The following is a 144,179-nucleotide window of genomic DNA, read 5'->3' on the forward strand; positions in this document are numbered from 1 at the left end:
TGCATAGAAGTCGTCTACCATATTGTAATGGAGTTAGACACTACCCTTGTGTTGATAAACAAGTGGTAAGACCTCTCCTAAATTAATGTTAACATTGGTGTATGTATTTATGCATCATGATGAAGTGGAAGGTGGAAGCAAGAAGCATATTGAGAAGCACATGCATAAGCTATTAAAACATGGGCGACAGCCTTGTGTTAGTTTATGTGGCAACTAGACTAAGGAAGCTAGCATGATTGGAAGGAGACATGTACGCATGAAGTATTTCTACCATGAGAAAGGATTGGAGAAGCCTAGACTAGCTTATTAGGCCCTCGGACATAAGTTAGGTGGCCAGGCATTGTACAAATGAGTATTGTATATAAGACATTTTGACTAATGAGAAAACATATAATCCCATTCTCATAATTGAGTTTTGAGTCTTCTTCCTCTTGTAATTGAAGTTGCTTGTTTAATTTTCTCCTGTTCTTCATTGCATTCATGCTTAGGGACTGTGTGGGTGAGTGATGGTGTTACTGTATGCTCTCTTCTCCCTCTATCCTTCTAGTCTCTCATGCTTTCACCCATCATGGCATAAATGATGGAAAGCATGGTGGGTGAGTGCATAGACATGAAAGGGTGGAGAGAGAGAGAGAGAGAGAGAGAGAGAGAGAGAGAGAGAGAGAGAGAGAGAGAGAGATGTAGTGGAACGCAAGAGATTGCACCACTCTAATGATTCTTTCACATTATGAGAAGAACCACTCAAGTACATGCTTTTATAGGCTAGGCCTTATCTTTGACTCTTAGATAGAGGTGGTTCACACCTAATGTGTTCACACCAAAGACCTTTCATACCACTAAGACTCAGATAATTCCAACACCCCCCTCGGAGCGAAGGTTGTGAGACCCGAACGTAAAAGAAGTAAACAACCTCCGACTCCATCATATTACTTTAGAGAGGCAACCTAGCCATGCGCACATCCCGTGCCATAATTATTCCCTCAATCAGCTTATGTAACTGAAGCTGAGATTATTACTTAGTCACCCCACGACTCTTAACTGGGATAAGAATAATTATTCCCTCAATCAGCTTATGATTGAGATTATTACTTAGTCACCCCACGACTCTTAACTGGGATAAGAATAATTATTCCCTCAATCAACTTATGATTGAAGCCGAGATTATTACTTAGTCACCCCACGACTCTTAACTGGGATAAGAATACATTTTTGTCTTTTATAGCATCAAGGCTTTACAACAACTCCAAAATACATCCAAAATATTCAGATTTTCAGGGATAACCTGGGCAAAGAACCCTTCACTCATACAAAATAAGAAACTTAGAAAGCCTAACTCTCATCAACCTCCTCTTCAAGAGTGAGGCCATTGACCTGAACTATTTGCAGCATGAAGTGATTCTTCATCAGTATCGTTTTCTTCGAAAGAGTTTGGAACATCGTCTTCAATAAAATTGGTGTGGTGTTTTGCTTGTTCTTGCTCTTGCATTTTGAAGCAGTCTGCTTCTCTATGTCCTAACCTGCATACAATCTTCTTACTAGACTTCCATTTGTTCCTTGTGCTGATGAAGGCTTGATTAGAACCGATACTAGCTGGTTCATCTTTATTCCTCGTATCAATCAAAAGAGATACTAGATCATCATATGTTATCATTGCAAGACGTAAAACCTCTAAAGTTTGTTGGAATTGAGTGATTCCCTACATGCTTTTAAAAAGCATGACCATTTTATCCTCATTATCGGGCTCACATTTCAAACTCGTTAGTTGTTGTATTAATGATCCAAACTTGGCTAAATGATTAGCTCTTTAGTTTCATGTATCTTAAGATCATAGAATTTGAGCTTAAGAAATACTCTTGAGTTATTGATACAATTACCGAATAAAGCTTCTAGCTTGTCCCAGATTTCCTTAGACATTTTTTGGAAGTCAATGCAACCTCAAAGAAAAGCAAGTCCCAAGTGATAGTGTGCATCTAACTCATGATGAACCAAAACCTTAATTTATCAAGACAATTCATTGATTAATTTTAAACTTTTTATGAAAGAGATTTAACTTCTTTATTTATTCACAAAAGACAGCTAGATACAATCACAATTACTCAACTCCTCACTTAATGAGGTCCATCTCTCTCTCTCTCTCTTTATGCCAGCTGAATTGCTCTCTAACCCCTAGGGGAATCATTATCTTGCTATACGGGGAAGGTGCTAGAACATAAGGTCCACCTCATCCTTAAACTGCTTAGGGGTGAGGTCAAGGATCCCATCAAAGATATAAGATGAGAGTAGACCTTCCTAATTCATTTTCTTACATAAGAGAATATTTTCTAGCAACCCTTGATGATCGCTTATAGGGACAAGAACCCTCGATGATTGCTTATAGGGACAAGAACTAAGCACTCATTTGTGGGTGAAGTTCCAAACTTTATTCCATACATTAAACTTATTGTTCCTAGGCCACTCCTTGAAAATAGTATGAGGATTGCCACCCATTATTGGGTCCTCTTTAGGGGTACGCAGCCATATCCTTATAAGTAACCATGAGTAAACTCATCTAGCTCATCAGGTCATTCTTGGCATCCTTGAGGGGTAGCCTCTTCGATGGCCTACACACACACACACACACACACACACACACACACACACACACACACACACACACACACACACACACACACACACACACACTGAGAGCCACAATCATCATTTAACCCTTAGTTAATCGACAAGGTATATGCTCTAAACCCCATGTGAGTTCCCCCCCTCTTGGGACCACCCTCATGGGTAATTTAGGAGCCTTCCTCTTGGGATTGAGACGAACCTTTCCTTTGAACCCAATGGGTTCTTCCAAAGCTTTATCAAATTTTGGGTATAATTAAAACTTTTAGGTTAACCAATAGATTATAATTTAATTTATTCATGTCAAAGGCAAAAAAAAAAGGGATTCATCCTCCCACACATAGAGACTCATGCCCATCTCTCGGATAGGAGGCCAACCCCATCTGGCAAATTCATTCATGCATGCCAAACATTGAATGCAAATCATTGAGATCACAATCCAGTCCTTCCTTATTGGATCCTTAGATTTCTTCCAAATCATGCATTCCTGATTAATCCCCTAAAATGAGATTCTTATTTAAATTATGAGATAAATTCACGACTAGGTTTGGAAACTAGTGTTCATGTCTAGGTTTGATTCCTTCTCTATATTCTACTCCCCATGACTAGGTCTAGAAACTAGTGTTCATGTCTAGGTTTGATTCCTTCTCTATATTCTACTTCGAAAGATTTCAATAATGATAATGAATATATTTACTTTCACCTAACAAGATCCAACACTAATATCTTCATAAAATGACAATCATTTTCATGATTTAGCCATTAATAAGCATAACTAACATGATATTGAGACTATTACAAAGGAAAATTCATTATCTTCAAAAAGTTAAGAAACCATGATACAAATTTACTTAAGTCTATAGGATACTAAATATATGCAGCTTAATACAAGCATTGCCTAAGTCTAATTTGTTCAAGACTTTTATCTTAATTATAGATTTAACTACTATAGTGATTTTATAAGTATGGTTTTAAGATTTATCTCTATATCTTAGACTTGACTATTCAATTTAATCACAAGAAAGATAACTAAGCCTTGTGCTTGCATAGTTTAAACAAGACACCCTTATCAAAAAATTAATTCTAAGTAAAAATATCAACTCATAATTGAATCTAGAATTTGTAGACTAGTTAACAAATTCTTACTTGTTTCAAACATTCTAATGGATTAATCTTATACTCTATGTCATTTTCTTAAGCATTTACAAACATCGAAGATAACAAGAGCAATTCCATAAACTACATGCATAACATTATTCACAAATAAGTAAGCAAGAAAGAATACCTAATCATCAAAATATTTGTCAACCATAGTACTAAAAATTTATCATAAGAGTTTACAAGCATCATAACAAAAGTAATTCCATAAGCTATGTGCATAGCTTATGATCAAAAGTAATTCCATAAGCATACCTAATCATCAAATATTTGTCAACCATAGTACTAAAAATTTATCATAAGAGTTTACAAGCATCATAACAAAAGTAATTCCATAAGCTATGTGCATAGCATTTTTCACAAACAACAAGAAAAACAAGCAAGTCTATCTAATCATCAAATACATGTCAACAACCATGCTTACTAGACAATTCTCATAATAATCATGAAAAACTCAAACCTACTTAAAAGATAAACTTATGCACAGCATATTTGTTTTATTTCATGTATGACAACTCTTGCTCACATAGCTTGGCTTAAACATATTTCTCATCTCTTTTTATAATTACCATATAGAAGAAGGGAAAATCACATAGTGATTTAATCCCTATGTCATTATACAATTTTGCCATGAACATGTCTACATGGCTTTCCTTCTCTCTTAATCACACTCTCAAGACAAACATAACCAATTTTCTCATCATCACAAGATTTGAAGAACTCAAACTAGATAGCACATAAAGCTTCTATAAAATCTATATTAATTCTAGGCAATACATGCATAGCTATGTGGACCATGATAGCAAATCCTTCACTAATTTAACATTTATGAAAGAGATATTAATCAAATTCCATTCCATTAATCAATTTTAATCAGAGAAAGTTGAAAACTTAATCTACTCTTGAATGCAATTAGAATCACATAACCATTTCTCACCCATTACCACATACTAATTGATTATCTACAACCATAATGACTTGCTAATCTCATGCATATTTCATAAGAAAATATTTAATCATTATCAACCAAATTTTACTTAATTTAGTTACAAATAAAACTTCAAAAATCATAATTGAAATGAGAGCAAAGAAAGTAGAGAATTACCTTGATAATTTTTTACTTGAAAATTTGGACTTCATAAAAAACTAGACCTTGTCTTGAATCTTGCTTTTCAACTCCATAGATCAGTAGACTCCTCAATTACCACTTGTAGAAAGCAATAGGGAGACTTTGGGAGAGAGATGATGAAGGGGAAATTTCCAGATTTGAGTAGATAATTTGTGGGGCTGATTTGAAGCACTCTAATCAATCAACTTATGAGCTCTATGGTGCTGAGAACTTAGGAAAGTGTGTGGGCAATTAATTAGGTAGAACAAAGATCTATTGAAGGTTGTGAATGATGAACAACAAGAGGGGGAAGAGATGAACATATTTGCGCTAAGTTTGCTGATTTGGGAGCTAAGATTGATGATCCAAAAGCATGGGAAATGTTATTCTCTTGCTACGTCTCACTTGCCTATAGTATGGGCAAGTGATTAGGGCACCATATACTTGCTTAGGTATACTCACAACACACCCAATCAAGCTTTCAAAGGTGGGAGGAAGAAGGTGCCATATTTTGCATGAAGATAATGATAATTTTCTCATAATTTCAGTTTCTCCCCACCTACTACCCTAAAATGATCCATAGATAGCATTAGAAGAGAGGCTCCACTTCAAAATAACAATAATGGCAAGGGAAGGCTTGTTTAAACCCAAGAGGGTAGGGGTGGTGACAAATGTCATCCTTCTACCAAGCTTGTTAAATGTATTTTCCTTTTATTTTTAATATTTTCAAGATAGTACCCATCACCCATAGGGTAGGCTTAAGGCTTTAATTATAATTTCACCTTCCAATTTCCCAAAAACACCATGAAGATTCTTAAGAATATTTCTGGCTATTTCTTCCAAGTCAAGGGGGTCACCAATTTATTAGGTAATTTCTCCTTGCCTTGGACATAAGCTTGGGATTAGATTTAAGTGAAGGGGACATTTACTTGAGTCATTTGAACTTTGTGCCTTAATTAACATTCAAAGGTACTTGCTTTGAAATTTAAAGGGCTCACAAAATATCAATAAAAAGTAATATTATTATTTTATCTATGATTCAACCCTTGCTAAAGACCTTGAGGGGGGTAACTTAGTTATCAGTTAAGCACATCAACCAACCAAGTTAAGTTTGATAAAAATATCCAAAAAGGGAGGATGGTTTTTCCACCATAAGCTTTAACACACAAGAGAAATTCTAGATTTTTTTTATTTTTATTTTTTTGTCGGGTCCACTTATTAACTCACACATTGAACCTTTTTATTTACACAAGAACAAGCCCAACCATGGCAATTAGTGAGGAAGCTAGGCCGACAAGGTTCAATTCCTCTCCAGAGAGAACCTAGGTCACAAAAAACCATATCAATTTCACATTTTTCCTTGAACTAAATATCCACCAAAATTTTGCAATAATACTTAATTTACATCACTTAAAGGAAGGGAAGGTAAGGGCCACCTTAAAGTTAACTTAGCACTAAAATTGACTCCAAACCAAATGTGTCTCATGATCCTTTTATTTCTAAATTCTCTGATTGCTTTGTGGATGACCTACTCTTGGTTTACCTAAGTCTCATCTAGAAGATCATAAAATTGAGATAATCCTTAAAAGTTATCCACAATGTAAATCTCCTTATTAAGTTAACATGCTTGAGTAGAAAGAGATTCAGAGACAAGTAGAAGAGTTACTAGAGAAAGAACTGATATATGACCAATAGTTCTCCATTCAGTGCTCTAGTTCTTATCATAAAAAAGGAGAAATGGATGAACTACGCTTGGTTTACCTAAGTCCCATCTAGAACATCATAAATTGGGATAATTCTTGGAAGCTCTCAACTATGTAAAGCTCCTTATCGAGTTAACATGCTTGAGCATAAAGAGATTTAGAGATAAGTAGAAGAGTTGCTAGAAAAAGAATTGATCGTACCCAGTAGGTCTCCATTCCGTGCTCCAATTGTACCGTCAAAAAGAAGAATGTGATGATATCAAATGTGTATCAATAATCATGCTTTAAATAAGATAATTGTGAAGAACTAATATCCATACCTCATGTAGATGATATAATAGACAAGCTCAAGGGAGCATAAGTCTTTAGCAAAATTGATCTCAAATCTAATTAAGCCTCAGATTTGTATGGATGAAGGAGAATTTTTAAGACTGCCTTTAGAACACAAACTGGCCAGTGTATGAGTTTTTATTTCTGCCATTTGGTTTGACTAATGCTCCAGTTACTTTCAACAGAATGATAAATATAACATTTATAAAGTATCAAACTTTTGTTGTAGTGTTTTTCGATGATATCTTAGTTTTTAGTAAGAATTATCGTGAACACGAACATCATTTTGGAACAACTATTCTCACTTCTTTTAGAGAATTAGCTCTTTGTCAACCTTAATAAGCGTAGTTTCTTTCAAAGAAGAAATTAAATACTTAGGACATATTATATCTGATGATGGTATTTATATTTAAGTGGACCCTAAAAAGATCAAAAGTTGGCCTAAATTGTGTGATATTCATGAACTCCGATCTTTTCTTGGATTACGTAGTTACTATAGGAAGTTCATTAGAAACTTTGTACCAATTATCTAAACTTCTTAAGAAAGCTAGGTTCTTTGATTAGACTAGTAGACATGACCATTCCTTTTTTAAACTTAAGAAAACTTTGACTCATGCACTAGTCCTTAGACTATTAAAATTTTAGTGACCATTCTTTGTGGTAGTTATGATGCAAGTGGGCAAGGTTTTGGTGTTGTTCTCATGTAGGATGGTCACCCTAGTGCTTATGAGAGTCATAAGTTTAAATCAATAGAGAGAAATTATAGTACATATGATAAGGAATTACCTATTGTGGTAGTTACTAATGCAAGTGGGCAAGGTTTTGATGTTGTTCTCATGTAGGATGGTCACCCCATTGCCTACAAGAGTCATAAGCTTAAAGTAACATAGAGAAATTATAGTACATATGATAGGAGTTAGCTATTGTTGTACGTGCTTTGAGACTTTGGAAAAATTACTTAACAAATCTTAATTCTTAATCAAAACATAGCATTAGACATTTATTGACCTAAACTTTGATGTCTGATCGACATATCAAATGGGTTTCATTTATCCAAAGTTTCCAACTCATGATTCAATATCATTAAAGATTGTGGCAAATGCTTTAAGTAGATGTCCCAATGTCCAAAACATCTCAGTGATAAAAAGTGAACCTTTAAGTCCTATGAGAGAGTGTTATGAGCAAGACCCTAACTTTTTTGAAGTTTGGATGAAGCTTAAGGATAATGATTGAACCCCCCATTGGTGGTTACTCATGTCATGATGGTTACCTCTTCTTCTAGAAGAGATTATATATCACTCAGCCTTTTAGACAATTTGTTTGGAGGAAATGTATTAATGCCATACATGGGTTATATAGGTGATCCTGTTACCTTACATGAGTCATATAGGTGATCATGTTACCTTACATGAGTCATATTGAAGCCCCCATTGGTGGTTACTCATATTGAAGCCCCCATTGGTGGTTACTCATGTCATGATGGTTACCTCTTCTTCTAGAAGAGATTCTATATCACTCAGCCTTTTAGACAATTTGTTTGGAGGAAATGTATTAATGCCATACATGGGTTATATAGGTGATCCTGTTACCTTACATGAGTCATATAGGTGTTTCTGCTACTTTAGTCTCTAGAGAATTCTTTTGGCCTTATCGTAAACAAGATGTAGCAAAGTTTGTGCCGAATGTTCTATTTGTTAGAAAATAAAAAACTACAAAGGTAAGACCCAAGGACTTCTCACACCTTGACCAATCCCTAATGATACTTGGGAACATATATCTATGGACTTCATTATGGGTTTGCCTAGTACATCCGGTCATAACTATATGATTTGAACTATAATGGACCGTTTAAGTAAGCAAGCCTATTTCTTACCTTGTAAGAAGACTTTGACTTCTCAGCAAGCTGCAAACATGTATATTAAGTAAATATTTGTACATCATGGTTTACCGAAAGTCAGTGTTTCAGACTGAGACTCTAGGTTCTACATTAATTTTTGAATTGCTCTTTTCTCCACCTTAGGCACTAAGTTAGGCTTTCCACATCTTATGGATAGATTAAGGTTAGTAATATCACTATCTTGGATCTACTTATAGCCTACTAAACAACCTAGTTTATGGGATAAGTACATTCATGTTCTCTAGTTTGCATACAACAATACCCCTCATTCGTGCTATTGGTCATCTTTCAAGATTGTGTATGAAAAATCTTTTGGCTACCTACGAGACTTTTCCACAAAATTGAGTTGTTGATTAATTCACTATAGAATTTAGTCACATTTGGAGTGAGGTACATGACTCTATTACAAAAATTCAAGAACAATGTGTTAAGAAAGCAAACCAAAAACATAAAGGTATATCGTTCCACAAAGGTGATTATGTACTTTTGAGAATTGAGAAACGTAAAGCTATATCTTTTGATAAAGGTGATTATGTACTTCTAAGAATTGAGGAATGTAGACTTAAAATGTTCAAAAATTCCCAGTTGTCAAACTTGTATCAGGAATTTATGGAACTTTGAAGGTGATTCATAAGATTAATGATGTTGCTTACATATTAGAAATACCTTCTCATCATTAGCAAATTTGTAATTCATTTCATGCTAATTTGCTTAGCGGATCACTTCCTACTCATCCTATTTATGAGGATCCACCTTTTATTGAGGGTGAGGAAGAAGTTTTGATTCTAGATGCTATTACTGATGAGTAGATTACATCTACTTGCATTGGCAATCAATATGTCAAATATTTGTTGACTTTCAAATATCATCCTTGTGAAGATGCCAGTTGGATGCTCGAGAAATATTTTTGTGCCTTCCTCCTTGAGATCCTCCGTTCTTTCAAGAGACTCGCAATTCAGGGCAATTGCAAACTCAAGTAAGAGGGAATGTTATGAGAATATATATTAAGCCCTCTTAAAAATATTATTCTACCCTCTTAGATAATTTGTGGATGCTTGGATTGTCTTTGTGTCATGCCAAATCATGTTAATATTATGGGTGATGCCATTCTAAATATTAATATGTATGGTGCACATTGATGTTGGGGCCTCCAATGTTTGTTACATTGGTTTTTCCTAAGCTTCTATTGTAGCATGTAACCTAAATTATAGAATCAAATTAGAATATGAGAGATGATTGTAAATTTATAGGTGATGGTCTTCATATTAATTATTCTTTTGCTTTTGTCAATTGTTTCATCTTTGAGTTTCTTCCTTATTGTGCCTTGTCTTCCCATTTTGAAATCTTACATGCTCATAGGTATCATACACCTTTCATTCATTAGCTCATTTGTCTCTTCTTAGGGCTAGGAACAGTCTCTCGACCTAGTCCACAAGACTCTCCACATGCCACCGACGTGCTTGCATAGTTCATCACATGTGGAAAAGGAGAAAAAGTATGCAAAAGGGATGGGACGTAAGGGCGCCACCTCTATGTGGGTAAAGTATTGATAATGCTAGAGGTAGTAGTGAATGACTCTCCATGCTCATACTCCCAAGGGGCCATAGCTAAGTTTTGCAAAATGAAAGAGAAAACTTTGCAAAGGGGGAATACATGACAACATGCAACTGTATGGGTGTGCACATGGGAATATACTCATGGCCTTCTGAGGTCACCGGCCTAGCTTTGTTTCTAACTCCACCTATTGGGCTCAAATGTGGGTGTTCACATTTGGGTGCCAAGTTGTAAAATTCAAGACATTTTGCGAACACGGCTATAGGTGGAGTGGTTAAAGTGAACGAAGTCCCAACCGGTGGTGCATGTTTGATCCGTGCTCTGTACGGTGTTGCGCGTCCTTGTAACCAGAGTTGTGTGGGTGTGCGAGTAGTGTATATAAACTGGTGTTTCTTGCCAAATTTTTAAATAAAAAAAAGAAAAAATTGAAGACATTTCAAGTTTGAAAAAAAACTCACCCCCCTATACCTGAAGAGGAGAGTTAGTGAAGACACTGTGGAACGATGGCTGCTGCCCTTCTCAAGCAGCCGGACCCCTGCGTCCCCTCGTCGTCATTCTTCTCGGGAGGTCGCGTGCTGCCCTTACAGTCACGTGCACGAAGATTCCACACTAGGGCGGCCACAATCACGGCCTCTGTTACGGTGGACCTCAAGAGCGTCCGGCCTGAGGTCGCGTTCGCCATCTCGCGTGAGCTTCCCAATTGCCTCTCCGAGACGCATTTGCACCAAACGGTTCCCAGGCTTGGACGTACGGCCACCGGCAAGGTATGTTTGTATGGCCATGTCCACCTTCTCTCTCTACCGTTGATGTTTGTGGTGCTAGGGATAATATGAAGAAGCAGCAAACAAAAAGCAATGCTATCTAAAGTTTAAAAAGTGTCAGGAAAGGGCTGTTACTCTAGACTCCGCGCATGAATTCCCCATTTCCTCTGCTAATCTAGAGGAACCCTAGATCATGGTGTGGAGGAGCATCAGAGCAAATGGGCACTAGTGACTCGATATTAAATGATCGAGTATTTGCCGTGGCCTCTGTACATTCCCAAACCTGCTAAGTCAAGATCTCTATATTCTTCTGTGCTGATTCTGCTGCTATTTAGATGCACATCGTAGCATGCGTGTTATAGTTGTGGTGTGTACTATCTGGGAGTAGCTTAGAGAGCATGATGAGATGGGACACCCTCATAAAACATTTAAGTCTGTGAGTACAATTGATCCTTAGGTGATATAGTCAGGCCATCTTGTGTTGCTAGACATAAGAAGCATAATCCTCAGCCATATTCTCAGGGCCTGTGCATTCCCAAATTTAGTGCCAAATGGTCTCTAACATTGTAGGTCTTTGCAGGACTGATGCCTTTGAAATATCCTGGGCAATCAGCACAAAGCAGAACCCTGATGTCACCAGGAGAGTCATCCCAAAAATGTCATGAAACATGTTCATACCGTGCTTGATATATATCCCACGCATTGGTGCATGTCTTGGGCACTTTTGGGTGCCTATTGGGCTGTCAAGTCTGCCCCAAAATGTTCCAATTTTTCTCCTTAATCTGCCACTAAGTCGTTGTAGCTATAGGTCATGTCCACGTGCATCCAGATTAAGCCATGCACGTGACATTCTGTCGTGTTAAACTTGGAGCATTGGGGCGGATGCACCTTTTCTCCATCCTGGGCCCAATAAAACCGTAGGCTTTCTCTCTTTGGCATGTCTCCAATGGGAACTCCTTGGGAACTATTAGCATGGGTACTTCTGAAGCACAAATGTAGCACTTACCTCATTGTCCTCCTCCTGGGATTTCGAGAGGTGCACATCGACTCGTGTTGGAAATCAATACTTCACTCATCATCTTGATTGTGTGGGTAGTACTGATTAGCTCTACAAGCTTCCTATATGAGGAGAAGCTGCTTTGTGTAGGAGTAGCACAAGTTCTTGGCAAATCTCGGTTTGGACATTGGGGATGAGTCATATGTGGCTAGATGGTTAAGATAGGGCTTAGGTGGGTTTGGCATTATGCCAAATAGGGTGCATGCAAGTGTGAGCTGATACACCCATATTGGACTGCACTAAGGGTAGAGGGAGATCTTCGTAGGACACATGTTCCTTGGGTTGTGGGGCTTGAACGAGTGCCAGACGACCTTGAATGGGTCTGGAAGCTACCTGGAAACCGTATGTCTCTTGCTAAGTTGATTATCACCTTAGCTGGGTGATGAGGTCGGTTGGGTTCAGTTGGACTCAACGGAGGGTGGGCGACTAAGAGGATTGATCATACGACAGTCATCCATGGGTAGTATATATAGACGTGTTTAGAAACTTTCGTTATATTTAGATCATCTATCTTCATTGCATTGTGCGTCCATTCAAGTCTTCATCTCAATGTCTTTCTAGTTTGCCATTTAAGCTCCATCACAGCCCAAAAAGCAACATACGAGCCATCACTGATGTGATATGCAGCGGAAGTCTTTTTATTGGAAGATCCTGTCACACAAATGCTCACACCGTCTTCTGTATCCTGAGTTTTGTGAGTTTAGCAATCCACTTTAATACTTCAAACTTTAAAGAGAGATGAGAATTGTACACCAGATTGGGTCCCAAATTACCCACTGAAGGGCCCCCTATCCCGATAACGAGATAGTATTTGCTTTATTACTTTAGAGAGAATGATTGTGGACTGTAGATAAGCCAAACGCAAGATCTGTACACGGTTGTAGAAACACCTCGATGAACTGATCTCAAGCCTATGCACTCTTCCCAAGGGCATGAGGAAGGGCTACACACCTGAGGCTGAGAAAAGAAGGCGGTAGACTGTTCTAAGCTATGTTAGAATGCTGTAAATGCTTATGAATGCTGTGTTACCTTCACCAGATGGATGGCTAGGGCAGATGTGGATGATGATTAGAAGGCTGAGAACTGCTGTAGACTGAAACGTAGACTGTATGGATGAGGCTGGACTGAAACGCAAACTGTAGGCTGATGCTGGACAGAAACGCAAGGTTGTAGGCTGATGCTGGACAGAAAACGCAAGGCTATTTGCTGATGCTGGGAACTGTGGAGGACTGTACGGCTGCGCCTGATTGCTGTTCTACTGTACGGCTGCGCCTGATTGCTGTCCTACTGTACTGCTGCGTTATGACTGCTGAATGGCTGCATTGGTACTGCTGAATTGCTGCGCTTGAGACTATGGAAGACTGAAGCAAAAACGCAGATGCTCTGAGGGTTGGAGAAGCAAAGCTCAAGAACTCCAAGGCTGGATGAAACTAGTTTACTGTTGAAGGCAAGGGAACTCCTAGGGCTGAGGAGGAAAGCTCTTAGCACACTGAAGACTGAATGGGAAACTAAGCCCTGTGCAAGCCTATTTATACTAGATAGGGGTTGGTCAAGTTGGCTGGTCATTTATTTAATAAAGTTTATATTTATAAATGACATTAAATGCTAAATAAATACCATAAAATATGAAAAAAATACCAGATAAATCCTAGTAAATTCCCTAAGGCTTCTGGGATGTTCTAAATGGTGCACAAGCATATGAATGCATATTATGGAGGATGCAGAGTGCTTTCTGATGCAAACCCTAAGGCTTCTACTGACTCTACATGCATGAATGATTCTCTCCAAGTGGGTTAAGGGACTTGACTGACTGACTGACCCGCTAAGGATGAGGAACGACCTACGTAGCTCGTGCCTGACTTATCCTGGACTGAGGATGTACAATGGGGTCACAGCGTACGACAAATATCATCCTACTAGGTTCTAATACTGTACAAATGTTGCACTGCTGATAATGAGCCAGTTTGTCACCATGCACTGAGTGCAGAGTGCATGTGACAACTTAACTTGATGATTCTGGTCGTCACAATCTAGGAGTGCAATTCCCAGTAAACTACATGTCTCAATGGACAAATTTGAAGAAGTTGTAAGCACATATGCCTCCTTGTTGTCCAACTGTAGGCTATGCTTCAAAAACTTTTGTTATACTTCCAATATTACCTCTATTGAATCTACCGCCATGGAAAGTGCTTGTAATTGTGGGAAGGTTGGCGATTTCGAGCCTATGATCTATGGCTGTGCCTTGGATTATCCCATAAGTGGAAGCATGGGAAGTTGAAGAGCCATATATAGGCTAGAGTGGCACCTTGTCATAATTATCTCCTCCGGCCGGTGTTTTGGGAGGTAGCTCACCGGGAGATGGGAGCCCGGTGGAGGGATGTTGCAGTGCCCGTTGGGGGTGTTTGTGGTGCTCGATGGTGATGCGTCTCCTACGTGCGTTAGTCTTCCGCTGTGCATTCTGAGCCCGGGCGTGTGTGGTCCTGGTGTGTGGTCTTGGGCAACCCCCTCGTGCCGCCTCGGTGGCTTGCGGAGCTCAACAACAAAGAGGCCGCGAGCTCCACCTGGATAATCTCATGTGGTACTAAGGCCTTGGCTCTAATCATAGAATGGGCCCTTTAAAGATTTGTACACATTCTCTCTGTAAAAATGGGCTCATGGTGAAATTTTTGCAAATCAACTCAAAAGTAAGCGGAGTTTGGACATGCCACATCATCACACAGATTTCTTGAATATGCAAATTTGTCCATCATGATATATATCATTGGAAAGGTCTCAGAGTGTAGATTCCAAATGTCTAAATTCCGCTCACTTCTGAGTTGATTTGCAAAAAAGTTCACCATGAGACCATTTTTATATAGAGATAACATGTACAAGTCCTTAAAGGGCCCAATTTGAGTCCAAATTTTCCCTAATGTGAATACACCCAAATACCTTGAAATGAGATACATCCAGCCTAATCTCTATAAAGGCCTCTTCTAGCGTCTTGTCATGCACTGTAGCTATAGGCATTTAATCCATTATATACACTACACACTGTACTTCCTTTGCCCAAAAATGTCAAGCGTGTGATTTATGGCTAGAAGGTGCCTTGGATTATCCCATAAGTGGAAGCATGGAAAGGTGTTTTGGGAGGTAGCTCACCGAGATATGGGAGCCCGGTGGAGGGATGCTGCAGTGCCCGTTGGGGGTGTTCGTGGTGCTCGATGGTGATGTGTCTCCTACGTGCATTAGTCTTCCACTGCGCATTCTGACAGGAACATGCTGCGGAAGTATTCATATTGGAGGATCCTGTCACACAAATGCTCACACCGTCTTTGTATCCTGAGTTTCGCGAGTTTAGCAATCCACTGTAATGATCTCAAAACTTTAAAGAGATATGAGAGAGAGAGTTGAGAACTGTACACCGTATGGGGTCCCGAATTACCCACTAAAGGGCCCCCTATCCCGTTACCGAGTAGTATTTGCTTTATTATCTTTAAAGAGATTGACGGTGTGACTGACGATAAGCCAAACGCAAGACCTCTGAAGACCAAGTGTTGGGCTGAATTGTACACTATTGTAGAAGAACCAAAGATGTCCAATCTCGAGCCTATACACACTTCCCAATGGAATGAGGAGGGGATGCAATGCTGAGGCTGAGAGAGGGGCTGTTTAGGACTGTTCTAGACTAAGTATGAATGCTGTAAATGAATATGAATGCTACGTTTTACCTTCACCAAGTGGTTGGAGCAAAACATTGAGATGATGAATGCTGAAAACTGTATGGATGCAGAAAACGCTAGATGAACTGTGGGCTGAAAGCTGAACTGATGCGTTTTGCTGATGAAGAAGTTCTGAATGCTCATGCCTTTGAGGTGCCTATGGCTGTAGGAGATAAACAATGAGGGCTGGTGGCTGAAACTGCAATCGCTTTGCTCCTTGTGATGAAGATGCCAAGCGCTTGATTGCTCTTATGCTGAATATGATTGAATGAATGGCTGAATATGCTAGGTATCTATTTATATGGGCACAATGAGCCAGTCGGCTGGCTACAGAGCTGGTCGATTGCTCATGTCCACAATAAATGCATAAATGATGTGTAAAATGTTGAAAATGATGGGAAAAAAACCAGAAAAATCCTAGTAAATATCTTGATAAATACTAGATGATATCTGGGTTGTTTGCCATGGTTTAGATGCAATGGATGAATGATTTGCAATGTGCAGAATGCTTTCTAATGCAGACCCTAAGGTTTCTATTGACTGTATATGCATGAATGCGTCTCTTTAAGTGGGTTAAGGGACTTAGACTGATTGACTGACTTGCTGTGGCTGAGAATGACCTATGTAGCTCGTACGTGACTTATCTTGGACTGAGGATTACAATGGGGTCACGGCGTACGACAAATATCATCCTGAATGTTACTAATAGTGTTACAATGTTGCACTGATGATGATGAGCCAGTTTGTCACCATGCACTACAGTGCAGAGTGCATGTGACATTCCTTCCTGCTTAGCTTGGCGGCAGGTTCATGGCTTCCAAGCAGTCCACCAACAACTGGGGGTACTCTTGAAAGAACTCCTCGTCTAGCCATACGGCTTCGTAGGTGCCTCGATCTCGGAATTTCGTATAGAACTGACGTATCCGTCGACGACTGGAACCATGCTTTCAATGATGAAGAAGGATCTCCTCGAGCTCGATGACTTCTGCTTCGTCTATCACGTCTGGTTGTTGTTCATCTGAAACATCAAACACTTTTGGTCCAACATATGGTTTTAGCCAAGAAACATGGAAAACATCATGCATTGTTCTTTTGGTAGGTAACTTTAACTTCATGGAGACATCAGTTAACTTCTTAACTATTGGAAAAGGTCCAAAACTACGGAATGAAAGCTTGGGACAACGTTTGCCCACTTGTTTCAATCTTTGTTTCATGATACGCAGATAGACCAATCCCCTTCCTTGAAGTAGACATCTCGTCTAGACTTATTCGCATGTCTGCTATATGCTTACTGTGCTTTGGTCAAGCGATCCTTGACTGACTCAATGATCTCGGAAAATGCTTTCGTGGTTTTATTAGCCTCTAGAGATGAAGACACCAATCTCGTTAACAGAGGAGAAACGGCGACCAAAGGCTGCTTCATATGGAGTCCGGATGAATGAGTGTCGTTCAAGATAGCTTGGACCAATGGAAGATAATGTTCCCATTTGGACTGTCGGTCATGACAATATGACTTAAGAACATCAAAGGCCAATTGGTTATAAATTTCTGTTTGGCCATCTGTCTGCGGATGGAATGCACTAGACAACTGCAACTTAGTTCCGAAGTTTTCAAATAATGCCCTTCAAAAATGCGAGGTAAACTTGGAATCTCTATCTGATGTAATGGTGCTAGGCAAACCACAAATTGGGTACCAATGCTTGAGAAACAAACAGGCTACGTCCTCGGTTATGGCCGTATGCTTGCATGGGATGAGCATGCAGAATTTATTGAAGCGATCCACAATGGTGAAACACTGAGTGTTTCGGGATCCGGTGGATGCTGGTAGAGGCCCTACAAAGTCTGTAACGGGAGGCGGACGCGTGTATTGGAATCGTATAAATGTGAACAAGATTCTGAGCACTTAACACTTGAGCATTACAACCACAAAGCTGAAAATGACAGTACATCACATAAAGGGGCCGATGATAGGCTGACCCCCCTCCTTTAGGTTATATTACCAAAAGAGTATGCAAAGTACAAGATTACGGGTGCCTGGGGATTCACCACCAGCCTGCACTTGATTCTTCCAAATACATCATGAATGAATACATTTCAAACAAGAGAATCTGTAGGTACATCCGTCCTACACACAGGTACATCCGCCCTGCACAAGCCTCTTCACAGGTACATCTGCCCTGCACAAGAGTATCACAATCCTCACAGGTACTCCGCCCTGCACAAGATGTAAATGGATCTTTAGGCCCTGTTTCCATGCGAGAAACTGATCCAGAAACTTGTGTTCTCCACGAGCAAGTGTCCCCAATGTTTGCCCTAAGCACCTGTTATACCAGGAATCCTTGAGACACATCCATGCTCACATATTCCATTGCTGTCCGGCCTGTTTTGTGCAATAACCAGTCCAAAACAGCAACTTTCTATCGCGAGAATTCCAGCTGTAAAGGGTCCTACAGCCCTGTGGAGGTCCCTAGAGCTGTCCTGTACTATCCAAGTTGACTTTGGACACCTGTAACCAGCCCAAAACTCGCAATAACCAGAAATTGCAGGTCTGAAATTTACCAACCAGCCCTTTAGAAGGGTGTGGGGATCGTTGTCCAAGCTTGTGTGAGTCCGGGAAGCAAGCAACCAGCCCTGTAGCAACTCCCAAAGCTCCAACCAGCTCTCCAATGTGTTGAATAATGAATAAAACAGCCCAAAAGGCCTCTTGAGAGGGAGGCGCCTTTTTCCAGTGCCACCTAAGGGGCTTGGTGGGTACACATACTGGCTGACATGTGTCCCCATAAGGTGTCCAGGTAGGTGTCCAGCCCATAGTGCTCCATTTGTCCTGTTTGTATAAGTTTAGGTCCAACCAAATGGGAAATGGCCATAAGCTGTCCGGACTTCATTAATTTTGGTCCAACCAAATGCGAACGCATTATAAGTTGTCCGGCCACTTATTAATGAGTGTGGACCTGCAAACCAATGATTTTCCTTAAGCTCTTTAAACACAATAGCCAAGTACTCATGATGTTGGGCTTCATTCTTTGAGAATACAATAATGTCATCAAAGAATATACCCGTGAACTTTCTATGCTTTCTGAACACCCTGTCCATCATCCTGTTGAAGGTAGCGGGTGCATTTGTAAGGCCAAAAGGCACCACCAAAAACTCATAAAGACCAAAGGCTGTCCTGAATGCAGTCTTGTGTACATCTTGAGGTGCCACTCTCACTTGATGATACCCACTCTTGAGGTCTATTCGGCTGAAACATGCCGAACCTTCAAGCTTGTCCAAGATGTCATCAATGCGCGGAATCGGAAACCGATTCTTGATGGTTATCTTATTGAGGGCACACATCCTGTACTTGGATATGAGGACGTTCCTGGCAGTGTGACCATCCAGGTCTCTGATAGGGCGATGGCTGTGGTTCCGACGCCAAACTTCTCTTCGGCAGCCTCACTGGAGGGGGTCGGGCAGAGATGGGAGATGATCAGCAGCATGACGGCCTGGCACATATGGAGAGCCCGATGCAGGGAGGCCATTGATCATCAGACGACTCCACCGGCGGAGGTCATACAGGCTCTCTGGGTGGACATCATTCACACCTTGAGAGGACACTGGGGGAAACTCCAGGGTGACTCGGATCGCATGAGAGGGCGCCGCAAGGCTTTCCTCCGCACTTGGCAGCCTGGCCCTTTCCTCACCGCGAGGGACGAGGATGTCGCTTGGCACTATCGGCCGCTAGTTTGGCTCTTCTCACCTCCTTCATGTATTACTAGGTAGCCCCCCCCAGAGAGCGGCCAGCCACGGGGGGGAGCTCAGGTGTTCATTGTGTTTTATCCCTCCTTGCGAGGTGAGCTTTGTAGCCATATGGCGTTTTCTCAGTAACTAATAGAAGGATCTTTAAAAAAAAAAAAAAAAAAACACACACACATCCTGTAAGTACCATCCTTCTTTTGAACAAGAAGTACCGGCGAGCAATATGGGGAGGAACTAGGCCGAATCAAACCCTTTTCCAAAAGTTGATTCACCTGTGCCATAATCTCTTCTTGTTGACTAGCACTCACTCTGTATGGTGGCCTATTAGGTGGAGAGCTACCGGGAATTAGATCTATGCAATGATCTTCCGGCCTCTCTGGTGGCAACCTTGCTGGCAAAGCATTCGCAAAACAATCTTTGAACTCATTCAAAAAGTTAAGCTTGTCTTGATCTAATGTACTAACATCAACACTAGAATGTTCAATGGTATCACGTACAAAAACCAAGAAAGAACAAGCTGATTTCTTTATTGCCTTATTAATTTGTACATGGCTTACAAGAGGTATGGTACTTCCAGTAGTACCAGCATCTATAGAGTGCTCACGGCCTCTATGTATAAAGCTGATTTTCTTCTCTTTGTAAGCCTTAATAGGCTCTAAACGGTGATGCTAGGGCATCCCCAACAAAACATCACAACCTGTAAGAGGAGCCACTAAAAAGCTCTCATGGTCGAGGTAGTCTTGTATATGTACACGGAGCTTACTAATGACCGGAGTTACATCAACTTGTTTGCCCTCAAAGGCGGTATCTGCATTCATTTGCATTCCCATGTCTTCCACATTGAGACCTATGGCGGCAGCCATCTGTACGGATGTAAAGTTATCTGTGGAAGCATCATCAAAAAGAAACAAAGCGGGCTGATCCTTCAATTTGCCCCAAGCCTTGCATATGACTCTACTCTTGGGCTCATGCCCTGTATTACCCTGCACATCGGGTACAACATTCACAAGAGGCTTTTCCACATTAGGCTCAGCATTTTTAGGATTCTGTGGGCATTTAGGATATATATGATCTTTACTGCCACACTTAAAGCATTTTCCAGCCTTCCTGTACTCTTCCAATTGCTGTTTTGAGAGCCCAAAATTGTGGCGTTTACCCCCCGGCTTCTTTTCGGAGTCATCCTTTGCATCTCGGCCATCTTTGGGAGCATTCTTAGGTGGCTGTCCACCCTCCACCCTTTTTCTGGTCATAACCAGCCCTGAATTTGCTCTTATTTTGACCTGCAAATGGCTTATTTGAGGGTGCTTTTATGTGCAAGTTCTCCGCAATCGTGGCTGAGTGTATAAGCTCTTGTATGGTCTTATTTGGGTACACTCCCAAGCTTTGTTGAATGATGTGATGGAGCCCCGATTCAAACTTTCTCTTCTTCTCGTCCTCTCTAATATTCATGAAGGGAGTAACCTTGAGAAGGACTTTCCAAAACTTTGCTATGTATGAAGCAACGGACTCTCCCTCATCTTGGCCAACGGTCCGGATGACTACCATTCGTACCGTTCTTGCACTTGCAGGACATCATAGATGGCCCGTTTTCCAGATGGACGTCAAGTCGGCTTTCTTGAATAGAGAGCTTACACAGGAGGTTTATATTGATCAGCCGTTGAGATTCAGTATCACTATGTTCGTGAACGGGTTCTTGCTGGAGATTTGCGTTTGGAGTATTGTCCTTCCACGGACACTTTCATCCCCAGTTTCTGCTCTTTATTGTGCCCATTTGGTCCCCTTTTGTATGGCCCTTGCTTGTGGGCTGGCCACCCCTTTTTTAGTATTTTTTTGGGATTTTTCTAGCCATTCTGGCATTTTTCCAGTGAGCCATGTCCAACAGCTCCAGTCAGCCTGTTTATGAGCTCCAGTCGGCCAGCTCTTCCCCACTATAAATAGTGGGTGCTGGCCTCTCATTTTTCATTGAGTCTTGTACTTATTTGCTCCCTCACTTATGAGACTATCACTGTCTCTTGCTTGGGACTGTTTTGGTTCAGTATATTCAGCATAGTTTGCTCCATATCGCTCTCTCTCTCTTGCACTCTCTGTTCAGCACATTCTAGTGCCACTCTGCTTCCGCTCTGTGCACTCTTTCATTGGAGAGCTGGTTGGAGCTTTGGGAGTTGCTACAGGGCTGGTTGCTTGCTTCCCAGACTCACACAAGCTTGGACAACGATCCCCACACCCTTCTAAAGGGCTGGTTGGTAAATTTCAGACCTGCAATTTCTGGTTATTGCGAGTTTTGGGCTGGTTACAGGTGTCCAAAGTCAACTTGGATAGTACAGGACAGCTCTAGGAACCTCCACAGGGCTGTAGGACCCTTTACAGCTGGAATTCTCGCGATAGAAAGTTGCTGTTTTGGACTGGTTATTGCACAAAACAGGCCGGACAGCAATGGAATATGTGAGCATGGATGTGTCTCAAGGATTCCTGGTATAACAGGTGCTTAGGGCAAACATTGGGGACACTTGCTCGCGGAGAACACAAGTTTCTGGATCAGTTTCTCGCATGGAAACAGGGCCTAAAGATCCATTTACATCTTGTGCAGGGCGGAGTACCTGTGAGGATTGTGATACTCTTGTGCAGGGCGGATGTACCTTTGAAGAGGTTTGTGCAGGGCGGATGTACCTGTGTGTAGGACGGATGTACCTACAGATTCTCTTGTTTGAAATGTATTCATTCATGATGTATTTGGAAGAATCAAGTGCAGGCTGGTGGTGAATCCCCAGGCACCCGTAATCTTGTACTTTGCATACTCTTTTGGTAATATAACCTAAAGGAGGGGGGTCAGCCTATCATCGGCCCCTTTATGTGGTGTACTGTCATTTTCAGCTTTGTGGTTGTAATGCTCAAGTGTTAAGTGCTCAGAATCTTGTTCACATTTATACGATTCCAATACACGCGTCCGCCTCCCGTTACATTGGTATCAGAGCTCAGTTTTTCCCCTCATTGGAAAACGGTCTGAGGCTTGGAATCATAAGTGGTGACCTGATTTGAGTGTCATGGACAGCCACATTTCTGACAGTGTGGAGAACACAGGACCGTGAATTTCATGGTACAAGCGATGCAAGAGATGCTACAGGCAATGATGTCTATGGAGATGCAGGTACTCATGACACTATGCATTCTAATTTGGAATCTTTGAGGCGTCAAGTGCGACGCTATAGGGCTGAAACCGAAGAGCTTAGGTCATTGAAAAATGACCCGGATGTACAAAGGGTGTTGGCTGCGAAGGCAAAGGCTTCAGTCCATGAAGTCACTTTTGAAGCAATTGCAAAGGAAATGGATGTTGAGAAACCCTGACAGCTTGCACTTGCATACCTAATGGTTAAGGGTGATGTATACACTGAAGCAGATGGTAGTTTGGCTTTCAAGAAGCCACCCCTCATGGCTGCCCGTGGTGATGTACATGATGCACAACAAGCAGAAAGAGCACAGCAAGTGCCAAATGCTGAAAGGACAAGAGTCCCTGGTGCTAGGCTTGATGCAGGTCAAGAGAAGAGTAAGGATGAGGGATCCTCTACTCATTCCCGTTTTGCTCCAAGAAGACATATCCGTTCTCGTGTTGAGCTTTCCACTCATTTGGAGAGTGTGGCTCAAGAGAGAACGAAGAGGGATCGTGAATCTTCATCGCGGCATCATCATCATGCAGATGAACAGGATGTACATAGGGATGCATATAGAAGGAAGAAGCCTCGAGAGTTCAAGTCCGGTGACAAGGATGTAAAGTTTGAAAACTTTTAGGGACGGATGGACTCTACCAAAGCACTTGCTTTCATTAGACAGTTTGAGATAGCTTTTTGCAATGAAGACTTTTCGGAAAAGTCTATACTCAGGCATGTGGGAATGCATCTCAAGGATACGGCAAGTGATTTGGTGGCTTGCAAAAATACTTGATGGAAGTGCTGCCCCAACTTGGTCTTCTTTCAAAATTCAGTTTTATGATCAATTCTTACCACCAAACTTTGCAAAGGATGTACGCAAGGAGTGGGATTGGCTGTGCGAAGGTCTCATCGAAGTCGACACCAAGGTGCTGAGCATAACCCTTGGCAACCAACCTCACCTTGTGCTTGTCCAAGCTGCCATCAGCTCGGAACTTTGATTTGAAAATGCAACGCACACCAATCACCTTACGTTGCAGAGGCCGAGGCACCAAAATCCAAGTGCCATTCCGTTCGATAGCATCCAGCTCTGTCTGCATAGCATGACGCCAAGACTCATGTGAAAGAGCCTCGTCTACAGAAGTGGGATCAGAAGGACCATTAATGATTGTAGACATAAGAGCATAATTAACAAACATGTTGCCCTCATGAATTTGTTTCCCTGTAACTCTGGAAGAGCGCCGAAGAGAACCAGGTGGAGGAGCAGAAGGAAGCTCACGTAACCCACAGTCACGAACTGTCTGATAATACCAACCAGGTACAGATCTGCTCGAACTCGCCGGAGGAGGAGCAGGGTCATCATCATCTGACTGAGAATCCTCAGCTGGAGGTGTAACAGTAACAGCGGGAGCAGGAGGAGGAGGAGGAGGAGGAGGAGGAGGAGGTGCAGGAAGAAGAAGCTCACCACCCCCCTCTGAAGATGTAGGAGTCTCGTCGAACACCACATCACGGCTCACAACAACTTTACCGGCTTGAGGATCATAAAGACGATATGCCTTGGACACAGTGCTGTATCCGAGGAAAGTCATGCGTTGAGACTTCGAGTCCAACTTGGAGCGGTGCTCCTTAGGCACATGAACATACGCGGTACATCCAAATATCCGGAAATGAACAATGGAGGGCTTCTCACCATGGAAAGCCTCATATGGAGTTTTGTCGGGAAGAGCAGCAGTAGGAGACCTATTCTGAATGTAGACAGCAGTGGAAGCCGCCTCAGCCCAGAAACGTCGAGGTAATGAAGAATGCTCAAGCATAGCACGGGCCATCTCCATAATGGTCCTATTCTTCCTCTCGGCAACTCCATTCTGAGATGGAGTATATGCTGTAGTAAGCTGTCTCCGAATGCCATGTGTCTTGCAATATTGCTGAAACTCCTGGGATGTAAACTCACCCCCTCCATCGGTCCTGAGAGCCTTGACCGAGTGACCGGTCTCTTTTTCCACCTCGGCTTTCCAAGCACAGAAGTGATGAAAAGTCTCATCCTTGGTCTTCAGAAAGAAAACCCAAGTATATCTGGTAAAATCATCCACCATCACGAGCATGTACAACGCCTTACTCAAAGACGCGGTACTCATAGGACCACATAAGTCTGCATGAATGAGAGCAAGTGATGTCGAAGATCTGTGTGTCGCCTCCTTCGGAAAGGCGGCTCGGTGCTGCTTCCCCTGTAAACAAGAGGAACAAGGAGAAGACGGAGCCTTGATGGTTGGTAATCCATCAACCAACCCATCCTTCGAAGCTCGTTGCAGAAGCTGATAGCTCAAATGGCCAAACCGAGCATGCCAAAGAGCAGAAGAAGCACCAGAAGAAAGCAGAGCGGTCAGTTTGTAGAGGCCACTATCTTGGACTCCCTGAGCCAAGATGCTACCAGTCGCTTTATCACGAATGGTAATCTCATAACGAGAAAAGATCACCTCCGCACCCTGAGCTGTAAGAGCACTCACTGACAAAAGGTTAAAAGCCAAATCTGGAATATACAGAACGTCTAAGAAGTACCTCTTGTCCTCTTCAGAACGGAAGATGGGGATAGTGCCATGACCATTGAAACCGATCCCGTCAAGTGGGAAGGACTCCGTTGGACACCCACACGCTTAATAGCACAACTTTAAAACCACAAATTTGAAATGGACAACTTAAAACAACTTGAAATTTAAATGAAATGAAATGGAAAGATGGACACCAGCACTGGGGCCGGAATAGGCCGACCCCCCCCTCAATATATGATATATTTATTGGGAGTATTTTTTTTTTCCGAGAAAAGATCCTTTCATTAGTTATGTAAAAAAACCGCCCGTAGGGCTACAAAAGATCTCTCCTGCTCCTAAGAGAGAGAAGAGCAGTGAATACATCATGGCAGCCCGGGAGACTCTCCCTAGGTGCTGCAAAATACAAGCATCAGTCTAAAGAACTGAGCGGCTAAATCATACAATAGGGGGGGGGAAGAGCCAAACAGGTGGCCTGTAGTGCCAACGGGGGGATCCCGTGTGTAGGGTGTAGAACGGGCCGCAGCGCCAAGTGGTGTGAAAGGCCTGGCGCCGTAAGATCGCCTCATCCGAGTCTCCCCGGATGCGGTCGTACTGTCCTCGCAGGGTGTGGATCAACTCCTGCCAAATCCCCCGAACAGTCTCTGCTGGTGGCTCTAATCTCCCCTCAAAGGCCGTAAAGCACCGGGCCCTCCAGGTGAACCAGATGGTGAGGCTGCTGAGGAGCTCCCATCGTAAATCCCTCTCCTGTGTCCAGCTGGCGGACGAGAAATCCGGTGCCGGAACCAGGCGAGGCTGGCCCCTAATAAATCTGATGGCCTGACTGCCCTGCTCCATCTCATAGCCCATAGCAGGCCCTGACGAAGTCGACCAAGCAGCGGCACCCCACGTAAACATACCCTCTGGAGAGAGGGGGGCCAGAATACGCAGCATCCGCAGCCAAATCTGCTGTGCCTGAGGGCAGTCCCAAAGGCAATATCTCTGTGTCTCCATAGGGTGGCCGCATCGGACGCAGGCCGCTGGAAGACCGCTGTAAACAAGCCAAGTGCCAATTGCTGAGCCCCTGTGGGCGACCAGCCACTGAAAAGCCGAGATCCTGCGGGCCTGTCGACTAGCCCAGAGCCGACGAGCCCAGAAATCCTCCAGGAACTCCTGTGATAGTCCCTGCAATCGCCCAGAGCCCCCCGAGATCCTGCGGGCCTGTCGACTAGCCCAGAGCCGAGTCCAGAAATCCTCCAGGAACTCCTGTGATAGTCCCTGCAATCGCCAATGCCCCGCTGCCGCCGCTGGAGAAACCGTCCTCCTCGCCGTCAAAATATGCCGTCCTAGCCGAACAGTATACTGGAAAAAGGTGATCTCTGTGGCCTCAAGGGATGCATAAGGATCATGCCACTCGTACTCCCCGGGGTCCCACTGTAGCCGGGCCAAGGGGCGCGCTGCATATGCCCATATGCGCCAATCCGGGAGCACATCAGCAGGGTCGGGGTCGATATGCCACTTCCGAGAAGCGGCAGCCACTACCCGAATCCTCTGAAAGGTGCACTTTGCAACCAAAGGCGACTCCACCTCCACTCTCTGGAGTCTGCCCTCATCCTGAATCTCATAATAGAGGCATCTGCCATCCTCAGTGCTAGCTCTGACAGCAATCAGGATCTCCAACTGTGTAAAGGCTCCCATCCACCGTGGGGCCACTGGCTCGAGAGGTGTGAACCACTCCTCTGTAAGTGCCTCCTGAATATCATCCCTCATAATCAACCCCCCTCTGAAGTGACTCAGCCTCTCCACCTGGGTCTCCTCTGGTAGACTGCAGAAAGCCTGCCAGTCTCCAAAACTACGAGCTGGGCCTGCCGCTAAAGGTCCCCAGGCTAGGCGAGGCCGAGAACCCAGCATATGACCCTGCTCCGTGCGAACCGCTGGGCTCTAGATGAGCGGCTGCCTGGCCCGCTCCTCAACACAAGAAGGAGGCCGCTGAGAGAGCCCCGGTCTCAGCAGCTCCCAAGCTCTCAGGATACTCAAAGCAAATCTGTCCTCCCATCCTCTACTGAGGCCTGTCCTCCTCATCTCTATGAAGATCCAGCGAATCTCTGGTGCCCAAGTACCCCCTGCAGGGGGCGCCCGAGCCTGCAGTCGCTGCAAGAGGAGCTCTTTCCAAGGCTCAGCGCCTGGAAGCAACCCCCGAACAATAAGCTTCCCCAATAAGGCTCTACTCTGATCCACTGGATCTATAATGCCCAAACCACCCTGAGCCAGCGGAAGTGTAATAACTGCCCATGCAACCTTTGCCCTAGCTGGCTGACCATCCCGCCTAGACCACAGAAAGTTCCTGATCAGCCGCTGTACCTGGCTGATGCAAGAGCTTGAGAAAATCCAGCAAGACGTAATATACCACATGGTCGCTAACAGCACCTGATTTGCCACCACCACCACCACCCTTCCAGCCAAGGATAGTCGAGCTGTACTCCAATACAAGAGCTTCTTCCGAATGCTCAGAAGAAGCGGGGCAATCTGCTGCTCAGGTGACAAATCGAGGCCAATCTGGCATCCCAAATACCGCACTGCTGTGCCTGGAGGAATCCATCTAAAACCGGGGTCCGGGCTCCATGCCGGAGTGGGAGCACTACTGATCCAAAAGGCCACTGTCTTGCGCCAATTGATCAATGCTCCCGAAGCTGCACTAAAAACCTGGAGCGACTGCTCTGCCCGAATAAGATTGGCCTCTTGGCCATGCAAAAATAAGCCCGTGTCGTCTGCAAACTCAGCATCAAGCAAGTCCTCCCCCCGGACTGGGAGCTGAAGTCCTCTCAAACCAACCTCCTCTGCCGTCAAATACATACCCATAGCCTCCGCAAAGAAGAGAAAAAGGAAAGGGGCGAGAGGGCACCCCTGATGGACTGATCTGGTCAGCTCAAAACTCGGCCCCCGACCTCCTGCAATCAGCACCTGGCTGCGAGCTGTGGAATACAAAGCTGCCACCCCTCTGATCCATCCTGGCTCAAAGCCCAGGCGCAGCATAGTGCCCTCTAAGAATCCCCAATCAACTCTATCGTATGCCTTCTCAAAATCGAGAAGCATCACGACCAAGTCCTCGCCAAGAAACCTAGCTCGGGCCGTCGCCTCCCAGAAAGTAAAGATGTTGTCAAGGATACTGCGCTCCTTGACAAATCCTGTTTGAGTTGCATGAATCAACTCCCCCAGGAAGGGCTGGATCCTCAAACTCAAGGCCTTTGCTAAGACCTTGTAGACAGTATTGAGGATCGTAATCGGCCTCCAATGCCGAATGTCATCCTATACTCTATCCCCCTTGGGGATAAGATAGATCAAGCCCTCTGAAAAGCTCTGCGGCATCACCCCAGTGTCCAAAACATGCTGAAAGCCCCTGCGGAGGCCTGGCCCCAAAAGGTCCCAATAGCGCATAAAAAAGGCCGACGTCAGTCCGTCCTCCCCTGGGCAACTATGCCGCGGCAGGACCCTCAAGGCCTCGGCAAGCTCAATCTCTAACAGAGGCGCACCTAGAACTGTACGCATATGGTCTGTGACCCTCCTCTGCACATGGGCCCACACAGTCTGTCTGCAAACATCTCGATCCTCAGTGGCAGGCTCCGCTGAAAGCAGGTCACTATAAAATGCAGTGGCAATGGCTCTGATCTCCCCGAGCTCAGTAGCTACCGATCCATCCGGTCTACCAAGCTGGCGGACTCCTGCTCGCGCATGACGGGGTCCGGTGATCTCAAAAAACTCCCCAGTCACTCTATCACCAAGCTGCGTCCATTGAGAGGCCTGACGACGATAGTAAAACTCATGTCTCTGCTCCTCTACCTCCCTAACCTCCTGGCGTGCCTGGCTCAGCTGGGACGCCACCCACTCACATGCAGGCTGCTACTCCTGAAGGCGCTGTAGCGAAGCAAGGCTGCGTCTCAGCCGTTGCTCTCGCTCACGAATCTCTCCCAGTCGTGTCAAAGCTGCAGCGTGTAGAAAAGAGCTAAGATCAATGAGTCCCTGGGCACACTGTCCCGCTACATCCTGGTCAGAGCACTGACTATCATGCCAGATCCTCTCAATGTCCTCAGCGAGACTGGGATCTGTAAGCACCCTCTCTGGGATCCTCAACTGTAAGCTGGGCTCCCGTTTCCCCTCCTCCAATGTCAATATAACTGGCGCATGATCTGAAAATGAGGTGCCAGCGAGAATGCCGACGGAGCCCCCTCGCTCCCCTAACCAGTCACCCACATAAAAGCGATCAATCCGTGATAGATTAGTCCCTCCCTGCCGGCGATCCGACCGAGAGAAACTAAGACTGTCCTGAGACCGGGAGAAAGCCCCATGCTGCCATGCATCAGTGATCCTCAGTGTCATGCAAAACCGGTCCCAAGCTGCAAGCTCCGTGCCGTGCACTGTAACATGACTGCCTCCCACCCTATCTGCCGGGTCCTCAAGCATGTTGAAGTCTCCCCCAACACACCAATGTGCGGCCTCTGGCAATGCATCTGTAACCTGAGTCCAGAACTCTGCTCTGGCACTAGCATGATTGGGCGCATAGATGTTGAGCACACCCAATAGCTCATCATGCATCCTCAGAATGACATACTGTGCTCTACCAGGCACAATGATCCCTCGGTCCACAATGGCCTGCCGCCATGCATCTGCAATAACCATGCATACTCCTCCCTGTCCACCCAAAGGACCAAACCCTGTAGACCAGAAAGTGTCCCATCTACCAGCCATCACCGAACCATATCTCCGGATCCTGCTCTCACCCAAGTGGTGCTCCTGCATCATCAGAATGTCAATGCTGCCACCAACCAGGCATCTCTGCAGCTCCTGCCTCAAGCAGCCTCGATAGCGTCTAAAGTGTGCTCCGCCAAGGCCCTGTACATTCCATGAGATGATCCTCATGGATGTCCTACTGAGGTGGATGCTGTCTCAGCCGTGCGGCGGGCCTTCGCAAGCGGCTTGGATGGAGAGTAGCCCCATCCGAACGGCTGCGAGTCTGCCCACCCGGTGTACTGCAAGAATCCCGGATCAGGCGCCAGTGGCTGTGACCCATGGCGACTGCCTCCTGCTCTGACATAGTAACCTCGTGTATACTCACATATCCTGGGTCGCGTGCCAAATCTGCCACTATGCGCACGACCAAATGCCGAATCCCGGATGTATCCACACTCCCGGGATCCAAGAAAAAATGAGCCAACTCCCAAAGTCGGCCTATCACATCTGTAACCTCCAAATCGCTCATGTGATGAGAAAACTCAACTGCCTGAGTCTTCAACGTGCTGAGAGCGAGCTCTAGAGTCCACTCCCGGTCACAAGGTCCACATAGAGGGAACGAGAAGGCCACCGCTGAGTCTAGTGCCTCCTCCCCGCGGGCCGGAGGTATCACTACATGCACTCGGATGGGTGCTGGCTCATGGGGGCCCTCTGCTCCAAAAAGCCGTGTGAAGGTACAATCAAACGCCTCCGAGCGCTGTCGAATGCCGAGGCGACTCAGCCGACTGCGGATAGATGAAATCCGTGAGGCCCTAATCGGCATAGGTCTCCTCTGTGATGCTCGAGCGAGGTCAGTGCTCAGCGCCCTCCGGACAGCAGGTGAGCGCCAGGGAACTGCCAGGGCCTCCCGGGAAGGCGAGGCGGGCGGAGGGGGAGGAGGGGGAGGCGAGGGAGGAGGAGAGGGAGCCGCTGCCGAGACCGGAGCGGGGGCGAGAGGAGGCGATGGTGGAAGCGAGGCGGTGGGAGGGGACGGGTGTGGGGGAGGTGAAGGAGGGGGAGCTGGCATCTCCTGGTCCTCGGTCGCTGCAGGGGTCTCCTCCTGAAGGGGAGCAAATCTGTTCCTCACGGGAACCCAGTGAGGCTGAGACTGTGGCTGCTGCTGCAGCGGTATCTGGGCGTGCTGCTGTGGCTGTCTCCCTCGACGGCGCCCCTGTCCAGGCTGCCACTCCGAGGTCTCTGTGGCCTGAGCAGGTGTCCCTGAGGCAGCCTGCCGAGCCGAATCTGTGGGCGGGCCATCAGTGGCCTGCTGCTGTGGTGAGGGCCGAAGTCTCCTGCGAGGGCAGGCCTTGGCCAAATGACCGACCTGCCTGCAAATGAAGCACTGGTTCGGGAGCCCCGAGAACTCCACTCTCTGATCTATCCACCCCCCCCCTATCCTAGGTAGCTGAATGACCTTAGGAAGGGAGGAGATGTCAGATACCAACACTCTGACCGAAGGTAGCCCAGCTGCTCTGGCCACCACTGAAGCTGCTGAGGGGCCCGTCTCAAGAACCGAGCCCACCAATGCTCCGAGCCTGGAGAGGAGCGGAAGATACTCCCGGCGGAGACCAGGGAAACAAACTGTAATATGGAAGAGGCGCTCTCCCTGCTCCCTCGCAGCTGGGTCAAATCCATGCTGCCAAGGCCTGAAGAAAGCCCGAGCACCCTTGATGTCCAGAGGACTCATGGCAAGGACCTTGGCAACGCTCTGGGCGGCCTCGAACTCGATCTGGTAATGTCCCCGGCCCAAGAGCTGTACATCCAGGATCTTGCCCACATCTGCAAGAAGGCGAGCCTGAAGTAGATCCCTGATCTCCCCTCTGCTGGGGCGAGTGCCGACTATACGGCAGATGGTGGAGTGAACCTGAAGGCGTTCCACCTCTACGGTGAGGCTCGCTTCCTCTTCCGGCGAAAGAGAAAGCCTGATGGGGATGACCTCAGGGGCGGGCGAGGGGGCTGCGGAAGAGTCCCTCTGAGGCGAGGCGGGAGGAGTCTCCATCAGAGTCTGAAGCTCAAGCGAAGGCGAGGCGAAAGCGGAAAACCTGCAAGAAGCGGGCTGCACACCAAGAGGCGGAAGGACGGATGACAATGAGGAAAAAACAAAAACCCCCAAGGGGTGAAAAGCAGCACGAAAGAGGAGGGAGGGGGCGAAAAACGGAGGAGAGGCCCCGGGGGGGGGGGGGGGGGGGGACAACGCGAGAAGGAGGGGGGCGGGGCGCTGCTGAAGGGAGGCGGGCGTGAAGAGGCGAAGAGGCGGGGGGGGGGGGGGGGGGGGGGGGAACTGGCGGCAGCGGGGAGGGAGGGCGAACAGGCGAAGAGGGGAGGGGGGCGAACTGGCGAAGAGGGGGGGAGGCGCAGCAGCGAGGAAGGAAGGGGGGGGCGCAGCGGCGAGCAGAGGGGAGCAAGTGGGGGGCGGAAGGAAAGAAAAGGCCGCGAGGAGGGGGGGGGAGCGATGGCGCGCAGAGCAGGGTGGAGGCGGGAGCTTCAGCGAGCGGGCGACATTGAGGGCTGCATTTTATTGGGAGTATTTAAGTTGTCCATTTCAAATTTGTGGTTTTAAAGTTGTGCTATTAAGCGTGTGGGTGTCCAACGGAGTCCTTCCCACTTGACGGGATCGGTTTCATTGGTATCAGAGCAGACTTCACGACTCACTGGCAGGCGTCCCCGCTCAGTAAGTAACACGTCAAGCAGGCAAACACACAAATACATGTCATGCGAAAACAGTTTCAAACATGCAAAATATGTGTGCATGTGCAAATAGTAACATGGACATATCTCCTGTCATGGAACAAGTACAAAATATCTGTCGGCACAAAACTGGCACGACATAAAACATAAAAACCTGGTCTTCCTATGGAGTGACAGTCCCATAGGTAAGACACAGTTCCAGGTACGAGTTTCCCTATGGTGTGACAGTCCCATAGGCAAAACACGGCACGAATACTGGCTCTTCCATGGCGTGACAATCCCATGGGTCGAACACAGTCCAGGTCATACACGGGTGGCACTAGTCTGGCTCCCGTCCATACGACACCATCCTGCTAACACACGGGTGGCACCAGTCTGGCTCCCGTCCATGTCAACAAAATACTGGCCTCTTCACACGAGACACCGGGCCTCAAGTGAACGAGACGCAAAAACTGGAGATGGACCAAATGGTCGGCCAATTGGTGACATCCCCCCGGGCTTCTAAAGAGTTGACCTCAACTAAAAAGCCTCAAGATATGCCTGCAATAATTGTGGATAATCTGCAAAATAATCCTCATTTACCCATTTGGCATCGATAGGCAAATAATTCTTAAACTTCACAAGGTATCTCCTGGAAAGCTTTCCTGCAGGTAGCTTTCTCTCCTTGTGAAAAACAATCTGTTCTGGCTAGAGGATCTCCTCAAGCTCTTCAATCTCTGGCGGATGTTCTGTGGTGACAGGCTCATCAGGATCTGGCCCCACATATTTCCGAAATAGACTCACATGAAAAGCATTGTGAATCTTCCAATGACTAGGTAAAGCAAGCCTGTAGGACACTTCATTGATCTTCTGAATCACCTTGAAGGGTCCATAATAGCGAGGAGAAAGCTTAGGATATGATCCTTCTCGACCTGGCCTCTTCCGAAGCCTAGCCTTCTCAAATTTCAGCAATACCCAATCACCTTCTTTGACTTCCATGTCCCTTCTATGCTTGTCAGCAGCCATTTTATGCTTATCCTGAGATCTTGCAATGGCTGTCCGCACCTGACCAAAGGCAACATCCAAGTCACGAACATATTCATCAGCTGCAAAAATCTCATCCTTAGTACGAAGGATGGGTGGCAATACCACTCTGCCATAAATAATCTCAAACGGAGCCTTTCCTGTGGAAGCATGGATTGTATTGTTGTAGGCAAACTCAACAAGTGGAAGATACTTCTCCCATGCACTCTTTTGATCTGCCACATAACACTTCAACAAATCCAACACGGCCGAATTTGCAGCTTCACTTTGGCCATCCGTTTGGGGATGATAAGCTGATGAAAACTCAAGTTTAGTACCCATATTATCAAACAAAGCCCTCCAAAATAGGCTTGTAGTCCTGGGATCTCTATCCCCAACAATGGATTTAGGCATACCATGATGCTTGAAAATATTAACAAGAAAAAGCTTTACCATATGATCAGCTTTAATGGTTTTCTTGACGGGCAAGAAATGAGCTTGCTTGCTAAACCTGTCCACAATAGTCCAAATAGCATCATTCCCATGCTGGGATCTAGGCAAATCCATAATAAAATCCATCGTGATACTTTCCCAAGGTTGCGAGGGAATAGGCAATGGCTGAAGCAAACCTGGAGGCTTTTGCCTGTCAAATTTCACCTTTTGGCAAGTAATACATGCACGCACATAAGCCTCAATGTCTTTACGCATGCTTGGCCAAAAGAAATACCTCTGAATCATGCGAGTAGTAGGCATAATACCTCTATGACCAGCATAAGGTGGAGCGTGACATTCGTCCATAACCTTTGGACGCAAATCCTTCACCACACATAGGCAATTATCCTTCATGAGATATCCCTCGTTGATAACATAAGAGGCATGTGAATGACCAGCCATCAAATCAGTCCATATATGGCAAAAATCAACATCCGAATGATACAAATCTCTCATAGTAGATAGATCTCCATGAGAGGCCACTGAGATTGCAGCAACATAAGGCCTCCTAGATAGTGCATCGGCCACCACATTTTTCTTTCCTGGAGTATGCACAATCTGAAAATGAAACATGGAAAGAAAGTTTGCCATTCTCATCTGCTTCTCTGAAAGCTTGGTTTGAGATAGAAAGTATCTCAAGCTTTGATGATCTGTCTTGACTACAAATTCAGCCCCAAGAAGGTAATGTTTCCAAATCTTTAAGGCGTGAATTACAGCCAAGAGCTCTTTCTCATAGATGTCCATATGAAGCTCGGCATCATGCAAACGACGGCTCTCGTATGCAACTGCATGCCCTTCTTGATTTAGGACAGCTCCTATGCAATCACCACAAGCATCACATTCAACCACGAATGAATTGTGCAAGTCAGGAACAATCAATACTGGACCACATATGATCGCATGCTTGAGCTGCAAGAAAACATCCTGTTCCTTTGAAGTCCATTTGAAAGCAGTTTTCTTCTTCGTGAGATCATGTAGAGGAGTGGCAATCATAGCAAAATGCCTTATGAAACGCCTATAGTACGAACATAATCCCAGAAAACTACGTACTTGATGTACGTTTTGCAATTCGGGCCAATTCTGAATGGTCTCTATCTTTGCAGGATCCATTGTAACTCCATCCTTGGATACAATATGTCCCAGATAATGAATCTCTGAAAGGAAAAACTCACTTTTCTTGGCATTGACGAAAAGTTTATGCTTCCGCAACTCTTCGAACACTGTGACCAAATGAGTTCTGTGTTCCTGCTCATTCTTGGAGAAAACCAAGATATCATCAAAGAAGACTCCTGTGAACTTGCGATGGTGTCGGAATATCCTATCCATCATACGATTAAAAGTAGCAGGAGCATTGGTGAGACCAAAAGGCATTACCAAGAATTCATATAATCCGAAGGCTGTCCTGAATGCAGTCTTATGGACATCTTGTGGCACCACGCGTATCTGGTGATAACCACTCTTCAAGTCAAGTCTGCTAAAGCAAGCTGAGCCATCAAGCTTATCCAAGATATCATCAATACGTGGAATTGGGAATCTGTTCTTGATGGTAAGCTTGTTCAAAGCTCTATAGTCCACACACATACGGAATGATCCGTCCTTCTTTTGAACAAGAAGCACAGGAGAGCAGTAAGGTGAGGAACTGGGCTGAACCAAACCTTTCTCTAAAAGCTCGTTGACCTGCTTCATGATTTCTTCTTGTTGTGCAGCACTCACTCGGTATGCGGGTTTGTTAGGAGGAGAACTACCTGGCACAAGATCTATGCGATGATCTTCGGGCCTTCGGGGAGGTAATTCGCCTGGCAACGAGTCAGCAAAACAGTCTTTGAATGCATTAAGAAAATTCAGCCTATCTGATACAACTGGGATGGAATCCCCTTCTTTGCCAGCATCAATAAAATGCATGCGGCCTTTATGCATAAAAGAAATCATATTAGACTTGTAGTCTTTGCGGGGCTCAAGCCTATGATGCCACGGCTTGCCCAACAATACATCACATCCATTCAGTGGAGCAACTAAGAAATGCTCATTATCAAGGTAGCCCTGTATATGGATGCGCAACTTCCCTATCAAAGGGGTAACCTGCACCTCTTTACCAATAAATGCAGCTTCGGTTTCATTGGTATCAGAGCACGGTTGTTTCCCTCTTCCTAGTGGGGAAACGAACCTGTGTATTGGACATCCCGCTTTTAGCAAACTTTGAACACAATGGACAGCCAAGGTAACCCTTTGGAAGTACCAAATTCGAGGGGTCCATCTAGTGCCTCTCGTGGGTCTGATGCCCTGCGTGGTAGACACAAGCCCCTTGGAAGGGTTATGGATAGTGAATCCAAGGGTCAACTGTCTCCAGGGAAGACAGTTATGCTTGAACAAGAGCCTGATGCTATGAGGGCTGAAATGGAACATATGAGAAAACTTTTGCAGGCTCAAGAGCAAGAATTAAAGTTTTTGCATGAAGATCCACATCTGCAAAGTGCTATTGAAGCCAGGAAGGCTGATGCTATGGTTGATGTAACTTTTGAATCAATGGCTCGTGAAGTGGGCAAGAAACCAAGGGAGTTGGCACTTGCCTATCTCCTTCGCAAAGGTGATATCAAAGAGGGGGATGACGGAGAGCTGAAATTCAGAAATCCACCTCGTTTGAAGCATGGAGATCCCGCATCCCAAAGGCTGAAATCTTTTATGCAAAAGGAAGAGGTGACTGTCACCTCTCGACATGCATCCTCTCCACAAGGCACAAAGCCTGATAGATATATGTATGCCAGTGCTCATGGAGGGCATGAAAGTCACATGCATGCCAGACATGTATCTCATGGTGACAGGTCTACTTCCAGAAAAATTTTGCCTTCTGAGTTGTCTCATGGAGAGACAATGCCATATGCAGGTAAGTCGCATGCATCTGAGTTTCGAGTTCGTGGAGCACATGCCACCGTGCCCCATGAAGCTTCTATGACGGCCCATGGAGCCCATGCAGACAGGGCTGCCCCGTTGGATAAGGGAAAAGAAAAAGAGAAGACCATGAGCCTCATGCCAAGAAGCTCAAGGAATTCAAAGCAGGTGATAAATCTATCAAATTTGATGTCTTTCATGGTGAACATGATGCTTCTAAGGTGTTAGCATTTGTGGCATAGTTCGACATTGCTTTTAGCGATGAGGATTTCACAGAAAAGTCAAAGGTGCGCCATGCTAGCATGTTTTTAAAAGGGACTGCTGTCCATTGGTGGATCACTGAAAAGATCACCAAGGATCCCATTTCTACTTGGAAGGAATTCAAAGATAGATTTTATGCTCAGTTCTTGCCACCCAATGCAGAGCAAACTCTCACTCAAAAGTGGGACAGGCTGGAACAAAAAGATAATGAGAGTGTGCAACAGTATGTTAACAAATTCTGGAAAGTGTTGCTGGAAGTGACTCCCTTCATGCTAATCACTGAGGATGAAAGAAAGAGGAAGTTTCGTTCTCGACTGCAACCAGCATACCGTTCGGGCATTGAATTGCACCCGAAACATACGTTGCAACAACTCACAGCTTCTGCTCTTGCTACAGAGCAATTGGTGTTCAAGATCAAGCAGGATCAAGGAGGTTCCAAGGGGAAGGACAAGGCTGCCCCAAATCAGCAAAAGGGTGGACAGCCACCTAAAAAGAACTTCCGGGAGTTCTACAAGGGTGGTAAAGCTGAAAATAACACATCTCAAGAACAGGGCCCAAGAAAGAACAAATTCGGCTTAACCCCGGAGCAAAGAGAGCAATATGCTAAGGATGGAAAATGCTTTTCTTGTGGTAGCAAAGACCACATGTTTCGACAATGCCCAGATTGCAAACCAATAAATATATCATATATTGAGGGGGGGGTCGGCCCGTTCCGGCCCCAGTGCTGGTGTCCATCTTTCCATTTCATTTCATTTAAATTTCAAGTTGTTTTAAGTTGTCCATTTCAAATTTGTGGTTTTAAAGTTGTGCTATTAAGCGTGTGGGTGTCCAACGGAGTCCTTCCCACTTGACGGGATCGGTTTCATTGGTATCAGAGCAGACTTCACGACTCACTGGCAGGCGTCCCTGCTCAGTAAGTAACACGTCAAGCAGGCAAACACACAAATACATGTCATGCGAAAACAGTTTCAAACATGCAAAATATGTGGGCATGTGCAAATAGTAACATGGACATATCTCCCGTTCATGGAACAAGTACAAAATATCTGTCGGCACAAAACTGGCACGACATAAAACATAAAAACCTGGTCTTCCTATGGAGTGACAGTCCCATAGGTAAGACACAGTTCCAGGTACGAGTTTCCCTATGGTGTGACAGTCCCATAGGCAAAACACGGCACGAATACTGGCTCTTCCATGGCGTGACAATCCCATGGGTCGAACACAGTCCAGGTCATACACGGGTGGCACTAGTCTGGCTCCCGTCCATACGACACCATCCTGCTAACACACGGGTGGCACCAGTCTGGCTCCCCTCCATGTCAGCAAAATATTGGCCTCTTCACACGAGACACCGGCCTGGCCTCAAGTGAACGAGACGCAAAAAGTGGAGATGGACTAAATGGTCGGCCAATTGGTGACACCATGCACTGGCACAGAAGAAGAATCACCCAGAGTGATCTTGCCTGATCTGGCAGTGAAGTCCTCGAACCAATCTCGATGGGGTGTCATATGAGTAGTAGCACGGCTATCAACAATCCAAGACCGTGACTGAGAAGTCACAAGAGCAATTATACGCCGAGTACCTGCTAAGAGAAGAATTCCATCATCCTTCTTGGGTTGAGACACCGCCGTTGAGGAAGAGTTCTTTGCTGCTTCATCACGCTTCTTCTTGTGACATTGGGGTGACTTGTGACCCTTCTTGCCACAATAGTGACATTCAATGTCCTTATTCTTTGAAGATTTGTTGTCTTTATCCTTATCGGAATCCTTGGAGTTCTTGTGAGAACCCCCTTTACCTTTCTTTTGTTGAGACTTCCCTTTATCTCGTGCTGTCAAAGCTCCATCAGGGCCACCGGAGGTGCTAGTCCGCTCCTCAAAGCGAGACTCTATCTGCATAATGGAGGGGAGAACTTCCTCCCAAGTAACTGGAACAGGACGAGGAGAAGAAACCAAAGACTGAAAGTATGCATCAAACCTCTCTGGAAGTTTGGAGAGCAGCCGAATAGCCATATCCTTTGTGGAGATGTCCTTGCCACAAATAGCAAGCTCGTCCCGGAGATCTTTCATCTTCGAGATGAAAACAGATAAAGATGGAAATGCAGAAACTGATAAGTTCATAAGTTGCTTTTCCAATGCCAAAATCCGACCCGGAGACTTAATCTCATAGAGATCTGCAAAAGCCTTCCAAACTTCATGTGCCGCATCTGCTGTACGCACATGAGAGAGAATAGCATCCTGACAGTTCAACATCAGGAAGGAGAAAACACGTCGATCATTCGACTGCCAAATCCAAGAGCCAGACGGCTGAATCGGTGAAGCCAATCTGAAGAAAAACCGACCAGCAGAGTGCTGTCCAGAAAACGCAGCAGCAAAAGCTATGGATCTGGAAGAAAACGCAGAGGAGACGGTGCTGAAAACAGGGTTGAATCTGGGGCAGCAGAAAGGTTGCTAAACCTGGAGCGATGATACCATGAAAGAGTGCACAGAGCGGAAGCAGAGTGGCACTAGAATGTGCTGAACAGAGAGTGCAAGAGAGAGAGAGATATGGAGCAAACTATGCTGAATATACTGAACCAAAACAGTCCCAAGCAAGAGACAGTGATAGTCTCATAAGTGAGGGAGCAAATAAGTACAAGACTCGATGAAAAATGAGAGGCCAGCACCCACTATTTATAGTGGGGAAGAGCTGGCCGACTGGAGCTCATAAACAGGCCGACTGGAGCTGTTGGACATGGCTCACTGGAAAAATGACAGAATGGCTGGGAAAAATCCCAGAAAAATACTAAAAAAGGGGTGGCCAGCCCACAAGCAAGGGCCATACAAAAGGGGACCAAATGGGCACAATAAAGAGCAGAAACTGGGGATGAAAGTGCTAACATCCAATGTGTTGAATAATGAATAAAACAGCCCAAAAGGCCTCTTGAGGGAGGCGCCTTTTTCCAGTGCCACCTAAGGGGCTTGGTGGGTACACATACTGGCTGACATGTGTCCCCATAAGGTGTCCAGGTAGGTGTCCAGCCCATAGTGCTCCATTTGTCCTGTTTGTATAAGTTTAGGTCCAACCAAATGGGAAATGGCCATAAGCTGTCCGGACTTCATTAATTTTGGTCCAACCAAATGCGAACGCATTATAAGTTGTCCGGCCACTTATTAATGAGTGTGGACCTGCAAACCAATAAACCTTAGTAGTAAATGAAGTAAGCTGTAAATTGAGTATGGACGCACTTACCACCTGCAAAACCCATAAGCCCACAGTTTTAGGCCCAAACAGGAGTGCACACACGTGTCCACAAGGTGCCTGGGCGTCCCCGGTCTCTCGGACTTCACAAGCCAAAATAACAAGCATTGTCCAGGCAGCAAGACAATGTCACACAAAGTAAAATAAAGTTATGGCATGCATCATTTATGCATTGTGCACATGTAAACTTGGAGAACCACCTATCATCATTCTTGTACTTGAAAATATTCCGCCTGCCATCATAACACACCATGTGTGCATGGCCGGAATCCACACGGGCACCGCCCGAAAGTCCACAAATGTCCTGCCATGTCCTTGGACTCATATGCATCCACTCATATGATCCATACACATGCCCAGGTATAATACATACATGCATCCGCATGTTTCTAGGCCTGACACGCATCCGCATGTCCCTAGAATATAGGGGTTTGTGACAAAGTCCATAGATATGTCGATGAAAGGTCCGTCGGGGACAGGCAAAGGTTGAAGTAAACCAGTCTTCTTTGTATGTGGAACCTTTACTTTTTGACAAATCTTACAGGCTTGAACATGTGAATAGACATCACGCCTCATCTTTGGCCAATAAAAGAACCGTTCTAATTTCTCGAGGGTACTGTTGATACCCCTATGTACTGAATCATGGCCAGGCTTAGAAGTGAGGGCCAAATTATACTGAGTACCAAACTTAGGGGAGTCTACATATTGGTCTTTCATGCTATCTAAGTCCTTTCTCGTGATTTCGAGAATGGTAGATTCCTGGACTGCCTGGATGCTGGCCTTCGACTAAGAGCATCTGTTTTACGGGGTTATGCTTGCCAGGGATGTATTCAATCATTCCTCCAAACTGTTGGAAGAGTTGACTCCACCTGGCTTGCCGATCACTCCACTAGGCACTGGGCATGGTTTGAAGCCACTTCAGTGCTTGGTGGTCTGATTTTACTGTGAAAACCTGTCCATAAAGAAAAGGCTTCCAATGTTTGAGCGTTGTGATCACACCCAAAAGTTCTTTGTCATATACTGAATAATTCTTTTTAGCGACATCCAACTTTCTACTGTAGTATGCCACGGGTCTATTGTCGTGCTGGAGAACTGCACCTATGGCTACATTGCTTGCATCGGTAATGACCTCGAAAGGTTCATCCCAAGATGCTAACTTTAATACAGGCGCTTCTGAGGCGACTTTCTGGAGTGCATGGAATGAATCTGGAGTGATGGATCCAGTCTAATCCCATCGGAACTGATGATATAGCCCAAATACTGAACTTCCTCAACACCAAAGACAGACTTTTTGGTGTTTATGTAGAGCTCATTCTCTCGCAAAAGTTGCAAGACTTTCTCCACATCTTTCTCATGCTGCACTGTAGTGGCTGAGAAGACTAACACACTTCTCAATGAGGACTGCAAAAATCCTGGACATCATTTTATTGAAGGTTGCAGGTGCATCTGTAAGCCCAAAAGGCATGACTATGAACGTGTAGTGACCATGCTTTGTTCGGAAAGCTGTTTTTGGAATGTCAGCTTAAAAAATGCGGACCTGATGGTAACCACTCTTGAGGTCGATCTTAGTGAAAAATTTAGCACCGTCTAAACACTCCAAAATGTACTCAATCCTTGGCATAGAAAACTTATTCTTAATGGTGAGTTTATTTAATGCCATGTAGTCTACACAAAGGCGTGGAGACTTGTCCTTCTTTTGGACAAATAGGATGGGTGCAGCAAATGGCGAGGAAGAAGGCCGAATGAATCCTGCTTAGAGGAGCTCAGATAACTGTTTTTCTAACTCGCCCTCTAAAGTCTTAGAAAGACGATAGGGAAACCTGCTAGGAGGATCCGATCCAGGGATCAAATCAATGGTGATGGTCCTCAGGGCGAGAGGGTGGGAGACTGGGCGGGAGATCGTCCCTGAGCATAATGTCCTGATGTTTGGATAGGAGGTCTGCTAACTAAGGGACTGAGGATGAGATGGATAGGAGGTCTGCTAACTAAGGGACTGAGGATGAGATGGATGCTACCGATGAGGTAGAGACTGTTTGAGCACGAACATAAAGTAGTGCTCCTTCTGCTCCCTTCTTGCGGATAGCTTGTCGGGCCTGGAGATGCGAAATCAATGGGATACCAAGAATGGTTCTATCTCCACGAATCATGACAAGCTCAAGAAAACCTTTACAGATAGTAAAAGTGTCCTGCACCCAATCGGGAATAGGCTCATAGTGACGGAACCACTAAATTCCTAAGATCATGTCACACCCCATGTCAAATTCCCACGGATCCCCTCGTGATCGATCTTGGTTCGAGACTCGAAACCTGCAAACAAACGAACAAACAAACAACAAGGGGGTGCAGGCCTGACTCGCCTCCCAACCATGACAGCCATGGGCAAGCCCACAGTCTTGGCTGTCCCCACCGAGCCACGAGCTGAGCTAACTAGGTTGACGTACCGACCAATCTCCTCCTCGCGACGTCCCATACCGCCATGAAGCTGCCCTCGCGGGCCTCGAGACTGCTGTCGACCTCGGCTGCGTAAAGCAGGTGCACGTCTGCACTAGATTCAGGCTCCAAGACCATAGAGCTCTCACAAACTCGCGAGACTCTCTATAATACAATAACTAACCTTGGCCACCCTTTTATAGGCTCTTGGCCGGTCATCGGGCGTCCACACTTGGGCGCCTGCCCATCTATACATGGGTGCCCGCCCGTTAGTATTTCCCTAACTCAGCTCGTCAATCAGCCTGCCTAGTTCCAAGCTTCCCCAAGCCTCGAAACTAGTCTTGCGTGCGTGTAGCACACGGTAGATACACAGTGTGTACATGACATACTCCCCTTCCTCTAAGAGCTCACTAAAAAGCCAGGGTAATCTCTCTGAAGAGTAGTCAATGTCTCCCATGTAGCGTCCTCCTCAACACGATCCTTCCACTTGATCTTGTATTCCGTGATAAGCGTATTACGCAATCTTCGTTCACGAAATCCAAGAATCTTTTCAGGTTCGTGCGGAACAAATGTCATATCCTCGACATCTATAATTTCTTGAGGAGTAACTAACTGATCTGCTCCACCCAGTACTTCCTTAAGTCTATTGACATGAAATACAGGATGAACTTTCACATGAGAAGGCAAATCCAATTCATATGCAACTGAACCAATCCGTCGTGTAATACGAAATGGTCCACAGTATCTAGGGGATAATTTCGGAGATCGACCTGTCCGTAAAGTCTCGGAATCTTTCGGAACTCGCAAATACACCATCGTTCCTTCAGAGAACTCTTTGGGTGAACGATGTCTATTAGAATAAAACCTGTCTCAGTCTTGAGCACTTCTAATAGATTCCTTCGCAACTTGTAACATTTCCTGCATATCTTGCAAAAAATTACGTGCTGCATCATGCTGAAGTCCTGAGAATCATACTGTAACAGGTGATCTAGGTTGAAAACCATACATAAGCATGAAACGACTAAACCCTGTACTCATATGCTTAGTACTGTTATATGCAAATTCTAACATAGGAAGATAATCCTCCCATGAACTCTGTCTTTTGGATACATATGCTCGAAGCATATCCTCCAAAATCTAATTCATTCTTTCAGTCTGGCCATCAGATTGAGGATGATCTGAGGAACTCAAATTCAAAGTTGTTTCCAACTTCTCAAAAACAAGTTTCCAAAAATCACTCGTAAACTTAGAGTCCCTATCACTGACTATGTCCTGCAGCGGTAACCCGTACAGTCTAAACAATTGCTCGATAAACTGCCGTGCTAATTGTGTAGCTGTAATAGTCTTCCGGGTCGATAAAAATCTAGCCATTTTTGTCAAGCGATCTACCACAACCCAAATAGAATCGTGGCCTTGATGTGTTGTTGGCAATCCAGTAATAAAATCCATGGAAATACTTTCCCATTTATTTCCTGGGATTTGCAAAGTATGTAACAATCCAGCTTGTCTAAAGCGTTCTGCTTTATTTGCTTGACAAATTTGACACTTGAGAACATAATCTTCTACATACCCTTTCATCTTTGGCCAATAAAAAGTGTGTTTCACTAATGATAACGTCCTGTCAAATTTTGTCATTACGGAATAGTAAACCATTCCGAATCATCCACTGGTCTCCTACAGCCTGAATAGTAGACTGCTCAGTCATCGAGTCTTGGTCAATCAATGAGCTCTCGCCCTGGATCTTCTGCCAAAATGGACCAAAATAACTATCAGTCCTGCAAAGCCCTCTCAATGACTGAAATAAGTTAGTAGAAATCTCGGTGAACGACAAAGTATTCACCTCTCGAATTCGACTAAGCGCATCTGCAATACTATTCATGGATCCTTTTCGATAACGGATCTCAAAATCAAAATCTTGCATTAACTCTGCCCAACGAGCTTTCTTGCCTCTAAAATCATCCGCATCACACACATACTTGATTGATTGATGATCAGTCAATACCACAAACTTGGAGCCATATAAATAATGTCTCCAAACCTTGAGAGCGTGAATCACAACATAAAGCTCCTTCTCAAGGGTTGGCCAACGAGATTGAGTGTCGTCTAGCTTTTTACTTTCAAAAGCAACCGGTCTACCATCTTGAAATAAAGCAGTCCCGATAGCATAGTCACTGGCATCAATTTCAAGAACATAAGGCCGACTAGGATCAGGCAATGCTAAGATAGGTGCTTCCTTGACTTTATCTTTCAAAAGTCTGAAGGCCATATCCAAATCGTTATTCCAAGTGATAAGGTGATTTGACTTACGTCCACGACCTTTCAATAAGTCGGTCATCGGTAGTGTGAGCTGAGAGTACAGATTTTCGAAGAAAAACAACAAAACCGAGAAAAGAACGAAGTTGTTTCACTGTTCGTGGTATAGGCCAGTCCAAAACCTTCTGAACTCGGTCATAGTCAACGCTCAATCCATCTCTAGTGATCTTGTGTCCCAAGTAAATGATGTCGGTCATAAAGAACTCACATTTACTTAACTTAGCATATAGTCGATTCTGTCTTAAAATAGATAAGACAATCGTGAGGTGTCTGACATGATCCTCAAGAGTACGACTATAAATCATAATATCATCCAGGAACACCACCACAAATTTCCCTAAATGTTCACGAAAAATATCGTTCATCATTTGCTGGAAAGTGGCTGGAGCATTGGTTAATCCAAAAGGTAATACGAGAAACTCGTAATGGCCATATCTAGTCCGAAAGGCAGTTCTTTCGACATGCCTTTCATGAATACGTATCTGGTGGTAGCCAGTACGTAAATCTATCTTCGTGAAATATTTCGCTCCTACTAACCGGTCAATCAGGTCATCTGATCTAGGGAGAGGATAACCGCTATTAATGGTCAGCTTGTTCAATCTCTTGTAATCTATACACATTCTCCAGGTATTGTCCTTCTTTCTCCTAAGCAACCGATAAAACAACGTCCTTCCTTCTTGAGCTTTAAAGCCCGAAGGAGTCGTTTCTTCTTCGCTGGTGTCGAACTGGAACTCTTCGAAGGTTGGTCCGAAGACTTGCCTTCAGTCGTGTTAGCCATAGGTGCGGAGAACTTTCTTTTATGCTTGTTCCCCTGCTCAGTAACGGGTTTCGACTTGGAAGAGACCATCGTATCATCATAGATATACGAGCTGAATGAATGGCCTCGTCCAATGTTTTACATTTGTTATTTTTTTACCTGTAATCGGTACGAGTCTGGTAAACCAGCTACGAAAAACCCCAAAAGAGTAGTGGAATCCATCTTTGTAGCTTTCATCTGCAAGTCACGAAACTTCTGGAGGTAGACCTCATAAGTAAGGTGCTGCGAGGTCATGGTCAAAGCTGAAAACCGGACAACAACATCATAGTCATCCTCTTTCTTGAGGAATTCTTTCTTGAAGACGTCTTCAAATTGTGCCCAAGTCGTTGGCTTAGGGTTGAGTTCCTTCCACCAAAGCAAAACTTTGCCGGACAGGAAACCTGTTGCTAACTGGATCTTCTTTCCATCATCATATGGATGAAACTGAAAGTGAACTTGCCACTTATGTAGCCACGTGTCCACGATCTCCTTGGTGCGCTGCTTTTGCTCGCCCTTGAACGGTTCCGGAGTAATGTTGGGGCCTAAAGCAGAAGCCAAGGTATCCATACCCGAGAAAGTAGAGAGGGTAGTGGTCAATAGAGCGATGGAGTTCTGCAAAGCTTGCATCTGGGCTGCGATTTGTGCCTGACGTTCCGTTGAAGAAGCTTCGAGAGCTACTTTGAACTCTTGGAAATCTGATTTTGACACAAAATCGTCAAAAAGATCGGCATCGGTGCCTTCCGTAGCCGGCAAGCCTTCGCGTTCCACAAGGGGCTCCAACTCCGATGCTTGGGTCGACATTGTGAAGAGGGAACGTGGAGAGAAAATTCGATCTTTGCACAAGGAAAGTGCAAGGGAACTTGAGAGATGTGTGGCAAGAAGCCCACTAGAGGGGGTTTATAAAGGTTTCCCAAAAGCGAAAAATCTCCAAAAGCTAGGCTTAGCTTTTGCTTTTGCTTTTGTGTTTTTTTTTCTTGAATAAATAAATATATATATATATATAGATATGGATATATATATTCTATATTCTTAAAAAAAAAACACTTTTGAAACCTTGGTCTTTTAAAACTTTTTTAAAAAAATTTTAAACTCAAAAAAGCGAAAGCCCAAAAAAAAAACGTGCTTTCCTTGCTTTTTTTTTCCCCTCCTGGATTAGACTGCCGGTTGGAGCTGCCGGCTGCTGACGTCAACGTGCTGCCGTTGCCAATCACTGCCGGCGCTAGATGTGCTGTCGGCGACTGCGTTCCAGCCAGCGCTTGTGTGCGCACAGGTAGGTTGTGCCTACGCCTGGCCACAGGGCCACGTGGCCTGACCAGCCCGCCTTGCCTGGCCTGGGTGCCGGCCTAGTCTGGGGACCAGCCCGCCTTGCCTAGCTTAGGCGCCTACATGGGCTTGGCTGCCTGGCCGCCTGGCTTGGCAGGCCTTAGGCGCCTTCAGCCGACGGTAGCCCAACGCCAGTAACACCTGCCAGCTCACAACACGCCAGCCGCCAGTGCTTCTTCTGACAACCGTTCTCTCTCTCAAACATTCAACGAAAAGCAACGTACAACGTGCTTTTTCTGTTTCTCTCCCTGCAGTTCATGCAACTCTCCTCTTCCTTGCAAAGCAAGCGACCCTTACTAAACTACCATCTCCCATCAACATGGGTCTCTTTGATGAAGAAAAAACACATACTAAATCTGAAAACAGCAGTATGCACAGAAAAAACAGCAAGCTTTTTTACACATACCTTTCTTTGACCTCTTCTTCTCTACCTACCGACTTGCTCATGCACGAGGTATGCTCTGATACCACTGTCAAATCCCCACGGATCCCCTCGTGATCGATCTTGGTTCAAGACTCGAAACCTGCAAACAAACGAACAAACAAACAACAAGGGGGTGCAGGACTGACTCACCTCCCAACCATGACAGCCGTGGGCAAGCCCACAGTCTTGACTGTCCCCACCAAGCCACGAGTTGAGCTAACTAGGTTGACGTACCGACCAATCTCCTCCTTGCGACGTTCCATACCGCCACGAAGTTGCCCTCGCGGGCCTCGAGACTGCTGTCGACCTCGGCTGCGTAAAGCAGGTGCACGTCTACACTAGATCCAGGCTCCAAGACCATAGAGCTCTCACAAACTCGCGAGACTCTCTATAATACAATAACTAACCTTGGCCACCCTTTTATAGGCTCTTGGCCGGTCATCGGGCGTCCACACTTGGGCGCCCGCCCATCCATACTTGGGTGCCCGCCTGTTAGTATTTCCCTAACTCAGCTCGTCAATCAGCCTGCCTAGTTCCAAGCTTCCCCATGCCTCGAAACTAGTCTTGCGTGCGTGTAGCACACGGTAGATACACACACACCCCAACAGAGGCAAGACGATGAAATCTCGTTGGAATGAGGCCTTTTGAACTTCAAAGGCAAATTGCTGTGCCTTCTGAGAAATGTGGGTGCAGAGAACCCATCCACATCCAGATGATATGGGACAAATGTGCAGCTCATTTTGTTAGCCAACTGTGGAGAGATGGCATCCTCAGAACTACCCATATCGAAGAGGACTACAAACTGTCGGCCCTTGGCAGAGAGCCATAAGCCCGAATGAGGCTTTTCTGTGCAGTATCGCTGTCACCCTCCTGCTTAGCATCAAATACCACGCATGCATAGGATGCATAGAAGGTAAAAGTTGAACTGCATTGGTGGTAGTAGGCGGGGCTGGAGGAGTTGGGGAGTCTGTGGCAATTGTGGCAGAAGGTGCTTTAGCGGCTTGTTTCGCTTGCCATTTGTGGCAATCCTTCTTACCATGCTCTATGACGTGATAGAAAAAACATCCGTTTTCTGATTGATACTTCTTTTGCTTCTCTGGAAGAAGATAACCTCTAGTAATGCCTACTTTAGCCTTCTCATCGGGGGTTTTCTTAGGCTTAGATTCTTTATCTTTCTTACCCCCTGAATAGGGGCTATTATTGCCGTCCTTAGCATCTTTAGAAGATGCATTACCTTTCCCTGGCTGTGCAACGGAGTGCTACTGCTGGGGTTTGGTACTGGACTGGGATGACTGCTTGGGCTTGCCTCCGTTCATCTTCATTTCTTCATTCTGAGCGAGAGTCAAAGCTCGGTCATATGTACTGGGTTCAAAGTTACGAACGGTGAACCGAATGATGTTAGGATCCAATCCACGAATGAATTGCTCCATCTTGGCCTGCGCAAATAGCCCTAACTGTTGTGCTAAAGTAATAACCTTGCCGGAAAATTGAAGCACTGGGGATCTGTTCTGTCTGAGTCCATAGAACTCATTTGCCTGACCGGTCATGTACTGGGGTGGAAGGAATCTGGTCTTCAGGTCATGGACAAAGGTATCCCAGCTAAAAGCTGTGACACCTTTGGTCTGGTCTGTATAAATATTAGACCAATGCTGCCACCAAGTGACTGCCTCACCAACGAGATGGGAGTTGCTACGTGGACTCTATCCTGAGGATTTGTGATCTTAGCTAATGGAAAATGAGCAGTAAATTGATGAATAAACTGATTAACTGCTAAATGATCACACTTACCATCATACTTACTGAAATTTGGTTGACTGCAAATGACGGTAGTTGATGCTACGGACTGCTGGCTGGTGGCACCTGAGGCGGGGGAAGCTGAAGAGAGGTGCTGGTATCTAAGATGAATGGTCTCCTTTTCCCTTTGGTACTTGAGTAACATATGTTCTCGATCGAGCTCTCGTTGGTGCTCCCGAGTGGCGAGTTCAGCCTGGCACCGGTCTTTGTCGATCCTGTGTTGGACTTCCTTATAGTCCCGTCTTTTTGCTTTTTCTTGTCGTTTTCTTGCTTCTGCTTCTGCTTTTTCTTCTCTCCTTCGGACCTCGTCTTCTCTTCTTTGTTGTTCCATATGAAAGAAGAGGGAGATGTAGTCGGGGGCTGCTGGAGGCGGATGAGGACGCGCTACTGCTGCCTTCAAGAGTTGGAGACGCTCCATGAGCAGCTGGTTCTGAGCTCTAAGAAGAGCTATTGTGTCTACGATAGTCGGAAGAGCAAGGTCTCCTTCGGGGGAGACTTCTTCTGGCTGATGGGTACGCTCCTCTGTAGACATGATGCTGAAGTCGGTGGTCGTGCCAGAACGCAATCTGACCTTCCAAGGATGCCCTCACGCCAGGATATGGTGTGTGTGGACAAGCTGAATGTGATACCAATGTAACATGCAGCGGAAGTATTTGTATTGGAGGATCCTGTCACACAAATGCTCACATCATCTTTTGTATCCTGAGTTTCGCGAGTTTAGCAATCCACTTTAATGACTTCAAACTTTAAAGAGATATGAGAACTGTACACCGTATGGGGTCTCGAATTACCCACTGAAGGTTCCCCTATCCCGTTATCGAGATAGTATTTGCTTTAGTATCTTTAAAGAGACTGACGGTGTGACTGACGATAAGCCAAATGCAAGACCTCTGAAGACCAAGTGTTGGGCTGAACTGTACACTGTTGTAGAAGCACCAAAGATGTCCAATCTCGAGCCTATGCACTCTTCCCAATGGAATGACGAGGGGATGCAAAGCTGAGGTTGAGAGGGGCTGTTTGGGATTGTTCTAGACTGAGTATGAATGCTGTAAATGAATATGAATGCTGCGTTTTACCTTCACCAAGTGGCTGGAGCAAAACGTTGAGATGATGAATGCTGAAAACTGTATGGATGGAGAAAACGCCAGATGAACTGTTGGCCTAATGCTGAACTGATGCGTTTTGTTGATGAAGAAGTGCTGAATGCTCATGCGTGAGGCGCCTATGGCTGTAGGAGATAAATGCTGAGGGCTGGTGACTGAAACTGCAATCGCTTTGCTCCTTGTGCTGAAGATGCCAAGCGCTTGATTGCTCTTATGCTGAATATGATTGAATGAATCCACACTCGGGGCCTCACCCGCGCGGATGTCCGGGATGAGAGGCTAGCCCAAGCGATTCCTCCGAAACCGAGCCCGGAAAGACTCCCCTCGCCCAGAAGGCACGGGCAATTCTGCCATGGGAAAATCTTTTAACGGGGGAATTACTCTAATGAGTCAAAGTCTTAACTAGTTAAACTGATCTGACCAAACCTGAAGTCACATGGTCAAATCAAGAAGAGACTTGCACTTGGTCCATGGAATCACCACTTTTTTTCCTATTTACGAGGCACAACCCCACTGATCCCAGTTACTAGCTGTGAGATCCCCCCTCCGGGGCTTCGGCGGGTGGCGGCAGAAGCGGCGTCGGCCTCCCGCGCGGGGCAGGGATCCACACCACGGGCCTTGCCCGTGGATGTTCGGACAAGAGGCTAGCCCAAGCAGTTCCTCCGAAACCGGGCCCAGAAAGACTCCCCTGGCTCGGAAGGCACGAGCAATTCCGCCATGGGAAAATCTTCTAACGGGGGAATTACTCTAACGAGTCAAAGTCTTAAACTAGTTAAATTGATCTAACCAAACCTGAAGTCACATGGTCAGATCAAGAAGAGACTTGCACTTGGTCCATGGAATCACTGTTTTTTTTTCCCATTTACGAGGCACATCCGTTGATCCCCTCCCTATTTATATGGGCACAATGAGCCAGTCGGCTGGCTACAGAGGCGGCCAACTGCTCATGTCCACAAGAAATGCATAAATGATGTGTAAAATGCTGAAAATGATGGAAAAAAAACCAGAAAAATCCTAGTAAATATCTTGATAAATACTAGATGATATCTGGGGTGTCTGCCATGGTCTAGATGCAATGGATGAATGATGTGCAATGTGCAAAATGCTTTCTAATGCAAACCCTAAGGTTTCTACTGACTGTATATGCATGAATGCGTCTCTTTAAGTGGGTTAAGGGACTTAGACTGACTGACTGACTTGCTATGGCTGAGAATGATCTACGTAGCTCGTGCCTAACTTTTCTTGGACTAAGGATTACAATGGGGTCATGGCGTACGACAAATATCATCCTGAATGGTACTAATATTGTTACAATGTTGCACTGATGATGATGAGCCAGTTTGTCACCATGCACTACAGTGCAGAGTGCATGTGACAGTGCTGCAACACTTGACTCATTCTCCTTCGTAAGAAACTTGGGAACTGGCAGTAGATGGATGACTTTCCATGATTGGAGTAGCCACAAACTCGGCTTTTGCTGGTCCACCGAGAGTGATTCATGTGCTTGATTTAACTCTACTGCCAATGTCATTAGTACCTCTTTGGATTCTTCATTTGTCTACACTTCTTACTTAGAAAAACTATCTTATGAGACACTTTTGCTCCTGAACCCCTCAAAAACTCGCTTGTGCCTTTGATGAACTCTCCAATTCCATGCCTTTGTCCACAAGCATTGTGGTTGTCACTGTTGCACCTCTTGCTTGGATATCTCTTACAAATTGCTAGTGTCACGTGCATCCCACACTTGGATGTCGTGGACATGATTGTAAAGGGAAGGTGCACGACCTTGTGGTTGGACACTTGGCCCGTTGTGAGCCCTTGTCCACGGACGTGCTAGCCAATGTGCCACTACAAGAGTCAAGGTCAGTCGCACACGTCCCACACACGTCGATCATGTTAGTCTAGCACCCAGATGTGACCCTCTTGAATGATATATTGGTGTCCCATCACACTTATTAGACTCATTGGTTAGGTGGATGGGTACTTGGTAGTGTCAGGTCTAGTGAGCACCAGTGTGTGTGAACCCATTATGGGATGGTAACCAGAAACACCAGCCTTGGGAACATGGAGGCTAACTGGCCATGGTTTACAACCCCTTGGCCAGCCGAATTGGAGGGGCAAAGGGCCAAGAGAGGTGCCTAGTTTGGAGGGGCATATGTGTTAATTATAATTTTGCTTGTCCTCTTTAAGTTGGCCAGCATCTCCTGCCTCCTATCCACTATATCTAAGTGCTGTATGGTTCCGTCTGGCCATCTCTCATCCTTGCAAGAACCCACAGCTTGTGAAGCATGACCAAGGTTGCACACACGCAAGGAGGAAATCTGCATAAGCCAGGTGACAGCAGCCAATGCAATAACGTTGCACATAAGGGGTCTCTGGAGGAAAATGCAAGTTACCGAGGTGATATCCAACAGATCAGCAAAAGGTGAACAAGAATATTTGCAGAGAGCAACAGATCATGGAAGAGGCAAGCCGCCAAAAAGAGCATGGGAGGTTCCTTGCCCTCGCTATCGCCCTTGACCGCAAGACCACTTCGGCTAGGAAACACTTTTCCAGAAAGGGTCACCTTTAGTAACTATGACGGTAAACTCGATCTCTCTTCTTTGCATTCTTGGCTACATTAGTTTGAAGCATTGTTTTCAGCGGTTGATAGGATGGACAAGGAGAAAGTTGTGTTGGTGAACTTTTACCTAACGGGTGAGGGCCTTGTTTGGTAGCAGGGTTGGTCCAAGCCCACACCAGGCTTTTGACCGGTTTAAAATGGCGGTTTCCTCTGCCAAATTACCTTGGCAGAGGAAGTACCATCTTCAATCACCACAAGCTTCTACAGGCTAATGAAAAAGAATTTAGACTCAATTAGGCACTCAATTTGAACTTTGGGCCAGTGTTGGACCAAATTGGGCAGACAAGCCAACCCCTGCGGGCAAGGCACCTGGAGGCCCGGCTAGTGTGGCAGCTTTTAGGTGGTTAAATGTTTTTTAATTAAAAAGGTGGTTGTAGGCTGGGCCAATTGCACTCTGACCATTTGACCTGTAAGCATGGGGCTGCTTGCCCTGTAAAAAGGGCGTCTCACCCCCATTTTCACCATTCATCCTCAGGGTTAAACTTCTGCACATCCCATTGGATTTGCAAGTCAATCCCAAGCAGGAAGTTCCCTTTCTTGTTCGCATCAATTTTGCCCAACTATAAGGTCAAGTGAGTGACCTTATTGGCAAACAATAGGATGGTTTGCGAACTCTAGCGCAACCCTTGGAGTTCGTCCTCAAGCATTTGTAGTGGGAAAGTCTACAGCACTCACACTTATACATGTGCATACACACGCACACACACACCTACATGTGTATTCGTGCATGCTTACATACCTTGTGCACACGCATACAATGATGCATACATGCCTACCTGGCTGTCATGTAACTATATGTACAGGTGAAGCAAAACATACAAGCAGTAGTGCCATTGGTAAAGGGTATGAGCAAACATATCTATACAAGACATGCACTACTGTTGCAGTAGCATGTATATGAAGTAGTGTGTATGGCTGTTTAGATGCATGCACATCGAAAGAAATTTTTTTTGCAGCCTAGTAGCTTTTTTCAAAAACTTAACTAATTCTTGCACACCCTTCTGGTCATTAGAAATTTGAAGATTGCTATGCTGTAGTCCGATTGAGGACATTATCATAATTGAAAGAGTTTGTTTGCAGGTTAGAGATATATATGAGGCTGGTGAATATCTAATTTTGGTGGCTACAGATAGATTAAGTGCATTCGATAGAGTTTTGGCAGCAGTCCCTTTCAAAGGACAGGTGCGAAATCTTAGAGTTGGTGGCATATTCATTGGTATACATAGATAATTGATTTATCATAAGTATACAAATAATTAGAGGTAGAGGTTTTGTTAAGGTGCTTGCAAGCGTTGGCCTGCATGTAGACCTAACTCAAATGTTGTTCCAAAGGATGGAATAAAAGGATAATCATACGATGAATGTCCATGCAGGTTTTGAATCAAACAAGTCTCTGGTGGTTCAATAATACCAAGCATATCACTCCCAATGCTGTAGTGTCAGCTCCTGACCCCAATGTGACAATAGCCACTAAGTGCAGCGTTTTTCCAGTCGAGTTTGTTGGTGCATTCCTTTGCCTGTAATTTGTTCAAAAAGGAGTGCAATGTCTTTAACAAAAACTTCTTGTTTTACTGCTCTGTTTTGAAGGCCTCATGTTTGTGGATTGGAGACATACACTGCATACTCATACTCATACTCATACTCATACTCACACTCACACTCACACGCGCAGGCACACATTTTATTTATCTTCTAATTCTTTGGGCAATGTTTACCTCCTTCACAGTCAGAGGTTATGTAACGGGCAGCACCAGTACCTCTTTATGGACAGTTTATGACAAAGGTGTGCGCAATTATTGTGGCAACGTTTTGCCTGACGGTACGGGGCGCTAACATTTCACATAGATTTGAGATTCCTCATCTAATATTTCTGTGAAATTCCTTATATTTTTTCTAAAACCTGATCTGGCTTTTTGTATTTTAATAATCAAGTTTTATATAGATACATTTTGCAAGATTTGCAGGGAGTTTTTTTGGGAACAAAGGGCAGTCCATAGGGTTAATGCTTGATCACCAGTTTGGGTAAAAGTCGAGGTATGATTATTTAGACAAGTCTGTTGCTGTTAATGTCAGGCATAGTAGAGCACAAACATGTTTCCTATAATTACTCCAGCTTTCAACAGAGTGGGTTTCTTGATGCATAGTGTGTGATTCATGAATCCCAAGTAGAGGGACCACAGATCGTGAACACCCTCCACATACACATAACTGTTAGCAGTCATCTCCTCTCTGAACTATATTACTCAGTAGGGAGTGAGGGCCTCTGTTGTGGGTGTGCCAGCCCGGTTAGGAGTATTCTCCATTTTTCCTCATTGCTGGAGGTGTCTTGCCGCTGTCGGCCTGTTTTGCTGTGGCCGACCAGCAGCCCAGGGTGGTAGAAATACCACCCTTTCCCCACACCATTCTTGTACCGGATCTTGTGTATATAGTAGAGTTTATACAGCTTCTCTCCCTCCTATAGGTCTGTGTTTTCTCTCTCACAGCAGTTTGTCTCACTTCTGTTGTGCATTCTGACATGGTATCAGAGCCCTAGGTGGCTTGAAGCTTGGAGACTGTGAGAGCTTGAGGGTTTGTTGTTTTTGGTGTTGATTGGAGATTTTTTGGGCTGTTTGGGACGTGGAGAAGTAGGTAGAAGGCGGCCATCATTGCTGGACAGCCACCTTGCAAAGCAGTTGTAGCCTCTTCTTCAATTTTTTTCCCACCAACCCTCACTTCACAAGACCTTGTGAACCCCTGAGATGGCAGATTTGCTCGAGATGGCTGAGAAGCATGTGAAGATCCCCACCCTCCCAACATTCCCGGTGGATCGACAATTGGATGGGACCAACTATGGCATCTGGAAGGTAAAGATGGAGTTTGTCCTGGAGTCTTATGATTTGGCTGATTTCATTGTGGTTGGAGTTCCAAGGCCAGAGTTGGAGAAGGAGGAGCCTTCACTTTCTACTAGGAAAGAGCGGGAGGCTCAGGCACAGTTGTGGAATCGTGTCAATGCCCGTGTGCGTTCTTTCATCTTTCTTAATTGCACACCCCAAGTGATCAATCACATTAAACACATGACGCTGGCTCGAGGGATTTGGCAGCACTTGGCTTCTTTGTATAATAGGGTATCACCCATGAAGAGGATTTCCTTGGAAGTGCAGATGCAAGTGATGAATCCTGCAAAGTCTTCGAGGATGTGAGAACACATCAACAAACTCCAGGCTCTTCAGCGAGAGGTTCTTAAGGCTGGGAAGGAGATATGTTCAGAGGATATGGCCATCACTTTGCTGTCTCATCTTGCCCCTCAGTATCAGCTTTCTATTCTTCTTTGATCACCAGTGGGAGGCTCAACACCATCACATGGGAGGAGCTTGTGTCAATGGTTTTGGATTAGGAAGAGCGGCTTATGAACCCTCCAGAGGGCGGAGGTTCTGAGGCCTTGACTGGCTAGCGGTCGAAAGGCCGCAACAACAATAACAAGGGCAAAGGGAAGTCTTCACTGGCGAAGTCTTCTGAGAAGAAGTCCGACTCAGAGCTTGATGCTTTGAAGCCCGAGTGGATCTATAACCATTGTGGCTAGATGGGTCACTATTGGAGGAAGTGTCCTCTCAGCGGAGCACCAAGAATGGTGTTGATTCCACAGCTGCAGGCTGTAGCTACAAAGACTCCAACTTTTGTGCACTTGGAGATTATGGACACCGGAGCTTCGTCTTCTTCGTAAGTAGGGAGACAGTTGGTCTCATCGCTAGGGAGGATGCTCAGGAGTGGATTCTCGATAGTGGTGCTTCTAGGCACATGACTCCTTCTCGAGAGTTATTACATGATCTTCGACGGCAGACAGGTCACATCTTTATTGGTGACAAATCTACTATCTTGATTCACAGTGAGGGTAGGTTGGAGAATATTTCGGTAGAGGGGGGAAGCATTCCTCCCGGGTTCTTTATGTCCCATTCCTTGGTTTTCATCTTTTGTCAGTGCACAAGGTTTGCGAGACTGGCATGCGGGTGGAGTTTGATAAGCATTTTGTTGCTCTCTAGGACAAAGCAACATGCCAGGTTGTTTGGGAAGGCGGAGTGGAGAATGGGATCTACAAACTCTGAGCACTCTCTTCTCTAACAGGTACTCCGCTCGGTGATTTGTGGCATTTTTGTTTTGGCCACTTGAATGTGGATGCACTGCGGCGGACTTTTCGGGACCAAATGGTGGATGGCTTGCTAGATGTTGGCAACAAGCAGGGACACTGCAGTTCTTGCATTCGTGGTAAGCAGCATAGGGAGTCTTTTCCAAAGTAGGCTACTAGGGGGGCTTCAAAACCTTTGGAGTTGGAACACACTGACTTGTGTGGACCTATGCAGACCCCATCTTTGGGAGATTCCTTGTATTTCATGCTGCTTGTGGATGATTGTAGCAGGTTGACATGGGTTTATTTTCTTTCCCAGAAGGACCAAGCCTTTGCTCGGTTCAAGGAGTTGCATGTTATGGTGGAAAAGGAGTCTGTAGATGCAGACTATTCGGGCTGACAAGGGAGGGGAGTTTTCTTCTAATGCTTTTGTGCGGTTTTGTGCGAAACATGGCATCAAGCAGGAGTTGGCCAATACAGGGTCGCCTTCAGAGAATGGGGTAGTTGAGTGTAAGAAACGGACTGTGGTGGATATGGCGAGGACGATGTTTGAGCATTGTGATCTTCCTCCTCCACTTTGGAAAAGAGCCTGTGTCTACGACTGTCCATATCCTCAACCGATCTCCGACAACTTCAATACCTAAGATGACTCCATATGAGGCTTATTTTGGCAGTAAACCAGATGTCTTCCATTTCCGTGTTTTTGGAAGTGATGCCTATGTTCACATTCCAAAGAAGCAGAGGGGAAGCTTGACTCAAAGGCCAAGAAGCTTGTTTTTGTGGGATATAACTCTCTTTCCAAAGGCTACATGTTATATGACCCAGAGCGGAACGAGGTTGTTGTTAGTAGAGATGTTGTCTTTGATGAGCATATTCTAGCTTCCACTGCTGAGGAGCCACCACTTCTTGGAGAACTAGATGAGTATAAGGATGATTCCTAGGCTATTGTTCCAACTAGGCAGCCTCCTTTGGTTGTAGAGGTTGAGCCCGATCAGTAGTAGGAGGCTCCGCGCTCTGTTCGAGTACCAAAGTGAGCGGACACCATTTGGGAGTCAGGTGTTACAGAGTATCCCTCCGAGTTTACCATAGAGGATGGACCTCAAAGATCGCACGGAGTTCGTGATAAAAGTCAATTAGAGGAGCTGTTACAGGTGAACTATGCTTTGATGCCTTGTATCATTCGGGACAAAGAGCCCACTTTCATTAAGGAAGCTCTTTCCCAGGAGACTTGGAGGAAAGCTATGCAAGTGGAACTTGAAGCCATAGAGAAGAATAACACTCGGGAAATGGTTCCGAGGCCGTCAAAACAGTCAGTCATTGGTGTCAAGTGGGTCTACAAGACCAAGTATACGTCGGATGAACCGGTGGACAAGCACAAGGCCAGACTTGTGGCTAAGGGCTATGCTCAGCCAGCGTGGCATCGACTATGAGGACCCTTTTGCACCGACAACTAGGATGACCATGATTCAAACAGTTCTTGTCCTTGCCTCTTCTTAGCGGTAGACGGTGTATCAGATGGATGCAAAATTTGCGTTCTTGAATGGTGATTTGCAAGAGGAGGTGTATGTTGAGCAGCCTCCAAGCTTTGAGGTTTTGGGATCAGAGGGTACGGAAGGCCTTGTATGGTCTTAAACAGACTCCCAGGGCTTGGAATCAGAAGATTGATTCTTTCTTTCTTAGAAAGGGTTTCCAGAAATCAATTGCAGATTCGAACTTGTATCTCTTGCGGGAACGCGGTATGGTCACCTTGATTGTCCTCTATGTGGATGATCTCATTCTCACTGGCGGTCATGTGGAGCACATAGCTATGACGAAGGTTGCCTTGTCAAAGGAGTTTGAGATGACGGATTTAGGCTTTAGGCTTACTCTTTTTATTTTTGGGATTGGAGATTTGGTAGATCCGAGGGGGTTCTTTGTTTCTGAGCAGTGGTATATTCATGAGTTGCTGGAGGTCTTTGGGATGGAGAACTGCAAGCCTATTTCATCTCGCAATATCTGAAGCTTGGGCTGCTTTCTTGCACGGAATGAATGTGCCATTTTAGAAAATCTGTCAACCACCACAAGAATCTGTGTATTGCCTTTAGAAGAACGTGGCAATGAAGTGATAAAATCCAAACTAATACTTTCCCAGCGTTCATTGGGAATTGGAAGTGGTTGAAGAAGACCAGCTGGAACTTGTCTGCTAGCTTTCATACGTTGGCACGAGAGACATGCTGTAACAAACTTAATAACGTCTTGCTTCATTTGAGGCCAATAGTATGTAGTTGTCAAAAGACGATATGTCTTGTTGATGCCTGGGTGTGCAGCATAAGTGACCTCATGATGTTCTTTCACCAATACTCTTCGAACATGAGTATCATGAGGTACACAAATACGGTCTTGATAATATAATAAACCATCCACTATTGTATATGCTCCATAAATCTTCAAGTCGGAAGGAGTTGGATTCTGAGAATTGAGAATTCGAAATGCATTTCCAAAATCGATCTTTTGAATAACGGTCCTTGAAACTTTGAGGTATATCCATTTCAACTGTAGAAATAGCCAAGACCGAAGCTGGCGGCATATGACTGAGGGCATCCCATTGGTAAGACCAGGAACATACTCAATTGTCATATGAAAATTGGCTAAGAATTCAACCCAACGCGCTTGCCTAGCATTCATAACTGGCTACGTGAAGATATATTTCAAAGAATGATGATCTGTTTTCACCACTGAATCCGCACCAAGGAGATAATGTTTCCATGCACGATATGCATGAACAATAGCCAAAAATTCCTTGTCATATACCAGGTATCTTCCTTGAATTGCAGAGTGCTTATGACTGTCAAATGCAATAGCACGTCCTTGTTGCATTAAGACGGCACTAGTGGCAATATCAGAAGCAACCGTGTAAACATCAAAGGGAAGAGTAGGGTCAGGAATAGCCATGACAAGAGTTGTTGTCAAAGCTGTCTTTAAATTTCCAAAAGCTTGTGTTGCGGCTTCAGTCCATTTGAATGCAGGAGCGGACTTTAGAAGTTCTGTGAGAGGAGCAGCTATTTCGGAAAATCGATGAACCTTTGTGTGATAGAAGTTGGCAAGTCCCAAAAAAGAACGAACATCATGGATGTTTGTGGGAGTTGGCCAATTGACAACAACCTGTATTTTCTTTGGATTCACGGAAATACCGTCTGCTAAAACAACATGTCCAAGGTACTCCAAGGATGTCTTGAAGAATTCACTTTTGCCTGGATTAATATAAAGAGCATTGTCACGAAGCACCTGGAAAACGATCTTAAGATGTGCCTTGTGTTCTTCCATATTACGACTGAACACGAGGATTTCGTCAAGATAGATAATGACGAACTTGTCCAAAAAAGGACGAAAAAGATCATTCATCAAACTCATAAATGTTGCAGGGGCATTGGTTAACCCGAATGGCATGACCAGGTACTCGTAATGACCATATTTTGTGCGAAAAGCTGTCTTATATTCATCACCTTCGCGAATGCAAAGATCAATTTTGGAGAAGACTTCTACATGCAGCAATTGATCAAACAATTCATCAATGTGCGGAAGAGGATACTTATTCTTGATAGTCAACTTATTAAGGGCACGATAGTCGACGCAAAGACGCGGATAGACTTATCCTTCTTTTTCACCAAAAGTACTGGAGCTCCAAAAGGGCTTTTGCTTGGTCGAATATGTCCTTTCTCCAAAAGTTCAGTAAGTTGTCACTGTATCTCCTGAGATTCCGTAAAAGAAACTCGATATGGAGCACGAGTAGGTGGAGCATTGCCAGGAAGTTTCTTGAAGAGCTGAAAGGGTTGGTCTTTGATTCCTTCGAGTGTCACAAGCATAGCATTTTGAGCAAATTGTATAGAATGGTTCTAGAAACTGATTAGGGGATCATATTGATACAACCATTCTTGACCAAGGATCATATCATAATGTGCCAAATTCATGACTTGGAAATCCAATTTGTCACGATAGTGCTAAATTCGAAAGAAGAAGTGTTTGGCAACGGTGTTACACAAGGATGTGGAACCATCGGCAAGCTCTACTCATAAACAACAGCACTTGGAGAAGTCTGAATCTTCAATCTTATAGTCAAGGTGTTTTCCACAAAGTTATGAGAACACCCACTGTCAATGAGCACCTGAATAGGTGATTGGAAATAGAGCCTTGAAGAACCAAAACCTGAGTAGACCGCTGGGGCAACGGTGAGAGGCAGTTTGTGCTGTGGCAGTAGTGGTGATCACTGAAGCATGTGCAATAGCATGGTGATTAACTGCACGCTTTCCTTTGTCAGCAACTAGGGGTTTCTCCTCAGAAGTGGAGGGTTCAGCATTAGAATTCTGTCGATGGGTTAGTCGTTTGGGGCACTCAAACCAACGATGAGGTCCATTACAAATTGTGCACAATCCCATCTTTTGTTGATCCCGTCCAGAAGGACCAGTAGAAGGACGAGGATTGCGAGATTGGTCACGTCTTTGGTCTCGTCCACGATCCGAACTGCGTGGTTGGAAGGATTGAGAACGTCGGAACCGAAAAGAGGACGATCCTTCTGATCGGCGAGGGTGTTGAGAATTATTCCATTGGGGATTAGGCCGGGAGGTAGAAGTGCCAGATGACTCTTTGCGACTATCTCGGCTCATACGAGATTCATTGGCTTTCTGAAAGTCATTAGCTCGACCGAAAGAGGCCGAATTTCGAGAATTAATGTCTGCAACGCACTCGGCATATCGTATGGCATTGGCAAGATCGACAGGGTTATATTTCTGAACATCGATACGTAGTGTGGGGTTAAGACCTTCAACGAAGGCATGAAGTTTGTCCGTTGGGAACAAAGAGTCAATCTCCAGTATCAAGTTGGTGAACTGGGAGATATAAGAGGCCAAGAAACCAGTTTGGTCCAAATGGCGTAAGCGAGTACGGGCTTGGAAATCCGCATTGGGAGGTATGAACTGCTTACGGAGGACCCGCTCGAATTTTTCCCACGTTGTAACCGATTTTCCGGCGTGCTGTTGTCGTTGCCACCACAATAAAGCAGTGTCTTTGAGGAGGGATACCGCAAAAATTACCTTTTTGGAATCAGAAAGGGTCATGGTTTCAAAGTATAACCGCAGTTTGTAGAGCCATTGGTCCAAGATGCGCTTATTGCGCTGATTACCATAAGAGTCAGGGGGCTTAATTTCCAATTTAAGGTGGTCGCCTTCTACCTCGGAAGGAATGGCGTCTGCGTCTGCTGGTACTGTTGCTGAAACATCTGCTGCTGGTACGGAACTCGTGTAGGAGTGGCGATCTTTGTGGAGCTGCTGGATCTGAGAAGCCAAGGATGATAGACTCCTGGAGTTGCTGTTGGAGCTGCTGTTGAAGTTGTTGCAAAGTTGGCTGCCATTCCGGAGGGGCTGGTATGTCAACAGGTTTTGCCATGAGAGAAGATGTTGATGTAGAGGCTTCAGGGTGATGAGGCTCTGGGGGTTTTTGTTGTTGATGATGTCGCTGGGCTCTAGTAAGAACCATCGGCTAGAGGGTGCTGCATCTGGAAATCCCGAGAGGGGAGGCTACGTACTGGTGAAGCGGCTATAGACCATCCAGTATAGTAAGGGCGATCCTCTGGGATTGGGCTCGCACGAGTCTGCTACCGGAGAAGAAGGTACAGGGGTAGGGGCAGCTACTGGTGTCAAGGGTGTATACTCCGGTGTAGAGGGGCGCACCATGAATGAAGATGGATTAACGTCCTCAAAATAGGTGCAATATTCATGAAAAATGATGCTACACTCGGGGAGGATAGCGCCCAGATAAGGATGACGCTTGAATATAAAACAATAATGATCCAGATCCTCTGCAGAAGTACGAACACGGATCACCCACGTCGAATTCTCGGAGGTGAGAAGTCGGTGTGACTATTTGAATGCAGTAATGAGTGGGCTGGAAAAAGGGGGGCACACTCACTGGAACAGGGGCTGGGACTGGTGGAGAAACACGGGTAGGATAGGGCACTATGGACTAAGAGGGTGTATCCTGTAAATAACTGAAATCATAGGTTTCCTCTGCCATAAGCCGTCGGAGAAGAGGGTAATGTGTGTCCACGTGATCTGAGAGGTGCTTTTGAACCCATAAAAAGTGATACTGGCCTCGGATGAGTGGAGAGCCTGCAAAAGAATGAAATGGCGGGTTTCTGATATTCTAATACTCCACATTATGTGATATTTTTATGCCCAAGAAAATGGAAAAATCACACCTGAATGAAGTTGCCATAATGAATGTTGTTGCACAAACGATGAAGACCGACGTCAGAGGCTGAATATGATGAAGAGAAGTGACAGCAGGCTGGTACGCTGACAGTGTGTGCAGGGTGGCGGCGGGCGCTGGCTGAAAACGGCCGTGGGCTCTCCCTCTTTTTTTTTTCTCTTGTGCGTGGCGTTGGTCCGCTGGCCGTCGGTTCTCCCTGTTTTTGTGTGTGTGTGTGTGTGTGTGTGTGTGTTAGCGTTGGTCGCTGCTGTGGGGTCCCTTTTTTTTTTTGTGCGTTGGCGCTGGTCGCTGCCGTGGGCGTCTTCACGTAGGTCGGGCTGCCGTTAGGTGCTGGCTGCCGGCTGCGTGGGTCGTTGGGTAAAGCCACGTGTAAGCCTAACTTATAAGGCTAATTAGACCTTAATGTATTATGTGAAACGTCACATTAAAAAAAAACGTGAAAGGTTGTGGCTTTTAGGAAACGACTGGGTGGTGCCCTTGCGTGGAAACGATTCAGCCCCAAGAAAGTGCTATCAAGACCTCCAATAGAGTACAGGGCAGCCTTCAAGCATTTGGATGGAACCCTGATGTGAGTCTCTGCTTCCCACCATTTTTTTTTTAGAAAATTGGGGAAAAAATGCTTAATCAAGCAAAATTGGCAGAATTGGGCAAAATTAAATGGGGCATTCTCTCCTATTCTTCCATACAACTCTAGCTATCCCTAATTCTAAAGTTAATTTGCTGATTTAGGGTTTCTGATTTTTAGGGTTAGGGTTATGATTTTTTGGATGTGGGCATCCTACAGGTTGGAGCTTGTTTGCTCTGATACCACTGTGAGGACTTCCTATTTTATTAAGACATGATTAAAATTGAATACAAGAACTAAAGATTATTAGAGAGCGGAAAGTTGAGTTGTTTGCATTGAGACAAGAGCCTTTCTTAAATAGAGGCCGAAAGGGTACAAGTGAAGAGACACATCCCTGGGAAGGGGTGTGGCTCTTGAATCAACGGTTATGTCCTTTGGACTTAGGGGTGTGTCTTTTAATGAATAGACATGTCCTTTGATAGTGACCCATGTGTAAGGGTGTGACCCTTCACAGGTGTCCTTTTAGTTAATAAGGGATTAAGGAGTAATTAAGGAGAGATTAAGAGAGTTAGTCACAATTGTGACAAACCCCCTTTGCAGCTCATAGTGTGTACGAGTGTGAAGAAGATAAGTTGATGAAGATGCAACGATGGATACTCCAGCGCCACGAATATTGGAATCACCTCGGAGAGAGTACCCTCCAACCTGTTTCCTCGAAACAAAATGCCACCATGAACAACAAGGAACTTTGCTTGGCTATGAATTCCCACACAAGTGTGCAATGAACTCCAAGAATAGATGATGAGCTGCTGGACACACCGCACCCATTATCCCCAATAGTGGACGGAAAACACATCACGTCCCAAAGGCCTCGGCGAATAATGAACTCGGAATAGATCCAGTTTATAATCTCTGCTACACAAAAGATAACCATGTCATGCTAGATGTCTAATGCTTGGAACTCCGAATCACGGTTCCCATGCACCAGTTAGTGGAGCTGTAATCAGCCCCCTCTCTTGCCCACAAGCCTCCTCTAGTTGGAAGCACATAGGGGAAATTGCATGTATACTAGAGAAGTACCCCATCTAGGTCCTCTTGAGCCGGTAGGAGCCCTAGAAGTGGTACTAGAAGAATCTGTATCGCTGTCGTGTGTCGTGTCTTTGCCCTTTCTCTGAGATGAAGACTTGCCCTTGGTCTTGTCCTTCTTCTTGGACAAACAATCCTTGGATAGATGTTCTCTCTTCCCGCAAGAGAAGCAGCAACTTCGACCTTTCTTTGAATGTAGAAAGTGCCTGGTCAGAACTGTTGAGAGACACCTTCAACTTACCATGTGAAATGAGAACGGACTCTTCCTCCAAGAGTAGGGAGCTAAGATCATCAAAATCCAATTGAGTGGATGTGACCTGGCATCACAAAGATCAAGAAATCACATCATGGTTTGGGGAAGCTTGGTGAGGATAAGTGCAGCCACCTGAGGACAAAGCAGCACCCATAGCCAGTAAGTGGTCATGGATAACCTTGGCCTTCATGAGGAACAACTGCATGGAACTGCCTGCAGGGAATAACAAACCGTAGAGTTTTCCTTGCAAGGTAACTGCCCTCATTGATGAATCTTGAGCAAAGAGATCCTCCAATTTAGACCATACCTGATGAGCACTGGTGAGAGTTTGCACGGCCGGTTAGACCTCCTTTGTGATGGTCCGCACAAGCACTGAATGCACCTTCGAATCCCTATTCTCCTAGTCTTGTAATTCCGCAACGAATTCATCCTCTTGATCTTGAGTCCTGTTACCATATTATAGTAGTGATGTGTGTGAACACACTTAGAACCGCCGGGGCACTTTTTCCCTCACTAGGAGGTTTTTTCCCCCGTGCATTGTATATACGCCCATTATCTTCTAGGGCTTGTAATCTTTCATTTTTGGCACTCATAATACACTACTGTGTTGTGCTCAAGCTTCCTCATCTTCTTGAAGTTGTGTGTGCATTCCTGCAACCCTAATTCCAACAATTGGTATCAGAGCAGGCTTCCTCCTCCCGGGCAGCATCACCGGCACCTGCCGCTTCATCTCCTCCGATTGCGACGAGGTTTCACGAGCGTCTGCAGGTTAGTATATGCCGTGGGAGAGCCTGTAGGGCTTGTTCGTTTCAGAATTTTGATCTGAAGTCATTTCGCCCTCCGTTTTTGCATTCCAAGTACTGCGCAGGCAAAATCGTCCTACTATGCAGATTTTCTGTCAAGATTAAAATCTGCAGGACAGGTGCCCATTCGTCTGTTTTGGGCTGTGCTACATAGCACAGGTCGATTTTATACAGGTTTACCTCTTACAGACAGCATTTACATCTAGTAGTAGGTTTGGTTGTAAAATTTGTGGATGACAGATGTACTGTTCATGATCTCTCTTGTGGTGACATCATTGTAGCATCTGGTTCACTATGTCGAGGGCTGTATAAGCTCAATATGGATGGCAAATGTGTAGAGGATTCAGCATGTGCTATTATGGATACGCAGGCTATTTCAAATGCAAAACTGTGGCATGCACGTTTTGGTCATCTGAATTTTGCAAGTTTGCTGCGCCTGCAGAAATCTGAAATGGTGTCTTCTTTGCCTAAGCTTGAGGCACCTGTCAAGCATGTTTGTGAGGGCTGCATATTGGGTAAAATGCAGCGTGCTTCCTTTCCCAAAGATGGATCAGTGAGAGCTGAACGCAGATTGCAGCTTGTTCACAGTGATGTTTGTGGTCCCATGCAAACTCCATCATTTGGAAACTACCTTTACTTCGTGACTTTCATTGATGATTTTACCAGGCATGCATGGGTATATCCTTTGAAGGCAAAGTCCGAAGTGTTTTTGTGCTTCAAACAGTTTTTGGTTATGGCTGAAAATGTGTCAGAAAGTAAGATGGGCACCCTCCGTTCAGATCGAGGGGGGGAGTATATGTCTTCAGAATTTAATGCATTTCTGGCTGAGCGTGGGATAAAACACCAATGTACAGTGCCGTATACACCACAGCAAAATGGTATGGCTGAGAGAAAAAACAGGTCTCTCATGGAAATGGCAAGATGTATGGTTAAGAGTCAAAGTCTACCACATGGTTTTTGGCTTGAGGCTGTCATGTGTGCCACTTATGTACTAAACAGGTGTCCCACCAAAGCATTACAGGTTGTCACTCCATATGAGGCTTGGCATAGCCGCAAGCCATCTGTTGGCCATTTACGTGTTTTTGGTTGCCTGGCATATGCATTAGTGCCTGTGCAACATCGCAGAAAATTGGATGACAAAGCTGTCAAATGTATTTTTGTTGGATATAGTGCTGAGAGCAAAGGCTATCGTTTGTATCATCCACAGACAAAGCGCATTTTGGTTAGCCGTGATGTTGTATTTGTGGAAGATGCAGTTCAGCCCTTGGTTTCATGTACTAAGGAGACAGATATCAGCTCACGTGATGTCTATGATACATTGTTGCCTCTTTTCAGTGGTGCACAGTCAAGTGCAATACCTCATGAGGCAGTTTTTCAGCCTATGCAGGTTTTAAATGATGGCACAGATCAGCCTATATCTGATGCAGATGTGCATGATGCACTTGAGGATGAGAGACAAGAGATTGAGGGCTCTAGGAACATGCCTAGATGGCTGGTGCAGACTTTGCGTGACAGCAAGTTGGATGCCCCTTTGTCTAGTCGCACTCGTTCTGGCTCTCATGGTGCCTCTTATGCGTCAGATTGTTATGCATTGGCTGTTTCTAGTATGTGCGATGAAAGTGAGCCTGTTTCATTTGATGAGGCACAAAGTTCAGAAAATTGGATGGCTGCTATGCAAGCAGAATACGATGCTATTATGAAGAATAGTACATGGTCTTTATGTGACTTGCCCCCTGGCAAGAAGGCCATTGGCACTAAGTGGGTATACAAATTGAAGCGTAAGCCTGATGGCACAGTGGATTGCCATAAGGCTAGGCTTGTTGCAAAAGGTTATGCTCAAGAGAAGGGCATTGATTTTGATGAGACTTTTGCTCCCACATGTCGTATGACCACTGTTCGTAGCATCTGTGCATTAGCAGCTCATAATGGTTGGAATGTACATCAGCTGGACATAAAGACTGCGTTCTTAAATGGAGATTTGCATGAGGAGGTGTATGTATCGCAGCCTCGTGGTTTTGTTCAAAGAGGGCAGGAAAACAAAGTGTGCAGGTTAAAAAAGGCTTTATATGGTTTAAAGCAAGCTCCACGAGCTTGGTATGAAAAAATACATGCATATTTGACTGCACATGGGTTTCAGAATAGTCCAACAGAAAGCACTTTGTATGTTAAACGTGTGGATGGTGTACATCTAATCATTGCTCTCTATGTCGATGACATGCTGCTCACAGGACCAAATGAGAGTCATATTGCTGATTTTAAGGCTGATTTGAATGCCTCTTTTGAGATGTCAGATTTGGGGCATTTGCATCATTATTTGGGAATACAATTTAAGCAGTGTGATGGAGGTATTGCTTTGTGTCAGACAAAGTATATTGAAACATTGTTGCGGAGATTTGGCCTTGAAGACTGCAAGCCTATTGCTACTCCAATGGAGACAGGTTTGAAGTTGAGTCTTCATGATGCTGGAGATCACTTTGATGTCACACTCTATCAGACAGCTGTTGGTTGCCTCATTTATGTATGCATTACGAGGCCAGACATTCAGTTTGCAGTCTCACAGGTGAGCAGATTTATGCATAGCCCAGGCATTAAGCATTGGCAGGCAGTGAAGCGTATCTTTCGCTATTTGAGTGGTACTCGGCATCTTGGGTTGTTTTATCCCAAGGGGGGATCATTGCCGCCAGATTTACATGTTTTTTCAGATTCTGACTGGGCTGGTTGTTATGACACACGCGTGTCCACGAGTGGTTTTTGCTTCATGCTTGGAAGCTCATGCATATCATGGTTGAGCAAGAAGCAGCCTACTGTGGCCACTTCTAGTTGTGAAGCTGAGTACAGGGCAGCTTTCACAGCTACGGTTGAGTGTGTGTGGCTCAGACGCCTTATGGCTGATTTGGGTGTTGGGCAGCCATCTGCCACCACCATCTTCACTGACAGTCAGAGCGCATTGGCAGTTGCGCGGAACCCAGTGTTCCATGCTCGTACGAAGCACATTGAGGTGCACTACCATTATGTCAGGGAGAGACTCTCTGCAGGAGAGATCAGTTTGGCTTATGTGCCAACACAGGATAACCTTGCAGACCTTTTCACAAAGGCTCTGCCTCGTGAGAAGTTCGAAGCTTTTCGCAAAGCTTTGGGCTTACTCCCTTTTGTGGATTCATCCACATAGCTAGACACTTCCCTATACATGAGTGCTAGCTCTTGTTCACCGCATCACTCCAGGGGGGATTTGTTACCATATTATAGTAGTGATGTGTGTGAACACACTTAGGACCGCCGGGGCACTTTTTCCCTCACTAGGAGGTTTTTTCCCCCGTGCATTGTATATACGCCCATTATCTTCTAGGGCTTGTAATCTTTCATTTTTGGCACTCATAATACACTACTGTGTTGTGCTCAAGCTTCCTCATCTTCTTGAAGTTGTGTGTGCATTCCTGCAACCCTAATTCCAACAAGTCCACCGCCTAGAGTTTTGAGGAAGCAAGGGCTTCCTCTCAGTGTCTTGAACAATATCCCACAAACCCTTGTGGATGAACCAGATCCGCATTTGAAGCTTCCAATGGGCATAGTTGTAACCAGAAAGAGCCTTCTTCAATAAACATATGTTTCCTTCATGTCTTGTTACCTCAAACCCAAGTGGATAGACTTCCGCCTGAGCTCACCATTTGAAAAATGCAGTCCTAATGTTCAACCGATACATCTTTCAACCAAGGTTATTTTATCATCTTGATAGTTGTTATTTTACCTGTCGGAGCAATCATCTTCTCATAATCACTCTCTTTCTGCTTGGAATATCCCTTGGCCACAGGCCCACAAGTCTGGCTTTATACTTGTCTATCGAGGCATCGGACTTCCGTTTGACTGTGTACAACCTTTTTGTACTGATCACATTCTTGCGAGGTGACAAATCCACAAGGTCCTTAGTTTCATTCTATAGAATAGAGGCATACTCCTCGTTTATTGCATTATCTCAATGTATATTGCCTTTGGTGTGCTCATATGTACATGGTTCCTCCAATTTATGATGCTACTCAAGAAGGCTAAATCTGCCATGTGCCCGGCCTTAGTTGCAGCCCTTGTTTTACTTTTTAAAGGAGCTTGCAACTTGCTACTCTAGGATGTCTTAATCAATCATTTGGGAACTGTTATGGCCTGTTGTATAGTTTTCCTTTCTTCTCTTCCAAGTTGTTGAAAATCCTAAGGCAAAACGTTTTGATCCAGAGGCATATCATGAGGCAAATGCTGTAAACTGGCAGGCTGATCCAAATCTTCAGTATTTGGAAGGAAAAAAACTTCTCTAAATCATGGGAACGAGCAATATCTGCCTTGTTTGAAGTGGAGAGAATTATTATTTTTAGCAAAAACCACATCTCTACTGGTGAAGATTTTGAGTAGTCAAATTATACCACATGTAACCCTTTATCCAACAAAAATGCATTTCAAACCGTTGTCATCAAGCTTGGTTCTCGTTTGTGGAAGCACAAAAACATATATAGTGCAACCAAAGATATGGTTTTAATTGACCTTTGGTTTCATGTCATAATAAGCTTCGAATATTGTTATTCTCTTCATAGCTTTTGTGGGGCATCTATTTGTGACATGTGGCACTGTCAAACTTGCCTCAACCTAGAATTCGTGTGGTAGACCTTGGCCTTCGATTATGCATCTAGCCATCTACATCAAGGTCATTTTCTTTCTTTCTACCATAACATTTTGCTCAAGTGTATAAGACATTGTACAGTGATGTTTAATGCTCTTATTTTGCAAGGAAGCCTTAAATGCTTGAAATGTAGCTATGGTCTTTCATTTGCACCTTGATTGATTTTCGACCATAGCTACGAGTGTTGAAAATGCATAAACACCGTTGATTTCTCTTTCATAGAGTAAGCCCATGTGAACCAAGGGAAATCATCAACGAAAGTCACGAAGCATAGACAACCACTAAGAGACATAGAGTCCTCATTGGACCCACGGTCCACCACATAGTCCTTGTCGGATCCACCACATTAGAGTGTATAGGCTCTAATTTATGAGCAGTCCGTATGGATCCATTTCTCGGAAATGGTATTCTATGCCATTTGCCTACTATGAAGCTCTCACAAACATTTTGCCTACTATGAAGCCCTTACAAACATGTCCCATTGGTTGCTCCAAATGGGGCTGTTGCTCTTGCTTTGGTTGAGAGGCATCAATCATGGCATTACCCAAATCTTATTAGCAAATCTTTTTTTTTTTCCATTCATTAATGTAATGTGCATATTTATGGCAATGGTGACACTTACCTTTCTTTTGAAGTGTCTTTGAGGCATCATTTTTGTCCTTGATATCAACCTTAGTGGCTTGTTTGCCGCTAGAAGAAGAGGCTGAATTCTTGCCTTTGCCCTTTACCTTTTGCCACTAATGCTTTTTCTAAACTGCAAGGGGTCATAATTTTTTTCTGTCTTCTCCTCTTGAATCTATAATCCTACAACCCCATCAAAAGATTTAAAGAGATACTGAGAGAAGTAACAAAAGTGAGATGGGAGGGAACCAAAGAGTCTAAAGTGAAAGGCACCAATTGCCTATCATCTATGACCTCATCAATATTGAGCACCTGCTCTCTCAGATCCTTGATCTTAGTCATTGCCTAGGCATCTCTCTTCTATCCCACCGCTTTTGGTCCTCAATAGGCTGAACCATTGTGGCTTGTTTCATCACCTGAGACTACATTCCACAGAGCCTTGCCAATCAACAGATTATGCAACATAAATCTCCGTGAGGAGTTATTAGCGCCATTCTCTTGGGACAAGAAACTCAAACTTCCCACTACATCTCTAAGCATGACAACTCAATTGTCAACACAAATTACTCAATTGTCAACACAAATTACTCTCTTTAGTAAGTGTACCAAGTATGCCCAGTAAATACTCTCTTACAAAGAGTATGTACAACACTTTGTGTCAAGTTTGGCAAATTGATGATGAATAAAAGCAAAAGAACTGGGCTGGAAACAATACTGGAACATCCATTTTAGCTGTGTGTCTCCATGAGGTGCAGAAAACCGTTGGACAGGAGTTGGTGTAAAGTCCATAGAATGCTTGTATGACGTGCGTGCAGGATGGCACAAGGTTGCATTCCATACGCGTACGGAATCATACGATCCATGTGTGTTCTCCGTACAGGTACCTTTTTGTTTTGTTTTGTTTTTTCCCCCTCCCTTGTTTGGATTGGAAATGAAATAAAAACTTCTAACAATGTGAACATCATGTCATGTTGCCAAAATTTCCCCCAATTTTTTTTTTAAAATTCTGCGAAATATTTTCATTTCTCCCAATTTTTCCAATGTTGCACAATTTCCCAAATTTCTCCAATGTCTCACCCAATTTCCCCAATCAATTTCAATTTCCCTAATTTCTCCAATGTTACCCAATTCCCTCAATTTATTCCAATTTTCCCTTAGTCCTTCCAATTTTCCCAATTTTTTCTCAATTTCCTCTGATTTCCTCCAAGTCTTCTCAATCTCCACCAAGTCTCCCAATTCTTTCCAATTGAATGTTGAATGTTTTTTATTTATAACATGAATGTGCTTTATCTTGATGCGTACTTTCCATACTCGTACTGAACACATTTGAAACATACCGTACTTAACATTTTTATCCACCTTGGGATGGTAGGAAAGGTAAGTGTGTTTTCCTTTTTAACTATTGGCTTGTTTCTTTCTGTGGGTATGGTTTTTTTAATAAATGTAAAAGAGGAGCACTCAATTCCATATGCGTACTGAAAGCAACTGTGGTCTTGAGTTTGCCTCTCCTAACAATGCTCTTGGATTCATCATTCAAGGGTTGGAATGGATTGCATGGACATATAGGACTAGGCAGTAGTATTGGATCTTGGACATTATGATGCCCAACACCTAGATAGAAAGAGGTCCCAAACAAAAAAGGGATACAAGCATCAAGGTGGGAGATGGGGAGGAGATGAGGATCTTTAGCAGCTTGGTGAGGTTTTTCCCAAGCTAGCATCTCAGAGGCTGACCTGCATTGAACTATGGGGCTCCTCTTTTGGGCACTCTGGATCCACCTGCTAAACAAGCGGTGCTCCAGAAATCAGCAAATCGCCTACCAAAGATGGAGGTAAGCTAAGGAGGCATTATTCAGGTCATTCAGAAGATAGTTGATGTCAGTTTTCTTTTGAATGTTTACCATGTTCCACGAGAGCAAACTTGTAAGTTAGTGCTGGTACCTCTATCTGATGGAAATCCCTTCCTTTCTTTCCCTGTTATCCCATGGTCACCTTGCCGCCCCCCTGCCCACACAGCTCCTCTCCCTGGTATCAAATTCTCCGTTCTTGCACTTTCACCTCATGGCATCCCAGGTTTTGCACTAGTGAAAAGTGTGGGTGTGAGCGCGCATGTGTTTCATTTATGAGTTACAAAAGAGAATGTTGTGGTGAACTCAAAGGTATGAGTTGGATGACAGGCCTAGTGAAAAATCAAAGGCTGAGTGCGAATATATTAACTCCAACAACAAAAGCAAAAGACCATGATCTACCTATATCTGGAGAAGAGGTACTCTTGCGAAGACTAGTCTAGAGTTATTTATGGTTCCAGCATGGTCTCATGAACTGCTTCACCTCTGTGTGGACCTCTGAATGTTCTACATTTTGCAAGTTAAATTATTTGAGGTAATTAAAGCACATATATGGCTTCAAAATATTAAGGTTAAGAATTTTTCTTGAGATATAATGAAAAGAGTTTTGTTTTTGCTTTTCTCTTTTAGAGACGAGTCATTTTGGCCAAGTTCGAATCTCGTTTCTGTTTATGTGTAGATTGTTGAGAAGGGATTGATGTCTAGGAAAGATTTTGAAGATGTCCGCGAAAAGGCATTAGCACTTTTTGCATTTGGACAGGTATTTTTCCTAATTTTAAATTTGAATGCTTTGAGTTTCTGATTGATATAGTTACAGTATATGCTACCTTTACTTGTGAAAGCGTTTGTTAATCAAATGGAATAAAGCATGCTGGTTTCCAAGTCAAAAGAATGTTGATTTAATGAATTCTGGGTTTTGTCCATATACCACCCCACAAAGTGAATAGCTAGGCCCACAAGTGCCATTCTCCTTGTAGTGTATGCCTTGTCTTTTGCTGAGAGCTTTGTGTTGCTGACAAATTGCAGCAAGTTGCATTGAAGCATGGCTTGATTCTAGTGGACACCAAGTATGAGTTCGGAAAAGCTCTTGATGGATCCATTCTCTTGATCGATGAGGTAACCAGCATGAGAGGACTTGCTATCTGATTGGCTCTGCTACTCAGAATTGGAGACAATTCTGAGATTTTCTAATTTCTAGCCATAAACACTCTAACAAGAGCATGTCTGCCAAAGAAGTACGCGTAGCATAGTGCCAACATTATTAGTATATTGTGCTCCTTTGACTTTCCAAATCTTGTGGGTACCCTCTTCTTAAGTGGTTTGGATAAACCCCCAAGGAAAATTGTTTTCTCTGTTTGCCTCTGCAAGGTAGCTTGACTTGGGTGCTCTCTCTAGCTTTTAAATTGTTTAGAGTAGAGCAACCACAACCATAGGGAACCCTTATTGTGACATTGACAGCTAGTCGCCTTCACTCTATTTGAGAGAATAGAGGAGTTCCCCTTATCGTATCTTAAGACATCACGAGCACACATAAAAGGAGCCATATCCCCACAATTTGGCCCTATACTGGTATGTATTGTCTCCATAACAGTAATCAAGTAACACAACTGGGAACTTTATTATAAGAGATGCTCTTATATTTGGCCTTTGATAGCAACTTGATTGTGTAGGTGCACACCCCAGATTCAAGCAGATACTGGGTTCATGCATCCTATGAGGATCGTTTCAGGAAGGGATTGGAACCAGAAAACATTGATAAGGTAAAATTCTCAATAATAGTCCTTAGAAGATTTCTCGAGTCGCCACTTCGGTTTGATTGCCTGATACCTTAGCATGTAAGAACCAACTGACTCGTTGGCCTTTCACACTAGCCCAAACCTTTCACACCTGTAAAAAACTACTACCATATGCAGGAATTTTTACGCCTTTGGTTCAAGGAGAATTGCGATCCTTACAAGGACAAGGTAATTCATGAGTAGATCTTCTATGTGGAAAAGGGAAAGATTCTTTGATAATGATCAGGACAACCTTAGCTTTGTCATGCTTACTTTCTGCAGGTATTGCCTCAAGCACCGGAGGAGCTCGTAACTGAGCTTGCAAGGCGGTAAAGTTACTCTCCTCTCACCTTCTTGACTTGAAAGTAAAGCTAGAAAGTTACTTCTGGATGCGATGGGGGAGAGACCAGGGCTGGTACTCCTGACCAGCTATCATAGGTCAGCCTATATCTTTAGCCCTTGGCACATGGGAGTGGGCACCTGGTTTGCAGACCAGCTATATCCTAGCAGTGGTTTGGTGAGACAATTGAGTCGCAACAGCATTGTAGGTGGGATTACCTGCTGCATAGGACGGCTTGGTGGCTAGGCAACAGGCATCATCACCTGAGGTATTGTTGCATGCATCATGGAGAAGAAACCAACGGTACGGTACTGTGAGGATATTGGGAGGGCTGGCATTTGTAACAGTACAAAACTATCCCCATAGAATACTGTCATGTTCTCCATCCACTCTCAGTGGAATCGTATAATTGAATGGGTTTATGTCATGTTTAGTATATTTATGTCATAATTGGAATCAAAATTGGGTGGCAGTTATATATTGCTGCATGACACTATAACAGGCGAAAAATTCCAGTTTCAGGACACGAAGGTATTCTGCCAACAAACCAAGTCTTGTAGTTATTAGTTTCTTTCTTCTCTATGGCAATCAAACACCAACCCTTATATCACTGTTCAATTATTTCTCTTTTGCAGGAGCAAACTCATGATCGTATATCAAGTAATGTCATCAAAGCACTAGTACAACTGGGATGCTGAAAATGCCCATTAAGCTGTCAAACAAATAAATTATTACCCAAACAAGTCAGCAGCAACAAGGTCTGACAGAGAAATTGGAGAATTGAAGGATTGCATTTTGATGCTTCTGGTGGTGTGATTTCTAAGAAAATTTTGAGCACCCCGTGTGTGAATATGTGCAGTTTTTGGAGTTGCATCACAGTGGTCATACATCAAGCCAATACATAGAGAACTAAAGGTAAATTGGACTAAGGGGTGAAGGCTATATATGTGAGGCCCTTAAGTCATAATAGTCATTTCCTAAGCACCCTTCCACTATTGAACGTTTGTTTTCTAGTTCTTTTTAGAGTATAACCTTATCACAAGATTGAGACTCTCACTATGATGACTTGGAGACACTTCACATACAACAGTAAGCCCTTAGTTCAATTAACCTTGGTCTTCTAAAAGAGTTTCTCTCTCCTATAAAGTTCTCGCTTTTGTTATTCCCAATTTGGTGGTGAGTGTGGCCTGAAGGTCGTCCTACGTTTGCTACTCAAAATGCAGTAAATCTTTTGGTAGAGATGGATTGCATGTTGTCTCAACCTAGATTAGATATAGTTACATACAGGACTTGGTATTGAATAGCCAGTCAAAACACATGCTTAAATAAATGTATGAAGTACAGATGCTAACAAAGATTCCACCTAGTGCCCATAAATATTTTAAAAGACTTGTGCATCACAAAACACTTGAGGGGATAGGTAGGCTCTGTAATTGGCCGTAGTCAACAACCTTTGATATGCTATTCATTACACCGAGACACTTTCTCATTGACTTGGATTAATGGAAGAAATCCTTTGCTACCCACTAGTATTGGACTTTTGTTGTTGGGCTTGTCATTGATTACCTATATGTTCAAAAGTGTTCCCATTGACCTGTAGGAATTAGAAATTTGAAATGCACTAGTTTGAACTTATTTTCAAAGAACTATTGATTTTACTATTGCTTATTTATGTTCAAATTAGTTTTGGCCATAATGTTACAGCATCAATTGGTATGGGGCTATCCTCCTTAACTGGTGGTTTCCTTTGACCTTATTATTTCTACACAATCCAGTTTTCATGCAACTAGGTTCTTAACCTTATTCCGTTGCCTTAGTCCTAATGTCCTTGCCACACAAAAATTTCAAATTGCAAATCCCATCAAGTGTTGATATTAATCCACACAAAAATCATCTCAAACGATCAATTTTCTTATCCCTGTGGTACTCCTTCCTTAATGGCAATATTTTTCCATTGGCTTGTTTATTTCATTTTCTAGTTGCTTGTAGTCAATCTTTAGGTGAGGATTTTATATGGACAAGATATATAGCTCTTCAAACTGAGGGTTGGCATGCCTAGATAGCTTTTAGCTCGATTGTCACTGTGTAGCTAGTTCATGTAGCTATTCCATAGTGATCATCCAAACATGAGGCCGATCGTTTCAAATATGGTAAGTGCTGTTTATGATGTTTCGTAGAAGGATTAATTACATGCTAAAAATATATAATGTACCTGAGGCTCAGCTTCTAATCAAGACCTCAAATGGAGATATGACCTTCACATTGGGGCATCATATTGGCTGCTTACACTTGCCAAAATGTTCCTTCATATGATATGGTGGCTGTTTTTAGCACCATTTGCCACCATGGTGCTTAGGGTGGCTTCATAGGAGGTCAAAAATCTGCTCCCTTCTCTCTATCCCTATGTTGAAATGTCACAAATGTATATTGTGAGCAACCTAGCAAGCATCCCCTTCATGCATACCTCATCTAGGCGGACAACTAGATGCAGATTTTACATGCCAATTAAAGGCCCATTTGGCCACCACCAAAGGACCAGGTTAAGGATACAATTTGTAAGATGGTCCATACCTACATTAAGATCCACTCACAACTGCTCGTAGTGGGTATCAATGCTCTCACCCATTGTGTACCTTCATTCCAATACTCTCAAAAGCTATGTCTACTTGCATTCACCCAACCAATTTGGTATGTGAATTAGTGCAAATCAAGATCATGCTCTACTTTACCCATATGATTTGAATCCTAGAGGGAGTGTTATTATCCTGAAGCAATTTCATTAAGTCGAGTACTTTATATATTGAAGCATGGGCCGATAGTTCTGTGCTTGTGAAGTGTTTCATAAAGCAAGTCTTTTCAATGGAGACTAGGTCAAATTTGGTCAATCCAAAGAGGATGGGCAACATCTAATCTGCTTAGAAAAATAGTTTTGGAGTCTTTATTGTTCTTAGGTTCAATCAAAATAATGATACACTATTTTGGGTATATACTTGTCCCAAAACACGAGTTGAGTATGGAACTCTTAATAAAGTACTCTACCCTCACACCACAATGACTAATAACTTTGTATTTTGCTTGAAACTAATTTCTTTGATGGTAATATGCTAATGGATTTTAGATTTGAATCAAATATAACATATTAAACACACCTTTTTTGATTGATATTCATGCTAGTCCTTGAGTCCAAGAATGGATTATTCATCCTAAACACACCTTTTTTGATTGATATTCATGCTAGTCCTAGAGTCCTTGAGTCAAAGGAGAAGCCAAGAACGGATTATTCATCCTAAACAAGGTCTCCATACATTGCACTCATGAATTGTTATAGAATTTGAAAGTGCATCTTTGGTGCGAAATTTAGATTGAAGAGATATGCTCTACCAAAGCGAGAGAAGAAAAGGCACGAGAGGGGGGAGTGGGGGGATATATAGAAGGATTTTGATCTTTGCTAAGTTTTTTTGTAAATAAACCTTAGTTGGCAACTTCAGTATCAAATTTAGAGGAATGTAAGATTATGTTGTCATCTCCTTGCATTAGCATGCATGTTAAACATTTTTTAGTGAACCTACAGTATGCAAGCATGTATTGTAAGAATACACAATAGTGGAAGTAGGATCAAGGTAATACAAAGCACTAAATTGTAAAAAGAAGTGGATAGTAAACAATATTATTGTTTGTAAACTTGATTACAAATTGATGGGGTTTGTTTACCTGTGTTCTCTGGCTAAGGAGCTTTGATGGTGATCTAGATAGTCTTTGGATGAAGAATATCTTGCTTACAAAAGTGCTTGAATGCAATGAACTCGATGATGAACTAAGGCTTCCAAACTAGTCTATATATAGTACCCAAGGTCGACATGGATGTGTGCTAGCCATGGCCAACCCGTGACTTAGTCCAAAATGACCAACCGACTATATTATCCAATTGGGACCATATTAGACTAAAACAAACTTTTCTACGAATCTTGTATAACTTCTAAGGCCATCGAGACCGTTTAGACCCTCAAATGAGCCTCGCAACCCGAGAACAGTGTATCCTTGGTTTACTGTCCACAACACTCACCAATGTGATCACTTAACTTGCACAAACATGCATCCTATTTGGCAAATAAGCCATCTCCAAACCATTTACTCACACTTGGTACCTTCCAATGTCTACACTAGGAATTGTCGGGTGCCTCAATGCTCACGACAATGACTACTCCTAATAAAGGGGACCTTATATAATAGAGTACAACCATCACCCCCACAAAAACAATATGAGGGTGGAGAATTGAGTAAATGGCTTTCCAACATGTACAAGATATCCTCACAAAGATATACATGTTAAAACTTGATAATGACATAGAGCCTATAGGCCTTTGTACACTTTTTGACAATAGCATGTTTTGTTTAGCCTATAGACATTGCTATGTAAACTTATGAGGAGATTGACTAACTTGATCCTTTAAACCATTAAATTTAAATCTTCTTACTATTACATTGATGACCTGAGACTTATACACCTAGTCCATTGAAAAATGCCCCACAATGTTTCTCTTTTGATAGGATAATAATTGGCAGATAAACAATTAACACATAATGAAAATTATAAGGTCTTTTAGTTTCCCATGCATTAGGGGAGGTCTTACACCTGAGACCATAAACATGATGTAAAATTATAAGGGTTATGAGGCTGCCAAGAAAGTTGAGGAAAGGTGTGTCTTCGTTTAACCTTCGAGAGATTGAAAATTCAAATTGGCTAGTTGAGATCTTTTATTAAAGGAATTGAATCAATTGAAATAAGTGCAAATTTTTCAAAAAAAAAAAGATGCTACTTCTTCAAATTTCCAAATTGGTGGAAAATTATGTATGTTTTTAAGTTTCTCGAACATTGCTCTCGTGTATTAAGGGAGATCTCAAACTTAAAAAGGTTTCTAGAACATTGCTCCCTTGTCTTAAACTTATAACCCAAGCAACCCTCTTTTAAAAGCTTGTTCAATGTTGTGATCCGACATGGAAGCCTTCATGATGGAAAGCTTTTTTCTTAAAAAGAAGGCTTGATAGCTATGAACAAAACTTGTGGGCCTTACTTGTTGCTGAGTTGCTAAGCTAATGAATGAATATCAAAAGCATGTAGTATAGCATGGGGGGGAGGGACAAGATGGGGAAGTTTTGTGGAATCCAAGAAATAAGGGGGGGAAAAGGAGGAGGAGGAGGAGGACACAAACATCAATGAGGGTGTACTGACTTCTAGCAAGGTATGCACTTTGTGGAGAGTGTACACAACAATAATTATTGATAAGAAGCTAATAATTATTGATAAGAAGCTTACCTAAGGCAGGGGAAGCGTATTAGTAGCCAACAAGAAGTGTGACTGTAGTCCATAGGCCAATGAATGCCATTAGTGCAAGGTGGCAGTATATATGCAATGGGCTTTGTTTTGGGCTTTTGCCAAATCACGTGTTTTGTGTGAAGAAGCGTGCGCTTCTGCAGTCGGGGTTTCTCGACATGTGTGTCACGTGTGTGTGAGATCCCCCCCCGACATGTGTGTCACGTGTGTGATCTCCCCCCCTGCCTTTTTGCATGTGCCACCCCTGACTGCTATTTTGATTTCCCGCCAAAACGGTTTTAAATTTCACCACCGACTCGTGTTTTGACTTGGCCCTCTCTAAAAAGACTGCTTGTCACATCCCGGGAAATCCAAACCTCCCCACTTCCAAGTACTATACATTGGGAACATTCATTGTCACCTATAATGCATTAATGGTGATCCATAGGCTATAATGCAAATGTTTGATCATTGGGCCTATAATGCATTAATGGTGATCCATAGGCTATAATGCAAATGTTTGATCATTGGGCCTGTTCCCACTTAGGCCACCAATGGTTAGATGCACGGCCACATGCACGCTCAAATGGGCTAAAACAAGGCCCCTATTGCACACCACACCAGTGCCCTATGTGGGAACATGCCCATTGATGGATTATGGGCTTGATTTTTTATGCCCAGGGGCATTTTCATCGTCACATTGGCGGAATGTGAACTCCCAGACATTGGTAAAAGACTTGGAAAAAAAAAACCAATGCAATCCCATCAAAATGAAGGGTGAGGGTGCCTGCCTCAAATTTGTAGCCTTAGCTCTTCGTGAGGCCTTTTACCATCATAAGGAGGATACAAAAATTTTCCCTTTTAAAAACACTTAATTTTGAAAAGTCCTTTCATATGCCCTTCCTAGGTAAAAGCAAAGAAACATGGTTAAAATTCGATACTTCAAATGGAATAATGGATTCCAATAATGTCATAGCCCTCTTCAATATTATTTATGACTCCAAAACATCTTGTTCACCATTCTTAGGCTAGAATTCTTCACAAGTTGAAAGAACTTTATATTGATGATTGATTTAAGTATCTTGTCCTAAGGACAAATTTAAATATTTTTAAGGGAAAAATATTTAAAAATTGGGAGTTCCCAATGTATAGCTTTCATAACCTTTCTTGATATTGTAGCTATGTGAAATTGAGGTTACAAATAGTTGTGCTACCTACTACAGACCTTAATAAGCCTTTGATTAGTGAGGCATCGTGGGGGACATCACAAAACACTTTTAAGCCTTGAGCTCATCCCACCAATAGACTTAAATAACTACCAAGTGGCCATGTAAGTGGCCTTCATGCTAAGCAAGGATAAGTCAATGGTCGATGGCAAGACTATGTTAAAGAACTTGGGTGCAATTAGAAGAAGGTTAGTAAGATTAGACAAACAAGTGTTGGGGCTCATTAAACCCAAGCAAAAGAGTTCTATGGCTAGCTTAAGAGGTTAATCTAATCACTTTTTATTTATTGCATATATATTTTTCTATCAAAATAACAAGATTGAGCAAACTGCATACATAGTTTTGGACAAGTCATTAAGTTTACTCTCCTTCAAAAAAAAATCTATCTTACTTTATGGCTTTGCAATGGCAACATGGAACATCATGTTCATGTGGCAAACCTAGTTTGATATTGGTCAAGGTAGAGGAGGGTTGACACATATGATGTAATTTTCAAAGACTTGATTGATGTGGATTACTATGGATTACACATTGCACCTCAAGAAGTTCTACATGCAAGTGGTATGTTGATGTGTCAAGGACTACATGGACAACAACTCAAGGATTAATTAAGGAGGAAGAGGTCAAGTGGAGACTCTAGATCCATAGAGTCAACGTTAGCATTATCCCTCAATGGTTTGCATCATTCTTAACTATAAAGGAGACACATTAAGTGTATCATATATTATATCCTTATACTCATTTATTCTCCTCTTCTAGCATGTTTTACTCTAGAATAAAAATTCATCAAAGCTATTGCAGGTAATTCTACTTATTATGATCCTTTTTTGAGCTCCACTTCCCCATAAGAGTGTATTGTACTACCGCAAACAAATACCAATATACCTTTGTAAGATGCAAAAGAACATATAAGTAAAGCAGCACAAACAAGCGCTATTAAGTTAGGGATTTTATGATATGATGAAAATTACAGTTGGGACTTGTGTTGTATCACGTATGGAGAACTGAATAGCTCTTGAACCCCATGTGTGTGTGTGTGTATCCATACATACATACATACATACATACATACATATATATATATATATATGTATGTATGTATATATATATATATATTACACACACACACACATATATATGTGTGTGTGTGTGTGCGTGCGTGCGTGTGTGTGTGTGTGTATTGCATTGCTCCTATTTCTTATCACATTCATCCCATTTGGAGGAAAACACAAAAACTATAAAGAAGGTCTACACAAGGTTGTATGTAACCTTGTAACATGACCTTGTTACATGTCTTTCCTTGTGTTGTCCTTTTATAGTTAGCAAGTCTAAAGCCTTTTCCCTCAATTAAAGGGGATAGAACCTCCAATGTACCTTTTAGTGTTCCTACCATCACACAACCCTTGTAAGCCAATTAAGCTTTTGGATTCTATGTTCTTACGCATTAAATTATTTTGTAAGGTTTTGAGGGTTGACTATATATTACATCTCAATCTATTGTAGAGCCCATATTAAATTATGTGTTCTCACATTTGTGTGACTTATGTTATGTGTATTGGAATCTGAGGTGATAGTTCAAAGGTAGGGCATGTAAAAAACCTTAGAGATCAAATTCATTATGTTTCAAATTTGGTCAAAGTTATGCGAATGGTTTAAGTATAATGATTGGCAAGATTACATGATTTTAAGTTAGGGAAAATATTTAGAGATAGATTATGTAAAAAGACACATTGTCTAAGGTTGCAAATTGTAACACTTTTTGTGATTTAAAAAAAAAGCATTCATTTATGGTTATCAACATTATCATACTCTTTAATCATGTGATTAAAAAAAAGAATTCATTTATGGTCAATGTTATCATACTCTTTAATCTTGTTTCACTTAGCCATTTCCTAACACCTAGATTAATGAACTTTTATATTAATTTTATTCTCTTAAAAAACCACCTATCATAAATTTTGACAAGGTGTCATAACTCATTTCTAAGTTCCCTTTTCTTTATTTTTGTGTATAGTTTCCAACTCTTTAGTAGGTTTCATGGCACAATTTTAAGCTCCCATTTATTAAATTTTATGTGTAGTTTCCAACTCTTTAGTAGGAGAAGTAGTGGCTCTTGAAAGATCTTCTAGAGCTACATTTAATGAAGCTTCTATAGGGTATTGCTAAGCCTCATACCATAATTTAGCTCTATAATTCAAGTCTTAATAAAAGGTTTATATCTTTGTGTGTATCAAAAAATGATGCCTAAAGAAGAGCTTGGTAGTACAAATGTCAAAGAATGTGTATCCACTCTCTTCTGCAAAGTTGTAAGACATATTATGGTCCACTTACATGCATGTTTTGAGCTATATTAGAGCTCTCACATGGAAAATATTAGTTTCTTAATAAGGTGATATATGAAAAAAATTAAAAAATTTGCATGTCAACATTTGGTGAACAATTAAAAAGATGCTTCAAATTGGTCATTTACATTAAATTTGCATAATTATGGGAGTAGTATAATTTTAAGGTTGCTCAAAATTGGCAATTTGCATGAAATTCAGATGATTATATGATTATAGTTACAAGGTTGTTCCAAATTATAAATTTGCATGAAATTCAAATGACTCTATATCATGTTGCTTTCTTAAATAGGTATGAACTCCTTGATTAAGCAATTTGCATGAAATTCACATGACTTTATATCATAATGCTTTATCAATTAGGTATGAACTCCTTGATTAAGCAATTTAGAAATAATTATTAAGGTGAGTAGTTCATTTAACACATTCATTAAAACTCCTCTTGAATTTATTTGCTAATATGGGTCAATAATAAGGATCTTGAGTGTTTACTTAGATACACTATGATGCGCTTGGGGGTGTTTTTAAAAAGGAGTATTATGGACATGTAGAGCTGATCATGTGGCATTAAGTTTGCACAACACATTGTAAGTTACTATGTTTTTGCTTGCACTAACATGGTGTGGCAAGAAATTTGCATGATATGTTTTAAGGCACTAATTGTTTTGTTTATGGTAGGGATGTGTGGCATGAGATTCTACATGGCATCACCTAAGGACCAAGAGACTCTCCATGGTTGTAATTTAGAGGGAGAGCCTTCTTGGTTAGAGTTTTAGAGAGGGTGTAGATGACCAAACACAAGTTCCATATTGTGAATGATTAGATCAAGTGATAATTTTGATAAAATATATGATCGTGAATTTATACAATTAAAACTTATGTGTGTTAGAGCCTTAATTTAATGTTTTAAAGATCAAGAGATAATTTTCTTAAAATATATGATCAAGAGATAATTTTCTTAATGTTTTAAAGATCAAGAGATAATTTTCTTAAAATATATAAGATCAAGAGATAATTTTCTTAATGTTTTAAAGATCAAGAGATAATTTTCTTAAAATATATGATCATGAATTTATACGAGTAAAACTTATATGTGTTAGAACCTTAATTTAATGTTTTAAAGGTAGAAAGGGTGTGCAAAACCTTAGAAGTTACAATCACAAGATTATTTGTTTGGTGACAAGTGGGTATAATGGGAGAAATTCAAAGAATAAGAGATAATGATTTGTTAACTCACAACTACCCATCACTATTAAATCAAATAACCCATGGGAAAGATTAGAATTCATCAAGGATTCCTTTTCAAGATGTTGGTGGGCCTCTTTTCTCATGTACAAGGAAGAACTCCAAAAAAATAGTGTACATCAATTGACAATATCAAATAGATGAGAAATTTTAGATGCTTAGTAAAGCATCAAAATTAATTTATGTTTTTATCTCCTATTTAAAACAAGTTTGATATGTATCAGCCCGTAGACTTTCATGCTATATTTTTGAGACTTTTATATAGAAAGCTATTGCATATGCTTAGAGCACCATAATTTTCACCCACAAAAGGTTAGTAGAAGCATGAATTATAAGCACATTAAGTTAATTTTAATTTGGATGCACATCACATGACAAGGTATGAGCCTAATGATAGCTAATACCAAGAGATAAATACACTGGGAATATAATAAGTTACATATTCACATGTATACTGCATTCCTAAACAAGGAGGTGAATTGGCAATGCCATATATATCCATTTCTTCTTCACTATCTCAACAGCATCATGTGCAAGGAAATATCTAAGCACTCTATGAGATATTGACATTGCTCTTCTTTATCAAACATTGATAACTAAGAGTAGGCTTTGTCATGGATGGACTTTGTTAACAATCCTAAAATGGGATTGATCATGGTGAAGGACATAGATTAAGCAACATAATTAAGGTGGATTAAACCACACAAGAAACTCCATGACTAGAGAGAGAGAGAGAGAGATTGCACACTCAACAATAGCTCTATTGCATATCTCAAGTGAACCATACAATGATATAGGCTTTCTAGCCTTATCCCACTTTACACATCATCATCCATGTGGCACTCCCTTTTCCACTCTTTTGGTCAACACTCACACACCATACAATACTACATGTGGCATTCCTATCTCACCACAATATCTTGCACCTCTAGGGTGCTTTCCCACACAACACAACACCACGATTACATCTTTCAAACAGACTTATATACATCATATCTTGCTTTATGTCACATTGCATGGTAGATTATTGTTGAGAAATGTGGTGCCATAGAGCACAAAGGAAGAGATAGGGAGTGAGAATGAGTAGCCAAGCATGTGCAAAGTCTAGCATGAAGCCACATGAGCAAAGGAGATTATCCCACATTGATGTACAAGCCCAAGGATGTACCTCCTCATATAAAAGGGGGCCATTTCAAGAAATGAACATATCACTTGCACTTATCTCAAGTCTCTTTATGTATCCAAGCTAATTCATCTTGGTGTCTAATTGTACTTGAGTGCATCTTAGCACACACTCATGATGAGTCTTCTTCATTTCTATCCAGCTTAGATTAGTGTAGGATTATTATTTCTAATTAGGTAGATGTCTTTTCATTAGAAGAGATTGATCCACGATTCTTAACATGGTATTAGAACTTAGGTCTAGCTGTCCTAGCGTAGGCTTGAAATAGGTGATAGTGGATTCATTAGGTTCTAGATTTACAAAGACGATCTCTTCCCCCACCAAGGCACTACTCCTTGTCAATGCTCTCTCTCCCTTTCTCCCTTGATAAACACTACTTGCAAGAGGAGAAAATGAGGGATAAATAACTAAGAAAGGGAGGACAGCACCAAGGGCAGATTTCCTCAAGCACAGTGGTGGCAGGCTAAAGTCATCAGCTACTACCAAGAGCATCTCACCATCTAAGAAAGTTGCAAGATTAGTGCAGCTCCAAGAGCCATTGTCAAGAGCGTGCGAGGGGATAGTTGCAATAGCTTCCCAACATAAATCACAATAATGCACAGGCTAATACTTGCAAGAAATAGCAAACGAAAGCAAGAAGAAGTAGCAACTTAAGTAAGAGAGCTGCACCATAGCCAAGAGAAACAAGAGCAATGCTAAAGAAGCTGGCTTGCCATAGCAGATGTGCTCAAAGTGACAAAGAGGAGTGAAGGATGACGTTTTTAACAAATTGGAACCCTTGGTTTGCATCAACCTTGTAATAGTCCAGTGTTAGAATGCATGAGTGAAGTCAGCTCCTCCTATAAGCATTGCAGTTCCTATGTGATCTACCAACACTCCAACTTAAAGGCATTTCACATTAACTAGGTGACACTCAACAATTAGCAAACAAACAGAAGCTCGGTGGTCCTTAGCAAGCGAGTAAGCGGCCACCATTGCTTTAGCATCAACAAGGGCAGCCTCTATTTGTAGGCTATCCTTAGCAGCAACGAAGGCGACAGCCACATTTTTAGTGAAGATAACGATCATAAAAAATATTTGTGGCTTGAAAAATAAACCCTTTAGGCTTGAAGATAAGGTTACAAAGTATTGATGTAAATGTATCTCTTCTAAAGGTTATTCACATGAGAGATAACACTAGTGTTTATTTGGGACTAAATGGAGATTTCAAGCTACAAATGTCTGTGGCATATGCATGCCCTTCAACATGGACACCTCCTCATATAAAAGGGGGAACATATCATTTGCACTTATCTCAAGTCCCTTTATGTATCCAAGCTAATTTATCTTAGTGTCTAAGTATACTTGAGTGCATCTTAGTTAGCACACACTCATGATGAGTCTTCTTCATTTCTATCCACCTTAGATTAGTATAGTCATTAGTGTAGGATTAGTGTTTCTAATTAGGTAGATTTATTTTCATTAAGAGAGCTTAATCCATGATTCTTAATAATTATTGTTTAAGATGCACCAACATTTAGCCTACTTAACTTTTAAAATGTGATGTAATTTGTAAGTGTTAAGAAAGTCTCTCTCTCTCTCTCTCTCTCTCTCTCTCTCTCTCTCTCACACACACACACACACACACACACACACACACACACAACACACACACACACACACACACACACACACACACACATCCAAGACATACTTTGGAGTCATGGGTTGATCGCATTATACATGAGGGCTCATGTAGTACAAGGGTCATGTTCTTTGGGTGGCTAGTTTTTTTTTACAAATCACATGTATCACTTTTTGTCTCATAGACCCTTTGGGTCTTTTGTAGACATTAAAAACTCTCTCTCTCTCTCTCTCTCTCTCTCTCTCTCTCTCTCTCTCTCTCTCTCTATCTCTCTCTCAATTGTGAAAGATTGTCACCAACATATCTTACCAATGATAGTGTGCCTGTATAATGTTTAGACATTTGTATATAAACAAATGATAAAGTGTGTGCATGTATAATGTTTATACGTGTATATAAACAATTAATGTCACATGATTTTTTGTGTTTGTAAACAATGTGTGAGTTTGGATAGCCAAATTTAACTCGAATGGGATTTTACATAGTTTAGTAGTTTATGAAGCTAAATTTAAGATAGCTTATTTTTTTCACTCCTATTAGTAACTTTGTCACATGTTTACTGCACATTAAAGGCTAAATATTGTTTTGGCCAAGGTCAACGGGTTAATAACCAAGGAACATCTTTTGGTTAACCAATATCAACATATCAAGGCCATAAACAATTATTTTAAGGTCTAGAAGCAAGTTACATGAGCAACTAATGATCTAGCATAGATCTAATACATTACCTTTAGTGATTGGCCACAAGAAATAAAAATGATGTTTGAGGCTAACCCCTTGCTTAAAAACAGCATCACTTAAGAAACCACTTTTATTTCTTTTCAAAAGAATCTTTATGAGAATTTCTCATCATTGTTGATTTCCCTTCAAGAAGTTCTTCAATGACTAAAACTCATCCTTGTAGCATTCATATGGCAGTGATGTGTGGACGGAGGCTAATAATGGACCATGGCACTTTTCCCTCTTTAGGAGGTCTTTTTCCTTGAGCGTGTACACACTCTTATGAGGGTCTTAGTGACCTTATCATATCACTTCACTTGTGCTTCATGTTGAGATATTGAGCTCAACTAGTGCTACGGCGGACATTGATGACCCACTTGGGTGATAGCTTCCGCATCTACACCACTAGCATGGTTGGTGAGATTATGGGTGATATGCGGCCAGTGGGATGATAGGCTGTGTGACAGCCTCTTGGATTACTAGAGACTGGCATAGTCATAGCGCCAGCTCATTTTAGTCGGGTTCACATTATGGACCGACCCTTGTAGTAGTTGAGTACTAACCCATATAGTGTGCACTCTTACCTTTAAGTTATGTTGGTTGTAGAGAAGAAGAATATAGAAGAGAATTCAGCTATCCATCTCTCTCTTGTGTCTTGCTCTCTCTTGTGTGTGTGTTTGCTTGCTAGGGTTTGAAGCTCTCCCTCTCCCCCCCGCATTCTCTTTATGGTACCAAAGCAGCCTGGCTCGTATGAGAGCTAAGGAGGTAAACAAGAGGAAAGAACAAGCAAGGAAGGAAGCGGTAATACACGGGTAAGAGCACCATCATCTCTTTCCCCTTCTTGGTTTAGGTACAACACCTCCTCTCAGCAGCTCTGGGAGCTACACATCTCCGATTGAGGAGCTATCTTTGTGGGAGCGGAGCTACAAGAGGACATGTATATTGTCCTATTGGATGGCATTTTTCAACCAGGTTCGCATTTCGGGCACGTTATGGGCCTCGTTTTGTCATTACTACAGGGTATTTGAAGTTCTATTAGAGAACTATTTCTACTCGAAATCTGGTTATTGCAGTGTAACAATGCATTTTGGAAGTGCAGACAGGGTTTACACATGTATTGTTGATACTGGGTGTATGTACATGTACTCTTGTCACATTTGGTGACACCACATAGGTTACGTTGAAGTACCGCTACTCTGCAGCAGTAGTTACAGGAGATACTGCTGTAGTACAGGTTACATACATAACTTGTCTGTTTGCAAGTTATTTGATTGCTGCAAGAAAACATGTTTGATGAAATTAATCAGATTGTTAGTGAGAAGCTAGATAAGAATAACTTCCATGCCTGGAAGTTCAGAATGACCAATTTCCTATGGGTAAAGGATTTTGGGATTATGTAGAAGGAGACAATGAGGAGCCTCTCAGAGTTATCTGAGGAGAATGCCACTCTGCAGATATAAAGGCATTCAAGGATCGGAATCAGGGTGTAAGAAAAGTCATGTATTGGCTTTCAATTAGTATCACAGACACTATGATAGGGCACATGCATGATGCAAACACTCTAGCAATTGCATGGCAAAATCTGGTTCAGATGTTCCAGACTAACACAAAGGCAAGGAAGTTGCAGTTAAAGCAAGAGTTGCATACTATGGAAAAGAAAAGCATGTCCATCAATGAATATGCCTTAAAGATCAAGGGCATTGTTGAATCCCTTGGGTCTATTAATGTATCAGTGGAGGATGATGATTTGGTGAGTGTCTATCTGAATGGGTTTAGCAAAGAGTACAAGCCATTCAAGACCTCCATTGCAGTTAGGGAGAATATCCCCCACTTTCGGGACCTTATATCTATGCTGATCATAGAAGAAAAGGCTTTAGGTGAGGATTCTTCTTCACAAAAGCAAGAACACATCGGAACAAGCCTTCTACTCTAATTTAAGTAGAGGCAGAGGTAGAGGCCGTGGTCAAGGCCAAGGTGGTGGCCGACAAGGAAATCAGAATTCTTGATAACAACAATCCAATGATTCACAGAGCAGGCAGCAATCATACACAGGTGGAAGAGGCCAGTCTAGATGCAGGGGGAGCCCAAGAGGCCGAGGTGGTTGACAAAGAAATCAAAATGCAAATAGCATAGAGTGCTATTACTTTGGCAAACCAAGACACATGGCAAAGGACTGCTACAAAAAGCAGAATGACATTAAAAGTGGGAAGTTGCAGCAAGGCAACTATGCATCATCTAGCAAGCATGGAGGTGATGACAGAAGTGAGCAGCTGTTTGTGATGCAGCACATGCTTAGTTCCATAACAGGGGATGTGTCAGGATCTCAAGATATATGGTATGTGGATTCTGGTGCCTCTAACCACATGACCAGTCATGCTGAGTGGTTTAGAGATATGTAGAAAATGGAAAAACCGAGTTATGTAGAAACATGTGATGATACTGCGCATCCCATTGCGCATGTTGGTAAAGTGCCATTGTCTATGCAGGATGGCAAAATGAAGTACTTGGCTGATGTACTTCATGTTCCAAATATTACAAAGAACCTAGTTTCTGTTGGACAGATGAGTGTTAATTTGAAATATTTTTTTCGATTTTGGATTTTTTGCATAACAAAAAATCCAACGGTAGGATTTGTTGTGCAGATAGGGCTATTATCATCTTTGACATCGACAATAGCCTTGTGTCTACACGCCAAATCCTTGACAATGTTTCTTTAAGTTTATCTTCTAATAGCTTCAACAACATTGTTAATATTATCATCGATTTTTGCATTCCTGCTAAATATAATTTATACACTCTACAGTACAATTTTTCATACTCTTTGCAGGATTCCATTATCATTAATGATATATTGGCATTTCGATTGCATTCAATGGGCATTGATATTTGCATTCTATGTCAAAGATTAGTTATTTGCAAGTAGAATGGCAGTGATATATTTGGGATAATTTCCTGTTAAAACCCTAAGATCTCTCTAGATAATTGTTATGCATAAATCAGGCATAAACTCAACCACCCAACCACCCCCGAGCCCAAGGGATGTACACATGAATTATAAATGAAATACATCATACCTCTACCTTGATGTCCCATCAAGAGGTGTAATTCCAATCCAATAGCATGTAGCTATAGTGTGAAATGGTAGATGAGTAGATATGGACCTCTACACAAGAGACCATAGCATAAGCCTCCAAGCCTCCAAGCCCCCAAGCCCCCTTGAGTGTGCCCCATGCCCCTACTCTTGACTTTCCATTCCCCATGTGTGACCCTTGGATGCCTGACCCTAATCTTAATCCTTAAGGTTAGTCCTAACCCATGCTCCACTAGAGCTCGTTCCCTTGCTCCAATGCTCACAAGCCTAATGTGGGTTAGCCTCCTAGTATATGCACACATAATGTGTATATAACTTAGCACACATAATGTACATATAACATTTCTCCACTAAGAATAAGTTTGATAGGACCACCTACCCATTGTGGTCCTATATGATGCACCATGTATTGGTCACCAAAGGGCTTTAGAATTTTGTAATTGGCATTCAGGCACACCCTATCTCACCAATACTATCAAAAGCTAGGCCATTACATCAATGAATGCATAAAAAGACTGGAGAAGGAGAAGAAAGGCAAATGTGACTACTATTGAAAGCTAGGCCATTGCATCAATGAATGCAAAAAAAGACTGGAGAAGGAGAAGAAGAAAGAGTTAGGTATGGCGGGTGGCTGATGCATTAGCACCAACTGCTACTGAAAAGAAGAAGTGAGCGAACTATACACATGATGATTGGACATTTGTTATGCATTGCAATTATGATCCTTTTGTCTATGATGTATGCATTATGAGTAAAAGATCACCATATCCGGTACTTTAATAGTGGTGCTAGCAAGCACATTACTTCTTAGCCTGATTTATTTTCCTCACTTGAGTGTGCTCCTTAAGGAGGAATAGTCACATGTGCAAACAACTCCTCGTATCTAGTAAAAGGAGTTGGTAAGGTTTTTCTCACTACTACAACAATCACTCACTCAAAAATCTTGTTTGTGCTAGGCATTAAAAATAACTTGTTATCAATCTCTACAATTGCTAGGGCAAGCCTTGTGGTCAAACTTGTTGATGATAGGTGTGCAATTCATGACCGGAGTGATGGAGACATCACTGTGGTATCTAGTACTCTAAGCCATGAGCTTTACAAGTTGTACGTGTATGAGAGATTGGCACATAATGCTTGTTTAGTTACTTACCACACGTGCTATGAGTGATGGGAAGCTATGGCATGCCCGCTTTAGTCACTTGAATTTTGGTAGTTTGTTACGCTTGCTTAAAAGACAAGAGAAGGTGTCAGAGTTGCCAAAGCTTGAGGCCCTCATCAAACATGTATATGAGGGGTGCATTTTGGGCAAGATGTAATGGGCATCATCCCCGAAAGATGGATCAATTAGGGTTATCTAGAAATTACACCTTATACATAGTGATGTATATGGTCCCATGAGGACACCATCAATCGAGGGATATCTCTATTTCATGACTTTTATTGATGACTACTTTAGGCACACCTAGGTGTATCCATTGAAGGCAAAGTCAAACTTTTTTACATGATTTAGACACCTTGTTTCTATGCCTGAAAATGTGTCTCAATGTAAAGTTGGGGCCCTTTGTATATAGATCGGGGGGGCGAGTATATGTCAAAGGGGTCTCGTGTATATATGGCTAAACATAAAACATCAATGCGGACAGTGCCTTATACACCTCAACAAAATGGTGTGGCTAAGAGAAAAAGCAGATCTCTCATGGAGATGGCATGTTGCATGGCTAAAGGCAGAGATTTGCCTCATGTTTTTTTATGGGAGGTAGTTATGCATGCCATTTATATGCTAGACAGATGCCCCACAAAGGCCTTGCAAACAATTATCCCTTGTGAAGCTTGGAATGGTAGGAAGCCCTCTCTGTGGCTCATTTGCATGTTTTTGAATATCTTGCTTATGTGCTTGGCACACACAACAACACAATAAGGTAGATGATAACACAGTAAAATGTATTTTGTGAAATATAGCTCAGAAAGCAAAGGGTATAGACTCTACCATCCAACCATAAAGCAAATTTCGGTGAGTAGAGATGTCTTTGTTAAGAACTCAAATCAGCCCATACTTTTATGTTAAAAACATCAAGATGTATGCTCACTGGATAACTTTGATACACTCCTATCTTTGTTCAATGTGGGATCGCAAAATGTATGCTCAAATGACATCTTTGATACACTTCTACCTTTGTACAATGTTAAGTCATCATATTTGGAGAAAACAAATACTCAAAATGGTGCTACAAACCAACCCATATTGGGTAAAAATTGACTTCAATTTCAGCCCATAGATCAGTCTATTGATGAGGCAATTATGAATGATGCAAGCTGCCATACATGCATCCAAGACTATGCAAAATAACTAATGAAAACATTGTGAGATAGAAAATGGATGATGCAGGCAGCCATACAATTTGTACCCGCTACTACTGCTTCCAAGGAAAATTCTTCTCCTTTGTAATTATTGGGCCATTAAGTATAATTATCACTACCCAATAATTACACACCAATCCTATCATAAGCCTATTTCATAATCTTATCCTTTGTAATTATTGAGGCATTAAGTATAATTATTGCTGCCTCATAATTGCACACCAATCCTATCATAAGCCTATTTCATAAAAGTATGTATCCATGTACCCCTATTTCATAAAAGTATGTATCCATGTAGCCCTATTTTATAAAAGGCAAATCTGTGAGTCTATTTCATATAAAAAGGTGCGAGCCTACAAACGTGAGTCTAGAGACATGAGTCCATAAACCTGAGCCTTCATACATGAGTGTTATATGCATGTATCCATGTAGCCCTATAATTATTGCTGCCTGATAATTGCACACCAATCCTATCATAAGCCTATTTCATAAAAGTATGTATCCATGTACCCCTATTTCATAAAAGTATGTATCCATGTAGCCCTATTTTATAAAAGGCAAATCTGTGAGTCTATTTTATATAAAAAGGTGCGAGCCTACAAACGTGAGTCTAGAGACATGAGTCCATAAACCTGAGCCTACATACATGAGTGTTATATGCACATTATGTGTGCATATACTAGGAGACTAACCCACATTAGGCTTGTGAGCATGGGAGCATGGGAACAAGCTCTAGTGGAGCATGGGTTAGGACTAACCTTAAGGGTTAAGGTTAGGGTCACGCATCCAAGGGTCACACATGGGAAATGGAGAGTTAAGAGTCACTTGAGGACCCTCCTATATAATAGGGACATGGGACACACTCAAGGGAGGCTTGAGGGCTTGAGGCTTGGTTATGTTATGCTCTCTTGTGTGGAGGATCATAACTACTCACCTACCATTTCACACTATAGCTACATGCTATTGGATTGGAGTTATACCTCTTAATGGTATGGAAGATCAAGGTAGAGGTATGATGTATTTCATTTATAAGTCATGTGTGAATCCCATGGGCTCGGGGGTGGTTGGGTGGTTGAGTTTATGCCTAATTTATGTAGATCTTAGGATTTTAACAGTGGTATCAGAGCAATCTCTAGTTAATCGTTATTGATATTTTTTGAAGTAAATTTTAATATTTACTAATAAAAATATTATTTTGTTGATTTGTGTTGATGATTTGCATGTGGATCATCGATATGGCGATTGGAATGCGTGTTACTACAATTCAATGGATGAATTGACGCTGGTGGGGATTTTTGTGAGTTTAATGCTATTTTTTTCTATTTTTTATGATTTAAAATAAGCATTAATGAAAACTTTTACACAAAAACCACATATTTTATTGTGGATATTTTTGGTAGAATGGATTCCCTAAATTTTTAGAATTTTAAAAAAAAATCCTAATTTTTAAGAAAATTTTTAGGCTTTTTTATGGTTAAAAATATGCTTTTTTATAAATTTTTGCGGGTTTTTCTGCGAGTGCGATCAAATTTCTGTCAATTTTCTACTGAAATGCAGTAGGGGACAGCATGTTGATGTATGAAATGCTCTTCCGTGTGCGTGGGACCCTTTCCACCTCTCAATTCTGATTTTCCCATGTGAATTTTCCTAGAGATGTGAATCTCCAGGCTTGAATCTAGAGATGTGAGCCTAGCAAAAAAAGGTCCAATTTAAAAAGAAAAAGAAAAATCAAACTAATAAAAAAATCCCATTTTTTATAGCTTGAGTAATTGCAGACGTGCTTCAAGAAGCACTGAGACCGTTTCACCAAAATGAAACCCTTTGATGATGTAAACTTGATCCGGATTGGCAATACAATTAATTATAGTACATCAAACCACACCTCCTCAAGCCCACCTAGCCTTTGGTCCATGAATATCTCTCAACAGTGTACTCCCCTATTAAGGATGTAAGACCCCTTTAGAAGCGAGGATCTATGGGATGAGATGAGCCAATTAAACGTAAAAGTAGGCAGAGGCAAAATAGAACCATGAAACGAGATCCACTACGGTCCTTGTGTGGAACAACCCACTACTCTCCATTCCTGCTTAAGCTTTGGGGTTGGCATCAGAGGCATGGATTTTGGTCTTCACTCCATCTTTGGTTTAGCATTTGATGATGGCGTGGTTGCAAAGGCTTGTGGTGTTAACTTTGGGAAACACAGGGGTTTTCTTCATAGAAGCCTTACACTTCTAGCAACTTAGTCAATCCCAATGGAAGCTCAAACTGGCATTCATGGTTGCCACACCTAACTCTCTTTAACTTTGGATATTGGGGTATGGTCCATGAGGTTTTTGGGACCCAAATGAAAAGGTTTTCATCGTAGAATCCTTAGGGTTCTAACATCTTAATGAGGATCTAATGCGGCTCAGCGGTTGGGTAAAACTCTATTGCATGGGGCTCCTACCGTCTTGGTAAATATCTACTCATGGTAAGACTTCTTATTGCTAAATGGTGGCTCCAAGTCTTTGCATGGGTATCCTAGTTTTCTTGGCTAGCCAAGGTATGCTTGGGTGCCCACTTCTTCTTGGTAACCTCTCTACTAAAGAGTTATTGGCTAGCCAAGGTATGCTTGGGTGCCCACTTCTTCTTGGTAACCTCTCTACTAAAGAGTTATTGAGATTGAGGTTTGGGGGGATGATCTTCGTCTTCACTAGCAAGGTTTTGGATCTCCATAATGGTTTGAGGGGATGGTGAACACTACAAGGTAAGAGAAGCATTGTGTTAAGGGTTACTTGATGGGATGGCTTATAAGTGGAGGATGAGGTTTGGGATGTTGGTAGGTGCGAGAGGCGCCCTTATCCACCAATGGTACGATAACCATTCCATGGGGAAGCTCGAGTGTTGTAATTCTTTTTTGCCAATTGACTACATAATCAATGCCTATAATCCATCCCCTCCCAAGGATGATGCTCCTATGGGCATCACATAAAACTTGCAAAATATTTAGCTTCAAAACAACTGAGGGTCATATATTAGGAATTGTTTACCCGTGATAATGGTTATTGTATATGGTGCAAGAATTGGGTGACCTAATGAGGTCCACGTCTCCCAAGACAACATGCTATGGTTAGCCCTAGTGTACACTAAGGCAAGCCATGCAAGTAGGTGGTATTTTTAGGGGAACTCTGTTAGAAAAAGTGATCTATGTCATATCATAGACAAGGTCAAAGGGATGTGGATGAATGTGGTGAAGGCTAGGAGTTATCCCACATGCAAAGGCAAAGCCCATATGGTACTTGGACCTATATAAAGGGTCATTTCAATGTAATGTTACACAACAACTCATTCTCAAGTACACAATCTCTTGGTCAAGTAAGTGCATCTTGTGTTGCTTTGTGTTGCTTTGTATTGCTTTTGTCATTTGTTTATAATCATGTTTAGCATTATGTTTGAGCCTCCATAGGCTAGCCTAGTCCTAGATCCATGATTTCCAACATGGTATCAGAGCTTAGGTTAGTGTCTAGATTAGTGGTGGATCTAGATTAGGATTTTGATTAATGTGGCCCTTGTTTGATTAGGATTAGCAAGTGCTTTGTGATTAGCTTAGGGTTAATTCTTGTAGAGCAATACCCACAAGTGAAGTGTTGCTTAGCAAGGATTAGTCTTATCATCAGAATTTTTTTTTGATTAGGCTAGAGAGAAATTCAACCAATAAATCCTTGTGGTTGTAGCTTTGCAAAAAAAATTGGGTTGTCTTCATCTTAATCCTCATTCACATAGGAAAGCTCCTATGTAGCCAAGAGACAGAGTTTTCTTTTTGAAGAGAGAGAGATAAGCTAAGCTTGGCAAAACTGAAAGGCAGAGAGCTGCTACGCGTTCCGCCAGTGCATTCAGGCACATGCTCAGAAGCAAATCTGCGCTTCGTAGTACATGCTCCTTCTCAAACATGCCCTGAGGCACAAGCTGAGGTGACGCACGCATGCTTGCCACCTCTCCCACCATCTGTGTCTCTCAGCGCCTCCAGACGTCTCCGAGAGCACCAGGACCTGCACAAACCCAAGAAACGAGGCAAAACAGGGAGAAGTCGGGGGTGATCTGCAGCAGGCGATGCAGTTGACCAGATCAGAGATCGCAGCTGACAAATCCGAAATCAGCGCCGCTGACAAAGCCAAAATCACCGCCGGTGGAATCAAATCTGCCGTTTTCATTTGAAAATAAAAGATTCTCTTCTATTTAATGAGACTAAGGTTTAAAAACCTTAAAGTAATTTAAGAGGTTGTTCCTATGGCACTTAAGGAAGAATGTTCTTATACCTCTTTTTTTTTGGAAAATTCTATGCATTATGCCGATGCCTCAAGGATGGGAATGCACGCACAATCTATGTGCAATGTCAAGACGAAGAAGATGCTATGCAAAAATGAAGATGCAGATGAAGACGCAAAAATGGATGAAGACAAAGACGAGGATATCGATGAAGATGAACAAGATGCTGTCTATGTCATGGCTCACATGTCATAATGACGAATGATTTATGCCCTCTCTTAACCCAAATGTTTATGTATGTTCACCTCTGACCACCGATGATGTAGGTCATGTGATATGATGTATGCTCACAGTTCTCCTACGTTGGCCATGTAACCCACAAGGGGGGGATTAATGGGAGTTGGGTTTCCATGCTCAACACATGATGGTGCACATGAGGCACAATGTTCATGGATATGATGATGATGATGCTATGATGATGATGGGGTATGGGAGAGGAATGTTTTCATGTAGGAATGTTTTTCATGTCATGTCATTTTCTTTTCGCAATGTAGAGCTATACTCCTTATGAGTTAAGCTTTTTCTTTCATGTAATGTTAGAAGCAAGGAAGGGCATTATGATATGCCATGATCAAGGAAGGGTGTTAGAAAAAGTGATCTATGTCATATCATAGACAAGGTCAAAGGGATGTGGATGAATGTGGTGAAGGCTAGGAGTTATCCCACATGCAAAGGCAAAGCCCATATGGTACTTGGACCTATATAAAGGGTCATTTCAATGTAATGTTACACAACAACTCATTCTCAAGTACACAATCTCTTGGTCAAGTAAGTGCATCTTGTGTTGCTTTGTATTGCTTTTGTCATTTGTTTATAATCATGTTTAGCATTATGTTTGAGCCTCCATAGGCTAGCCTAGTCCTAGATCCATGATTTCCAACAAACTCTACCTCAAGGCAAGTAGATTCCACTAATAGTTCTATTTCAAATGCATTGCTGAGCACAAATAGAGAGGTGATTTCGGCACATCGAATCATGCAAACCGTGTCCCAATCTTATGTGGAAGAGTTTCCATGGGTGCTAAAATGTGAATCCAATCCTCAGAGTGGGCATGCTCTAGGAGGGGCTAATATTCTTGGTTCTCATCTTCACCATTCCTCCACATCTTATTACAAACTCTACAGATACCAAATTGACATGGTGCGAGTGGTTACAGACTCAAACCTTGACCCATGGGATGAGTCTTCCATGTATTTAAGTTTATTTTCAAGGACTGGTTACCTTTATGTATGTAAATGTGATTGGTTTCCCAATCATAAACAAGCCTTTTGTTTCTCAAATAAGGCCTTTTAAAGATCATGGTGTATGATCCTTTTCTCTAAAATCCATCACCATGAATGTGTGGTGGAAGCTTAGTTGGAAGGTCTTAATCTTTGCATAAAGGATGCCTAAAGGTTTAGATGTGTTCGCGCTTCAATAAGATTAACCACAAGCTTGTGCCTATGAGTGGTGGAAGTCCCTAGGTCTCCCAGTAATCCTTGGTGATTATGTTGACACTAGCACCACTATCCAAGGTTGCAGTGACCATCATACCTTTATAAATTATAGGTAACACGGCATTCATTTTATCTCTTTTGAAGTAGTGTCCCAGCTTATTTATGGGAACTTTTGGCTGTCATTTTATCTTGGGTATGGAAGAAGAGACCACAATGTGGCACAACTCATCCTCCTCCTATTCACGCTCAGATGTGTGGGCTCTTGGGTTTCCAGGTATCCAGTCTCATAAGTCTCTCCAAAGTTGAGAATTTTCTTATAAAAAGAGAACTTATCAGGACTCAGACTTTCAAGGATAAGAAGTAATGAGGCCTCATATGCCCCTCTTGAATATTTTCACTCACTTGGCTCATACTCACTTAAAGGTGGGCTTGGACCTGCCAATGTGTAAGAGGTGGGTATGGCATTGGTGGCAATGGTCTGTATATCACTCTCAGTATATGGTTGTGATAAATGGACACTGGATTATGCATCTCATTGTGATAAATGAGCATTGTATTATGCACTTCGTTGTTGAGAAGCATTTGGTATGGGTAGTAGGGCTAGTGGTTGCTTTAATACCGAAAGTGTAGGTTATGGTCTTGGTTTCTTCCTAGTACCAACAATGAGCTGTGTCATGGTCCTCGTGGCACATTTACAATGGGCATAAATTTTTTTGATGTCTAGGTCTCAACATTGGACACTCCATACTTGTATGATTTTGACAATAAATAACACACTAAACCATATCTCTACATGGGAATAGGTGTGGATGTCCTACTTGTGGTGTGGGTTGGGGCTAGCCTTGAGGCTGCCCTTGGGTAGCTAGCCCTACCACTATTGCTAACCTAAACGGTTTAGCAGATTCTTTGCTAGCTCATCCATGTTTATGTCCTTAACTAAGACTCTAGCTGGTGCTGGTTGGGCATCCTTGGTCGATGAGGCTTTGGATGATGCATTCCCTATCTCTTGGTTTGGGTGGACAACTTCTTCATCCTTGCTTTGTGCATTGTCTACTAGGTCTATTGCCTCATAGAGATACTCAACATTGGACCCTCCGTACTTGTATGATTTTGACAGTAGTAAATTGCACACCCAAACCATATCTCTACGTGGAATAGGTGTGGGTGTTCTATTTATAGTGTGAGCTAGGGTTGGCCTTGAGGTTGCCCTAGCCTTGCCACCATTGCTAACCTAAATGGTTTAGCAGATTCTCTACCAACTCATCCTATGCTCATGTCCTTAACTAGGACCCTAGCTGGTGTGCTGGTTTGGCACCCTTGCCTAATGTTGATGTAACAAGCTTCAAAGCAAAACTAAAAACAACAAAATAAACACATCCAAGACTCCAAAACACATCCAAACAACAAACTAAACACATCTAATAATCCAAAACAAAATAAAAAAACAACAAATTAAGCATATCCAAGACTTTAAAACAATAAACTAAACACATTTTGAAGACTATACACATTAAAGACTCCAAAATAACAAACAATAAAACACATTGAAGACTTCAAAATAACAAAGAATAAACTATACACATCGACTCCAAACCAATAAACTGAATATATTGAAGACTCCAAAACAACAAACTAAACACATCCAAGACTTTAAAATTGTATGTTTCTCGGTGTGTAATCTCATAATCAACACCATGCAATAGAGATGCAATATTAGGTGATCCCAATAGCTTGGAATGGATATGAATGAATAGAGCTAAGCCCTAGGCTAGTCCTTAGTAGTCGCACCATATATGTTCAAGCCAAGAGCTTACCTTAGCCTTGCTGAATCATGTGTCATCGGTCTTACCTTTGGGCTGTAAATGCAACTTCTCAATGTGGGTGCACTAACTCGTATCCATCGCATCCTCGCTCCATTGTCACATCAAAATGCTCCTTTGCCAATGGCAGTAGGGTGAAGGAAGAGCTATCTTTGCCTAGATGGAGGTAAATGGAGATTAGTCTGCATGGTGATTCTCTCTCACAAAAAGGTGGGGGAAGAAGAAGCTAATGGAAGAGGGAAACCTATAACAAGCAAAACTATTCAAGTAAGCATCCATCTAGCATGCAAGCATACAAGCAAGAAAGAGTAGATAGGAGAAGAGATTGCGGATTTCTCATATATGTGACTAGTTTTTACACTAGGATGACCAATGGTCCAACCTCTATTTTTAGTCTTAAGCAAGTATGTACATGAAGTCCTTAGACTTTTCCTATTTGACATTAAGGTAAGTCCTCTTTATACATTTCAACACTGTCTTATAAAATGTAAGAGCCCATTCGAGCAAGTAAGATGGCAAAACACCTTACAATAAGTTAGGTGGGTGAAATTATGTTAACATTGTAGCTTGAGCAAAACAGATGTATATAATTTTCACAGCTACTGTAGATTAGTGAAACCTCAATCTAGACTATTATTGTGAAAACAAAAAATATAGTCAACTGTAGGACATCAAACCATAACTCCTCATACACATCTAGCCTTCGATCTCAGCAAACAACCGCACTCAAGAGAGTGCCCCCATATTAAGTAAACAAGGCTCCTTTGGATCTTCCCCAAGCAAAGAGTTTTGGGAAAACATTACATGTAGATGTTAGTGCATGAATAGACTCAGGAGAGTGCTACCATGTTAAGAAGGAAAGAGTCCTTTGGATCTAACTAGGAGAGTGCTACCATGTTAAGAAGGAAAGAGTCCTTTGGATCTAACTCAAACGAGGAGCTTGTCATTCAATTAGAATCTAAGACATTGAGATTAGAGAGTTCTTCCTTAAGTGCTTATTTAAGATTTTCACTTATCTTTAGTAGAGTCAGGAAGAGAGAAAAGAACTTCAAAATAGGGAAGGGAGTGAGCTACCGAAGACATTGTTAAGAGCAAGAAGTTTGCTGCCGCCATAGAAGAGAAGTTTAAGGAGCTAAGGAGAAGATTCAAGTGCTATAAACAGTCCATGAGTGCATGTAGCAGTGGGCAACAAGAGGAGTGTACACTAAGAAGAGTACCTCCAAGCCCTTACACAGCTCTGAACTAAGGGTTTGTGCTTGTAGAACTGAGCACTAACACACATGAGCATAAGGCACGCATCAGAGAAGAGCTGCAGGCAGTTTCGTGTAGCTAGCCAGAGGCTGTGCCCAGTGCAAAGAGTGAAAATCTAGAGGAAAGCAGCGCAAATCTGCAGCAAAGACAGACAGAAGTTGCTCTACAGGTGTATGGCAGGCTTCAACGCTATATTCTATGTACTTACTGCTCTCAACAAGAGCTCGCATTAAAAGCCTGTAAACCGATGCTACACCATAGCTTGCCTTTCAACGACGCCCACTGCACAAAGCTACATGCTTTGTTACGCAGAGCTCTGCTCGCCACCAAAGGAGAAGAAAGTCGAGGGCACAATAGTAGCCACAATAACCAAAAAGCAAGTGCGACCGTAGCAGAATAGCAAGGCGACCATGCAAGCAGCTGAGCACGGACGAGCAGAAGAGAGAAAGCGCAGAGCTGGACAAGGAAGGAAGCCAATTTTCTGGTAGTCACTGTAAGCGCAAAAGAAGAAGGTGCAGCCAAGCAAGCAGTTAGTAGAGCAGGCGGCCATCTGCAGGGAGCGACTGTTCGTGAACACCTACTGCTCTGCTGCCAAAAATGCGCAGATCGACAGGCAGAAAGAGAACACCATCACCAGTAGCGAGGCAGAAGGGAAGACGATCTCAGTCAGCTCGCCATTCAGAAAGAGGAAGAGAAATCGTTTCGTCGTCATCTCCCCCGTCTCGCAGGCAGCAACCGGCGCCGAGGAGCGCACATATTAAAGGATAAGGTTGCATATTATACTATATATATATATATATATATATATATATATATATAACCCTTAGGTTTTATAAACCTTGGTAGAACGTGTCCTAAATAAGGGACTATTCATATATGGGCCTTGAAAAGGGCAAAGTTTGGGCTTCACTAGCACCCACAACATCGTCATCGAGTGGATCTTCATCGATAAAATCTTCTTTACGAAATTGGGAGTTATCAACCAAAATGTCCAACCATGCTGTTACCATTATTGTAATATTTATAAGTCACCATATGAGCAGGTGTATGGGATTGATCATGAGTCAAAAGTCATTGTAAAAAGTGGCCATTTATGAGCATGCATGTAAAAGGCAATTCAAACATCACTACCCTAACCTAATCAATTCATATGCTGTAAGACACCAAATGAGTAGGCAAATTAATATACCCTCAACTACCAGTAGCCAAAGTAGCACCCCTTGGGGAGTGAAAATCTACCAACCATCTCTAAAGTAACCTTTGAGCTAGAGAGTAACCAAGACAAAGAGCCTCTAAGTTACCTAGCCAAGTTAGAAATGAGGGAGGGTGAAATTATATTGTAAAACCGACATCCAACCAACTTGAGTAGCCCAAAGATTTGGCACCAAGGGGGGGTGTTCAGAAATATGGTACCATGGAGCATAAGAAAAGTATGGAGTGAGTGTGAGAAGCTACATCACCAACTGAGAATTATCCCACATGCAAGAGAAAAGCTAAGTTGTACTCTCCACATATAAAAGGGAGACATTTCAAGTAATGGAATATAAGCATAACATCTCAAGTCTTCTTATGAGTACAAGTTTCCATCTTGTAACCTAAATGAACTTGAATCTAATCTTGATTTGCACACACTCACAATGAGTCTCCTTCATTTCTATCCACCTTAGATTAGTAATGTCATTATATTAGATTAGTGTGTAATTAGGATGTGTAGTTAAGAGAGCTCGATCCATACTTCTCAATAGATATCCAAAAGAGTCCCTAGCCTTGGGTAGTCGATAAAAAAATAAGGTCATGCACACACACACACACACACACACACATAAAGAAGCCAATTATTTAACACATAAAGAAAGCAAGAAGCCAACGATTGGACACACACAAAGAAAGCAAGAAGCAATTGAGAAGGTTGAGAACAAAGCTAGGCACAAGTTCAAGAAGACAAAAAGCAAATCCAACTACTACCGGCAGTAAGTATCCAAGTGCTTCCAAGCTCAAGTAACACAGTAAATAAAGAGCCAACAATCAATAAGAAGAGTCGTGTTTAAGAGAATCACTCTTGTATTATTGGGAATTATATCTCTTACTCTATATCGGTGACGCCCATGTGCACTGTGCCAGTTGGGTACATGTAGTTTGATACTATGGTTACCTATTTCTTAAAACATCATTGGGATTAATTGATGTGACTACAATTGATTGTTTAACTAACATGGATCATATCTATGAGTATAGGTGGTGAGATATGCAAGGGTGCTGATTCAGGGTGTCACACTGTGCAAGGGTATCAATTGAGGGGTGTCGTGTAGATGGTGGATTGAGCGGTGGTGTGAAGATGAAGATCATGTGTTAATTATGATATTGATTATTTTGTAGTCTATTATGTGACTAGAGTTTATGTGTGCGCATGTGCACACGATAATTTAATGTATGTATGAGCACAAGTGAATTTGTAAGTGTTGGTCCATTTGTATATGTTGTTGGACCACCTTAGAGCTTTAGACAAAGTTATTTAATGTAAAGCAAAAACCCAAAAGTGGAATAGGTGCTATTTATGGCTCTATGGACTAAAAATATGAATATGATTTAAATACCACATGTGAGAGGAGGTCACACATGTCGCGAGAGAGATTAAACCTAATGCTTGTGTTCTTAGTGTGGTTGAGTATTTTCTTTCTTTATGCTCAGTTATGGTGAATTGATAACTTTGTTTATGTAATTTTCAAGATTTTATTTGAGGGATGAAGCTTACATAAATTCTTGGAGAAAAGACGAGGGAATTTTATGAGAATCACTCTTATATTATTGGGAATTATATTTCTTATTTTATATCGGGGACGCTCGTGTGCACTATGTCAATAGATATGTGCAGTTTGATACCATTGTTGCCTATTTCTCAAGATAGTATTAGGATTAATTGATGTGCCTTCAATTGCTTATTTACCTAACATGGATCATGTCTATTGAGTATAGGTGGTGAGATGTGCGAGGGTGCCGATTGAGGTGTCGTACAAATGGTGAATTGAGCGGTGGTGTAAAGATAAAGATCATGTCTTAATTATGATATTTATTATTTTGTAGCCTATTTTGCAGCTAGAGTTTATTTGTATGTGTGTACACATGATAGTTTAATGTGTGTATAAGCACAATTCAATTTGTAAGCATTGGTCCATTTGTATATGTTGTTGGACCATGGTTTTATCATCATGGTTTTATCATGTGTAAACCTTAAAACTTTAGACAAAGTTATTTAATGTAAAGCAAAAGCCAAAAGTGGAATAGGTGCTATGGACTAAAAATATGAATATGATTTAAATACCGCGTGTTGGAAGGAGAGCCATGTGTTGGAAGGAGAGCCACACACGGTGTGAAGATGAAGATCAAGTATTAATTATGATATTGATTATTTTGTAGCCTATCATGTGGCTAGAGTTTGATAGTGTGTATGAGCACAAGTGAATTTGTAAGCATTGGTCCATTTGTATATGTTGTTGAACCATGGTTTTATCATGTGTAAACCTTAAAACTTTAGACAAAGTTATTTAATGTAAAACAAAAGCCCAAAAAGTGGAATAGGAACTATTTATGGCTCTATGGGCTAAAAATATGAATATGATTCAAATACCGCTTGTGAAAGGAGAGCCACACATGTTGGGGGGAGATTGCACTCAATGCTTTTGTTCTTAGTGTGGTTGAGTATTTTTCTTCTTTATGCTAATTATGATGAATTGATAATTTTGTTTGTATATTTTTCATGTTTTTATTTGAGTGAGAAAGCTTACGTAAATTCTTGGAGAAAAGATCCCGTTACAAGTTGGGAGCAAAACACGAGACTGACAACAACCAACTACCAAATTTACTTCACCAAATCCACTTTTGGGCAACAAGCATACCTCGAAGCAATGTCGACGTCAACCTGTTCTTGACAAACTAGTTTGTGTAGTAAATTTCTAAACCCTCCTTTTACTACTTGTTTGGGCTACCCAACTAACTGGGTAAAACCTCACAAAAGGTAGAGCTAGTACTGTTGGGATTGTTTGTAGGTACATCACCTAGATAATCTAATAACTAGTAAGTCCAAAAGCAAATCCCACTAAGCCCAAACCCAAACTAGTTTTCCACCAATTGACCCTTGTAAGTTGCTGATTTACCTTGAGCCACTCTTCACATGCATCATATCGCCACAGGCAATTATATCCATAGACCCTGGTAGTTTGTCCGACCATCTGGTCCATTGGATGCCAATCCATGCATCCATGTCTCCTACTAGTTACTGTGCCCAATGGTCTCCGCCACACTGTGATCTCGACACTCCAATGTCGGATTCGAGCAATACTTATAGGTAAGACTCTTCCATGTTTTGACACTCCAACGTTGGATTCGAGCAATACTTATAGGTAAGACTCTTCCATGTTTAAAGCATTTTGACCCTCACTATCTCATGATAATGATTTCAATTAGCAAGGGCAAAGGGGTGAATAACTACAACACAACCCCAAGGGAGCATCTATCACCATAGTTGAAAGCCACACCAACATAAGAAAGAGTCCCCTCAAACCCCTCCCCCTCTCAGTGCACAAGTGTTTTCACCCAAACATGACCTCAAACTGTCCCAAAGTAGAGCCAAATCCAGCTAATTTGCCAAAAAATAGTTTTAAAAGATTATGGGCTAGCTTTTGCACAATGAGATGTGGAGGCAAATTGTTTGCTTGTGTCTTTCTTGCTTTGGCCCTTGCCAAAACATACCCTAGTATTCTATAAGCACTACTAGCATAGGCCAAATACAATGGAGTTCATCTCAACTTTGCTTCACCATATCTAGGAAAGGTTCTTATACTAGGCTATCACATGCTACCTTGTCACATCGTAGGGTACCTATTCCCTATGCGATTTGGGGAAGTCATGTAGGGCACCACCTATTCCCTGTGCGATTCGGGGAAGTGACATAGGGAAGTCATGTAGGGCAGACCTCTCCCCTATGTGAAGTCACATAGGAAAGTCATATAGGGCAGCCTCGCTCCCCTACGTGACATGTCCCATAGGGCACCTTTCCTACTTAATTGTTGCCCATGATAAACCCTATTGAGAGTTGAGCCTTGTACAATGATAGTACCTCTTTGATTTTATCGGAGTCAAGCTCATATGGAGTCTTGCATTCGGGAAAATTCATCAGTAAGCTGTAAGTATTGGATTTTAGGTAGACAATGAGGGCTCCCGTTTGCTTTTTTGCTATTTGAAGCATATGTAAGCTTCGAAATGTGATAATGTTTGTAAAAATAACTTAGCACCTAGTTTTCTCATGGTGCTAGGAGGACTTTCAATGTCGAAACTTTTTTTTTTTGTTGGTTTTTTTGCAAGAGGGTGGTGGTTCATCTCTTCTCTATATTAAGGAAGAGTTTCACAAAGCTTCCACATGGCAAGAATTTGGAGGTTCGGGAAAGGTAGGATGAGGTTTGGGTAGAACTTGAATTTGGAGTCTCAAAAGACGTGCGAAGCACGGGTTGCCCACTAGTTTCTTTAATTGCACCACCTCTTATGGGATGAGGGGGACAAGTGAGTATTGAACTTGCGACCTTGGCTTTCGGAGCTCATGGGACTGAGTGCTATCATTGTCTACGGTGTAAGCTGCATTGGTGTCAAAACTTACATTTTTTTTTTGTTTGGTGGTGGCAATCGTAGGAACAAGTGCTAGGGGTGTTGATGGTGTTAGTGCAACACTCGTGCCACGTGGGATGCAGGGCTATAAAAGTGATTGTAATGTTAGTAACTTTTTTGCCCCAATTGATCAGGTTCTTATTATTTTTACTATGTATCACATTTAAGAGGTCGTTCACAAGCAAGAAGGACTGTGGAGTGACTATTGAACATGCCACCTTGGCTTCTGGAGCTTGTGAGACTGAGTGCTAGCATTGCTTCTGGATGGTTTTTTTTGGTAGGAACGAGTGCTAGGGCTGATGGTGTTAGCGAAGCGCTCGTGCCACGTGGGACACAGGGCTATATATAAAATGTTAGTGACCCTTCTACGTATCACATTTAAGAGGCCGCTCACACGCAAGACGGACGAGTAAGGGGCCTGCTGTGCTTCTTCCCGCGCCTTTTGCTTCGTATTCTCTGCAACACACACTCACGCTCATCCTCATTGTCATCTCTCTGTTCTCTCTTTGCCTCTCCAAACCAAAGCTTCTCCATAGCCAGACGTCAGGCTTTCTTCTTCATCACCGTCGCCAGAGATCGCCTTCCAACAATTCTTCGCCTGGCTTTTCTCTGCTCGATCTTCACACGCTTTCGAGACGCCGTTTTGACCCCCCCTTCTTCGCCGAGCCCTTTCCCGCAGTTTCCTCTCGTCCGACCTGTGCCATATCCACGGGAGCTCTCCCATTGGCCATCATATCCAGGTCGGTTTTAAGTGTTCCGCAGCTCTCTCCTTCTTGATCGTTCCCTTTTCTTTGCATCTCCGCACGCTCTCAGCTTCAGGAAAGAGATCTCTGCGCACGAAAGCATACATTTTCAGTTTGAAACCCTAATTTCTCCTGCCAAACTCTGTCAGTTGAGTGGATTTTTGCTGCAATCGCTCTCTACAAATATCTACGCACCAATCGGTAACTGCAAACAAGGGTTTTTTTTTGGCATCGTGAAAGGCTTTCACGGCCATTGTGCGTTGCAGAAACCCTACACGCATACCCGTACAAAAAGCACAGGTAGACGTCTTCAGCTCCCGCACGTACATATCGCTTGGTACGTTTGAGACACATCGGGCTTTCGTAAAGGAAACGTTTGTGAACGGCAACACATTCGAAGGGCTCTCCAAATGTTTTTCCCAAGCTGCAGACCCAACTAGGATTTGCGAACAACAGATCTAAGGTTTATGAGCTACAGGCCTAGGGTTTCTGAGCTACAAATGGCCTTTAAGCAGCTACATTGGTTCTAGCGTTTCATCATCGTAAAATTCTTCAGGGTTGTGTCAGAATTCTCGCAAAACATGAACAGAATCTTAATAGCAAAACGCTGCTTCATTCACACATTGTAGCAGTGATACAAGACTATGGATTCACCCGAAAGAAACCTAACAATCTCAGCTGCCGAGGTTCAGGTGCTTTTTTATTTTCCTCCCATGTCTAAGCTTTTAGTCCTATTCCAGGCTTGTTTAGTGGGTGGAACTGTTCATTGACTGACTCATTTTATGTTGATAATGTATGAACCGGTGCCGGTTTTCATTCACCTTCCGGATCTTTCATACACTCTGCTACATACGTCTGCTTGTATTTTCATGTCATTCCTGTATGCCTCATGTGTTGTTTCCGTTTTACAGCCTCTTCTATCTTAATTTTACATTCTGGACCTACTTTTCCTTCCCCTTAGGGTCTTTACAGACAGATCCCCTGCCTGTCTGATGGGCAAGGGGTAGATTCCCTGGCTACAAGGCATGGGCGGGTGGGATCTCGGCTTTTCATGGGTGGGCTGTGCAGATCCTTAGCTTCCATGTTAAAGATGTTGACCCAGTTTATTTCATGAACAAAAATGCTGAAGTGTTCAGGATGGAAGAGCAAACCAAGGGGTGTACTTTGCTTGCAGACAATTCCGCCAAGCTTGTTTGAATCTGATGCAACTTCTTGTCTTTCTGCAGGGATCACCTCTTTTCAACTTTCTGTGTAGTCTGTCTCCTATCAAGCCCGTGAAGTCTGTGCATGTGGCACAAACATTTTCTGAGATCAGTTTCCCTCCTCCTCCTGCCGTATTTGTCTCTCCTAGAGTGGATGCACAGAAGGATTCCAGCTCCGTCCAAAGGTGAATGTAGTTGAATAATTCAAGTGGGCTAGCCTGTCTGTCACTTGTATTGTTCTCAGATGTGAGCGTAATATGTTGAAAAGACGCACGAATTCGACTTGGGCTCTGCAAATTTTCTGTATTATTGTCAAGTTGTGCATTGTTGTGATGACTTTACTTTCATGTAAGTAATGCATTGGGGAATGGGCACATTGTGAGTTCTGACAGACTGATTTACAAGATCTTCTGGTTTGTTACTATTAAACTTTAAGTAGCTGTTTTACTGCAGGAATCAGTCTAAAAGCAAAGTTGAAGTTGTACAAACTGGGCTGGCAGGAACAAGTCAGGTGAATGCACAGACTGAAGGCAAGCGTGTATTTCTAAACTCGGCTTACAGGGGTCAAAGGTTTGGAACTGTTAGAAGGAATGTTAAAGCACAAAAGGATCAGTCCTTTGCTTCTCCTTGCAGTAGTCCTTCTAAATTGGTTGAAGAATATCTTGCTGAGCCTGTGGAAGATGAACCGAACCTGGAGAGCTCCCCAAGGATGCCACAGAATCTGAGCACCTGTGAAGCAAAAGCCAACAGTCATGAGTCTGATTACAAGGATGTGGAGGGGGTAGAAAATTTGATGGGGTGCAGCTTTGCTGCCAAACAAGAGGTTGTTGATTCAGCTCCTATGTCAAAGCTCTCAGAGGCTGGTGGATCTGACGAGGGAGAGGCTGGCTTGATGCAGAAGAGAAGGTACAATTTTCCAGATACACAAGGACTGGACCCATCTTCCACACTCCACCTGACTTCTCAAAGAAGTAAAGATGACAAGAAAGTTTTGGACTTTGATCAAGAAGCCTCTGAATTTGAATTTCTGATGTCAGAAGAGGCTGACAAATTACGTCCACATGCTTGCCTGGATGACTGGAATGGTCAGGCATCGTCCACCCTGTTTGAACTGTCTGTTGAGCAAGTGGAGGGTTATATAGCTTCACTGAGAGAAGTTGAAAACAAGGAGGAACAAGAGACAGTAGTGGGCTTATCAACTGAATTGGCAGCAAATTCTGCAGCAGATAGGAGTCCAGTGATTGACAATTTGGAGGTTGAACCAGAGGGCAAGGGTGATGATCAAGGATCAGTTGCCTGCAGGGTAAGCCAGAAAAAACTATGTGATTTGTTCACTAAAACTGATGCCAGACAGCCAGCTTGTGGCTCATTGTTTGAAGAAGCCGCACTGGTACCTTGAATGACATTCTCTTGCTAGCTTTCCTCTTTTTATTTGACTGGCTTGGTTTGTAAAGACTCCATAAGCACTATAGCCTGCTTAGTTTCTCTTCTCTTGTTTGTTCAAATTACTAACAGGCACACTGTAAACAAAGTGCTTCTAACAGTCCTTTTCCAGGGCACATTTAATGGCCACCTGCATGCCCAAATCAACCTTTCTTTTTCTAAGGATACCAATATTACAAGTCTTTCCTTGTTGCAAACTTCAAAGGCCATCAGCACATCTCCTATTTTCCTTAGTCCAAGTAAAAGCATATAACCATGATTTTGATACATCTGAGGTCCGCTTGCTTAGGTTTGAGTATGAGTAGATGGGGTTAGTCTACCAAAAGTATGCAAATAAATATGGGCAATGCCACATATTTGAAACAATAGCACTCCTGAGTAGCTGAGATCTCTTGGCAATTGGGAATCCTTCTTACAAGGCTTTTGCTGCTGTAGATCCCCGATCTAGGCATGAAAAGGAGAGAAAAAACTTCACCTTTGTCTACGAATGTAGCATAACACGTAAGCTAGGAGGGCTTGAAGAGGAGAAGAGGGAAAACTTCATCTTTGTCTACAAATGTAGCATGACACCAAAGCTAAGAGGGTTTGTTTGGCCTAAGAAGCCTTTTTACTGCTATGTTAGGCAGTAAAGCTGCACTAGCATTTCCCACCAGGAAGATAATACTACATCTTCGTGATGTGGCTTTTCTTGGTGTTGACAGCATGGGTCAGAGAATGGTTTGCTTTCTGTGTTTAATTGCGTGTGTGTATGGCATTGTATGGTTTTGACAGCTGTCACTAATTGGTGAGTTCATGAATGTATGGATCTGTATGTGCTCAGGCTAATGTACCACTTCAACGAGGAGTTCGAAGGCGCTGTCTGGACTTTGAGGTTTCAGAGGGTCACGTGACAAGCAAGACTGGCATTTTGTCACCGAGATCAATGCATGCAAACTCAAGCATCAGGTCTCAAGATGTATCTTCGTGTGATGTAGAATCAAACGAGTCACTTTTGGTGCTAAGAGAACGTGCCTCAGCAACATCTGGTGCAACAAACAGTGAATCGATTCAAGGGTTGGATGCTTGTACACAAGTCTGTTCAAGAGAAGATGGAACAGCCAACACCAAGGTTACATGTGCACCCTCTTCAGATTTGAGGCTTTCACGCTGCTCGTCACTGAAAGACACTGAGATAACAGCAGCAAAGTTTGACAACCAGCTTCCTTGTGGTACTACACGGCATTCTGCTGGAACTTCTCCTGTCCCTGCTGGCATGCCATCTGGTATAGGTTTACATCTCAATAGCCTTACTGGTAGCACGCCATTTATACAAACACGGGAAATTGATGGGTCTGGTGGCTCAAGTGCATTGCTGAAACCTGCAAATGCTTTCCCAAGGGTCACACCTCCCTCTAGATTGCAAGGAAGTCCAGCAGAGAGAACCCAAAACTGTTTTCCACGTAGGAACACTGGTAAACATTCATATAAACATTCATATGCTGGATCAACAGCCAGCTTTAGACATAATTTAGTTGCTTCCCTTGTTGAGAAATCAAGGGTGGATGATTATGAGGTGCAATCTGAATATTCTGACCAAGTCATTAACTCCTCAAAATCCACTACTTGTGTTCGTTCCATCACTTCAGGGATTCGTCAGGTGGAAGAGAATGTGCCCTTGAGTGGACTTGAAAAGAGGCCAAGTCCTCTTGGTCGGAAGAGGGTGTTACTGCCGGATTTGCCTCGCCAGCGGGATTTGGAAGGGCTAGAAGAGTCCAGTCAAAGCCCCCATAGCCCAAAAAAGAAAAGGTATTCAATCCTTGGTGTTTTGCTGTCCATAGAAGGCTAGGATTCACCTGTAGTTCATCTGCATTGTTAGTGGTTATTTACATGTACTGTGCCATTTCCTGAGAGGCTGCTGATATGCACTGCAGAAGGTCATCTTCGACAGCAGAAAAATCTGGAGATGGTTGCAAACGTTGTAACTGTAAAAAGTCTAAGTGCCTGAAGCTGTCAGTACTGAGCTCTTGTTACTTCTGATGCGAACCAATTGTGACTATAGCTGGTTTTGTGAACAGACTTTTGACTTACTTTCTACCTTTTACTGGCATTGCAGTTACTGTGAATGCTTTGCTGCCGGAGTCTACTGTGTGGATTCCTGTTCTTGCCATGACTGCTTCAACAAGCCAGAGTCTGAAGAGATGGTCATGGAAACAAGGCAGCAAATTGAGTCTCGTAATCCACTTGCCTTCGCACCCAAAATCATACGAGCAGCTGAATCCTCTCCCAACAACAGGGTAATGGCTAGCTCTAAACTCTTGACACATAGCAGGGTTTCAATGACGTTTTACAGTGGGTCACTGAATGCCATGGTTGGCATTTGCTAGCAGGAAGATCGTCGTGATACTCCTGCTTCTGCAAGGCACAAGAGGGGCTGTAACTGCAAAAAGTCTCACTGCCTGAAGAAGTACTGCGAGTGTTATCAGGTTTTTTCTAACACTGCTAATAGAAATGCATTAACAAAGCTATATATGTATGTCGTCTAATGTTTTTAGCCTGCATCTATTCTCAGGCAGGCGTTGGCTGCTCAGATGGTTGTAGGTGTGAAAGCTGCAAGAATGCGTATGGAAGGAAAGAAGGTATAGGCTAGACTTTCAAGCTGAACTTGCATTCCGTACACCCACCTAACCGCAAGATACTTTCCGTACAAGACCGTACGTTCCGTACATGTACCAAACCATCCTTAAGGTTAAAAAAACATGCTGACTTGTCCTGTACGGTGTCCGTTACTGAACACCTCATTCTTGCTCCCAGCGCTCGATCCAGATCTGTGCTCCTGCCTCTTGGAATCTGCAGTCTTGCTGCTTTGCACGCCTCCCTGCCAAGAATGTGCTCTGTCTATCTCAACTGTCTCCTATGCATAGTTGCATTCTATAAGATCTGTACAATACTCTATTGTATGTCCCATTCAGGTTTTTGAAAAGGCCCATAACGTGTTTTATCTTCTTTATTAAGGTACCTTATCTTCTCGTATGTTTGTATTGTCACCCCAATCTCTCTCTCTCTCTCTCTCTCTCTCCCCCCCCCCAAATTTCCCTCTTAATGTCCCAATTTCCCCCAATGCCCCAATTTTTAAAATTTTCCCAATTTCCCCAGTGCCCAATTTTCCCAATGACCAATTTTTCCAATTTGATATGATTTCCCACAATGCCATATTTTCCCTAAATTTCCAATTCAAACTTTATTTTGTGTGCCACATGGCATTTGTATCCAGATTCATATTTTATGATCATCACTAGAGTGTGGTATAATGTGTTTCTTTGTACATGGATTGATAGAATGTACAGTGGAAGAAGGGAAAGTGGAAACACAGGAGAGAGTGAGAGAGAAAGATGGAGAGGAAACACAGGTATAGACCTGCTCTCAATATCATCAACCAAGTATACATGTCCCGAAGCAAGAGGGGAGAAGACCTCGTATGTGAGGGACTGCAGCAAATAATGCTAAGCAAGCAGTGAAGAAAGCTATATATATACCCATATGAAGGCAACCGACTAGCATCCACACGACTGGGTAAATGTCCACGACTAGGATAAATATCCAAGGCACCATAAAATGGAGAATAACATGGGAAAACATATGTGAGGGGTGACCAGCCCCTCTAGCTAACATGGTCAGCCCTAGAGGCTGAAATAAGACACCAAACAGGAAGCCGGCAAGAAGGGGATGATGTCTAACAACCCCTCTCAGCACCGGATGCTGAGTGAACTCCAAGAAGCCAGAGACGCTATCCTCAATCAAAGATGAAAGGCTGTAGAAACAGGTACCAAGAAAGCTCCACAAGCAATCTCCTTAGCAACTTAGCTACAAAAGCAACAGAACAAGCTGCTAGGTACACCGCTCCTCTGGAAGAAAACAACCATGTAGGCTGCGACGTGCTGCTCCAAATAATGGTTCCAAACCCAAGTGTAAGAACACTCCCCAAAGTTGAATGTTGTGTGTCCAGCCTGGAGAAGGTATGAAATACCTCAACCAACCAAGATCAGATCCTGTAGATAATCAATCCTAGGAGAAGCAAACTGCTCCTCACTGGAACCCTCAAAAGAAATATAGTTATCTGCTCCAACTCTGTACCAAGAGTAGCCAAATGCTGCACAAAAGCATCCTCTGAAAAGGTCAGCATCGCAAGATGTAAAGACTCTGTAGAAAAGATGGGGTCCATCAGCTCAAACTCCGTCCAATGTTGTACATAAGTACACGCCACTGAGGTGGGCATTGCAAGATGAAAGGACTCCACATCCCCCTTTGAAAATTGATGTCGTCAGACTGGTACAAGCCCAACCTGATTTTGATCCAAATCTGAGAAACTCTGGAAGTACCACTGTGCCCCAGGCATGGTTATCAACCACAAATCCAAAACATTCCATTGGGTCCAAAAAACCATCCTTCAAAACAACAAACCTGCAGAACTGGCAGGGGGAGGGGCATCCTCAGAAGCATCACAAAGAGAGCCAGAGATAGACTCCTCACAATGAGGAAGGGAAGCAAGAATATAAACTGCAGTGGTAACAAAGTCCTCAAAAGCATCATTGAGAGCAGCAGACTGTTCCATAAGTAGAATCAGATCCCAAGAATCAGCAACAAAGAAATGATCCATGTGAGAGGATCACACCTCACAGGCAAAACACCCTTCTTGTTCTGCAAACATTGCAAAGAACACAGGCTCGGACAAAATAAACTCTGCTCAGGATCTCTGAAAAGATCACAACTCTCCTCCAAAATCTGTAAACTCCTATCACAGAAGAAAGTCTCCACAGATATAAAACAGCTCCCAGAACTGATCCTCAAGTGAAGTAGCTGGAGATAGGCCCCCTCCGAGTGTAGAAAACTCCTGTGGGAAGCAAAACGCAGCCAAAACACTGCTATCCAGCAAAAAACAGCACTCTACCGCCAATAGAAGGCAAGGAACATGAAGAAACTGGGAAACCGTGTAGGCTAGGAACAAAACGCAAGTATAGATGCTCCAAAATCAGTAAACGCTGACTTAAATCAGAAATTCAATATCCTCCTCAAGTACCAAACTGCCTCCAAAGCCACAATCCAAACAAAAAACCCCCTCTGTAAGTGATCTGTGTCCACTGGAGAAGAAAACGCAGCCAAACAAGGGCTACAAACTTGAAAATTCAGGCCAACCAGTGTCTACACCTCCTATGAGGAAAAACACTGAAGAGAAGCTTCGGGTCCAACAGATGAAGCCCAGAGAAAGGGCTGAATCTGGAAACGCAGAAGAAATAGGTACACCCAAGCCTCAAATCAGCAAATCGGCATCAGAAAACCTGTAGGAGAAAAAACGCAGCATGTAGGCTGCTGCTATCCTGCAGAATAGGCGGCCAGCACTACAGGGGGGGTAGATGCTGCTGAATACTGAAGACTTTCTGCAAAACTGTTGTAGACAACCACCTGTATTAAAATGCAGCACTTCAAGGTGCTGCTGCCCTGAAAACAGAGCAACCGACAGGTGAAGAAGGGATCTCAGGGGTCAAACCTGTAAAGGATGACCTCGGGCTGCAATGGAGAAGCGCCTGGAAGAGGCAGGCGACCAGCAGCAAAGCTGAGAAAAAAAACGCAAGATTTGTCCACCTTGCTGAAAACGCAAAAACACAGAGGAGGGAGCATCCAACACTGAAGATCACCGGCGCTTTGATACCATGATAGAATGTACAGCGGAAGAAGGAAAGTGGAAACAGAGGAGAGAGTGAGAGAGAGATGGAGAGGAAACACAGGTATAGACCTACTCTCAATATCATCAACCAAGTATACATGTCCCGAGCAAGAGGGGATAAGACCTCGTCTGTGAGGGACTGTAGCAAGCGAGCAGTGAAGAATGAGGGAGGCAAGCCAGCTATATATACATGCCCATATGAAGGCAACCGACTAGCATCCACATGACTGGGTAAATGTCCACGACTAGGATACATATCCAAGGCACCATAAAATGGGGAATAATATGGGAAAACATATGTGGGGTGACCAGCCCCTATAGCTAACATGGTCAGCCCTAGAGGCTAAAATAGGACACCAAACAGGAAGCTAGCAAGAAGGGGATGATGTCTAACAGGATGATGGCAATTTATGTTATTTTGTTAATCATGTTTTATATTTTTCTGTTATCTTGAAAAAAAGGTGAATGTACCTAAAGTACTTATCCTGATGAGTACTTTGCGTACTTGAACCGCAGAGTACCTCATGTATGCAACCACCTTGACTTCTAATCCCAATCATATGGGAAACTGTGCCTACTATTGGATGTTGATGACATGGGGCGAAATGTTGCAGGAGGTGGTCTAGGTTTTGCATGATGAGAGGGGGAAGAGAGAGGGAGACTGCTTGTAATAATTCATCACCCAAGCTGCTGGGAAATCTGATCTTTATTGTTTCTTGCAGGTGCTGAAGATTTTGAAGAGAAAGATCTTCAAGTGGATGCAGTGGATAAAGAGACGGCAGAGGAGCACATCGATACATCAGATTTTTGCAATGAACTTACCCATGGATCTCAGCAGCAAAACAATGACCTGTCTCCCATAACGCCCTCTTTCCAATATGCAGGGTACAGTTTTCTTTTCAGTGCTCTTGAGATAAGATTGCTTTCTACATGGGCTCTGTTTACTGATACTTCTACACCTAAATCTTAGAGGCAAATATGTCTTTGCCATTTTGTACTAATATCTGCCACCTTTTCCTTCCTCATATCTCAGGAAGCTTTTTTATCCTTGGGAAGGTTGCAAGGATAAGAGTGGTTTCTCATTGGATTTCTCGTCTTATTAGTGATGGTTCTGGCTTTTGGCAGGCAGAATAGGATCACAACCAAGTCAAGATCTTCTAGCAAAAGGCGTTTCTCTTCAGAGGAGCTACACTCTCCAACTTTCTCGCTCTCTTCTGTGAAGCTTTCTAGATCACCTTCTAGGCTTCTCAGATCATGCAAGGGAGCACAGAACAGTCCCCCAGGTGCTTCAACAGGGATGCCACTGCCAAAGGTGGGGAGCTCCCCAGTTACTACTCCAAGAATACTGAGGATTGGCCAGTTCTCACCACGTTGGGATGGGCTGGGTGATATCTGTACTCTTACTCCTCTGCCTCAAGCTCCTGCTAGACCAACTCCGGCGTCAGCATCTGTGCTTGATGGGGCTGACTCCTCTCCATCTATCAACAGGCAGCATCGCAACAAACTTTCAAGCTCTAGCACTGGTTCTGTGAGAAACAGCTCTAAGTTTACCCGTCTCACATCTCCTATGTCTCAGCATCACTCTTCCCAGTCCTCTGTCCTATGCCAGACACCAGCCAATGTGCAAGGTACCCCTGTGACTCCAATGTTTGCTTCACCAGCACGTGCCATGGATGACAAGTCTTCCTATGAGGAATCAGAGGTTTTTGTCCATCAGTTTGTGGGGTCTGTGGAGGATGATGGTGCACCTGAGTTTTTGAAAGATCCGGATCCCGGCTGCTCCCCAGTATGCCTATTGAATTCAAGCTCACCAAAACATAAGAGGGTTTCTCCTCCTCACCACCACCATGCCTCGAGAGAAGCATCGCATAGAGGGATTCAATCTCCTTGCGTGAGGAGTGGTCGAAAATTCATTCTGCAGTCGATCCCGTCAGTGCCACTCACTCCCTCTCCTGCTGTTCTTGAGCAACCCAATGGGAGTGGAAACTTTAAGGCTGAAACCTAAGTTTTTAAAACCTGGTTAGCATGCCAGACAGGATGTTTGCAGTGAAATTACCCTTAAAACTTCATGCAACATGTGTGGGTTTGGCCGACAGCTCTATGGTATAACCTGATGTCCTCGTTGCCTTGCTTTTGTTGGGTTTACCAAAATTGTTAGCTTACAGTCAACTTTGGAAAAGTCAGAAGGATAGCAAGTACTAATGCTACAAACATGAGCTATACAAGAGCTTAGAAGTAGATTGCCATGAATAAAGGAGGTGATATTGCCATGGGAACAAATACATTCACAGTAACGATTAACATCTTCTCAACTAAGTGTAGCCTTAATTTGTAGCCTGTCATGCATTACACTGGTTTCTTGAACCATTTTGCATGTGGGATTTTGTGAGGTTTACAGGAGAGTGCGTGTCCCAGTTAATAAATAACTCAAGCTTGACTAATGCAAGTCCATTATCAACTGTTGGGCTAAGTATGCTTGACTAATATAAGTCCATTACCAACCGTTTGGCGAAGTAAAGATGTGTGGAAGCTGTGGACTTGATGGGGAAGGCCATCTTTTTGAGAGCATGCTGATCTTAGTACACTTGTGATAACAATAGGGGACTCAATGTTATTGAGTTTGTCCTGCTAATGCTGGAAATAAAAAGAGGCAATGGTGGGTGTGGTTTTTTGTCTATCTGAATAATACAGGGATAAGAGGCAAAAATTGTAGAGTTGAAAAACAAAAGAACTGGAGATAACTCATAGTTCTCATTGTGCTGCTACACACTAAAGATGACAAGTTTGGTGGGGAATTTGCATGGGCTGGTGAGTAGCTGAAAAGTGTCTCACATCATTGAATGTCTCTCCCTTTAATTTGAAAAAGTTATAAGTGTCTCAAAGAGTTTATAAGCTCCAGCAGTTCTCAAAAATATGGGAGTGCATGGACTAAATGTATGGGCTTGAAAACGTATCCAATTTCCAGGCAAGTCAAATTATATGCCAAACAAAATCTCAAAGAAGGAAACCAGTTCGTTTACCTTTCTAAACAGTGTAAACTTGGGGTAAGTGAAACCATTGGAAAAAATTGAAAAGCAATGTAACCTTTTCACCTCTAAAAAAACAGATCCAACTTGTATTAAAGTGTAAGATGGATCTGATTGTGCCTTGCAAAACTAAGAAGAAGTCTTCATATCAAATCAACTAATGCACAGGCATACCAAGCATAGCGTAATGCATTTTTCAAAGTATGAGGAGAGAATTGATGATGTTCTCATAGGGGATCTTAGGAGTCCCTTGAGAGTCATCTTTGACAGTTGCCTTAACCTGTGCTCGTAAATGTTACTAGTGGGGTGTTGTTGTTATTGCAGTAGTCTGTCTCCCCTTGTACGCTCCTCCCATGTGGCAAAAATGAGATGGCTAGGGGCTGTACAAAAGCATTAAAAAAATACAAGTGTCATGACATAAGATCTGGGAAGTCACAACCATTGAGCCACTCTTGGACCCACCAAAAAGTCATGACTATTGAGCCAGATCAAGATATGGATGAATCGGATGCAAACCCTCTTATTGATATTAAAGTCAAATTCAATGATGAATTGAATTCAAAAATCACCATTGGTAAAAACTGCGGCCTTCACCAATCAAGAGAAGATCAACTTGATGAAAGCCATTCAGATACGCCATCTGAATTCCATTTTAGAATCCAAAAAAAGCAAGTGAACCAAGGAGTTAAATTTTCATCTCACAATATAATATATATCCATGTGCTTGTTCCTAATATATTAATCTTTGATCTACAAGTATCTTCAAGGTGTGAGAGATCCATACTGTGCAAAGATTTACAAGACAAACATGTCATCCTAATTGGCACAAGTCGTGTGGATTTTGGGGTGGCTCTTTGCTTGCCCCGACTTGGCTTCCTATTGAGGCTTTCCAGTGGATGTTGAGGGGCATTGCCAATCTACAAAAAGTTGCGGATCAACCATTGAATGTGACTAATGTAGGCCTGTGACAAGGCCCTGCAAGAAGTAATATACCACATGGTGACAAGAACCTGGTTCGCCACCACCACTTGACCGACTGAGGAAAGCCTTGTGAGACAGGACGCTTGCTCGAGCCAAGGTGGCTTAGTGATCATACAGCCGCACCATAGAGGCGGCCTGAGCATCATTGACCTTGCCATTCAGAGTTGTGTCCTATTGGGCAACAAGCTGAGGGCAAGCTGATTGTTAGAAGACTTTTTCCAAGTGACGATGAGCCATGGAAGGATTTCCGCCTGGTTAGGATATATGCCCGCACACTGACTGAGTCTAAGGGGCCCTTGGCCATAGAGCACTAGATGGATCTTCATGGAGATGCAGGCCCATGGCTTCAGCCCACAGCTTTTGAGGACAAATTTGCAGCCAGTCTATTACGAGCTTGGGATCACCTCAAGCTGGCCCTCGAGCAGTGTGTTCCGGTAGCCCTTAAGCAGTCTGTTCAAGTAGCCTCTAAGGAACATCTCCAACAACCCTTGATTTGGAACCCATTGTTCCGTTTACCTAGTGGTGACATGCTAGGGTCTGGGACTAACTTGGCATACCTAGTCAGAGACCATAAGATTCCTTGCTCAACACTCAAAAGAGTGTGTCGTTCCTTTAATAACTTTCTCATTGATACAGAAATGAGCATGAAGATTCGATGGGTGAATGCTGTGGCAAGGGCAAGAATGCTGAGGATAAGATTTTCTGAATCTTGTTTGCAGGAGCCTAATTAAATCGGACGCCCCTGCCTTACTGTAAAAAACTGTAGCCTAAACCCTCCCCTTCGGCATTCCCATCTCCCTCTACTCTCTGCGTCGCATGCGTGACTGTGCAGCTACCCTGGTGCCCAAATCTCGCTATGCTTTCTACCTCCTACTGCAGTTGCAATGGCCCGTGCTAGAGAAGGACACCGTATGCGATTGCACCCACCCTCTCTTAACACCATTCTGAACCCCTCCTCCTCTTTGCTAAATGCCTTTGCCAACCAGGTCCTGTGTGGCAGAGGGGATCCGCTTCTCTGAGAGAGGCATAGAGTTGTGCATACAGAGAGACAGCTAGAGATATTGAGAGAGGGGCTATACTCCTTCGTCTTGCAGGCCCTGTGATGAGAGGGGGTCCGCGAGAGAGAGCTATGGAGATCCGCATTCGGGCAGAGAGAGAGAGAGAGATCAGACGATGCACAGACGATGCACAGTGGCAAATGTCACCCTTGCTAATGATTTAATGTTATATTGAAACTTTTCCTTTCCCATTTTTTGAATAATTATCTGTTCAATTCCTAAGGTTCATGTCCTTCATTAATTGATTCGATGAAAACGCAACACTTGGGAACCTTTAGACATAGACCTAGGCCTTGGCCTTCGTCCCCAAGCCCACTGACGAACAGCAATCAAAGCGCGTGCGCGACGACTGACCGGCACTGAGCAAACATGCCGCCCTCGCGATGAGTGAGAGCCTAGAGGTGAAGCAGGCAGCAACGAGACCAGCAGACAGAGTGAGGAGAGAGAAGAGAGCGAGAACATGCACCAGGCAGAGGTGAAAATACACTATCTGTGAGAGAGGTGAAAATATACACGGTGAGAGAGGCAGCCAAACGAAGAGTCTGGCAACGACCACCTTTCCTAACGTTTAAAAAAAATTAATTAATCAACCTTTCCTAAAGTTGTAACATTGTCACTAATTAATTAATGTGATTTCAAAATTTTGGTCCCATATTTTTGTGATTAGTTTTTTTCCTTAGTGCCCTTACTTTAGCACATCCTTTAGGCACATGGATCAAGGAATATGGAGGCCTTGTAGTTTAGAGCTATCAAGGAATGGAGAAATCATGTGGGTGGAGTTGACATGCCCACTTCAAATGCACCATCTATGGTAGTAGTGGGAAAAATGGACACAGATTAAAAGGAATTGTTCACTTGGTTTTATAGACCTAGAAAAGTCATTGTTTGTTATGGCTACAAGACACATAATGATGCCAAAATTTAACATTCATATACCAACATTAAATCAATGTAAGGTAGGACCAACAAATATAAGGTCTATAGTTCCACTCTCTTTGTGCCTATCCCTCTTCCTCGTTTCTCACTCATGCACTCCATTGCTATCGTCGAGTAGAAGCTTTCCCCTCTACTTCGACCCATGCACTCCCATGCTGTCGTCACGCCAAGTAGAAGCTTTCCCCTCTACTTCTTCGACCCTTGCCCACTCTAATTGAGAGGAAGGGATTAACATGCACGTTGTGTTGGAAGGTGAAAATACATGCACGTTGTGTTGAAAGGGATTAACATGCACATTGTGCTGGTAGTAAATACATCATTTAATCCTATGGCATGTAATTGGCCTCATATGACAAACGACTAAACTCATTATTTGGACCATGGTCTCCTTTCACTATCTGGACTATTGTGTTTAAAGCCTTGTATATAATACATCACACATCACGATACTACAACTATGTATTGTTGTGATATCAAATATTTATTGACTTTTTAAAAATCATCCTCATGAAGATGCGAGATGGGTTCCTGAAAAATATTTATATGCCTTCCTTGAGATCCTCCATTCTTTTCAACAAACCCGCAATTGAGGGCAATTGAAAACTCAAGCAAGAGGACAATTGAAAACTCAAGCTGAAAACTCAAGCAAGAGGGAATGCTATGAGAATGTATTTTAATCCCTCTTAAAAATATTATTCTACTCTCTTAGATAACTCGAGAACACTTTGATTATCTTTGTATCATTCCAAATTATGTTGATATTATGGGTGATGCCATTTTAAATATTAGTACATTTGGTGCACATTGACGTATACTTACGACTTCCTATGTTTGTTGTAGTCAGCTTATATGGCAGGGTGATTTCTAGATACTTACACCTGATGAACATGTGTGTAGTGATGGTTTATATGCCTATGGAATAATTATTTTTACCAAATTATTATTGGATATTTTATAGGTGAACATGTGTGTAGTGATGGTTTATATGCGTATGGAATAATTATTTTTACCAATTTATTATTGGATATTTTATAGGTGAAGAGGACTCAAAAGATTGGGGTGAAAGTGTGCCAGTTATTATTTTTGGAAGGCATATATGTAATTTTGGACAAGCTTTGTATTTATGTGCTAGCTTGTGTACATCCATTTATTTATTTCTCCAAGCTTAGACTTGAAGCATAGACTTGTTGAAAATATTTTTTTCTAAAGCTTAAAAGCTTTTCCCTAGCCCCACATAAATTAATATTTAAGAGCTCTCTATTTTGGGTAAAGAGAGAGGGTTGTGCAAGAAAAAGCACAAGTTCTGTATTTTTGGAGGCTATGGCCTATTTTGGCAATTTATTGCTCAAAATACTCATGTGTGGGGAATAGGCCACACATGTGAAGGGAAAGATTACACCCAATGTTGGTGTTGTACAAGAGCTAAGTAATTTCATCTATTTTTATGTGTTAATTTCTAAATCTTGGTTTACATTGAATTTATTTGCAATAGCTTAAGTCAAATGGTTGAATAATTATTTTGCTTGATATTTTATGAATCATTACATGATATATTTGGTACAAAATGTCATATCAAATATTTTGTGAATCATTACATAATATATCTGGTACAAAATTTCTTATAGCAAAGATTCAAGTGCATACTCAAGTGATGTTTAGAAATTTTCTCCACAGAGTACTATATTTTGCATACATAGGTATATGTACTTGCATATTATGTCGGGTAAAAATATTTCGTGTTACATGATGTATTTGGTACAAAATGTCTTATAGAAAAGACTTAAGTCTATAGATAATGTTTAGAATTTTTTGCCACATCAATCATAATACTACACTTTTCCAAGTGTCTATATATGATTGAAAAGCTTTTATAATATTTGAGAAATCATAACCTAAGGGTACTAGTTCACATGTACCCATCCACCGACAAAAAAGCTTCCATAATAATTGAGAAATCATAATCTAAGGGTAGCACCTCACATGTACCATCCAAGAAAAAAGCTAGTTTAGAACCACTAAAAATATGTTGGGTGTGGAGGGTTAATAAGCACACTACCTCATGATAATCATTGATTTTCTTTGAAAGCTACATCTCAAATAGTTTTTTCAACCAAGGCTTTGTGGGTGGACAAAGGGAATAAACAGTGATTCCATCTTATTGCAAATACTTTTGTGAGATTTATCAAGGTGTCACATAGTGATCTTTTAGATTATAGTAAATGAATTATGTACAATCTTTATAATAATCAAAATATTTAGCCATTTAGGGAAATGACTATCAGGGCGCAAGACGTATTTTACATAAGAGAAGTATGCATGATATGGTTACATATACGCTAAGCATGTCAATAATGTTTCTAACATAGATGAATACTTATTGTCGTGATAATCAAAGTAACATTTAGTATCATTGGCATGGGGTGTCCACAAGCATTGCCCATGTCCACCTTTGTCCTCTTATAGATTAAAGTAATATCTTTCTTGACCCTTGATCATATATGAGTTTACAATGGTCCAAGGAAGAGGTAAATATCCATTACAAATGTTTTATCACTAAATCCTTGTAGCAAGCAAATGATAGGCAACTAGGAGTATTGGATGAGTAGAAGAAGGTAGAAAACATTATGAGATCATGCAAGAATAGAACAAGTGTGTTAAACTTAAGTGTTGACTGCTAGAGCCAAATCACGTTTTAATACCTCCTTTTTGTGGCCTTCTAAAGATGGTGAAGTAGGTGCTAAAACAACACAAGATAAGTGCATGCGTCTCCTATTATTACCAAGCAATGAGATAAGTACATGTGGCTCCTACCATTTGAAGTTTAATAGATGGTGTGATGTCAAATGGGTTATAGCTTTGGCTAGGAAGTGCCATAATTTGTAGTATTTTTATCAATTTAGCATTGATGTAATCTGGTGGTCAAGGATAGTATCTAGAATAATCAAAACTTCTTCCTTATCCTTAATAAGAGGTGGATCCTTATACACAAGATGATTGGGAAGTGATCCTTTGAAAGGTTTAAGCAAACTAGCATGAAATGAATTATGAATATGCCAATGAGAAGGTAATTCTAATCTATAAGAAATAGCATTAATTTTATGAATCACTTGAAAAGGTCCATAAAATCTTGGGGTGAGCTTAATAGCTAGGAATTCCTCAAGACTCTTAAGTCTCTCAACACTCTTAAGTATGCATTTCTTAAGTCTCAAAAGTACATAATCTTCAAAATCAAAAGATATCGATTTATATTTGCAGTTTGCTTTCTTAACATATTGCTCGAGCATGTGTAATAGAGTGTCGTACCTCACTCAAAATGCAACTAAAATTGATAGTGAATTGGTCTCAATAGCTTTAATTTTTTGGGAAAGTCTTAGAGCCATAATAGGCAAAGGTTTTCCATACATGACCTTATTGTGGTGTAGAATAGGTCAAAATCTTCATTTTTCCTTATCTTCTCTTGTGTGGAGCGCTGATCCTTCTCTTGATTTTGAAGCGGTGGCCAACCACATGAGGTATTCATAAGTCTCATTCATTGTCATCAAGGTTCCTCATCATCTTCAAGTTCTCAAAGCTTTTCAAAGTGTGCTTATGAGCACTAATAGTGTTAATTAACACTAATGAAGCTTCTAATCCAGCAAAGGGGAGTTATTCCAAAGTGTTTTTAAACACTAAGAGTGTTATTTAAACACTAAGAGTGTTATTAAACACTAATGGTGAATCTAATCACCACTACAAGTGTCATTAGATGCTAGAAATGTGCTCTTAAGTACTAATCGTATTTTTTAAACACTAATGGTGATCTTAATCATCAAACAAAGTATTGCTTAACACTAACGTGGTCTTAACCATCAAAGGAGGAGGTCTTTAACACTAAGGAGGCTCTTCTTCATCAACATTGGAGGCCGGGCACACACCATAAGTGTCACACTATAAATCTTCATCGTCAACCCGCTTCTATGCTTACCTTGGCAAGCTTCCAAGGAGAAATGGTGCAACCATGAACCATTGTCTTCATCCCATAAGCGAAAGAGGTTGAAGATTTCTGGTTTTTCATCAACAAACTCAGTTTTTGAGTGGTTTAAAGTTGGGCACATACGCACTAATCTTTAATGTTGTTGTGTATCACCCTTGAGGCTCTTGTTTGTAAGAGGAATAGGCATGCCATAAGCCATATGCTCTCATTTCCCAAGCCCAAGGCATGTTATTCCGCTGCATATATAACATTTTCATCTTCTAAGATGAGTTGTAAGGTTGAGCATAGATCACTAAGTGCTCTACCTTGTTGTTTGTCATGATTTTAAACATCTCTTGGCATTGTCTTTGTAAGAGGCATTGGCAACATTATGAGCCATGCCCTCTCTTTCTTGAGCCAAGGATGATGTACCTTATTGGTTTGAGCATTTACCTCAACCACTTACTCACTCTCATTAAGCTTGTATCTTCAAACCCTAATGGGTATCATGTAACCAACATGCACAAAAGCTTTTGTTATAATTGTGGAGTAGACACTTCCCTTGACCAATCCATAAGGCAAGAGCTAAGACCCTCCCTTTCCCTTTCCCATATAAATCTACCTCATAACCATTACTCTAAGAAGGAAGGCCCTCATTGCCCATGGAGGAGGTATGGTATTCAAAGAAGCATCAAGCATGTTGAAGGAACATCCATGTGCAAACCATTTAAGCAAGGGTGGCAGCCTTGTTTTGATCATTGTGTGAGAATGGTCAAGGTGGAAAGCATGTGGAACAATGGCATGTATGTCTAAAGCATGTCAACTACAAGAGGTCAAGCAAGCACAAAGAGTGGGGTGCACCATCATTGAGGTGTACATCTTCATCGACATCAAATAAAGACTTAGATGGCATCATTGTATTAGCCTCTAAGGCTCTAGGAACATAGTTGTAAATCCTAGATAACCACACCACCATGACATCCTTGTATGCCTAATGTTATAAAGGTAACCTATGTCCAATACTACCTATTCCAATTCTTTCATAGTTGGTATTGAGGGAGGGTATTAAAAGACTAAGGTTATGTAGAAGGGGAAGAGAAGGGTGTGTGTGTGAAGGGACTTAAAGTCCACTAGCTCACCTATTTAAAGGTGAAGCTAGGAGGCATTTTGTATTGAGCAAGGCCAAGTTATACTCATAAGCAAGGCCAAGTTATACTCATAAGCAACTTAATAAGCAAGATAGTTTTCTTGTATTTTGTGAGTCCCTCACCTCCACACACTTGATCTAGCATGAGCACCACGTTTTCTTAATAGCTTGGTCATCATCTTCGGAGGGCAAAGAAAAGGAAATGTGGGAAGAAGCAATCACTAACCTAAGGAGCGATGTCCTCTTAATGTCTCTCTCCCCCCATTCCGCGGGCGGAATAGGGGAGATAGAATCTTGAAAGAAGGCAAGAGGCATCCCTAGCGTGCCGCCTTCTTCTAGATCGAGGAGGCAAGGGCCTTCCTCTCACCAAGGGTCTTCCTACTATTGATAGCCCTCCTCCCGTTCTTCTCACGGTCTGTCGGTCTTAAGCCCCGCGTCCATGAGCCCGCATACCTTCAGGCCTTTGTCATCATGCATAACTATATCTGCCTCGGTCTTAGCTTGTACATGTTCGTTGACATCGCATTTTGGGGAAAGTCTCTACGGAGATAATATGACATCTATTATCAGATGCATACTGACGATTGCTGAAGCGATGTCCCACCATTCAGACTCTCTTACTGTCTCTCTCCCCCTATTCCGCTGGCAGAATAGGGGAGATAGAAGCTTGAAAGAAAAACTCGAGGTAGTTGATGCCGAAGAGCTGGGGAAGAGATGAACCTGAGTGCGTGTATCTATTGAGACGTGAACGCAAAGAGAGGCGAGCCTCAAGGGTTTTAACCACTATGACATCGCGAGGCTTTTCAACGGCTACTTGCACCTTGGTGAAAAGAAAGTGGAGAGAGTGCACCACCCAAAGATAATTTGGCTCGAGTTAGATCGTCGATAGATGTTGAGATTGCAGGCGATGAAAAAGGCAGCTACTTTGACGGATAATTTGTATGCATGCATTGCTTAGATGATATTGGTGGTGGCACTGAGGGGATGGAAGAAACAGACATTCTGATAGCTCTCACGTTTTCGTGCGAGCATGATGAATGGGAGGCGGTGGAGGAGTTGACAAAGGTGGCGATATAACAACCTCGGCATGGGTCGTGGAGGTGTCGTGCTCCTACCAATTCGGAAGGCCTCGGCTCCAGTAATCCCACTGCTGCTGCTGCAAGTGCCAAAACTCCACAAACATAGTAACGTGAGTTGGGCTCCGGTGAGAAGGTATCAAAGAGGGGGGGAGCGGCTCTGTGAGTATGCTGCAAGGTGAAGTCGTTGAAATCGATTCAAATCGAGCATGTGTCTGTTGAGATCAAGAGCATGGCGGTAGAATTCCCATGGTTGCTGGAGCATCACAGACGCTTCCATAACCCAAAGCAAAACCCAGTGGTAGTCATCACCTCTTACTCCCGAAGCTGTCATCAAAGTGTGTCCTCTCTTTGTCAAGAACCTCATTCACACCTCTATCGCATCATTCTCTCAAGCGATCCATCTTGTGATTTAGACAAAAAGCTCAATGGAGCCATCACCTGCTATTGCATAGCCGTTCCTGCTAGCCATGGCTCATGTGGTGGCACTCAAGAGTTTACCACTACATTTTGAAAGTGAGTGACTTGAAAATTTTAACATTGTTAATCCATTAAAATCGTGCATCGCTGCTTCCTCCTTACCAAAGTTGATTTCTTATTCTTGTGTAGGAGATGGAGGCTGAAGAACGTTACCTTGTTCCTAGGACTAACTTGTCTGAATCAATCCATGGTAGTTGGTTGAGCACAAACAATGGTGTCAAGTATGTTTCGTTGTATGATGCATGCATCACTGACATGACTGTAGCAATCTTGCAAAGTAGTAAACAAGGATCCTACATGAGAGGCAAACATATTGGTGAAGGTCCGACAGTGCAAAAACTGAGAAGAAGAGAATCTATGTGGAGTAAAAAATCATATTCAAAAAGAAATTTCATTGACCTTACAAATGATGTGGCTACAGAACTTGGAGTTGCACACGAAGTTGGGATTGACCTTGGAGAGATTAGAACAATACGGAAGAAAAGACCAAAATCCATGTCCTCTGCAATCCATAAAGATGACTCCCACAGACGACCTGAGTATCAAACAGTTACGAGGTGCAAATACATCAGACAAAGTGGGTGATTCGACGTACGCAGGCAAGGAGTCAAGTCCGCTACCAAGGGTATCTACATCGAAGGGGGGGGGGAGTGTAACAAGTTAATTGACTCAAAGGGAAGAAAAGGAGCTTTGGGAGTCCCTGCACCTTCATTTTTTGGGAGGATTAGAACACCGATAGGTGTAAAGTAACAAATGATTTGGTTCTGTGGGGATAGCATGGACCACTCTTGGAATCCAACAACAGCAATTGAGGCGTTGCAAGAACCAGCGCCAGCAAAGTGGAAGGTTGTTGAAGGAACTAATATCAGCTTGGAAGAGTTGCATATTCGTATATAAGGAGGATTTGTTCTGGAAGAACCACTTCAAAAAGGGTCAAGGAAATTTGGGCAGGGCCATAAAAAACATTTGGAGAATCAAGCGAGACCTGAATTTCGAGAGGGCCAGAGAGTTGTCTTTAGAGAAAAAATAACTAAAGATATGCAGACAAGGATGGATTCAGCAAGGGCTATGGAATGTGAGGTGCTTCATGTGAATGAGATGGAGCCTAAGGAGCACGTGGAGTTTATTGTTGGTACAACTGGGTCTCGCATGAGGGGGCTTCAATATACAGTAGCCATATCTATTTTCCATCTTGCACTTGCGACGAGACGAAGACTTCCTATTTAGGTCTGGAAGATTGGATCGTTACATTCCTTGCAAGCACATTTACTACATACTATTGCAGTACTTGGGTCTAGATGCAGAAAATCACAAAGAGATCCACCAAGCATCAACGACAAAACAAGAGCTTTACAATGCACTTTCAAGAATCTCGTGATGTGGACATACGTACCTGCTATTGTAGTCTTCTATAGATAGAAAACATTTTGTGCCGAGGCACTGCTCATTACATTGTGGTTTTGTGTACTCTTTGTGGTCATGACATGTTTGCATGGGTCTTTTGCTGCTACAGTTTTGCGCTGCAATTTGGGGCTATATGGTGCACCTCAAACTGTTACTATGTAAATGGTGCAACTGAGTTAGTGTCTACATGGTGTAATTTTTGACCGTTTTGTCATTTTATAATATAGCTCAGTTTGGTAAATGTGTTTTAAACATATAACAATGAAAGATTCCCTGACATTTTTAACTGCTGGTTCTTTGATATTTTTGTTATCTTGTAATATTGTTGGGTTTGGTACATGTGTTTTAAACATATTGCGATGAGAGTCTCTCTCACATTGAATAATTAAATACTAAATATACATATTCCTTGGAATAATATTGGTGATGTGATGTACTAAATTTAGGTCCAAGAACAATGTTTTTGGCCATATTCTCTGACATGCCGCTCGCCGCTCGGGGATTTCTGCTCGGAAAATGAAAACCCCCTACAAGGAACCACTTAAGATCACACCAGAGTATTATGTCCTACAAAATAGCACGCCAGTACCAGTGTTTCAAACCACGGTACAGTGGAAGGGAAAAGACATAAACTCAACTATGAGAAGGGGACCCAGACAATGTTTCCATTGTAATGGACCTCATCGAGTAGTGGAGTGTCCTTTGAAAAATCTAGCTAATGCTGGTTAACCTCGACCGATAGCCATACATACCCACGCCATGCCAACTATTTCCTGTGTCAAGTGTGGTGTTGATCATCTAATCAAGGACTGCCCTTATCACACCAATGGTAACACTTCTACATCTAACCATGCCACCATTAGGACTATAAGTGTGTAGCCTAGAAATATCACGCGCCAGTAAATGTCCTAACACGTGCACAAGCCAAACATGTGGACAAAGGGAAAAACTTAGAAGGTATTACAACTTCAAAGGCTAGGAGAAGGATAAGAGCAAAAAAGGTGGGCAAGGGTGACACCTCAGTCATAATTGAGGATGGATCTCTCAGAAGATACCCAATTCCAACTAGTCAGAGGAAGGAGACGATATATTGTCGAGACCGGATGAGTAGGCACAAGGAACCATAAAAGAGAGACCAGCGACCCCCAAGGGTATTGGGAGAATATTTGAATATGGAGGAGGAAATAAGAAAGCTCGAAGAAGCTAAGGCCCTTGTAGAGGAGTGTCAATGCAAGCATGAAGCCAAATTGAGGGCTAACAAGTCTAGGGATACATTGTGACGGAATGAGTTGCTAAGAGAAAGGAAGTCAGATATGCCAACTCCAATTCTGGAAGAGTCCGAAGAAGGTACTAATAGTGATTTGATAGCAAGGATGTTTGCAGAGGGAGATCAAGAACTGTCAACCCATTCATTCCCTAGGATTGAGTAGGAGACAAATACGTGGAAGGAGACTTCACTTTTGCCAGAGAACCTAGAGATATAGATAGTCTCTCAGCTGTATTGTCCAAAATTGTCAAACCACTTGGACCATTGCTACGTAACATGCCAGCATTGTGGGCGGATGTTAAGGATTGGGTAGAAGGAAGAATGACCCCAATGACCACTACAGAGGAGAGCGAGACACCTCTGGTTAAGAAAAGGGAAGCATCCAGATTAATCCAAATACTCGTTAGTGCCTGAGAAAAGGGAAGCATCCAGATTAATCCAAATACTCGTTAAACCAATTGGGAAGGTATTATGAGGGAGATGACACGAATGCCACAATTCCAATCCACCATAATGGGTACCAAGCACTTACTATCCTAGATGGGGGTGCAGGTGTGAACATTATCACCACCAAGCAATGTTGGTAAAATTGGAAAAAACCGAAGTTAGAAAGATCAGACCTAATTGTTAAGATGGCAGATGGAACATTCTCAAGGCCAATAGGATTATTGAAAAACATTAAGCTTAAGGTCTTTTTGTTCCGTTACCATCATACATTTGTTGTAATGGACTTTCTGTGCCAACCAGATTCATATGATATTATCTTAAGCAGACCCTTCATAAGGGAAGCCAAAGTGGTGTACGATTGGGGCTTTAGACCAAGTATATAAATGAAAGGATTCATAAATTTTGAAGATCGATCTCCATATGTGGAAGGCACACCCCATGGAAGGGCAGCTGTTTGGCAATGATTCGGTCACAAACAACAGATCAAACCACATCCTTGCAAGTCTGCCACCAACCAGTTAAATAACACTCACATGAAGAGGAAGAGAATAAGATGTACTCATTGCTTTCACCTCTGCACTTTAGTGAAAACTGGATGCATGTACTTGCCACCATAGATGCATTACCCTGCTAAGGAAAAAAGTATGTTGAATCGGGAACCATTCCTACTACCTCAGTGCACATGGTGAATGTGCAACTCATGGAGGAGGAAACAAAAGATGAGGCCTCAAGCATAGGAGTGCCTGGGATGTAAGGTCACAACAATACTAAACGCCTTAGGAAATGACAGAAGCAAAAAGAGGTATATTGCTCGATGCATTGAAAACCCACCACGGACACCCACCAAATGGCTAAGATATCTTGAGGTCACTAAGGTGCACGACGAGTTCTCTAAGAACTGGGGAGAGAAGTTGAGTAAGATCACCTTGGAAGAAGGGAAATGAGAAGAGAAATCTCCTCTTCAAGAGCATGATTCGCCTAAACTTACTAAGGCTGGAAGAAGGAAATGACATAAGGCTCTGGCTGAAATTGAGCGAGAGGCAAGAAAGGTGATGGCTTGAAAAGAGGGTGATGATGACGATGACCTACACCACCCTAGCCAAACGATTTCAAAACTTTCACCATTGATGAGCAGAAAGTAATCCAACTGACGACCAAAAGAGTGAAGGAGAATGGCCATTCCATGTCCTACGATGGACGACCAGCAGAAGTTAAAGAGGTAGACATTGCTGAGCCAAGGGAGGATCCCAAACCTATCTACAGTGCTAGACTTTACTACCGCTGCTGAAGAAGAGGAGCTCACTACTCTCTTGAAAGAGTTCAAGGATTTTTTTTCTTGGAATTATACTGAAATGAAGGGTGTACCACTGGAGTGGTTCAACACACTATTCCGATCATAGAGGTATTAAGAGACTAAGGGTATGTAGAAGGGGAAGAGAAGGGTGTGAGTGTGAATGGACTTAAGGTCCACTAGCTCATCTATTTAAAGGTGGAGCTATGAGGCATTTTGTATTGAGCAAGGCCTAGTTGTATTCATAAACAACTTAATAAGCAAGATATTGTTCTTGTATTTTGTGAGTTCTTTTGTTCCACACACTTCATCTAGCATGAGCACCACGTTTTCTCAACATGGTATCTAGAGCTTGGTTGATTAGAACCCCTTGTGGTGTAGAATAGGTCAAAAGTTTCACTTTTTTCTTATCTTTTCATGTGTGGAGCTCAACCCCCAGCCATTGGAGGACTTCCAGCAGGCTGTAGAGGGCATATCTCTCAAAGCTTTCTTCATGGGAGATGTTGAGGAGGTCTGGGCGTTCATGATCATACTATCAATTTGGAGAATTATCCACTCGTCGTGCTGCGACATTGCTGATTGTGTGCACCGCCTGCTGCTGCGTTGGCCGTACAGCCATACGACGGGTGTAGGCCACCATAAGGCAAAGGGCTTTAGGTTTTTGGTAGCCCATTGAGTGGTGACTCCATAGCTCAGGTTTGAGCTTCAACAAAGCTTCGACGCGCCGGGCTGTAGACAAAAAACCAGGTGCCCCTCTTCTTCTCCTTGAAGCTTTCCATTAAAGCTTCAAGTGTGAATGTTTTCTTGCTCAAATCATCTCCTCCCTTGCTCTAATCACTCAAGTGGTGTTGTGAATGTTTGTTGCTGAGCTTTCTCTTGATTTTGAAGAGTGGCCATCCACATGAGGTATCCATAAACCTCATTCCCATCAAGCTTCATCATCAACATCAACTTTCAAGCTTTCAAAGCTTTCAAAGTGTGCTTTTAAGCACTAATTATGTTGTTTAACAGTAATTAATCTATTAATCTAGCAAAGGGAAAGTGTTCTTAAACACTAATAGTGTTATTAAACACTAATGGTGAACTAATCACAAAAAATAAGTGTCATTTGTCACTAAAAATATGCTTTTAAGCACTAATTGTGTTTTCTACATACTAATGGTGATCTTAATCACCAGTTGCTTAACACTAAGGTGGTCTTAACCATCAAAGGAGGAGGTCTTTTACACTAAGGAGGCTCTTCTTCATCAACATTGGAGGCTGGGCACACACCATAAGTGCCAGATTACAAGTCTTCATCGTCAACCCGTTTCTTCCAAGGAGAAATGGTGCAACCCCATGAACCAATTGTCTTCATCTCATAAGCCAAAGAGGTTGAAGATTTCTGGTTTTTTCATCAACAAACTCAATATTTGAGTGGTTAAAGTTGAACACATGTACACTAAGTGTTCATCTTCAATGTTGTTGTGTATTACCCTTGAGGCTCTTATTTGTAAGAGGCATAGGCATGTCATAAGCCGTATCTTCTCGTTTCCCAAGCCCAAGGCATGTTATTCTGCTGCATTTTCAACACTTTCATCATCTAAGATGAGTTGTAAGGTTGAGCATAGAATCACTAAGTGCTCTACCTCGTTGTTTGTCATGATTTTAAGCATCTTTTGGCATTGTTTTTGTAAGAGGCATTGGCAACATTATGAGCCATGCCCTCTCCTTCTTGAGCCAAGGATGATGAACCTTATTGGTTTGAGCATTTACCTCAACCAATTACTCATTTTTATTAAGCTTGTAACTTTAAACCTTAATTAATGGGTATCATGTAACCAACATGCACAAAAGTTGTTGTAATTGTGGAGTAGACACTGCCCTTGACCAATTCATAAGGCAAGTGGTAAGACCCTCCCTTTCCTTTCCCCATTTAAATTTACCTCATTACCCATGGAGGAGGTATGATATTCAAGGAACCATCAAGCATGTTGAAGGAACATCTATAAGCAAACCACTTAAGCAAGGGTGGTATCCTTGTTTTGATCATTGTGTGAGAATGTTCAAGGTGGAAAGCATGTGGTGGAAGCAATGGCATGTATGTCTAAAGCATGTCATCTACAAGAAGTCAAGCGAACACAAAGAGTGGGGTGCACCATCATTGAAGTGTACATCTTCATCGACAACAAATAAAGACTTAGATGGCATCATTGTATTAGCCTCTAAGGCTCTAGGAACATGGTTGTAAATCCTAGATAACTCCACCTATATTCCAAACCTTGCACGCCTAATGTTATAAAGGCATCCTATGTTCAATACCACCTATTCCATTCTTTCATAGTTGGTATTGAGGGGGGGGTATTAAGAGACTAAGGTTATGTAGAAGGGGAAGAGAAGGGTGTGTGTGAATGGACTTAAGGTCCACTAGCTCATCTATTTAAAGGTGGAGCTATGAGGCATTTTGTATTGAGCAAGGCCTAGTTGTATTCATAAACAACTTAATAAGCAAGATATTATTCTTGTATTTTGTGAGTTCTTTTGTTCCACACACTTGATCTAGCATGAGCACCACGTTTTCTCAACAAGAGGGATCAAGACCATCAAGGCAGAAACCTTACCAGATGAATTCTAAATACGCAGCTATTATCAAGGAGGAAATTGATAACCTCATAGTAGCTGCGGATTTCATCCACGAGATTGAGCACTCAGCTTGGCTGTCATCAATTGTTTGTGATCTTGCCATAAAAGAATGGGAAGCTCAAAGTGTGTGTTGATCTCAAAAAGGTCAATGTAGCTACCAAGAAAGACCACTACCCATTACCATATACAAAGCATGTATTAGAACGGGTAGTAGGTGACAAAGTCCACAGCTTCTTAGACAGTTTTTTGGGATATAACCAAGTCTCCATTGCACTAGAGGACCAACACAAGATGGCATTTAACACAATGTGGGGGACCTATGCTTATAAGGTTATGCCTTTTGGCCTCACTAATGCCCCTACAATCGTCCAATGATTAATGTGCACGGCTTTCAAGGATTACTTGGCAAGAGTGGTTTGAGGTATTCATTGATGATCTTTGTGCACACACTGATAATGTACTGAACATCTGGCTTGCTTAAGGAAGGTGTTTGAGAGATGTCGATTGTACCGCATATCCTTAAACCCTTTAAAATGCCAATTTTGGGTCAAGCAGCACAGTGTTATATTGGAACACATTGTGTCTAAGAATGGTATTTCCACTGATGAGGGCAAGGTGAAGTTGATTCTAGAATTCCCCCCACCAACAAGCTACGAGGGTGTACAAACGGTTTATGGGACATATTGGGTACTATTGAAGATTCATTATATTCTATGCTGAAATTGCCAGACCATTGTATAGGCTACTCATAGTCTTTGAATGGATTGAAGAGTGCTAAACAAGTATATGATCAGTTGAAAAGGACACTAGCGAGACGAGTGAGCTAATTTTGAGACCACCCAACTGGGACCTTATATTCCATGCATCAAATTTTTCTATAGGGTGTGTATTGGTGCAACTTGGGGAATTCAAATTGGATTACGTGGTTTTCTTTGCCAGTCAACAATTAACTGGTGCAAAAATCAACTAGACCACAATTAAATACCCGGTTTTCTTTGCTCGTCTCATCATCGACAATTAACTAATGCAAAAATCAACTATACCACAATTTAATGTGAAGGGTTGGCCATGGTATATGCTGTCAAGAAATACAGACATTACTTATTGGCCAATAATTTTATGTTTTTTTGTGGATCATCAAGCCTTATTGTATCTAGTAAACAAGCCATGCACCATGGGAAGGATCACAAATTGGTTACTCTTACTCTTGTAATTTGACTTTACAATCATGGTAAGGAAAGGATCACAACATTTTTTGGCAGACCATATCTCAAGGATTCCAAACGGAGAACCTGCCAACAACTGGTGTGGGACGATGCCCTTCCAGATGCATGTCTATTCAAGATTGATATGGTACCTAAGTGGAGTGAGAAAATATCCAAGTACCTAGCCTACGGTTTTCCACAAGATCATCCCTTAAACAAGGATAAGATATGTCAGCTTATTAAGTTAGTTGCACCATATCAACTAATTGCAGGGGAACTATATAAGCTGGATAAGGACGATATCCTCAGAAGATGTGTGCAAGAAGATGAATTCATTTTACGGTATTGGAAGAAGAACACTCTTAGAAATAGTTGGAGGACATTTTGCTGGAGAAGTTACAGCTCGCAAGGTTCTTCAAGCAGGACTATGGTGGCCTATGTTGTTCGGAGACGCCATAGAATCTGTAAACACATGTGAATAATGTCAACAATTTGCCATTCCGCAAGAAAAAGAAAAGATGCCACTTATCCCTGTAATAATGAGACAACCTTTTGAGAAATGGGGCATTGATTTTATTAGACTCATTAGTCCAGCGGTGCATCCATCTCACAAGCTCAATATGTGATCGTGGCCATAAATTATTTCACCAAGTGGACAGAGGCGAGAGCCAATGCTCAAATATTAGGAGAAATATGGACTCTCCATTTTGCCCCTTAAGGAGTGAATAAAAAAAGATTGGCTTGACCAATGAGAGAGCTGGATCCTGTAACATGGATCTTTTTGTCATATATTTGCCCAAATCTCTTAAGACAATAAAATAATAGAGCCCATATCTTAAAAAAATAGAGAAATGTCAAATTTCATGTCAGATTTCATATCTTTCATGTCAGATGTACCTTGTGGTCAGCACATGGAAGTTTGAAAATCGAATTTTATTTTTTTCCATTTTTTATGTTTAAATTTTTACTTTCCCTCCTTGCGCAACTCGGGTTCTTTCTTCACAAAAATTTACAGGCATGTTGTTCTCCACCATAGCTCTCTCCTCCTAAAATTTCATCTCATTTGGACAAAATGTCTGTGAGTTATGCCCGTTTTCTCACATGAACTCTCTCTTCTCTGCACCACTGATGATAGCTATCTTGATGTCAAGTGCCATTAAATTCTTGTGAGTAATTATCATATGTTTAGGGTTTGTCTATGTTTTGTCTTGATGTGAGTAATGATCATAGCTTTAGGATTTGTTTATGTTTTGTCTTGATGTGTTTCTGTTTATTTTCTCAAGAGCAAAGTTGTGAGCAATAAGGTTGTGTAAATCAAAGTAGTAAGTTGCTATTTATTTCTTGTTGTTTTAATCTTTATTTGTTGCTTTCAATTTGCACAGTATTGATTTGAAGTGGCATAAAATACCACAGTAATGAGCATAAGTTTAGGATTTGTTTATGTTTTCTCTTGATATGTTGCTATTTATTTTCATAAGAGCAACAAGGTTGTGAGCAGTAAGTTGCTGTTTATTTCTTGTTGCTTTTATCTTTATTTGTTGATTACAATCTTCTCTGCACAATAATGATTTCAAGTGGCATAAAATACAACAGTAATGATCATAAGTTTAGGGTTTGTCTATGTTTTATTTTGATGTGAGTAATGATCATAGGTTTAGGGTTTGTTAATGTTTTGTCTTGATGTGTTTATGTTTATTTTCATAGGAGCAACAAGGTTGTGTAAATCAAAGCAATAAGTTTCTCTTTATTTCTTGTTGTTTTAATCTTTATTTGTTGCTTAGAATATAACATATATATTTATTAATCATGCAGTCTAGCTTTATTAGTTTAGATGTCTTCAAGGAGGAGGAGGAATATTAGTAATATTCACACAATGGAGGTGTTTAACAAGAGAGATGTGAAGGCAATTGGATCCCTAATCAGAGTACTGTAAGTTAAATTGGATTTTAATGTGCCCAAGTACTCGTGGCAATTTCAAGGTCAAGCTCAAAGATGTCACCACAGAACCCAACAAGCAATGGAAAGGTAGAATCGTAGAGTTCAAGAGATGCACAAATGGTATGAGTACAATAAAACAGAGACTTTCATTCAACATGTTTATATGCACAAAGAGATTCGAGTGCATCATGATAACTTCAGTGAAAGACATAAGCCTAACAGTAATTTTATATCTATATGCTTTGTGTTCTTGTGCTTTGAGTCCATGGTTATTAGATAGAGTTTTAATACAAGCATGTTTGTTGCTTACAGCTTTATACCCATCCACTCTACATGATTGGCAGAATGTTGAATGTTTTAGTGGAAAGCTAAATGTTTTACATGCAGTGATAGGTGCCTTGATCTATGACAACAAGAGTGCAAGCAAATTGGCATCTTAGAATGTTTACTTTTATGATTCATTGTATGATGTGGAGAGACAGTTTGGAGTATAATCTACTACCACCTTTGTCTAGCCACCAAGAATGGTATAATCCTAGCTTAGACATGTCAAAAGCATGGTAGGGTAAAGATAAAAACTGATGTTCATGCTGCCATGAACCATCCACAGGATCTTGAGATGTGCATATAAGTTGGTTTGTACCATTTGGTTTGTTTGCACATTTGTTTGGATCCTGTGAAGTAGTTAAGAAAACTAAGATTACTTATCAATGCAAGTGCCCATCTAAGGATTGGATGACTTAGTTACTGGGTGCGTCATGGAATCTCAAGAGAACTCACCCCATGATGATATCATTGAGTGTAGAATTACTCTGCCAAATGTTACCTTTAGGTAAGATTGCACTTCTGTTGATTGTTGATGGTTTTTATTCATAAGTACTTCATTGCAAGACACTGATTGTTGATTGTTGATTTTATGTTTTTATGTTGGTTTTTATTTATTTTTTATGACAGGTACTTCATTGCAAGACAAACTTTATGCATTCGCTTCAAGTATAGGAGGTGGCGACTTCTACGAGGGGAATGGCTCAGCTTGGACCAAGACATGCGAGATGGCTCAGCTTGGACCAAGACATGCGAGATGGCATGCATTCAGCACTCATTGATGTGGTTATTCTTTGGGAGGGTCATGACCCTTTTAGCTTTAATGTAGAGAGTCATTGGCCCCTTAGTTTTTTGAGGCAGGAAATCCAACTTATGTCCAATAATCCCCGTTGTAATTTCTATTTTAAGTTAGATGGTAGTTTAGGAAGATTGGGAGTCGAAGTGAACACTGCAAAACATGCAACCAGTGTGTTGCTCCACACATCCTTGATATTGTGGAGTCAATGTAATTCTTATTCTTCCAAGTGAATATATTGTTTGTCTAAAAGTGTTGTAAATTTAATTTTCTTCATTTTCATAAAGTGTTGTTGTTTTTTAAGTATAATGTGTTTCAAATCCTTTAATATGTAAGAAAATAATGATAAGTATAAGTAAGTACAAATGTAAATATAAATATAAGTATATATTTAAGTGTAAATAATAATATAATTAATTATGCTAGAAATATAAATATGTTTTTATGATTTGTTATATTTTAATGAAGTGTCATTAATTTTTAAGTCTATAGATATAAGTTTAAAAATAAATATAACTTTAAATATATATTTAAGTGTAAATAATATTATAAGTAACTATGTAAATAATATAATATAATAATAATAATAATATAATGTAACAAGAAATGAAAGTATGATTTATTTTTTATTATATTTTAATGAAGTGTCCTTTATTTACTAGAGTATTATGAGGTATAAAAATAAATATAAGTTTATAGATATTTGTAAGTATATAATAAACACAAGTATAAATTTATTAAAAATATTATAAATTTAAGTGTAAGTATAAATATGAGTATAAGTTATAGATCAAACTCATTTATACTATCTATTCTAGCTCTCCCTTTGTGTACTAGCTCTCCCCACTACCCATCATGGCCGCCTCCCCTTCTTTTGCCGCGTGGATTGCTATGCTCACCTTGGGGACCAGATCTACCCTAGGTTTTGCAAGAGTTTAGACCTCGAGGCTATCATCTCCACCTTAGACCCAAACTCCACCTTGCTAGCTACATTTTGCGATACAATGGATGACTTCACCTACTCTATCCCAAATTCCACCTTGAGTTGGATTCCTTTGGATTTCCTCTTCAGCATGAAGAGTGGATCCAACCACAAGAAGTTGGTGAATAGAGCTCTAGCTCATGTGGGACAAGATTTTCACACTACCGCTGTCCCAACCTCCTATGAACATCCCACTCAATCTCATTGAGCGGGATATTGCTTTTTCTATTTACATCTTGAACTCTGATGTTCAAGAGCTAAAGGATGATGACATCCAGGATCTCCCTCTAGTGGAATACATAGACATAGAGCCAGAGGAGACCACTCTAGACCCTGTCATCATTGAGGCCGCAGAGAGCTCTCGCATGCTCTCGCATGGTGCTTGCATCCATCCAGCCTACTGAAACCCAAAGTCACGACCCACCACTAGCTTCATTGAGTGCCATCACCATTGAAGGGGTGGAGTACCTCCTCATGCAGGCTCTGTGTTGGAGCTCTTGCACTTGAGGGAGGAGAAACTATATAGTATACTGGTGCAAGATGCCAGCGATGATTTCCTTGACTTTGATTACCAAGAAGCCCTACCACACGTTGATGAGGTAGGGTAATATGATGAAAGTAGTGTAGATGATATCTCTGCTATCATTGCCATGCAGCTCCTCAATATGAGAATGAACTTTTTGGACCTCAACCACAGCATGTGGCACCTGTGGTCTAGCCGGACGATGGTAGACCCATTCCAGGAGTAGATCTGGAGGCACCCTTGTAGGAGTTGGACAAAGCTGAAAAGGTATCTCCTTTTACCAGTTGCTCCCCAGATTTGATATTTAGGGCCTCTAGGGCATGTAGACCCCACATGTATGATCAGAGGCTAGGAAGCATAC

At 42.5% G+C, this 144,179-nt stretch overlaps 2 protein-coding genes across 6 annotated transcripts; both read left to right on the forward strand.

The window, feature by feature from the left end:
- The first annotated feature begins 10,817 nt into the window (after window positions 1-10,817).
- PUR7 (purin 7) lies at window positions 10,818-76,856 on the forward strand. Of its 3 annotated transcripts, XR_015269353.1 has the most exons (13): window positions 10,818-11,127; window positions 54,503-54,604; window positions 54,796-54,925; window positions 55,149-55,241; window positions 73,926-74,014; window positions 74,275-74,355; window positions 74,622-74,711; window positions 75,266-75,355; window positions 75,509-75,559; window positions 75,653-75,699; window positions 76,184-76,241; window positions 76,346-76,468; window positions 76,570-76,856. XR_015269353.1 is itself a non-coding variant. In XM_086821336.1 (12 exons), the coding sequence occupies exons 1-12, from the start codon at window positions 10,867-10,869 to the stop codon at window positions 76,406-76,408; spliced, it is 1,155 nt and encodes a 384-aa protein (XP_086677462.1). In that variant the 5' UTR covers window positions 10,818-10,866; the 3' UTR covers window positions 76,409-76,856. The 3 variants fall into 3 exon arrangements, 2 of the variants coding, with proteins under 2 accessions (XP_086677462.1, XP_086677463.1); XM_086821336.1 differs by having other exon boundaries at window positions 76,346-76,856; XM_086821337.1 differs by lacking the exon at window positions 55,149-55,241 and having other exon boundaries at window positions 76,346-76,856.
- A 32,805-nt stretch (window positions 76,857-109,661) lies between these two features.
- LOC147623247 (uncharacterized) lies at window positions 109,662-120,675 on the forward strand. Of its 3 annotated transcripts, XM_086821339.1 has the most exons (11): window positions 109,703-110,712; window positions 111,247-111,407; window positions 111,676-112,525; window positions 113,486-114,116; window positions 114,291-114,450; window positions 114,576-114,653; window positions 114,758-114,938; window positions 115,032-115,127; window positions 115,214-115,280; window positions 119,086-119,248; window positions 119,489-120,675. In XM_086821339.1, exons 1-11 carry the CDS (start codon window positions 110,665-110,667, stop codon window positions 120,366-120,368), a joined length of 3,315 nt encoding a protein of 1,104 aa, XP_086677465.1. In that variant the 5' UTR covers window positions 109,703-110,664; the 3' UTR covers window positions 120,369-120,675. The 3 variants fall into 3 exon arrangements, with proteins under 3 accessions (XP_086677464.1, XP_086677467.1, XP_086677465.1); XM_086821338.1 differs by having other exon boundaries at window positions 109,662-110,712; window positions 113,486-114,450; XM_086821341.1 differs by having other exon boundaries at window positions 109,662-110,712; window positions 113,486-114,450; window positions 115,218-115,280; window positions 119,489-119,625.
- Window positions 120,676-144,179: the final 23,504 nt, after the last annotated feature.

Source organism: Cibotium barometz, chromosome 27, assembly GCF_041138505.1.
Source record: "Cibotium barometz isolate CiBa-2024 chromosome 27, ASM4113850v1, whole genome shotgun sequence".
In the NCBI taxonomy this organism is placed as follows: domain Eukaryota; kingdom Viridiplantae; phylum Streptophyta; class Polypodiopsida; order Cyatheales; family Cibotiaceae; genus Cibotium; species Cibotium barometz.

Excerpts from the sequence above, each read along its gene's own strand:
- PUR7 (XM_086821336.1), top strand. The coding sequence starts at position 10,867 with ATGGCTGCTGCCCTTCTCAAGCAGCCGGACCCCTGCGTCCCCTCGTCG. Across the intron at positions 54,926-55,148 it reads TTTTCCAGTCGAGTTTGTTG|TCAGAGGTTATGTAACGGGC; the intron begins GTGCATTCCTTT and ends CCTCCTTCACAG. Across the intron at positions 75,560-75,652 it reads GCGATCCTTACAAGGACAAG|GTATTGCCTCAAGCACCGGA; the intron begins GTAATTCATGAG and ends TACTTTCTGCAG.
- LOC147623247 (XM_086821338.1), top strand. The coding sequence starts at position 110,665 with ATGGATTCACCCGAAAGAAACCTAACAATCTCAGCTGCCGAGGTTCAG. Across the intron at positions 111,408-111,675 it reads GATTCCAGCTCCGTCCAAAG|GAATCAGTCTAAAAGCAAAG; the intron begins GTGAATGTAGTT and ends GTTTTACTGCAG. Across the intron at positions 112,526-113,485 it reads AAGGATCAGTTGCCTGCAGG|GCTAATGTACCACTTCAACG; the intron begins GTAAGCCAGAAA and ends GTATGTGCTCAG.